Here is a 120123-nt window from a genome sequence, read left to right as displayed (position 1 = left end):
GCCGAGCTTCCTTCCTCCTAGCTAAAAATAATAATAATTAATAATAATGTTAAAAGCCGTCCCTTCCCTTTCCAGTGTGGGAAACTCTAGGGGGTGCGCTGCCTTCGCCCCTTCCCCGGCGCCGCTCCGGGGAGAGGGGCGGGAGCGCTCCCGCCGCGCCGCGCCGGGCCGGGCCGGGCCGGGCCGGGCAGGCACCGCTCCCCGGGCGGCCCCGCTCCCGGGACGGCTCCCGCTCACCGCCAGCGGGGCTTTCTCCCCGAAAAAATAAGGGGTTGGGGGGGTGTCCTCCCTCCTGCCCGCGGATCCCCGGGGCTGGCCCCCGTGCCTTCATTGCATCCGATTTTCTGCTGCTCGGAACAGGTTTTCTGGCGGTGTAAAATGCTGCGAGAGGTTTGTGGCAAAAAGCGCTGCTTTAAAAGAAGCGCCCTGCTGCAAATTACCTCTTCTTCGTGAGTTAAAAGCAACTTCAGCGCTCTTCAGCGCTGCTGCGGGTTGGTTTTTGCACATCTCACTGTAGATAGCAAAAATGTGGCAGGCAACGATCCTGCAAAAAATACACCACGGGCTGAATTTTATTACCCTGTTTCCAGGGTCAGGACTGGAGTTCCTGTTCACTTCCAGTCAATTCAGTTGTCTTTTTTTTTTTTTCCCTGTGTGTGTGCCAGCGCATGTTGAAGTGTTGGCTGTAAACAATGCAATTGAATGTGTGCGCAAACATTATAAAAAAAAAAAAAACCACGCAGTTTTTAAGAATTAATACTGCTGCCAGGAGCTGCAGGAGCACACGTTGGCTGCATGGCCGATGGGCACTGCATGCCCGCGGAGCAGCTGGATGGATGAGGGATGTGGCCAAGCCTGGAGACATGGGGCCGTGCTGCCCTGGGACTGCTCGGGGGGCGATACCCAAAAAAGACCCACAACCGGTGCTTCCTGGTCACTCAGGAGGCTTTCAGTGGGTGTTGGCCCATCTCTGCCAGACCCAGGAGCCCTTCCCTCAGCTGTGGCCCAAAGGCTTAATAGACCTAATTGGATATTCAATGTGGCTAAAACTGTTGTGATTTATCACGTGTCTTTAATTAGCTTGCTTTCTTTCCCTCTCTCTTAAATTACTCATGCAGTCTTCCTAGGAACAACTCCTACCACGCGCCTTTCCCTCAGATGAGCCATGGCCACCGTGTTCTTGAGCCATCGGGAGGGGGCCATTGAGCCACCCCCACGATGGGGCTGATGGGGAGAAGATGGCACCCATGGGGCCCCACAGCCAAGATGGCCGCTGGCGCGTGAGGCGGCCGGGCGGAACGGCGAGGCGGGGTGGGGAAAGGATGCAAAATAAAAGTCATGGGGGCACGTGGGTGCCTGGCGGGTGGCTGTGCCGGAGCAGCAGCTCCCGGGTTGCTGCTGAGGGATGGGGGGAGTGGCCTTTCCGAGCCACGTCTTGAACCTGACGCAACCAAGACATTGGAGATGAGACTTTTGGGATGGGGCTTGGGACAGAGATGCTTGGTGCTGTGACCTGCTGTGTAAGGCTGAGAATGTCACCTGGGCTTGGTGGGCAGCTTGTGACATCCAGCTGCGATGGCACCACTGGGAATTGGGAAATGCAATGGCCGGGCATGGTCGCTCTTCTCGCCTGATTTCAGTGTAGCAGAGGCCGGTTTGGCCAGGGCTGCGGCCAGTGCTGGACCCTCGCAGCCACGGAGGAGAGGGGAAACACGGGCTGCTCCTGGAGCGATGGCGAGGCACCGGTGGGGTTGCACGACGTGTGGGTTTCATGCAAGCATGGGCGCGCGTGTGTTTGGGGAGATGGTAGATCAAATAGCGCTGCGGTACTTCTCGCTGGGTTCGCTAGAAAACATTTAGAGCTTGATCGGGATGTTCTGGTCAGGATCTGTGAATGGGGTAAGGGAAGAACAATGCTGCGTTTGGAAGCCAAGTGTTTTCAGTGACATTCCCGTGCCCTCTGCTTGATCATTGAAGCATGCTAAGTATTGTGGTTTCAGTCAAAAGAGCTCCATGCTGAAAAGCCAGATGAGACTTGTATGGAAAGGAGTTTCTTGGCAGCCCTGAGCTCAGGGGGTGATAGGAGTTGGTTGCCTCTGCCCAGTACAGTGGAGCTGTGGGGATTTCCCAGAACTGGATCAAGGGCTTCCAGCAGCGTAGCCCAATTGAACTCAGCCTCCCCGGGGATAAGGGGCTGGTTTGAACTGTGTCCTGCCATGGGAAGAGGGGAAACACAGCCGGGGGAGGAATCCAGCCCGCTGCTTCCGCCACCACCAGAGGCAAGGGGGGAGCAGGGATGGCAACTGTTGCTTTTGGGCAACCGCCACCATTCTTCACTGCGTTCTGCAGCAGGAGCCATCGTTCCTTATCCCCTAATGAATGTGAGCATCATGCAGCAGCAGGAGCTCCCTGCCTGGCTTTCCAGGTGTCGGACCTACCCGCAGTTGTGTGTGAGGATGTGGCCACTGTCACCGTGTGTCCTCACCTCGCATTTCCCCACCAGCAGCGGTGGAGCCTGCAGAGCAGATGACTGCCTCTTCTCCTGAAGTCTGGTGCCATGTGTCCTTAGATGGTTTATTAATGGACTGTGACCAGGTGGGGTGGGGTTAGGAAAAGCTGCTTCTGTTCCAAGTTCCTTGACAAGGGCTGGATTGTACCTGTGGCATCAAGCTGGATAGGTTCACACATCACATCTCAGTGACTTCACCTGTTGACAAACTTGTTTGACGGTGTTACAGCCTGACACCCTGGGACGGAGAAGGGGAGGATATTCCCTAATACAGGGTGGGAGGTTAGAGTATATGCAAATATTGAGATTGCTCTAAGTGTACAGGCAGTTGCCTGCCTACTGGGGTCGTGGAGTTGACAGCTCACTGCTAATGGGTGCTATCTCTGGTTGGATAGTTACTGCATAGTAACTATCGGATAGTTGGCTTCCCTGCTGCTGATTGCCTGTTTCTCCGTTGTTGCTTTTGTGCCAGAGAGAAAACTCTTTTTTTTCTTCTATTTGGTAGCTCAGTTAACTAAAGGGGGATTATAAGAACGGGAAACCCACAGCTCCTCATGAGTTCCACTTCTTTCAGCTGTAATGTGTAGATGAGGCTTTGAGTGAAAGCCCTGAATCTGTGTGGTGATTGCTGAACAGGACAGTGAGGAAAGAAGGTGCCTTCAGACGCATGGGACAGTTACAGGATGTTAAACAGATTCAGTTAAACGCCTTCAGATTGAGTCTGCCCCAGAGACTGGTTGGAGGGAGGTAGGAGATGCACCCAAAACAAGTGATGGTGTCTGGTAAGGGCTTGAAGTACTGACATTCCCTTTGGCGTCTGGGTTTTTCCAGCGGATGGTGCCTCGGAACGGTGAGCTGGCAACAAGAGGTCTTGATCAGTGGCCTAAAACCTGGGGATGGAAGAGGAAGGATTGTTTGTCCTGAGAGGGCCAGGAGAAGGTTGGGGCAGTGTGGCTGGTGGTCTATTTGGAGACTGTGGAGACCAGGAAGGTTTGCAAAGTTTCATTCCCTGCTAGCCTGGAGCTTCTCTACTCCTTCCCCTTTAAAGTCCCTCTGGCCAGTGTTTCTATTACCCATGGCTCACACCACATCCTCCTCTTTCTAACCCCATGCAGTAACAAAAGAGCAATCCGCCTATTCCTTAAATCAATACCGAGTGTAGGAACAAGTCTGCAGAGGAAGCAGCCTGGACCTTCAACCTTGCGTTACCAAAACTTGTCTGCCAGCATGCAACATTTGGCATCCAGTCGCTGTGCTGGCTCATCTTCTGGGAGCCCAGACACTGCAGCCCCCGATTCCCAAGACCTTCACTCTTTGTTCAGGGTGGTGGCACCGAATACACTTAACTCTCTTCCCGCCTCCTCCCATGCCTTGGCAAATCCTGTGCAGTTTGTTTTGGATGTCCTTTTGCACTGATGTAGAAATAATTGATTCTGACCCTTTCAAATGCTGACTGTGATTTACAGCAGGATCACCTGAACCCACCCAGTGTGCTTGCACAGTGATATCTGATTTTGCTTGTTCTCTCCGGCCGCCTTTGCAGTGAGTCAGACATCTCTGAGCAACTCCATCTGCCTCCTGGCTTTCACTCCCAGGAAGTGAGAGACCAAAGGAGGCTCCCCCCTGCCCACCCCAAGGCGTGAAGTTTGCCTGAGGGGATGTCTGCTCCGACCTCCTTTCTTCTCCCCTATGTAATGCTCTGATGGAAGGGATGACCTTGCTTATTTGAACAAGAATACGCCTTCTTGCAAAAACTCCACATTTTTTTTTTTCAGCTTAAACAATGCAATGTTTAATGGTCCAAGTGTCAGTGTAGCTGCAGTGTTGGCTTTATAGATACCAACTGAATCAACTTGGCTGCCTCTCTCCCAAGAATTTGGTGGCTTTTTTTCTTCTCCTCCATCACCTTTCCCTGTGTCCTGCTAATGAGAACTTCTGGGTGGACACTGAAAGCTATACATAAATGTGTCTGTGCCACTAACCAAATATTTCTTGACATAATTTAGCAAAGCTTCCTTTGGCAAAAGCCCAGCTGGCAGTCGCATGCCACTTTTGTGATAGTTTTCATAAACAGCTGTAATAAAACCAGCTGCATTTCTTTGATGCTGCATGTGAGGGCCTTGCAGGATCCTGCACGCTCATTACAGAGAGCCTCAGAACTGGATTTCGGGGGCTGGTGCATCAAAATCTACGGAGGGGTTTCCCATTAGCCTCCGTGGGGTTTGGCTGATGGATGTTGCCCACAAGAAAAGACTGACTCGCTCTCTCTTAATGAGGTCTTTTGCTGTAATACTGGCTGGTGCTTTCACTGTTCAACAATTTTGGCCCACCAGTCTCTGGGCTTGTGGACTAGGCAGGTATTTCTCCAAGCACTCACCTGAATAATCACTTCTTTTTTTTTTTGTTTTTTTCCTTGCCCAGGGAGAGACTCTCCTGCATTTCTGTGATTCACTTACCCATGTGGTTAACTCAGGACAACTCACTTGCAATGACTAGCACCGGTTTGCAGTGCGTGATCCCTCAACCTCTGTGACCCTAAATAATTTGAGCACAGAATGGGGTTTGCCCTGACGTGAAAATGAGCACCGAGAGAAGGGTATCACGATTCCCAGAGCATACAGGTGGGCGGCTGCTGCTCCCGGGAGCTTTGGAGAAGAGGAAAGAGGCACAGGGAGGACAGAGCCCACCCATTTCCAGGGCATCCCCTGCTTGGTACCTGCTGACCTTCTCTCTGGCAGCCAGCCTGGCTCTTCCAGGGGGGTTTCCATTGATTCTGTGGTCCCACGAGGGACAGGAGCTTTCTTCAGACCAAGGCTCCCAGGTTGGATGCCTGAACTGCAAACCCTCTGACCGTGGACCAGAAGTTGGACCCTTCATAGCTGCCTGTTGTCCTGCAAAATAGGGGCTGTGATACTTAGCGCCTTTTTAGTGCCTCAATGACTGCCGTGAGACTAAAAATATGTATAGTTTTAATCCTACAGCTGGCTCTGGCAGTGCCACAGAGACCCATTATTTGCCTGGGAGAGGTGGGGACTCCAGGTCAAATGAGGTATAATCTCTTATCAAAGGACTCCTGTATTTTCTCTGTGTATTCCTTTACTGTCCTCGTTTGTGAGAGAGGCTCCTGGGTGCTCGAATAACTCGTATAAAACTTTTATTAAAGTTCTCCTTGTGGGATGCGGTGCCTGTTTCTCTCTGCCCATACCAAATATGCAATGTACTCTTGAAGTTAGCTATCAAGTTTTGCATAAACCAGTGCTGTACTGGTTAAAAAATTCCAAATGAAGGAGAAAACTAAAGAGTTTTAACCAAAATATGGAAGTATTCAGCCCACATGAAACGTTAACTGTATGCTTCAACACTGTCACTTTTAAACAGCCAAGTGACTTGGGTTAGGTGTTTCTGCTACACGGAGAATTCGAGTAAGCACGTATAGCTTCAGGAATTCTGCCAAAGCAGGTTTAATACTCCTACGTATGCAAAAAGCTGTGGTCTTGGAAGAAGCAGATGCTGTAGCAGAGCAGTCATGAGAGCAGGGTTAGGCCGCATCAGAGGTTTTAGTTCAATTTTAGTAACACTTAGAACAGACAACGTTTGCGGCATTGGGAAAAATACTGTTGGGTTTTGGGTTTTTTTCCATCAAGCTGATGTGATCTGGACCCCAGGCTCGCGGAGAGTCTCGAGGAGCGCTGCTCTTGGGCTAACTTCAGGTTTTGTTGTTTACTCTTGCTATCAATCGTGACTATGCTGTGAATTTGAGATGATATAACATACAGGTTTTCTTCCTGATTAACTAAAAGAATGCATCTTGCTGTAATTATCATCCTTCATTTAGCATTTCGAGGTCACTTACCCATTTCCGCAGATATTGGCTCTCTCAGGGCTGTGTGCAGTCACTCCACTGCCGCATCCCTCCAGGCGGTGCAAGTGTCTCTCAGCCCTTGCTGTCATAGCGTTGATTCACCCATTGATTCCCCACCCATCCTGTCTCATCCTTCATCCCGGACCTTCTCACGCATTCATTAGGAGAATGCCTTTGCCTAGCTCCTGTTGTCACCCCACTGGGAGTACCTGGTGTTAACCCCTAGCCCAGGTACGCTGGTGCTCCTGTGCCACGGGGATGGAGCTGGTGCATGGCTGGAGCAGAGACCAAGGTGTGCTTGAGCTGTCTGCCCGTCAGCACGCGTTACTGGTGATTAACCACCACCACGGGAACATCGGCCCAGGTGGGAGGCAGGGCGCACGGCCAGAGGGAGGAGAGCAGGGGGGCACAGGAGGGGACATACACGGGTGAGGAACTGGAAGAAAGGAGGGGAGCAAGGGCTGAAACCCCACTGGGCTGGGGGTGGGTTTCTGCAGTGCTGACCTACATGTCCATGGGGGAGAGAGGACCTACATGTCCATGGGGGAGAGAGCGCTGGGGTTTTACCTTGGCTTGAGCTTTGTTTGGCATGTGTGCATGCTGCCTGCCCCACTCTGAGCTGCACTCATTCTGGCATGGTGAACACATATTTCAGTTGCTTTTTTTTTTTTCTTTTTTTTTTTTTCCTTTTTGAAGTTTGATTTCTTTTTAGATGATTGTGAAGTTAGCTATACTTCACAGGGAGGCCTGGAATGAAGGTTTTGCTGTGCATAAAGGTGTCTTTTTATTATTACCTTTTTTTTAAAGATACCACTGGGTTCCCAAAGTGCTCCTTCTCCCTTGCCTTTCCCCTTCTCCCAGTATTTATAATCGAAAAACTCTTTACGGTTGTTTCTTACCTGGTGGTTACAGTAGCTTTGACTCTGTGTGTGTGGACGTATATGCTTTGTTTCTCCAACTCTCATCCCATCCTATTCTGCAATATAAAGCTGTTCTCACTCCCACCCCCAACAAACCCTTTGGGCCTATTCCTGCCTTCTATTCCCTCCCTCCCCCTTTTATAAAAAGTTGCTTATCGGTTTCTGGTACCTGCTAGGTGAAGAGACCCGTTGTCTATACGACGGTGTCCAGTGCCATCTTAGATGTCCTTCTGGAGTGGAAGCTAGAGGCTAGGCTGAGGCAAGCTCTTAGGGGATGTTCACCTGCGCTGTCCAGGTGCCTTGGATGCTCACGGGTCTCTCAAAACCTAGGTAGGCAACAGGATCTGTTCCCAGCGTATGTGTCTGCATGGAAGTGTCTACACCAGAAGTGTTTTTAAACTGGGATGGTGTCTCCCGCATAGCCTTGCTGATGGAGTGTAGCTGCGTGACCCTTGTGGGAGCACCCCTTCCCGAAGTGGGGAGCAGGAGCTGTGCAGCACTTCACGGAAGCGTAGCGTGGGTGACCTTTAACGCCCTGATCAGATCTCTGGGCTTTTGGTTCCCCACGTGTGGAGGGGATGGCACATGAGGTAGGGCTGGATGAGAGCCCCTTTCCCAGCAGGATGCGAGTTCGTATGACTCCCAAACTGGGAGGAATAATAACCAAACCCTTGGTTCTCATGAGACACATGACATTTCAAGGAAAGAGGAAACATCATGTGAATTTTGGAGTGCTTAAGATAGTCAGTTTTCAAACAAAAAGGCTTTTTAAGAGCCAAATGACAGAGTTGAATGAGATCAGTGTATAGCCTGGAGCTCTGACAGGGGTGAACTCTGCTCCACTCAAACCATCCCTCCATGCAGGGGGTTGGAATTGACTCTGTGGCTTGCATTGAGTTTGTCTGTCCTCAGCTCTTCAGCCCAACTTCATCCCTCTGTAATCCTTGCTTAACGAGCGATTGCTCTGATTGTCGTACCAGCCTCTGGAAGCCAGTTTATATACAAAGGTGTGGAGCAGGGAACAGCACTGAGGCAGACCCACCAGACCTGAGCCCAACGGAGAAGCAACTGGGCTGAATCCTTCCCCAAGATCCTAGCTTTTACGAGCAGATGGTCTCCTGGAACCTCTCCTCCTGGATTGATCGTGGGCAGAGGGAGCATTGCAAATACTTTGATGCTGTATTTCAGCTCTCTTAGAGGAAGGGAGATGAGGATTATGTAGGGAAGGAAAGAGGTCTTCATTCCCATCAGGGAACCTCTAACTTCTGGTTCTCCTGAGGCAGACAAGGAATAGGGTGCCTACATTTGCACTCATGGGAAAAGAGAACATAGCTATGAATGTGCTTTCTGTCACCACCTCCCTCGCTGGCCAGGCCGGCTGGTGCTTTCTGCCACCACCTTCCTATGTGTTGCCCTTGCCATAACATTCCCCCTTCTTGCAGTTTCCATTGGCCCTCAGTAAGCAGTTTTGTATCTTTGGGGATCTTACTTTATTTTGGGACCTATTTTAAGTGACACCTGAAACGGCTTTGCTTCCGAAACACCGTAAAAATCCCTTTGACAGGAGCAGACTGTGGTCTTGCAGCCAGAGAGGGCACAGCAACCTTGACCTGTAAGGAGAGGGACCTCAGCAGGCTTGGCCAGTTCCTCACCAGTCCCCGCTGGTGACATTCCTCTGCAGCATTCGAGTACCACGGCAGCTCCACGCTGCTGTGGATACGATCTCTAGCCGGCAACCGAAGCGGGCGTTTGTGAAACCATAGCGTGTGAACCTGCCTTGTGATCAGCAGCCAAGCCGGCTGCGTTCCCTAAACGGCCTCCACCACCTGAGCACTGTTGTGCCGGGGAAGGGTTGTCTCCCTCCCTGCCTCCCCCCTTAGGCTTGGCTGGGAAAAGATCCGGCAGCGGAGCTGGGGAAGGGCTGCGGTGCTGTGCGGCTGCCAGGAAATCTGAACCCTCCAGGCAGGTCTTAAACTCAAACGAAGCTCATTAGGGCTGCTCAGCTCAGCTTAGGAAGGGGTTTCTCCCTGTCCTATGGTCTTGTACATCAGCTGTGTCACCTGCAACGTGCCCCTGACTCCTGTTTGCAGATCTGGATACTGTAGCGCTGGGCAGGTACATGCAAGCAGAGGAAGAAGAGGCAGAAGGCCTCTTGTCCCACAGTACTAACGCTGGTGAGAGGGTGAACATTTTATTCCTATATTCGTTCTTACTAATGAAACGAAGAGGGTCTTTAAAATAGGTCTTCCTACATTTCAGCTGCTATATAAAAAGCCTCTGGAGCGTTTCCAATTTGTTAATGATGGGGGAATGCTGCTCCCAAGATATATTTTGCATTAAGCGAGTCTGGGAGAATCGAGGTGGAGACAAGGATCTGGAAAGCAGAACCTACCCACTCCCACCTGCGTGCCTTAGGAGTCATGCTCCATCTTGTGCCTTTTGTGATGCAACGAATGGTTCAAGCTGTGCTAAAAGCCCAGCCCAAATTCAGCAGTAGAAAGTGAACCCGCCCAGCTCCTTGTGGTTAGGACATACTCCTGTGAAGCGAGGGAGGTGGGTTTGAAACCCTGAGGCTGATAAAGGAAACTAATTCAAGCATCTCATTTGCTGGGCAAGTTCCCTAACCACAGAGCTAGCATGCAAAAGGAGCAGGCTCTGTCCAAAAGGCTGATGGAGGAAACACTCTTGCACCACCTCACCGAGGAACAGTAGCAGTTTGGTTAAACCCGTAAGCTTGGTCTTCCCTGCTGGCTCTCTGCCCCGATGCAGGGTGGTAGCTTCCCGATAGCCTTTATGTTCTGAAACTTAATACCTAACACTGGGTTTTGGTTCACTCTCTTGGATAAAGCAGTTGCCTCCTTTCCCTAAGACAGGCACTGCACTAGCAGGGAAAAGCCCACGTACTGTATTGGCTCTGGAGTGCTATCAATACTTGACGGACACTCTTCCATCCTTTCCTTCTGGGAGGAGGTTACCTATGACTGGTTTTTCCACGATAACGGTGCTGGTTTCTAGCCCCTTCTGATGATGGAGCGGGGGAGGCATGGGCTGCTCTGCCACACTGGAGTGCTGAGACCCCAGGCTCATTCTGCACCATCACTCAAATTGTCTCTTCCTGGGTGGTAGGATCTACATCTGCTATGTTCTCCCAAACCTCTCCAGCCCAATTCTGCACGCTAACCCTTGAGGAACCAAGTACAGCCCTGAGAGGTATAAACTATCCCTGACAGGAACCAAGTTTCCCCATCCTGAGGCCAACAGGTGCTTGAATCAGTAATCTTTGGGCACAAATCATGCCTGTGAGTGTTTCTGACATCGTTTCCAAGCACAGGAAATACTTCAAATTGAAACTCTTCAGGCAGAGTAAAGCATTGCCTGTAGCACACGCTCATCAAAACACCAGTGTTGCCCATAGACTAATGAGTGCCTGGGATCACTCTGAGTGCTACCAGTAGCTTGGTAAGATGTGAACCTTTGTGTTAAACTGACAACCTTGTTGTGGGCTGGGGAGCGGGGCCGGGACTGCTGAGGTCAGATACAGCATATGGTTTTTCCCTTTCCTTCCTCAAGCAGCAACATAGAGATGTGTCATCACTGAACAAAGCTACAAAGTGATCTGCCCCTCTCAGAACCCACGATGAGCAGCCACCGCTCTCTGCGTAAAATTCAGCATTAGAGCACTGCGGCTGACCTGACTGTGACCATTCAGCAGCAAATTGCTTTTCTGTAGAGTTAGCACCGGGCTTGCTCCCCAGGCCCATGACTTACATGCAATCTGCAATTTTAATGACCAGTCACTAGATCTTAAAATGCTTTTGCAATTGTTCTCCCAGGTTTACTTCCCTGAATGACACAGTGGGAATTGTCGTCACCTCACCATTTTCCTAGTTACTACTATGTTAAACATCAAACATTCTCATGGAACAAAACTGATTGACAGATCAGCCTAATTACCATGCTACTACGCAGTCACGAGCATCTCTTCAAACGCCTGTTCCTTAGAGCAGACGGAAGAAGAGTGACTAAATCAGTTTCTGATCTCCATCAGCACCCTAAAACATCTAGACATTATGCCCCCAGAAACCTCACTCTTCCTCATACTCTGATGAAAAAGTATCAGTGGATCTAGCAGCCAGCGATGGAGGGAAGAGTAGTATGGCTGTTCTGTCCATAAGGGGCCGCTTAGGTCAGTTATTTTAAAAAAGCAAAAGCTTCACCAAAAAGCAGACCCACTTCCCTGCAATTAGAAGACCATTTTGCTCCACACCTTAAGTTATAAATGGTCCTTTGAAAAAATCCTGGGCAGTAACAGAAACAAGTGTGGATCCAGTGATGCCAGAGAGCTAACAATCCTAGCCCTCTCAAATGCTCAAGAACTCATCCTGGATCCCGTGGTGTATGAATAAACTGTCATCAGGCTGCAGCCTTAACTACATCGGTAAAGGCTTTAAGACAGTATGAAGGTTTAGCTGTTCAGAACTGGCCTCTGGAAACTTAACGATGTAATACAGGGTTCTTCAATAATTGACTGATTCCCATCAGATCACTCGAAATGGGTACCTTTTCAAAGCTCAGCTCCACAGATAGCAGGCAAGTCATGTAACTGAGAATATAAAGAATGGCTGGTTTCCTACAGGAGAAACACAAGACCAGACGTATTTCACACAGTGTTATTCACACATTTTCATTTTGATTTTTACAGTATATACATGTGAACATTACATTATTCAATATGAGCCATCTGTAGTCAAACCTAATCAAACTGGTCCATAAACAATCAATATCAAAAAGCGATACTTGAGCAAAAAGTCTAGTGGTTCTACCCAAAGCCTAAAATAGTTGAAAGAAAAACCAGTGACTTCCATGCTCCTGGATAGAATTTGTGCAAAATGATTTTAGGAGAGCAAGTGGAAGATTATGTTCAACATACTGAAAGCACTAAGTTATAGGACTGTTTAAATTCAACCATGGCATGAGTGCTACAGGGACAAAGTACTGGGACATTACCGGTTTCTGCCTGGACACCCCCGAAAGCCTAACTTACTGTCTTACATGTTGAAGAGAATGTCGACTCTGTGGATTATAACACACAGCATTTGTACACAGGGTAAAAATAGTCACTGAGGAGAACTAATGTGTCCAAGGAAGTGGCTCAAAAGTCATCCTTTGTGTGACTACGGGAAAGCTCTGGCTCCAGTGACAGGGCTTGTACGTCTCGAGAGGAATTTTCTGAACTGCCATGCAAAAACTACTTGGCTTTGAAGAACTGTGCTTACTAAAAATAATTAGGCCTACTACATCACTTAATGCAGGCACTAAATGACAGATTCAGAAACTGGAAGTAGGCCAGAACAAACTTTCCCATTTGCCTATTAATGAGTTAACGCTACCATTAAAAAAAGTAGCGCCTCAGATGTATGTTTTAATAAGATTTATGTAAACCTAATATAAACAGTAATACAACAGAATTCCTTATACAAGTTTATACCACTACTATTTTCTTTCCTCGTGATCAGACCCCCTACCATAACAGCCTTTTATTTGATCAATGCTCAAGACATTGCTTTCAAACTATCTTGTTGATCAAAACTTTAGGTTAAGCCATCCAAATGAATGTTTTACACAAAATACTTACTTCAACAACATACAAAGCACTTTCTTTATCTTTCAGAAACTGAATATACAAAGTAAGCTTTTTCCAAAATATTTCCATAGGCAAAGGATTAAAAAGGATTTTAATTATACACATATGGTCACAATTCTGCCTTAAAAAGATCATTGGGAAATGTACATAAGGCCGCTTGTAAATGTACATCATCTTTATGTTACTGTTACAATGTCATATGTCCAGAGAAAAAAATTGACAGTATCATACATATTTGCTTTACGCTGGGAGAAGGCTATTCAAAAATACAGTACTCTTCTGTACAAAAAAATCATGCCACATTTATTAAGATGGAAGAAGCATTGGTTTCTGTGATAACCAAATATTTCAGTCCATTTCTTACTATGCTTATTATCCCGACTTAAAATTTGAACAGATTGATTTCCCAAAGTGTCCATATTAACAGAATCAACAGCTATGTTATAAACAAAACATAATGTTTCTCACAATAGATAAAAAGAAAGCCGGTTCATATTTCTGAAACCATATAAAGATAGAATTTAAAAAAATCACTCTTGATTTGCTGAAATAAATTTACATTATACAACACTATATGCCAGGGGGAGAAAAGGGAATGGGGATATGAATATACACTAAAATGCAAATTTTTGTCCCAAAAAGGGGTAAAACAAATTACATTTACAGCATGAAGGTTTACAAATGTACATCTGTACAACCAAGGTAAGCATCACTACTAAATTAGCAAGGCTTGTAATAAACATCGAAACGAGATATTTGTTTTCAAACTGTAAACTTACACCTATTAACTACACGTATACAATGCATATATTTATAGGAAGCAAAAAAGCTATCTGAGTATTTAATCAATCATGCTTATATGTTGAGCTATCAAGTTTACTTTTCAGTGGCCCCTTTTCTCTTCATCAATACCTATTTTTTGCATCTACAGTGAGAAAGCAAAATAAAAGCTCAACACTTTCAAATCCTTACAATTCTATATGCAAAATAAAAAAATACAAATCTCTACTCTTCCTGCGTTGTAAAACTGACTGTAAAGTTAATACAGGGTTCACTCCTTTTCCAACAGTATACTTTACTGAGTGGAAGTACCACCATCATTTTAATCCCTCTACCTTGTACAACAATTAAATATTTAAGTATATACAGCATTTCTATCTTTAATACATCGCTAGAGAAAACCTTAGGGCACCATTTTTAAAAAAAACTGTATCCACAGCAAGTGATGAAAGCTAGTCTTTTAAAGTTTCCATTGTTTTGTTATTCCCTACTTTAATTTGCTGTGCCCTGTTTATTATTAGAATAGTATGTTGTGAACCACCAAAATACAACTTAACTTTTCAACATGTTAAATAATGTTTATGCAGCTGATCAATTTTAATCTGGTATAAAAGACTTCACACAAAAGGGAAAAAATAAGGATTAATTCTATATACAACTCTATAAACCTGTTGTGCTATGATGCTGGGTAGACCTACCAGATTGCAAGCCAGTGTATTAAAAGAATACTGTACTTTTTCCCTTTAAAAACTATTTCAGTGACTTTACAAGGTAAAAATTTACAAAATATGTGACAGCTATTTTGATACAATTACATCATATACAGGCATTCTGTGCTTTGCCAGCCATCCAATCTGATAGGTCTCTGGATCAGGGCTGGAGATATTTTTTTCTTTTTTTTTTTTTAATAATTCACTCCCCAAAAATATACACAAGAATAAAAATTTTACAAATGGATGAACAAAGTCAATAAATAGATTTAAAAAAATCAGAACATTTATAGTTAAGTTGTATGTTTTGATCATTCACAATTCAATTTTTCTTCCATTTCTTTTTGTCTTTTACAGCATCCCATTTGGTGGTCCACCAATTGGCCCCAGATCAGCGCTGTTCTTCAGGTAATACTTTTCCAATTTAGCCAGAATGTGTTTGCCGTAAGTATATTTACGCAGAGTTGTGATGTGGGGTCGAATCTGTAAGAAGAAACCCATTATTTTTCCCCCCCCCTCAAAAATTTTAAGTAGACATTACTACACTTTAAAAAATATTATGTAAAAAAATGTCAGAAGCCTGTATTTCAAAATTTTGTAAGTTTCTGGAAAGATGTAAAATTGGTGATTTTGACTCACCAAAGAACTGACTTTACCTGTCACAGGAAAAGGGAGGTAGCAACAAGTCCTTTGTTGGTGACTGGGGGAAGCAGAGCTCCTGCAGGAATATACTGGGCCCTGCATTAAATAGCCTAGGGCAATTATGGCAATAGCACTTTTGTCCGTGTCTGGATATTCTCAAGTAGAAAATGTGCCCGTATGTTAGGAAGTGTGGTATTTCTTCCGTTATGTTGATAAAGATGACATACTACATTTTTATATTAAAAGTATTTTCACAGAAAAGCTGGCACAAAGAGAGGATATGAAATCCAACTTTTGAAACTTTTCTGTAGATTTACATTTTTAGCTCAGTGCTCAGAGACCTGAATATATTCTGCTTTATCAACCTCCACTGAACTTAATGTTTATACATCAAGTACTAGATTACAGAACTACTGAGTTTTACTTCTAGAGGGAAAGGTATTCTAGCAGAAAAATTAGTATAGATAATATTTCCTGAACCAATAAAACTATATACAAATATACCTTGTGCATTATTATCTTCCGCTGAGCGGGTTCAGCCATATCAATCATCTTCTGAACAACATAGTTGGCATACTGGTCCTTCATCATGGTGTATAAGGCACTGTGAGGACCATCATTCTGGCAACAGACCTCATCAATAAGTAAAGCTCTTTCAGCACGAGAAGCATGAGTTACACATTTTTCTACCACATTGCTGAAAAATAAGACAAATGCATTCTGTGACTTAAGATGTAACATTCTTTTAAGCAGCAATTTTAAATTTATCTGAACAGTTCAAGTGTCTTAAAAGAGCGCACTGTAAATGCGTCAAGTCCCGATTTCCAAATCTTTAGTCTGTAATGACTAAGAAGTTAAAAGATTATACACTCCTACTCATGTAAAAATGTAATTTTCTGATACTTATTATCTTGGAGGAGAGATTTTCCACTGGACCTACAGTAGATATGCTGGACCTCAGGCTGCAGATATATTCTAGTACATCTATTTTGGTTGTGGGCCCTTTTAAGACACAACAGAGAAAGCCAGACACGAGGCTTCCTGCTTTCTGAATAAAGGCGCTTTTCAGGAGCATGCCTAAGTTAGAGATACTGTCAAATATTTCTTTTTGTAGAGGAAGTCTCTGACCTTCCAGATATCTCAAAAGCTGGAATGGTCATCACATGGATACTTGGAACCCATTTCCCTGCACTTGTACAAGGTGAACAAAAACCATTCCATAAACCCGCGGAACCTTCTTTGTTTTGCTACAGAACAGCATTTCCCCTTTCCCTTCCCCAAATCTAGTATAAAATACCACTACCGTTCATCTCCATAAAAATATGACATTTCAGGAGGCAAGTTACAGAACAGAAAAAATACTACAACTTTAAAAGGTTAAAGAACCTTTAATATATGAAGGCTGTGCAATACCTGGCAAATTTGTGCTGACTCAGAGCTAGAACTTTTCCTCTTATTTCTGAAACTATTTTACTCTTGTCTTCAGGACGACCATGCTCCAGTACATGTTGAATAACGTAATTTCCATATTGATCCTGAAAATAAGATGACTTCAATTTTCTTTTGTGTTCATACCAAGTAATCCATACAGCTTTTGTATATTTGTATAAACTTTCAAACTACTATTTGCACAGATATAAGGAAAAATACCATAATGTCAACATTATACAACATAAACAAAGCGATGCAAGAAATATTGCATCAAGAATTACTTAATGGACCACAAAAAATTTACATGCAAAATGTAAATAATCTGTAAAAACAGTATTTTGCTAGAGTACCTTTTATCCTCTTAAAGAAAGAAGTCCTCAGAATTAAGATCATCGTTCTTTAACAGCCGTAATATCTCCCTGAACTTTGGTTCCCCAAACCAGTTATGTTTTAACTAGAGACTTGTATATACAAGAAACACTGAGAAATAAGCTAGACTATGAATATGTACCAAAAGGCAATTCTTGCCTTTTTATGTGTGGAAATTCCTACTGAACACTGAGTCCCTTCCAGTATTTTAAACTGATTCAATTTCAAAGCCATTTGTAGCACTCATTTTGTTCGTCTGAGACCAAGACAGGAAATCATGTTGTATAAGGTCTTTTGCCTTCTTTTAGAAAAGATGCCCTTTTGTGTAAGAATATGCAACATGTATATTTTTGACAATGTCTTTATGTTCAGACATTATTAGAAGTTATCTGAAGGACACCTGAGTGAATCAAGATAAACTACAAAAAGGCAATCTTTGCAATAATAAAAAGTACTAATTCTCTGCATTTACAATGTATATTCGAAGCTACAGTCAAAAGTGTAAGAAAAAGGCTTTTTATATCTTCTTTGCCTCCCAACTTCCAAATTCATTTTCATTAAAACTATGGAAGGAAAGAAAAACAAAAAAATCAATGTCTACAAAACTAAAAAGAGGCAAATGCATTTAAACTATTTCTTAAACTAAGAAATAGCAATAAATTATGACAATCAAAAAAAGCTCTAAAATGCATTAAAAAATGAATATACACACTAACCTGCACTAGCTGTTCTGTGTGTTGATGCAGTTCTTCTAAGATCGGCAAAGTCTGCTCGGCAGTACAGTGTTCCAGAATACGCTGAATTACTCTACAACCATATGGATGAGTTGAAAGTACAAACACCTTAAAATAGGATTGCAAACTTAAGTTAAACCAACCAAAGTTTACAGATATAGTAATATTACCACGTTCGAAATGGAACTGAACATGCCGACTACTTCTATTAAAAAAAAAAGTTTTGCCTGCCAATATCAGAATTCCATCTCCAGTAGAAGTCAGGAAAAGATGAAAATGCAGTTTTTTGTGTGTCAAGGACTCCAGTAATTACACAACTAAGAACCCAAGTTTTCATTACAATGTTTCTAGCCTACTTAGCTGCAAAGGAAAGCCCGAAAGTATGACCCTTAGTTAAGCACTGTTCACTTTCAGGCTTTCCTTTTAGCTCTGTACTTTATTTTCAAATTTTAAGATTTTGACATTTATAAAAAGTTCAATTACTGTGGCTGATTTTCACTAATTTCACGTTCCAGCATATACAACAGGCTCCCTGTTACAGATAAAAAGTTTGTAAATAAGTATTCAAAACATACAGTCAAAACCTTGCTTATTCCTTTTGCTCGCTTCTCAGGAAGCCAGGTTTGTGTTTCGGGGATTAATTCAGCAAATTTAAGAGTCAGTGTTGGTCAGAACTGAACACAGAATCTTGTCTGATTAGACATAGATCCAAATGATGCAGGCAGGTGAAAAAAAACGTATTGTTACATGACACGACTGAAGTGTGGTATTTTTCATTTGCCACTTCAGATCAGCTGGTTTTTTTTATATATAGTTACTTGGAGCTGAGGATGGATGTCCAGTAAATAACAGATTCACATTTTAGTCAAGGGGCTCTATTTACAGTTTAGAAACTGCATCTCATCTACCCCATACACACTTTTCGATGTAAAAAGACCCAACCCTAGAAACCTTGGTATGCCATTTACTACTACGTACAACAATAATTCAGGTATTGCTGTTGTGTAAAATGTGAGAGAAGGATATTGTAGATTTTGTTAAGAAATACATTTGGCCATCCATTAAAGTAAAATTTAGTAACACAGCCAAGTTAGTAAGATTTTTACAATTCTTCTCAAGACTATAAAAATATACATTTGTCTCAGTATTAAAATCTTATTTAGCTGCAGCATATTCTCTAGCCTGCAGCACAATATCAATCTTCTATTAATAACTTTTTTGGAAACAAAACAAAAACCCCAACCTTAAATAAATACCGCCCCCCTTCACTTAACACTAGCCCATATATAGGGAACAGATTAGTATATTTCTTCGAAATATTTCCTTAATGATAGACATTAATTGGGAAACACTGAAAGACAGACTTGCAGCACAAGCAACAGAAGAAGAAAACAGAAATTTTAATGAAAAATATATGCTAGAGAGCAGATACTTTATTATTATATCAAAAATGGCAATGTTAAAAGTTATAAAGGAAATTTGAAATCGCATATCACAAAACTCAAACAGAAAGCCTGGCCTTAAGCCAAATACCTCTATTAGTATTTATAATACATCCAAACAGGTCTTTCTAGAGCCTCATCTCCAACAGATTAATCTTTTTACAGCATGTTAACTGTCTCTTCAACAGCTTTTCCATTTTATCATCCGTTTTTTATCCTACTTAGAACAAGCTGACTGCAAAGTGTCAAACACTATCTTGTATATGCAAATGATGGAAAAAAATCTGCAAATCAAAGCAACCCTACAGAAGAGGAAATTAACTGTTGACACTACCTGTCCTTTGAATGCATCAATGATGAACTGGAGCGACTGGGGTTGAACACACTCAATACATTTTTGTACAACATGGTTTCCATTTTGATCTTTCACACATTTCAGAACATGACCATCCAACTCTTTCACCATTTCATTCTGGAAAAAAAGATTATCCTTGTCTTTACAATGATTTTTTTCTTTCCCTCCCTCAAAGGAATATTCCATTTCACCCTAACTGTTCAATCTTCAGCTGTCAACTATTTCAGTCCCTAGGGCATTTCATAATGAAAGGAACAATCAACAATTTAAGCAAGTCAAAAGATGGACGCAATAAAAAGAAATAAAATAAAAAAAAGTATTCTTCTAACTTACAATTACCTGCTGGTCAGGTGAGATTGACTCAAGTGCTTTCTGAATAACACGACAACCATACATCTGTAGGGCTAATGGCAGAACATGACCACGTATGCGTGTTGCTAGGGCTAACTTTTGATCCAGGCTTCCAAACTAAAAGAAAATAAATATGCTGTTAACAAATGAAGACATATTGCAGCATGCTGGAATTTACATGTCAGAGTAAGTACTTTCATGATGTGTTACAGGTTTACTGTGCGCCTTTGAATCATTTTTCCCTTTGTATTTTTTGGTGGGTATATTTACCAGAAGCTTTTACATTCTAAATGCAACATTTTGTGACATTCCACATTCCAGTCACGTACCTGCTATCAAATGCATGACCTTGAAAGACAACAGAAGAGATCGAAGTAATTTATACTTGACTGTCTGTAGGAACATTTAAGTGCAATAACCCACTTATTTACACAAATTGCACCAGGCAAATTAATTACAGATTACTGTAATGTATTAATTCAAATCAGATTTTCTCTGATACCTCAAATTTGTACAGGTCAGTGTATCTTACATCTTGTATACAGTAAGCAAGCTGTAACAGGAGGGGGCGGGGGGGGAAGATTTCAACCCCTGAAGTAGCTTCCTGGTAACGTCACGTGGCTTGAAAATCAAAATGGTTTTGTACACTGGCTGTGTTACAGTATAATGCAACAAACGTTTTTCAGCAATAGCTAATTCCTGCCCTTATTTTTCCCTACCACCTTCTACGCTGCTCCATGCTGAGCAGAGAAGCCAGTCAAGCTTCATAATAATACACATAACCCTGTTCCCAGACCCCCCCCCAAGCTCCTGAGTTGGCACAGTACAAGAGACCACATAGAAGGGATCACCTGGGCAATGAGCTGAGTGGCACCAGCGATATTCATGCAGCACTGCTGAGAACTGTCAAACCCCACACCTGTAGTCACCTAAGGCTCTGAAGAAAGCTCAAACAACTTCGCCTTCCTACTTAAATAATGAACTAGGTCCCTTACTACACCTAAGGCCTAGTGCATTTTTTTCTTGAGAACTCTTCGGCAGAATTAAGATGACAATTGACAATGATTATCTATGTATCCATCCAACCTCACATTATGGAAAAAACCACCAATTGATGACCCTTGAGCAAGATCAAGATCTTACATACCATACGTCAGCCACACTTTTCAGAAGATATTTTAATTTGTAAAAAACAGTATCAAGTAAAAAAAAGAAGTGAGCACATTGTTTTGTAGATTACTCATTAAAAACTACATTCCTGTTTACAACAACCATCTTATTTCTTATTGGACATTTTCCAGCTCCACCTTCTATCCACCCAGATACTCTGACCTGGTCCTTGATTTAAAGTACACTATACTAGATAGCTTTCCTACATATAACTTTTTCCAGGACACAGGTATAGCTTTTTCTTCTCTCTGTAAGTCAAATTTTGTAACTCTTTGATAAGGCTTTTTTTTTTTTTACCCCATAGTTTTCCAACAAAACACAAAGCTGTTTTAAATACTGGTTTTAGTAATATTGGATGTACCTTATGACATCCCTTCCTCAAAATTCTTCTGCCTCAATACATTTTATGTGAGTTTCTTCACATACAGCACTGGATGAAGTTCACAGAGCTATTTATTTGGGTGCAAGAGCATTTTCCAAGATGCAGTAACCAATAAAAAGTATCCTTCAAATCTTTATGTTCCCCATCATCTGCTGAAAGTCCCCATAAATTACAGTAAAAGGCTTGCACAGCCTGAGTGTGCAGCCTGTACATTCACCAATGTTCACCAACGTATGCACCACCAGTGTAAAGAGAAACTGTGCCTGTTATGAAAAAAAGCAGGGTATACAGAACAGAAAACACGTGTGCAGTATTAGGCGCTTGGGTTCTGTGGTAGAAGTCCAGTAGAATTCTGCTATGATGTTAAGAAAAAAACCAGTTTAAATTTAATCAGATTTTACAGCATTTCATTCTCATTTCTGTTCATACACTTAGTGTTATGCTTACCTCAAAGAACTTCTGTATTACATAGTTTCCAAACACATCAGTCATCAATTGATATGCTGCTTGCAGGATCTCATTAAATACCATCTGGCGCTCAGCTGGAGTAGCTCGCTCCAGCTTTTGCTGTATAAATCTAAGTGCAAAAAAAGGTACATTATGCTTTGCATAAACAACAGGAAAACCTCTCAAACACTGTTTCAATGAGACACCTCAAAATTGTAAAGCAAGTATTCAACATTTATAAAACTTATTAAAATGAAAGTAGTGCCTTTGCATATAAAAGGATACATTTTAGTAAAATGATACCTAAAAACTTTCATTTGAAAGGGATTAAAGATGAAAAGAATAACAATAACTAAGTACCTGATGATGTATTGCTGAAAAATGGTTTTACATTCCAGATGCCAGATATTTTGTTTTCTTAATCAACGCCCTTTTGATACCTAAATACTAGAGTTTACAAGTCTAGTTATGAGGCTATTTCTACACTGAGAACTTCTACAAGCAGCTAAATTTATACTACTTTTATAATGAAATTTCCTAGAGAAGAAAAAGGTCAGTGTAAGAGCATATGCTCCAATTAATGGCATGCTTTGTATTGAGATGACTAGCAGCTCATTCAACTGTTTGATGTTAATATAACTATATCAAAGCAGTAAAATATTATTAAGTTATTAACTTTACTATAATAATTACCTAGAACCATGCTGGTCTTGGGAAAATTCAACAATATGTCCAACAAGGTCTCTTAGTTGAAGATTAGGGAAACGATTGTTTCTGAAATCTTCCAGCAATCGACTACGTCCAGAAGGCATAATATCAGACCTACTGTAACGAAGGCGTGAAGGAGGGAAGAGCTGACTGGTGGAGCTAAAAAGACTGGAGGTACTTGCCGCACTGCGATACTTTGCTTCGGCTCCAGGTGCTGCAGAAATATAGCGACCACTACCATTTGTCAGTCCTCCTACAAGGAAGCAGTTCTGTCAGTAAAAGCCATAAGGAAAATAAGCAACAGCAAAACAGTAAGTGTACTAGAACTACGGATACACCCTGGAGCCAAAGGAAACAACAGTGTTGTCTTGTTATTTATATTTACCTCATTATGGTTGGAGGAGTTAGATAGCTTTATCTTCCAATAAATAAAACCATTCTCCTCATTTTTATTTTATGTGAAGGGCACCAGGAAAAGAAATGTCATTAGAAGAATATAACGAAGCAGGTAAAGTGAGCACCCACTCAGACTTACAGAAACTTTAGAATTGGGTGGGCCTTAGCGTAGTGGGCAGATTTCCACTTCGCAAGTAATACTGACTTATACCCTTGTTAGTAGTCTCCAAGTTAGCCAATTGTTTCAAAACAGACCATGAAATCTGAACTACCCTTCAGTCCCTACTGAGGTACCTTTCCAACTTACAGTGTGAAAGGGCATTTTTGGGGAGGCACACATGGTGCCTCTTGTCATGTTGTACCTGTTCTGCACGATACTTGATGACTTCAGCATCCCAGGCTTTCAATCTGGTACCTCTTGTAAGCACTAAGTATGTCAAATTTCAAACCAAGTAACTAAGAATGCTCTACTTAATTCTAAAACAACCAAAGATACATCAAACTGAAGTTCCTTTTAGAAACATGAACCCCTTTCCTTGCTGCGAAAACATTCATCACTCTCACTACACTTCGTCCTTCCTCGCCTTCCAAGAACTGAATTCCCTTCCGCTGTTTAGGTCCTACTCCTTTTTGCTAGTGATTCCACCTCCAGCTATCATCATCTCACAGCCCTGTGAATTCCTCCTCGCATACCGCTCTCTAATCAGTTTATGTCACTCTGAACTCCTCCAGGAGGCCTCTCTCCCTCTCCTTTACAACAGGCAGCAATTATCATAATAAGCACGCAAACAAAGAATCTTTCCCAACTACAGTATGATTTTAAAAGGGATACTGCTGCTACTACACTACAAGCAGAAATATTCAAAGACAATTCCCACCTAGAAACTTCAACTCTACTACTTAAAAAAAAAAACCCAACCTAAAATTATCATCAAGTATGAACTGGAAGAGGAAAGCATTTTCAGTTTACGTACAAATTATCTAGAAAGTGACACAGTAACTAAAAGCCCTTTCAAAGTCAACAGAAGAAATATCTACATTTGAATTTAAAACAAATTGCAGTACGTGCTGTTTGAATGGTGCTCTATTACAAAATTAATTAAAAAAAAAAAAATCAGCTGACAGTGCCCCAACCAAAAGCCTCCTTTTGGTTCCAAGTATTTATAAGGCCAGGCAACAACAGTGTTACAGTAGGCTGGTAATGCATTAATGGTAAAGTATCTTTTTTCAAAAAGTCAAACTGCAATACCAGAATCTGAGATGTTAGTGCTCTGCAAGACATATCAAGCATCACATTTATTGCACTGTATAGGATTATGCCCTAAAATAGAAATAATTAGTATTTATTTTACAATTAGTTTTCAAAATTCAGTAGTAAGAATCAGTAAAGAATCAGGAAATACTTTATGCCCCACACCACCTTTTAAAACCCACTAGGTTTTCTTTTAAATTCTTCTTTTAAATAAAGCTTCTTAATTCTTTACAGCCAGAAAAATCAAGTTTTTTTAACTATCATTTTTAGTTTCCATTGACAATCACTGTTTCCAGAAAAGAGCCGACAGCGACATGATACTAACAGACAAAAAGAAAAAAGAAACCCGACGTTCTGTAGGTGAAGCAGTATGCAGAGCGATGCTCTACAGTCACTTCTCTTCTAGGAATAGCCTTCTAAAGAACAAAAGGTTATGCACCTGAAATCTTGGTGTTTCTCATCTAGATTATTTAAACATATGAATGAAATCCGAGCTTCCTTGTAAATGCTCTGTAGTAATGCTACTTAATGCCACGAGAGGGCAGCAAAACCCGTTTAAAAGGAAGTCTTACAGGCTACTCTCCTGTTGTAGCATCTCTATTGCTCCACTGATCACATGCTCAATCCTGTGCCAGAAACTAATAGGGTAGTTTTGATTATATGCTCACAAACTGCATGGCTCTAATTTGCATACACAGTCATGGAACTGCACATGTGAATGAGGAATTGTTTCAGCTTTTCTTTTTTTTTTTTTTTTAACTGAGCCTTCACGTAAGTATAAATTAAATGTGACAGTTTATCCAGCAATTAAAACAGCAATTAAGAAACTTAGTAGCTTTTAACAAATATGCTACATATGTGTAGTAGAACTGCACGTATACAATACCTTTCACACTCAGGATTATCAAGCCTTTCTTCAGTCTAATTTGGGAACCATCCCTTTTTAAGACTTGTAAGACGACTATGCTGCAACTGGGAGACTCCTGTCTAGCCTGCGAAACTACTTAAGATGATCACGTTAAGCAGGATCATAACACAGGAAGGCTGAAAACATCCATTGTGCCTAGAAGAACCTGTCATACTTCAAAAGCATACAGACAGCTTAACCTTGTAAAACCCTGGATGTTATTATAAAAAACAGTAATTTAGTAAGTAATTAGCTTTTCTTCTCATGTAACCTTTCATTACAGCAGCAGTGTTATAGCTCAGTGGCAACTTTGCAGATCTGAAAAATAGTAAAACCCCCAAAATAAAAGCATATTGTCATAGGTACTTATATATGCAGATATACTTTTGTATACAACAGACTATTTTCTTAAATATTGTACTCATTACTTTCTCAGTCCAAAACCACCAAAGCATTAGTGTGGACATTACGGACAGCTGGTCTCCTTCCTGAAAACTTTGAGTGTGAACAGCTCAGAAACGGAAAACTGAAATCTGAATTCTAGTTACTCAAATCCGCCTGTTTAGCCTGCTGCAAGAACTTCAAGAAGTTCTTCAAGAACTCAGGACACTTGTTTTACAGATTCCGATTCCAAACTAGAAAGGTAACAGCCTAGGTCTTATAAATTATTTGGGGAACATACCCTACTCAATAAAGCACCTAGTCTAAACATTTCTGCAAACACTGAAATTTTAAAAGACTGTTACCAGGCATCAGTATAGCCACACAATTACAAACCGCTGGGGAATAAAGTGCACAGTTCATTCTTCAGATAATCACTTAGCTATCGCTTCTGATCTCGTAAAACAAAGATCTCCGATGCAATGAATAATATTAAGTTGTTCTACAGTTTAATTGAACCTAAATCCCTGAGGCTAGTCCACAGGGAAGAAGAGGCACAGAGGTATAAAGGGGATACAGATCATCTAAAACAGAGCCTTACTAAGCTTCAAGGACACAAAGGATGTTAAATTACTAACTCCTTAACATGGATAGCATATTTAATATAAAGGAGAACATGAAAAAAATATTAAAAATTAGATCTAGGCACATTTATTTTGATAGTGTTAGTCTGTTAGTACTTATTACCAAAGTATTTCTTCAATCGTTTCTAACCAAGACATAAAACAAATTTACTGCACACTAACTGTTGTTTAAATCAGTCAGCAATATTATTTTCTAGTAAAATATGTAGGAGTATATAAACATTTTAAACTTGATTTCTACAAAGTATTTGTTAATCTGTAAAAAAGTAGCTTCATCTCATCCTCAGCTAAAAATGTCATCTTCATATGGAAAATAGAATTACACATATATATATGCATATATATGTATGTATATTTTCTGAATCAATACAAGTGCTTATTACGCCTGGTTTACCGAAGCCCTACAGAGTAGGTACACAGCAGAGGCAACGCAAAGTTCCCCATACTGTGTTGTATGTAAAGGGGCCTTTACTCTTACCCAGAATGACCACTTCTGAAGATAAAACACCATCAGTCTAACTACTAACAAGCTTGGCTTGCAACGCACAGAAAATAATTACCTCCAAAAGCCCAGATTTTAAAAATCCTCTTCTACACCAAACCCTTGAAATGCTGCAATGTACCAAACAGAGTAAGCACTACCAATCTAAAAGGATTTTTTATAACATAGGAAAAATACTTCCTCTTGCAGTTTTTTGTCCCTGGGAGTGAAAGGGTAGTTCAAATTCATGACCTTACTGCTCCAGCTGATTACAGTGAAGAAGCAGTTACAGACAACTGACAAATCCCTTCAAATACAGGAAAACTGACACTAGAACAAAGTAATTAGCACATTCCTATTTTAGGATGTTGGATAAGAGTTTGTGAGAAGAGATAAAAACCAGTAAAATATCATTAATTTCTTGTAAAAGGGAAAATGGTCTTTTAAGCTACAAATCGCAGCAGTGTCTGACAAAGGGGTTATAAAACCATGCACCCTTTCCCAGTATTGTGCTCTAGTATTCTGGTGGCTGAAACAGGAGCAACCGAGTTTGATGCCCATTTTAAAATAGGAGTTAAACTTAGCTGAACCTGTTGATATAAGCAGGCAGGACGACAAGTTTTGAAGGTGGAGGGAGAGCTACATTTGACAGGCATTATCAGAATACCAATGGAAACTGCATGCAGACATGAACTTAGAATGTTGTTCTACTCTGAAAAGTGACTACGTAATAATCATACCCTTCTTAAAATATACTCCGTTTGATTTCAGGTATAACTTCTCATTTGGTGAGAAAGCTTTATATGTGAGAACAAAACAAATGCTTCCAAGAGTGGCTGATGAACACACCAGAATAAATTTAACAGGACAGACAATTAACTGCAGAAATAGTCTTCAACTTTTTGAAATGGTGCACCTTGGATGTGACTGCACAAAGATATGACACAGGGCAGAGTGCAGGAAATGCTAAAAAAATTACTGCATTTTTGTGAAAGCAAAAATCCAGAAGACCTCCATTTCCAAATTTCAGATTGATTTGGTAAGGTAGCAAAAAGTTTACCCATAATCAAGGCCCACTTCATTTAGAAGATGAAGAGGCAGTACACAAGGAAGGCAAATTGTGTCAATTTTCAGAGTACAACTGTACATTCTGGCCTTTACACACTGATCTAGTACACGGTTTTAACAAACTATTATGCTTAGTTCACACTGCCAAACAGTCCGAAATGGATTAAAATCAGTGTTGAACAATTTCTGCTGACAGAGGTAATCCTCTATACTGATCGCAGCTTATTTTCTCAGAACTGAAAAAACTCTTTTAACGTTTATCAAATGTGAAACAACACAAAACTTTAAATGTTTTGAATTTTAGATAATGCCTTCCAAAATTTGGTTTAAGTATAGTTTTCAGTAATATGAAAACTATTGTGAGAGTACTTTGAAAAGAAAGAAAGAAAAAGATTTCCATGATAACCCCATTGTCAGATGTTCAGAACTTTCTCAAAAGCCTCCATTTGGGCTGAAACTTTCCATGCTTGGTCTCAGCCCAAAGGTGCACTTTGTAGACCTGAAAAAGGAAAAAAGGTAAGTAAAAAAAAATAAAACGTGCTGAAACATCCCCTTGCCCAGTTTTACTTCGGGTATTCAGCACTTAACCATGAAGGGGATACTGAACTGTAAATGTAATATATTTAAACCACTTTTAACCTTGTTATACAAATCACTCACACATTTCTCACTTAAAAGTGTATTTTGGTAGGCACTTTTAAATTTTTTCCTGTTTTATTTGCACTAACAGAAGTACAGGGGATTAGGTTGCCTATTACATGCACAAAACTGTGCACTGAATAGTTTCTGGAGCAACAGGCAACTCAATCTTGAAATTACATCCAGTTTCATTGTATGACTTTAGCATCCAAATTAAACGACCACAAATATTTGCAGAGAAAAAAGGGCAAGTTTATCAAGTAACCTCAAGTTAGAGGCATTCTCTTCTAAGTATACTGTAGGCTGTGGTGAGGTTTCTTTAGATTTTTTAAATTTTATTTTATATTAAATTTTTTTTAAAAAAGTTGAGCTCCCATGTCATCTAACTAGCTCAAAAATTTTCTAAAAGATTACTATCATCATTCCTTAAAAAATACATCTGATAACAGAGAGCCACCGCTGACAAAGCCTTTGCTACTTCTTTCACAAATGTATTTTCTTTTTTTCCACCAGCCTGGTGATAAACTATTGTCTTCCCAGCAAAGCATCTGGGCCATGAGGTAGTAGGCTCACTGATTAAAAAAATCACCTTTCAATGCATTTTACGTTAACAGCTTCGCTCACTTTTCTACTTTATCATGGTAAGGGGCAGTAGTGAAAGTCACTTCACTGTTAAACACAGTATCACCTTAAAATGTCCTTAAAGTGGTAATACACTGAAGAAGAAACAAAAATAATGCAAGCACCTTTGCTTGTCATACTGTAGAAACATAATACAAAAAGGACAAATAAGTCTTACTGGGCTCTCTATCGGGCTTCTGCAAGGGAAGAAAAATCAGTTGTTGGCCCGATACTGCAAAAAGCTGAGTGCCCTCCACTGCCAAATCAATGAGCATTTGAGCGTGCTCTTCACCTTTCAGGAATGGCCCCTCTTCATTACAAAACTGTTTAACAGCAAAGGTAATGTGACATCTCTTATGCAACATATATTTTACACATAGAAATACATACACACATACAAACAAAAAGTGTTTTTTTGGTTTTTTGTTTTTGTTTTTTTTACCTAAATGCAAACTGGATGAGGATCCATGTGATGAAAGTGATGGCGGTGGCGTAAGTGAATGTCCTGGCGTTTGGCTTGGCAGAGGCATGCCTATTGGACTTGGAGAGGAGGAAAATCCCAGACTATTGTAAAATGGCTGCCCTATGGGTGCTAGGCTGCTACTAGATCTTTTGTACAAGTCAGAGCTAGTAGATAGAGAATCTCTCCTTGTGGCACTACTACTTGCAGAACTGCCAACTGAAGAAGAAATAAAAAGACCCTAATTACACAGTGTCAACTGAATAAAACCTATCCCCAACTACAGCTGGGCAATAACAGATGCGATCACAATAATTACAGCAATCGTTATGACAAAGACAATTACTGTGATAACCACACATGCTTTTAAGTAAATCTACGTGGGTATAAATATACTACTGATAAGTAATTTCATCAATGCCCATGTCTTGCAACATTTCATTCTAGACTTCTCACAGCAATATTGCAGTACTCTGTTTTAACCGCCTGGCTTCAGGCTTTGGGACAAATATGGAATTTATGAGATTAGATTACACTGTCACTTTACAGAATAAATGATTCTAAAAATATTTCCACTAAACTCTTTGATAAAAATTTTTTCCACCATAAATTATTAGTCAGACAGTGATACTTAATTTCAGGCAAAAGGCTAGAGACAATTGGTTGTTGTTGTTTAAGGGTTCAGAAAATCTATGTTGCTGTTCAGCTGTTTCTGAACTTCCTCTTGTTTGTGAACCCCTCACCTGTAGGAAAAAAATGACTGCTTAAAATTCCTTACGAGAATTATGGTTCTCAAAGAAGTGTTTTGAAAAGATATTATAAAGGAGGAATAGGCTAAGAAGAAGATGAGAAGCAGAGCAGAGATAGGAAAATTAAAGTGAGAAAATAAAAATGTAATTTTACTGCTACCAGTATTTCTGAAAGTCAAATTAGACTAGTAGAAGCTTTGGATAACAGTGTATTAGTGAAGGACTGGTTATCCTGCACAGCATCATTCAGCAGGGCGATGAACAGTCTAGGATAAATTAGGAGAACAATAAAAAGTTTTTAGAAATGTTAAATTCTAGTATCTGTTGCATACTACTAAACTAGAGTGCCTATTTTAAACACTGGAACATTATTATACTCATGAACAAAACCAAGATTATGGGTATTTTTATAACAAAGATGCTTAAGCTGAATTTGGAAAATTGATTTCTACTTCAACTTAAAAAGGAAAAGGTCAGAATTTATACTTCCATAACCTTTACCCCTTGTCAGGTACCTTCCTATTAAAGCTGGCAGCATGGCCCAACATAAAGGTCACCTGATACTTCCCATTTTAAGACACTAATTTGTTTTCTCCTAACATTAGCAACTTGGCTAACACTTTTCACGGCAGGGAGCTGCTTGGACCAAATTTTTCAAAGAAGTTCTGCCCAAACAATACTGCCATTTCAGAAAAACAGGCAAGGAAAGATGCTTTATCCTTAGCAAAATAATCCAGCTACCTATTATTTGAGAAGTTAATGCTTTCCTGTACTCAGACCAATGTGCTAGCAACAGGAGACCTTTATTTTCATGCTCTCTTTGATTGAGCTAAAAATCTTAGCAAAATCACAGTTCATACAAGTTCAGCACAGATCTGCTACAGACTCATAGCTGAAAACTTGAACTCCTGTCCATACACGGCACATCTGAGACGGCTGATAAAGGTTTTCCCTGCAATTGAACTTCTAGGCTTCTGTGTGCCATGCCAAAAATGGACTCTGAAACTGCTGTCCAAGATCCCACCTTGTGTTCGGAAGGCCCATCAGGCAGTGTGGAAAGGAAGTTTTCTACTTCAAATGCAGAGGAGACAAAAGCCAAACGCAAGAAATAGACCAGGGAAAAAGAAAAAATTAAAAAAAGAAACCAGAACCAGGAGGAGAGAAAGGTCAGACAAAGGAGCCAACAAGGAGACTGCAAGAAAACTGGCAAGCACTTTCAAAACCAGTGGGACTGAGGATGAAAAGAAAGCGGATCTGAAGAAAGGTTAGGCTGTGGAAGGTATATGTGACTGTGGGGCAAAAAGGCTGGAATAGTAAGCTGATGATGGGAACATCACACAGTACAAGCAGAAACAGAAACATATTTGGGAGCGGGAGGGGAAGCAGGAGATAAATGTTGCCTGGAAACTGGGAAGGAAGACATACTAGAGGAGAAGCCAGAAGGAAAAGATACTGGGCTAACTAGGCAAGGAGATTGAGAATAAGAAATCAGAAGAGCAAACTAAGGCAACAGTTCAAAGAAACCTCACGATTTGAGACTAGCTGTACAGGTTCTGTCTCAGCTGGTGAACCATGTGAATGTTAATACAATGCTACACGATGGATCATTATTTTTCCAACTATGAAAAAAGCTAAGCGAACTTTAGCGTTCTTTCAGGGTTTCTTACTCAGCTAAATTACTGCAGCTTAACAAGTTACTGTGAACCAGTTGAACCACATTTTCACACACACACAAGCAAAGCTCACAAAAACCAGGAGATAATTTAATTAGCTTACCCCTCTTCACCACTGTCTAAGCTAATGCAATTACTTTACATTTGTTACAAGCCAGAAGTGGGCATCTGGAAAGCTGCCATAGTTGATCTAATCCTTAGTTACCTGTTAAGCTGCAGTAACTTATCATTTACCTAAACCTTTAAAATGGAGTATGAATAACTTTATAATAGAAGAGCAGAGACTGTAAACTACATACAGCCGTTTATATGGTATGTTTGCCTCTTCCTGTTTTTTACTTCATGGTTCAGTCATTTAGCTAGAACATGCTCATCTTTGCATTTTTTGCAGAGCTTTTTTTTTTTCCCCTGCAACAACTGAAAACATAAGGGCAAGATCTGTATTGCCTTCTGTCAGTCTTCATGGCTATATTTTAACTGAAATTCAACCTTTACAACACACTGAGGGGAGTTACAAAGCAGCTGAAACTTTGCAAATAAAAAATTAAACTTGTTTTTAATTTGCCTCAACATGCATTTACACTGTTTGCATAAGTACTTATCTGTGAAATTCAATTCATATATACATACAGCTCAGGAACTCCTTTAAAAAAAAAAGATCAGGAAGCATTTTTTAAGTGGCTATTATGGCAAGTACAATTTATACTTGGCAGACGGGCACTTTCAATATTTTTATTCCAATAATACTACTAAAAATATTTCAGGTTTAGATAGCACCTTTCATCAGCACTTCTCAAACTGCAAAAGCATAGGCTTCCTGCTTCCCTGTGAAAACTACCATGCTAATTAAATCACCTAGGATACTGCTGCAAAATTTCAGCATATGCTGTCTATGCTGATGGCTTTGACAAAGCTCTGGAACTGACCTTTGGTACAAGAAAAAGGCTTGATCTCCTGTGCCAGAAAGAACTATGCTGGTTCTTCTTAAGTAGATGCACAACTAAAATTTGTATTCTATGGAGGTCCTTGTGATAATGCTGGATAAAGACTTTTATGACTTAAAACTGTTCTATCTAGAGACTTAAAATGGGTGCACTGCATTGAATATGCAGATATATTTATGATCGCTGTCTATCAATGAAATGAAACTGTACCTAGAGCAAAACACAGCTGCTAAAAATTCACTGAAATCTTACAAGTAGCTCAGGACAAATTATATTATAAAATACAGCACTTGGATAGCACAATTACTTTGTAAGTAAGATTTACCTGCTGTGGTATTATGGAAAATTAAGAAACTCTACATGACTGAGTAGAGCCTTTACTTTTTTTTTTTTTTAAAAATTAAAGATGGTATGTTCAGAGTCTCCTACTCCACTCTTTAAAATCAGATATTAGAGAAGATCAGTGTAAAACTTGATTCTGGATTTCCTAGCATTAGTTTTGTTGAAATAAATAATTTTTCAGATTATTTTATGAAAAACAACACTGACAAAAATCTGTGTGTTGGTATGCAATATATCTGATGTCACTATTTACCTCCACTTAGTTACCAAATAACAGGTATCATGTTTTAACACTGAAGGGTGTGTTTTTCCTTTTGTTTTTCTATATATTAAGGTATCTTACAGTAATCTTTCTTTAAACATTTGGTTTGGGGTTTTTTTTTTTTTTATTTCCCTTGGGGCATTTAACTTTGAAAAGAATACTGTTAAGAGTACATAAATTTCCCGCAATTTCTACCCATCTGGAAGATACGTAAAAATATAAACATGCTCCACTGATTTCACTGAAGTAATAATAACACTAAGCAATTCAGTGCTGTAACTTAAGAGATTAATAGCCAAAGGAAATATTCTTTAGAAAAGATATTTTGCTTGCCCTACTAATATTGAATCTGAAATATAAGAAAACCTACCTTGCATGTTTAAAAACTGAGAATAAGAAATTTCTGCTATAGAGCAGAAACATGGCAACATTGATTTTTATTTTTTTTAAATTAAAAAAAAAACACAAACAGGTTGATAATATTCAGGAGCATCTGTTGAAGTAATTTAAGGCCCCAAACTTGCGCAGAACTATTTATGCTTAACTGTATCTATGATTAAATGTACTGAAGTTAACAAGGACTATTCTTGGGTATTAAGTCTTTCTGTTTTATAAATCCTATAAAAAATCTTATGGAAACAGACACTTTAATATTAGATCAAATTTAGAAAGTCACATACTATTTACTTTTTTAAAAAATTAGAAGTTTTCCTGACATGAAAATTACAACAAAAGAATGCATATCTCAAAAGCCATCAATTGTTATTTTAAACACAGAATGAAGACTTCCTTGAAAATAAAAAAAGCTTACTAAAAATAACAACAAACTTCTGGGGCAGAGTACAGTGCTCAATATGGAAAAGTATTTTGGAGATATCTATAACTACAGGATATTCTTCAAAAATGCATCTTGTATACAGAGCCCAAGTGAATTTAAAAAACCCTTTTTCTTCCCCTATAATTTGTTTTAAACTTGAATAACCTATTTTTGCATTCTTTTTAGAAATGTATGTGTATATAATATGTCTGGATACAGATTCATTTTTTTGCTTAACACAAAAGTCTCACAGAATTTCCTCACTATATTAATAACCTACCTGATGAGCCAAATCCACCAAGTGCAGAGCCGATAGCTGCTCCTAAAGAGCTGCTACTTCCAAAGCCAAGAGATGTGCTTCCTGGTTGGCCAGGACCATGTGAAAAAAGGGAACTGCTCTGGGAGTTATTGGTCAAAGAGTTACTGCCATAAAATGAATTGGATTGTAGGCTACTATTTGTTTGCTGTTGCTGTTGTTGTGGCTGGGCACCAAGTGGCCGAAATAGACCGTTCGTGGCTCCCGCGAGATTGTTTGCTGTTCCTCCAGCTGAAGCAGCTGCAGCTGTAAAACACATGTTTTCAATCATAATTACTCTCTCAAACATTTCTGACTGAAAATGGACTATTCAGATCTAAATCGTATTTTCTTGAAGCCCTCTTAAACAAGCAGAAATTCACATATTAAAGGAGTAAAAGAGACTTTACAGTATTACACAGTCTTAATTACCCGAGGAAAAAAATGAAGACAGCATATGTTGTAGGCTAATCAAGGCTGTAGAATTGTTAATGTAATTGAAGGAATTTTCAGTGTAAACATATAAGACATTACTGTTTACTGAACTGTATGTTTATATCCAAAGTCACAATAGCAGAGTTGCAGCTAAGAGTCATTCAAAGACATCTTCAGCTACTAACGTCAGAAGCGAGTTCTGCATAGAGAAAACAGCTTACAGATTATCTTAAAAATCTAATTTTCTGAACAGATTAATTTAATTCATCTGGTGTTAGTATTTTGGATTTTAATTTAACAAATGCAATAAATACAATGGTTCAGTAAAGTAGTACCAGACCCTATCACTGATAAAGAGAAAAAGAAAACTAGAGACTTTTGATATAACTAATTCTCCTCTTCTGCTGTCCATTCTATTATTTTTTTTCCCTTGCCACACTTTTCAGGAGAAAATACTTTCAGGAGAAAAGCACAGCAAGGCCCCAGAGCACTCCATCATCTTCTGCCAGGCCGAAGCAATGAAATGATGCTTCCTAGAGGACACCATTTAGGGGATTGATGAGAAGTGCATGTTATATGCATGGGGAGAGGAAAGGGGAAAATGTTCATATCTGACAAGCAACAACATTTGCAGAAACATGCCTGTATATGTATGGGGAGAGGACTGTAAATTTGAATTAAAAAAAAAGGAAAACTACATGTCTGAGAAACAGCAGTATCTCTCAAGAGAAAGGGAGGCGACAGAGTAAGAAAGCGAGCATGTATGGTATATTCTTCACAACTAGAAAACTTCACAGAGGCATACAAAACACATCAACAATATTAAATACTAATCAACCAATATTACTGTTAAGATTCAATACAAAAGTGGAAGTAACCTCCACACGGGTTCAAATCCTTACCTGCCTGTGCTGCTGCAGAACTGATTATAACAGGAGTTGAGGCCACCAATCTGACTGGTGCTCCAAGGCCAGTTCTCGCTCCAGGGCCTACTACTAAGGCACCAGTCTGATCGTAATAGGCAGTGGGAGCTAGTACTTGATAGCCTACACAACACAGAATACAAGAATTAGTAGTACAGATAGTCCCATATAGTTGGCATTTCTTCTCTCCTTGAAATATTCTGACAACGAACTACATGGGGGAAAAGAGCATTTCTGCCATATTGCCTTAGAACGTCAACTGGACATCAAAAGAAAAAACAGTGAACATCGTAAAACAGTGTGACAAAATCTTATTTAGGAATGCTCTGCATAATTTTAAAAATTAGAATAACAGCTAAATTTAGTAGTCTAAAGTTGAATTTTATTTTCAAGGTTAACAAGGTAAGTTTCTAACACCATAGTTGAAAAGGTACAGGAACAACACAACTGGCCATATTTGGATCATCATCGAATCAACTTCTTTTAGCAATTTAAAATATTCTACATTTCTCTTGTACTCCTTTTTATGTGGAAAAGGTATTGAAATCTGTACAATTAAAGGGCTGAACTAAATGCCAGTTTGGCGATTGCATACATTACCTACCCACACTTAAAAGTCCATCTACAAAAACACATTAGCAAAGGAATGCTCTATATGCAGGAATACCTTGGACCAGAACAAAAATTATCTAGTCCCAGTCAGTTTCACAGAAAACAGACTGTAATCCATGTTTAATTTCATTCAGTTGACAGCTGAGAGTTGGAACTGGGGAGAAAAAGGAGGAGGAATTGAAAAAGCAGAAAAGGAAGCAGTAAGAAGGAAAACAGGATACAAGACATGAATGAAGGAAAGCAAAAGAGAAAAAACAGCAAAACAAACCCCCTTTATTTAGGACAAGAGCAAGAGAATTAATTTTAAAGCTCTGATACTTTGTAATGAAGTAGAAGAACTGGAATAAGAATCCCTAGAAAATGGAAGACAAGAGCTAGGATAATCTAAGAAAGAGTGCTGACAATGAAAAGGTAACACCAAATAATTTTTAGGTTGACTACTCTTATAAAGCAATAAAACAAAACCCAAGAGAATTTCAATATTCCTTGCATGTTCAAATATATACTAATGCTATTAAAAAAAAAAGTCAAGACTGCAAAAATCACATGTCTATTTTTGTACGTGTAAGAACCAAGACTTTGCATACTACTTTAAGTCAGTTTCCATGTATGTTCAGTATTGGGTCTGGCAGAGTTCCCTCTGGAACACATATGGACCTGAACATAAAGACCTGGGCCTCTAATTCCAGGTGAGTACCTCAATCACCAGGCTTCCAAGTCATATTTTGTCCTCCTCATTTTCTAAAACATCTGTGTAATTTCTTCTGCCTAGATGCCTTGCTCCAAAAACAGAGCTGGAAACACCATCTGCCTACTGGCCTGGTGGTTACAGTACTCTGCAGGGAAGCTGGAGACACGGGTCCAAATTCTCTCACGCTAAGAAAACCTGAAGATATGAAAGAGACTCAGATAGTAACTGAAAAGAAGAGGAGTGATGAAAATCCAGATCTTTAGGTTCAATTCACAGTTCTGGAGATGAATGCACTATACTGGTTATGAAAACTTGTCATTATTATCATTCCAAACCTGTTTGTTCTCAATGCTCACAGAGCATTGTCCTCCACAGAGGATGTCTGAAAGTTTGGCTAGTTAAAACCAACCAAAACAGGTTCTTACAATTGAATTGGTTAGGCAACCTTTGCTATAGGTGCCACTGCCTCTTCCACCCACAAAACTGTGCTGTGCTGCTCTACCACCTTTACCACTACAAAAGATTGCTACATTCCCAAGGTAGGGAAAGGTGAGAGTGACTGCTGCCTGTTTTAGAATATTAGATTAGTGACACAGTAGGAAAGCTCTTTATAATCATAGCATGGTTTGGGTTGGAAGGGACCTTAAAGATCATCTAGTTCCAACCTTCCACTAGACCAGGTTGCTCAAAGCCCCATCCAACCCGGCCTTGAACACTTCCAGGATGGGAGCATCCACAACTTCTCTGGGCAACCTGTTCCAGGGCCTCACCACACTCTTAGAGAAGAATTTCTTCCTTATATCTAATCTAAATCTATCCTCTTTCAGTTTAAAGCCATTACCCCTAATTAATACCACATACGTTCCTGCACACATCAGCAATGTTGAATTACTAGTACCTACATAATTTCTACTTCTACTCATAGCACGTTCAATTGATAATACCATGTTGGTCCTGCCATTTATTACTGCTGTATCATATAAAACCACTTTTTCAGAACTCAGAATTGGCCAATACTTACCAGTATTTACTCTGTCCACCTACCCTCTTCAAATGTTCAAACCCACGGATAATGCTATAGCTGTATAAAAGAGGACTGATCATATATTTACACCCTTGTGCTCATCTGAAACTAATACACAGCATTTTATATGACTTCAGGCCCACAATGTAAACAAGCCTATTTTCCCATGAAAAATACTTGGGTTAAAAAAAAAAAAAAACCAAAACCAAAAAAAACTTACACAGTATTGCATAAATTAAATTTACTGGGATTAATACCAATGCAGTTTAATATATGAATTTTACATTTTCTAAAATAATTGACTAGTATGACTGCTGAATTAAAAAATGGAAGCAACTTGCACTTGCTCTTTACATTACGAAATACTCAATTTCTCTTGATACTTCCTTGCCACTATCTTATCTATGATGCCACCCACAAACAGGTCATTTAAAATTAGTAATAACAAGCTAGGTCATTAGCATCAAGATCCATCACAGAAGGTTCAAGCTATGCATGAGAATTGATGAGTGCTTCTATGTTCCTAATCTCTGAAATGAATACATTCTGACCTGAAACAGGAGGCCTCTCAACTTTCTACTCAAATCTACTAAAACAAAGCAATGTAGGACTATTTGTGAAATTGCTGAGACCTTGCTAAGTGCATCTGCAGTCTCAAAGGTATTTGCTTTGACATCAAAAATAGGATTTCAGGAGACCATCTCAGATCAGATCAAATAATTGAAGAACAGCTCTCATAGCAAAACTTAAGTCTTCTACTTTCCTTTCCTTCACAGTATTCTACAAACTTTGAATCCCACCACAGAAAGGTGAGCACAAAAATATAAACTATTTCCCAGCCTTTCCTCTTATCAAAGATCTTCTCCTTGCCAGATCTTCTCCTCTCTAATTCCCTCTCTCCTCCTGTTTCAGTTTTTATTACCTCTCTATCACACCATCATCTCCCTGTGGATGTGCAATTTCCCCTCCAAATTAACAACTATCAAAGCTCATTTCAGTGCCTTCACATTCAAGCTTACTGTGGTCTTCCACTGCAACCAAAAAACTAAAACATACTCTTTGTTTCCTAATCAGTTCCTAATCACACCTTATTTTAGAATTCCACTGCTCTATCTACACTTACTGTCTCCAGATCAGTGGGGAATATGAAAGTAAACAATCTGGTTTGCCAGATCTGTGCTTTGCTGAAATGATTTCTAAATGTCTCCAAAACCACAGACTCTGAAAACTTTCTGGATTTTTTTCACACAAACCTTAAATGTTCTTAAAAGAATGAGAGGAAATCTGTTCTCTTGGCTCGTGCAGCCCATTCTTAGTGTTGCTCTTATCCATCCAGTAATTTCTTCAGTGTCTTTCACTGGATACTTCACACTCTCTTCTCACATTTTTCTATGTAATACCACAGAGCTCTGCCCAGATCTCCTACTCCCTTCCCTCTATGCAATTTCCCTCGCTGATGACACCCAAACGTATGTCAGAGTTTGTCACTTCTCTCTACTCAATTTAAGTTAACAGATGTGACACTTCCTGTGCCAACTCAATTATCTGCCCCTTTTAACACTACCATCCTGACACCTCTCTCTCCCCCTCTCTCCCCCTACTCAGGAGCATAACCCGCAAGTCACTTTAGAGTCCACGCTCCTCTCTCTGTGCTCCTCTCTCTGTAGAAAATTTACAGCTTCTCCCTTCTCAACATTCCCAAGATCCAATTATTTTCCTCTGCATACAAATTTGAAAATTTATTCAGCTCTTAATTTTCCATCTTTCCTTAAATGCTGCAGTCTTCATTTCAGTCTCCCAAGCTCACCAAAACCTGAACCACTATAACCTTTCTGATGAAGATATGCACAGCCTTATCTCTGCATTTGTCCTTTCACAAACCAAATTCAGAACTTACTATCCTACCAGTAAATGATTTATACTTTCTATAACCATTGTAACTTTGCCAATACTGTAACTCCCTGTATGTCTGCCACAATTAAATCTGACTTCTATTTCGTACTACCTGGAGGCATAGAATGCACCACCCACTGCAATGTCACACTTCAAATTCCTCTAGGTAATAAAAAAAGCAATGCCAATAGACAGAAATTGTTGATTTTAATGTTTTATACATGTTTTTCAGACAACTCAATTTACATGATCATCTGCATGCTAGTTGTACCATTACAGTCAGTGCTAACAGCTTCACTTGCGTGAATTCAGTAAAACTAAGTTGCACCTGATCTAGCCAATGCAGTCAATGAAGCCCCTGGAGGGATTCAGCTGACCCACCGATAGACATCTGTTTTAGGGTAAGCTGAGCAGCTCTGCAGCCTCTGTACAGCAACTGCACTAGGGAGATCGCCACTGAACACAACGGCTCCTTAGACAACTGAGGTCACATGCAGATTCCTGAATTTGGATGACTAAGTCGAGTCCAGCCGTTGTCTGTGATGAGGACTGGTTTTATTCATACAAAAGAATGCATACTGATCATATTATGATGAAACTGGGAGTCCCCTCTGACTTTGTGTTGCACATTTATTCCATCAGAAACTGTCTGGTTTTTAAGAATCCTTGTTACTGAAACACTTACTAAATTAGGACTGGAAGAATTTAAAATGTAATTGCACAACTCAAACACAAAATGTATTTTGCTTTTGATGGTTTTAAAAAAGAACCTGAATTTTTCTGAAAAGAGACTTAACAAAAACATTACATGAAAAGTAACCTGGATTTCAGACACTTTCTCTTTACACTTAGGATGAGATACATGCCTTAAGTCCTACATGAATATACCTCCCTAAATAATTAATACAGAAATACTTGAAATATCAAATTTGAAAAATAAAACAATCCCGTAGTTGAGATAGCTCATTAATTTCAACCAACATGAAGACTGTGGCAAGGAGAAAGCAGCTGGAACGATTTAAAGACCGCAGTATGGATGAGCTGAATACTCTCATTTATTAGCTCGCAGTGAAGCCAAACTACAAATACCCTCTATGTAAAGAATATTCAAAAGCTTGAAACTCCATTTGGACCTACACTTTCTTGTAAAACATCTAAGTCTATTGAACCAGGAATTCCATACATTTTCTGCTTGTTTATTACATTATATGTGTTGTTCAGTGGTTACTACCTGGGATTCACTTAATCACACTTTGGTATCTAGATGTAATTTAGTGATCTTGTCTCAATTTTATAGTAAGTGGATAGAAAAAGGCACCTCTGGGGCAAAATCCACTTTACTCTAAATCAGGTACCTAAAATAGAGGCAGATCAATCAAGACTGGAAGTTCCTATTTCTCTTCACTAGCTATAAAAGGAGCCTAAGTATCTAGCTCAAATACAGACATCTAAAACAGTATCATGATTCCCATCTAAAATGGCTTATGTTCATTTCATCATCCTATATCCTTCTCCTTCACCTAAAAAGAGGAATCACCAGCACTCCCTATGACTCACTATGAAATCAGCTTGACTCACTACGAAACCAGCTTATGACTGAGAAAATAAATGTCCTTTTTGTTTATATTTTGAGCCCCATTCCCTCTTAAGAGTGTGGTCAGTAAGGCTGAAAGCCAGTTGCACACAATTTCTATTACAGAAATACGTTCACATGAATAAAGTTTTTCTCTGGCCATCCAGGCAGCAGATGGGACAAAGAAGCAACCTACAATGGAAACTGAATAAAAAGAAAACCTCTTCGAGCTTGCTGAGGAGGAAAAAAGTTTTCAAGTCCAATCTTTACAGGACAGGCTCTTGCATTACCAAGTTTATGTATTTGAGCACTCAGTACTTCTTTCAATCATCTGTTTGGAGAGGGGGCCTTTCTGTGCGTTTTAAGAACTACCCTTGAATTACTTAAGATAGATGATTTTCTTTTTGAAAATAATGCTCTTTTTACATCTTTCTATAATGAAGTCACAAATTTGGGCTGGGTCAAGGTCTCAAATGTTGATCTAAGCTAAATGTCACAGGCTTTTTACAAGGCATGGACCACTCCAGTGTCTTAGAGCTCCATGTCCAAAGCAAGAACTAATAAGTAACTATAAACAAACACACACCCCCAAAACACACACCACAAAAAGTTATAGCTAAGCCTTTGAGGCTTTTGCAAAGATGCTTATGGCATCTCTGATATGCCTCACTGTTTGCAGGCCTTCTCCACTGCTTTGGTGAGACGCAGAGATACCACTTGACAGGTGCTGTGACAGCACACTTTGCTGATTCCTCATTTTAGGTGAAAAAGAAAGATGCTAAAAGCTGAAGATACTACTGCACGAGAAGAAATAAAAATGGCAGTTATAAAACAAAACAGACCAGAAAAACACAAGAGCCAGTCTGTTCTGCAGCTAGAGGTGTAAAAATCTGATTGTGTGAGGCACAGTGCACAATGCAGTCCCGGAGCATCCAGCAACAAACTAACTCTGACTTCTGTAGGTTGTGAGGCACTTCAAAGTAGCGCTGACAGAGGACAGAACTTGTACAAGTCAAATGCATTTGCAGCTACCATCAATGTTATCTAACTTAACTATGTAAAATCTTAAACTTTTGTAATGAAGAATGGCCAAGTACACTGAAATTGTTCTCACTCAGGTAATTGTACCAAACACTTAAAAGTGATGGTGAACTTCAAGCTAACACATTGTGCATTTATGACGTATGTACTGAGACTCAGAATAACCATTCCCCAGATAAATCGGAAGCCATGCACGCTAAAAGGATCAGAGGCTCCAAGCTTTGGAGTGCTTTTGCTTCAAGCACATTGTGACCTTCAGAGGTGATTAAGTGGTAATCTTTTAAATTTCCTAATTTGGGATTCTGAATTTTAAACTTTATTATTATATGCCACAAGTAAAAAATTACTTCAGAAAGACAAATTAATACTTCCTGTTGCATCAGAGTAACCATTCAGACAACTCATGACCTTTTAAGACAGCACGTGGTTGCTTCATTATATATGAAATTATCCTACAAAAATCTACGATACTTCTTGTGCATACACTTGTAACAAATACAGAGAAAATGCTCCAAATCAAAAATGCTAGAGGAATTTCTTGTGTTCTAAGAATCCCATGCCAGTATTTTAATCCAACTGAACAATGTAAAACTATATAAAACTCAATTCTAAGCAGCTTATCATAAACATAGCAGGACTTTGATAGTTAATCTGGTACCTAATAACACCAATATTTTAACTTTCAGTGATTCTCTCCATCCACTGATAACATACATACCTGGCATGCCTGTAGCAAGACCCTGACCAAAAGCCAAAGCTGGATTTGCTGCTGCAGCTGCTGCAAGTGACTCTGCCTGCTGCCCTTGCTGACCCTGACTGGGAGTCAGTGGGCGCTGAGTTGCTCCAGCACGCAGAACCTGGAAAAGACCAATACAACACCCTTTCCTTAAAAGGTAAGAAAGCAAGCCCATTATATGCTGAAAAAGGTCTAAAAAAGATCTAGAACAGTTGCTTTGCATATTTGATGCCACTTAGCTCTGAATTTCATTTTGGCAATACTCCACCTTATTGGTTTCAAGGATATATACATACAAAGAATAAAAAGCATAAACTATTTTGCTGACAAATGTGACAATAAAATATCTGCCCTGCTCTGGACAGCAGAACTTATATATGTTCCATCAATGGTAATGAGTATAAAGTAATGAAAAAAATCTCTGAGAGTGATATATTTATGATCTGCATTATTTATTAACTGAACACCTGTCCTTCCCTGATAAATGCATTTGTTTACATTATTTTCAGGCAATTGAATGATGTAAGTCTGAATACTTCAGAGCTTGTAGTAACTCGTCTAAATAATGAACACTACACTGCTAACAGTGCCGTAAAAAATGCACCCACTAAGTTTTAAGAATTCACATAACACTCCATCACCATGCAACACAGGCTTACTTTATTATGTTCTAACAGCATATCTCTGGGAATCTGACTGAAAAGCAATCTAAATTCTTGCAACTACTCTATTCCTCTTGGTTAAAATAATCTTTTCCAGGTCAAAAATAAGAGTGAAATACAATTTACAATATATCCCCACAAAATATCTTACATGTGATTTGCATAAATTGGATATTAATTTTATAGAGAAAGCAAAAAAACACTGGAAATTCAGTGTTTCAGTGATACATTCCGTTATCAATGCAGTTCACTGATAACCATGATCAGTAGAAGGAAAGATCCACCTGAATATTAAAACAGTGATGAAGCTACTCTGGAACTTCATGATAACTCAAAGTCACTTCTTATGTTAAATTTGTAAGAATGGCACTGAAATTAACCATATTGCTAATAATAAAAAAATTTACATTCATTCAAGCATAAGATCATTATAAAGATTTATGTTTTTCCTTTGTGGAAAAAGGCCATTTGTCTGAAAGATCATACAATGGTTTTAAAAATGCATCCAGAGAAACAATAGAAAATTAGCATTTTTTTAAAGTTACTTAAAGAAATAGAAATTTCAACAAGTTGTTGTAACAATTGCTTACTCTTGATTTACCAAGGCAAAAATAACATATGCACATGGTGATGTTGTAATACAATTATTCTGTCATAGAAAAAAACGCAAGGCAATCCTTCTTCCCCATGAAGCAACAAAACTACTTCTAAAACCTTTATTTCCCTACTTTTTAAAGGGACAAAGAAAAATTAATTAATAAATTAATTAAATAAATTTTCAAAATAAATTAAAGCTAATTAATAAAAACGCAGATCATTTTTTTCCCAAGCTTAAAAGAAAAAAAAATCTTCCTAAAATTTCTAAAACATCTCTTTTCATCCCCTTATTTTAGCTCTCTAGATTAGTTTTTAACCTTACATTCATTTCTGAATAACTGTCCAGGCAGCATTATCTAGACATAAACATAACAGCACAGTAACCTGGATTAAAGGAACTATTTTTAATGGTTTTTTATTTTAAAAATTGGGACTGCAAAATAAGCCAAATATTTAGTATGCAGTAAATTAATTTTTAAAGACAATGATAATCAGTAATGTAAGGAAATAGAGAATTTTTAATAGTCATTTATTATTTGATACAACACAACATCTGAATTATGCAAAACTTTCTAGAAGCTGATCCTTATATACTGAAAATGTTAAAGTAAGGCTTTAAATGCACATCTCCTTTTTATGAAGGACATACCGGTTGCTGTCCCTGTTGTGCCTGTGAAGCTGCTTGCTGATTTGCTGTGGTATTTGCTGCTGCAGCTTGCTGCTGAAATAAATTGGCTGGATACACCCCCCATGGAACACCATAATACTGAGGTGGAACCACAGCAGGACCTAAACCCAGAGAACATGATTATTCCATCTATTGCAGCTAGTTAAAATAATTGTTTATATTGTTTGTAGCATCCCGCATTGATCTATCATCTAAATGTCAAAACAGAAATCAGTATTAAAAAGAAACTAATTCCCATATTAGTCAAAATGATACATGAACACAAATGAGTTAATTTAAAGGATTCACATCAAACCATACCTTCTCTATGAAAAAATAAATTCCCTTGTGAGACACAGGTGACAAAAAACAAAGTAATCAAAGCTTGTATACCAAAGAACTCTCAAAATCAGTTTCCATGGTTGGAAAAAAGATCATTTCAGAACATCACAGAATTAACCAAATTCATCCTCCTGACAGTGATATACTGAGAGTTTGATCATCTATTATTCCTCCTTTCTGTATGCTTCCTTTGCTTATAAACACAACTATTGCCTTTGCCTCCCCTGCCTACTACGTCACACTCTTCAGAGTGGGCACGCTCACCTCTACAGTCTACTGATAAAGAACCTGTAGAAGAATGAGCTCTCTATATCATTGTGTTGTACACATAATGCATTATGTATACATATATTTCAGTTCTTTCTACTGCCTTTCCTGTGAAACCACCAACTGGAGATACAGGGTTTTTTCCAAAATGTTATGCTCAGGTCTGAGCACTAGCTGGGGCTTAAATACTCAGTAGTGTTGTTTCACAGCAATATCTATTAACTTTTTTTAAGAGATTTCCCTGGGCTTGGGGTTTATCTGTTGTCTGGGCCTTTTAGGATGCTGGAGATCATCTTTATTCTCATGCCCACTGGAAATGGGCATGAGAAAACCTGGAATTAGAAAATTATGCACTAAGTAAAAACATACAAGGAAAGGCTAGCTGTCTCATCTTTTGAAAATAATACATACTACTAATGTCAGATGAAACCTTATTAAGGATAAACATTTTTAGAACAGAAGAAACCTAACTGTGGCACATAAAAGTCCAGTGGAAAGAAATACTCAGAATCCATATATAACAGAAACTGAATCCCTTTACATTTTTGTGAAAATTTTCAAAACGGCAATTCATTTTCCTACAAGTCCCTCCTTCCTAGAAATGTATTTACAGAGAATAAACAGGATGGATTTCAGCTTCTTTCTAATTTCATTCAGTAAAATTACCAAGACAGACACTAGAAAGTGTTCAGTTACCTGCTAGGGTAGCTGCTGCAGCTAATCCAGCTGCAGTGTATGGGTCAGTACCTGGAGGAGCAGCACTGATAATGTATGGGTTTGGCACAAAAGCAGCTGGAGCCAAGCCTGCTGAGAATACGCCTGCTACAGTAATAAACAGAGTTTAATTATAGCTAACATACTTAGCAAGCATCATCATATTCAAACCAATCAAATCACAAAGTATATCTTAAAATCAGAACTGCTTGTACTTTGGAAGTTTCTAAGAGCAGGTACAGCATTACAGAAATCAACACTTCTATCTCTTCTCACCAGTTCTTTCTTACTAATCCCAAGGCCTAACAGCTTTGCTTTGCTGGATCTAGAGACTCCAAGGAAATTTCTCTCATATGGATCTACCCACCTTTATATAGAAGGGATTATTCAAAGTGGAATTTACCTTGTCCAACTTTAACTATGTAAAAGTTACACTAGTCTTACAACTAAATCTGTATCAGACAAATCATCTAGTGTCTTAAGTGAATCAGCCAGATAGAATGAATCACCTGCTAGAGATACAAATCTCCTCTTACTGACAATAGGAAAAAAAAAAATCTAACCAGATAGTTTAAATGAGATATCTGGCTTTTAAACAGCCAGTTATGAGACGCTAATCTTACTTTCAAGAATCTAGATTTGATGTAAGGATTGTAATGCAAGGAGACAACTGAAGAAACTCATAGAGCCATCAAACAAAGCACCGCTACGCAGCGTTTCCCCCGTCAGTCGGGTTCATGTACTTTCTCCAACACCAAAGCATCAACTAGTCCAGCAAGCACAGCACATCAAACTATGTTTCTCCTTCCAAATAAGAGGCTTCTTGCTAAGTTTCTATTAACGTGTATCAGAAGACGCTGCATTTCAAAGGGCCAAGATACAGCTGACTGCTCAGTCAGCACTTCATACAAAGCAGGGGCCTCTCTGCAGTTTAGGAGTCAAAGACAGGTAGAAGACACACCTTGTGGACTCACACAAACATCTCAATCTGCCATGCTGCCAGCTCTAAGACTGTATTAGTCAGCTACATAACACTAAAGAGCTGCCACTTTTAAACCTCAGCTATAAGCTGCCGATCCCTGTCTGAACAGACCTCACAATCCAGCTAAACAAGCCGGTGGGAAAACTTAACTGTCACCGTATTGCAGGAGAACATGGACACATCCCTTTGGAGATGCTGCTTCCTATTTCTGCCTGCCCTTCTGATTCTGAGATCTCTTTTTCTCTCGCAGAGGAAGGAGATAGGTGCACACACCTCAACAGCCTAGTGGTGGAGAGTGGGAAAGGCAGGAATCTTTAAATCTGCCCTACAGCGTCAGAATTTGAGGAGCTCCTTCCTTAAATAAGGAATTGCTTCCATGTGCGTTCCACCCTCCCTCATCCCAAACACACAGCTTCCCCACAGTGGGAGATCAAACTGCTGTCACTGAAATATAGCCTCCTTGTTGAGTTGCCAGCACACTAAGAACTTTATGCATTTAATTAATTCAGTGAATTACTTTAAAAGGACAGAAAAAAATGCTTACTAAAGAATTAATTCCATCACAAAGAAAGGTACCCGCAAGAATAAAGAGCTATCTGTTTAAAACATGCTATTAACAAGGAAGAATAAATTAATCAACACAAAAGTTTGATTTCAAAATCCTATATACAATGGTTTTTAACTGGATTATCAAATACTAAACTGCAACAGAATAACAGAACTGCGTATTTTTGTTATTTCAGTAGATAAAGCTAGTGTTTCTATCATTACTTATAGCAGAACAGCTTTTTTACTTTTTCTCTCACTTGCTGTGCTATGCAAGCAAAAGTAATTTTTATTTCTTTGTATACAACAGTTCAAAGTAGGCAAAAATTTACGCAACAGAGAACTTTCTCTAAGGACAGGACAATCTTATGCAGTCATTCTGAGCAGTTTTCAGGAGAACCACTAAAATGGGCCAACTGATCAGTATCTATCTGAATTACAATACTGTGGGTAAAACTGAAAGGATTATACCAAAGCAACACACCCACTTTTGCCAGGGATGCCTGCTGTACTCCACAAAAATCTCACCTATGTGCGGCTGCTGAGCTGCAGCCAGTGCGTATTGCTGCTGCTGGGCTGCTGTTAACTGTTGAACAGTCAGAGCATTAGTCCTCTGGAAAAGCTATTGGAAAAGAAAAAAAAGACGCATTTCAGTTTTCAAAAGTCAGGGCTATAATATACTGGGATTTACTTACAAAAAAAGATTTTAAACCAGGCTTCTATCCTAATAAGTTACTAAACTAGAAAATTATGCAGCTATATTCTTCTAGATTAAATATACATTATTTGCCTTTGACTAAGTCACAGACAAAACAAAATTACATGCATTATATGCTTAACTGACTGATTATCAAAGAGGATAATGCACAACTTAAAGGACCAATTTGGCATGTTTTCAAGTCCTGTACTAACCTGCTGCTGAGAATTGTAGTCAAAAAGTCCTACAGTAGCTCCTGAAGAGTCCATTTGTACCTGATTGCCAGGATAGTCAAACTGCAGAGAATCAAGACCAACTTGTTCCATGGCATCTAGATTCTGATTTTCTGGATTTGAAAATTCTTCTACCAGAGGCTTGTGGGCTGTAGGATTGGGAAGTGGACCTAATCCTTCTGTGGTGCTGGGATTGGGGCCCAAGCGTTCAGCTACTTCTGTTGGGGAGGCTTGTCGACTTCCAGGGGTACGACTGTTTAGAATAAATTCAAGATAGACTCTTCAGTCTTAAATAAAGCTGTCCATGGACAGACTACAGCATTTCTATTTTAAAAGGATCTCTGAACTCAGACTTTACAAAGGGGAGTAACAGACTTATTTTAACCATTGTAACCAGCATGCATTGATGGCTCAAGATAAAGGACATATTTCATTTCAAAGCATAATTTTATTATTTTTTTAAACTTTAAGACTATACAGCTCTTCAAATCAGTGTGAGAAAAACAAACTAATCTTTGAGGCTGTTTTAAGTGAAATGGAGTGAACTATGGTCACCTGTAACTTTTGGGATGGCTCTTTATTGCATTTTGGAAGCAACAGGAATTATCAGAAAATGTACTGAAGAGAAATTGAAAAAAAAAAAAAAAGGAAATGGCTAAGTGCATCTCATGCCAAAGGAGAAAAAGAGACAATAAAACTTCAATAGTTTTTCAACAGGAAAAGACAAACATACAATATAGCAAGTATCCTTCACATCTCAAAAGCAAAAAATACATTTTTTACCTTAAGTAAAATGGACTAATAACTGCCTCATTTACATATGACTAGAACATTTCATTTCCTACACAACTCATTTAATAGACTACACTACACCAGCTGATTGGTTGGGGGGAAAAAAGTGTTCCTAATATAATCCCATTGATTCCATCTCAGTTGCCCTAAGAATAAACATAGCCTGTTGTTCCAGAAGAAAATCTTTAGGATGGAGCAAAACATAGGTGTGATTTCTGTTGACAGTAAGACACACATATGGAGCTAGAAATCGTTTACTATGCCAAACCCCTGCAAGTTCAGTTTCCAAATATGAAGGGCTAGTGGCGATTGAGATGTAGATAGCTACACTTACATATCTCTAGGTGCACTAGTGTTTAAATTCCCATCAGAGGGGATGACAATCTAGTCAATACCATTGACAAAGTCTAGACAGCAACTCAACTGACCAGTCACTAGGTATTTACTTTAGGGTAAAAGCTGAATTGTTCTCTCATCTCCACCGGCTATATTGGCTACATCACTGACTACAGGGGAATCTCTGTGCACCTATAAACACCTACGGGCAAACACCTGGCAACATTCACATCCTAAACAGATTCCCAACCCTATGTTTCGTTAGACATAGAGTACCTTAATTCGGAGTGGTACCCCACCTTCTGTGTCAGGTCACATTAGCTAGAAAGCAGTCTTTTAGTGAGTTTATTCAACAATACTGTATGATCTACTATTTTGGACAAAATACTTCAAAGATAAAGCAGTTACACTATTTTTTTTTTAATGTAACAACCAACCTCATGACGATCATCTATAACATACTGGCTACCATCTAAGTATCCTAGCTAGCAACCATGTTCTTGCTCTATTTACAAAACTTGAGTTTGAAGCCATTTAATATTCCTTATTCTTCCCAAATGACATACAGTATCAACAAAGTGAAGAACAAAAGGAAAAAAGGCAGTTATTTCAGTACATAGTTTAAAAAAGCTGTAAGTACAATAAAAATACAAGGAGGAGGACAGGACAAAGTTTCTTTGTAAATACTTATGTTTACCTAATATAGGTTGCTCCTTATATTGGTGCTGTTCTGTTGCTATAGTTAAAGTTGTGTCAACACTTCAATTATAAACCTCTGTTTGGAGGGCTTTATACCACCACTTTATATGGCCCATTTAAATTAGGTGGCTTTTTTTTTTTGAGAGAGGTTTACTGGCTTTGGATGCTTTTTTGCACTTGTGTATTTTTTAATAATTTCTCTCTTTAAATAATACAAAAGGTACTTTGCAAGCAATTATTTCAAAATTGAAATAGATACTGGTAAAGAAAACCAGGAGAAAATTCATTCTGCATTTTCTACATATAATATTGAAGGTAACTTTGTTTATTGTGTGTATTGTAGCATGCATCCGAAAAGAGCTAATTTGAGCTCTCTAATATGCCTGGTATTACATTATTTTCAATAATACGTCTTGAAAAATAGACTTGAAGAATCCCTCCTTAGCCTCAGGTAAATGCATTTTTTTAAAGGGTAGGAAATACTTACGTATGGGATTCAAACATGCATTTTAATATACTTGTTCAGTTATGCACTAATGAAACCACAGCTATTTGGTCATGTTCATCGCATTAATACAAATTTATAAGCAGCACTCTAGTTTTCTGATCTTGTAAATTCTTCTGTAGACAGTTACAAACGCATCACAGTCATTTAAAAACAAAGATTATTCCTTTAAAAATACCGAATTTAAAATGCAATTTAGTATTAGGAAAAAACAGGCTGGCTTGTGCTGTCATATAGGAGTTCACAGTTCAAAAGCTCGAGCTTGGTCCAATTTTTTTTTCCCCTATGAAAACAACCAAACCACACCACCATTCTATACTGTGAATAAGTGACATTTAACAATGTGAATAGGGAAATACATTGTTTCTCCTTAGTCAAATAAATGGTTTCTATAAGGACTTTTGTGGGGAAATAATTGTGTTAGGCTGTGGTATCCAGTAGCAAAATTAGAAGGAAAACTAAAATTCTGTAGGACTTACTCTCTACAACAACAATCAGATGCAGAAGTTAGAGAGTATTAAGAAGCAGCAGAGAGAAAGGAATTTAGTTTGAAATTAAAAGGGTTAAAGTTTTCATCCCTCTAATTCACCACATTTTGAAGGTACCCATTTACTTTGAATAATTACTACATTAAGATGAATTTGTCTCATGAGAAGTGACACACACATTAACGACATCCTAAGAAACATGTGGCACAGTGGGAAAGGGAGGACGTGAGGTAGGAAGAATCAGTCTGCACTGGGTAATGTTTAAAGCTGACACACAAACCAGAACTGTAATAATGCCCTTAAGAGACATGCTCGTCTTCTTGAGAAACAGATAAAAGCTTACTTAAAATCTTTGCAATCGGCATCCATTCCATTTGGCAAACCTCTGCCATTTATTTTAGTAACATCCTCATCATCTCCTTGTTTAAGATCTCTGTTTTTGTCCTCCTCAAATGGAGAAGCCTTGCCTTTCTGATCTCCTTTCTCAGGTCCATCTGTTTCAGCATCTCTAGTGCCCTGAGGAAAAAGAATCTGTTTGATTCTGAATATTGAACAGAACACAATAGGAGCACCACAAGGTGACCTAATTCTACACTACAGTGCACGTAAACAATACAAACAGTTTGTTTTCAATGAAATTGCATTTGGTAGGTAACTTGGTCATCAAGTTTCAACCACATGCAATTAATAACTGCCAAAACGTGAAAAGGAATGCCAAGATTTATAATGGAAGACCTAACTCAACCTTAACTATAGCGGTGCTGTTAAACCAGTAACACTTCGAATTAGATAAAGTTTATTTTATACAGTTTTAAACATCTAGTACCTTTATATTTTAAACATCCAGTGCAAAACAAACCCATATAGAAACATAGAATAGGAAGATCTCGAATAAGGCCCATCACACGTTTTAAATTAAGCTATTTGCAATCTTTCCTACCTTTATTTAAAGGTGTTAGGAAACTACTTTTTTTTAAGACAGCTATTTAGTCAAGATTCCCAAACAACTCCCCTCTTCTGCCCCCTCCAACCAAGGAAGACAGACAGATAGCAACTACACACTTCCTTCTACAGAGACGAGTTAAAAAAGGAAAATAGACAAATAGAGTAGAAAATATAACAAAAGACAGTAAGACCATAGTAGGTAACTGGGCAAGCTTAACACACTGCATTACTTACAAAAGCTCCTTTCCTAAACCGGGAGTCCAATTTATCAGCTGGAGAGGAACTTAACACATATTCTACCATGCTCACTCCAAGGCCACCACTTTCTGATCGTGGAGACAATACAGCATTTACTTCACTGTTTCCATGAAAACCCTGTCCAGGCTTTCTCTGTACCATAATAGGTTGGGACATAGAATGGTCTGTTAAAAACAAATAAATAAATAGAACTATTTTATTACTTCTAATGTTTTTGCATTTCATTACAGAGGCAATATTAAACAAGACCAAAATTAAATTAAATAAAAAACTCCAAATCCCAGTTTCAAAAAGTGTTATTGGTGCACAACCACCAGTGCAGTATACATTTTCACAATTAAAATTAAAGGAAAATAAAATTTAATACACAATTAAAATTTATAATATTAATTTACTTCGAAATAACTTCTAGTAAACACGACTGATTTTTCAATACATATACATCAATCACTTACGAGGAGTTCCCCATGCAGTCTCTCTCCACTCATCACCAAGGAATATCCCTTTTTGTCCATCTTTTGCTGAATCATCAGGTTCCCAAAACTTTTTGGCAGGTAAAAGCTGTTCCAAAAGAGAAAATGGTTTTACTTAAAATATGCTTATAAATGGGCAAAAAATAGCAATATTATTAAAAGGATACGAAAGTAATTAATTTTAGATACCAAAGTCAGCTTTACATAAGGAAGTACATATTGCCAAGGAATAATTATAAACACTTCTAAGTTATGTTTTGTTACTGAAGCTGATGCTGTATAAAGACTGAGATTCTTATGAGGGAGAGATACAGAATACAGAAGCAGCTGTGAAAAAAAGCTAATCAAATTAATCCCTGCATTAAACCAAGTCAATACTCTCAGCAACTTTAACTAACACTGCCTTGCTCAAAAGCTTGACCTTTAACTAATATTATCATGCTAACTAGAAACAGCAGCAGTTCATTGTAAAGTTCTATTCACTTAGAAATGCATCATGTTCCAAATTTTAGAAAGCAACTAACACACATGGTGGCAAGTCAGCTCCTTCAGACCATAGGGATCTGCTAGTTACAAATCTGTGATATTCAAATTTGAAGTTCCACATGCCAACGATTTCATTTAGCTGTATGATTTTTTTTCATTACTACTTCTAAAGCAGAAAGCTTCAAGTTAGATCAGTATCACTTCTTATACTGTCCGAGGACAGAAGACTTAGTGCGACATGACAGAAGCACCGCACAAAAAAAACCCCTCAAATGTCAACATTCTTTTTACTTTTATTTTATTACTTTTACTTTATTCCTTTAACTTTTCCCATCGGTAGCAGTACAACTGCCAAATGCTGCATATCACATTTTCTCTTGAATACATAATTAAAAAACTGTATTCTCAAACTATGTATTACATACTCTACAATGAAACAACAATGAAAACAACTTGCAAAAAAAAAATAGGGAAGAGCTCTAAAGACAGCATCGTAATCCATCAAACTTTGCAAAATGTAATGTTCAATTTTAAATTTTGTGAATTTAGAAAAAAACAGATGTAATCTGATAAAGCTTTGTTTGCAATAAACAAGTATGTTCTGGAGCTTTTCAGCTCCAGCAGCAGTAAGTTCTCCTGTTACTTAAGTGACTAAAAAACCCTTCTGAATTTCACAGCTGCTTAGTATGAGCCTTGATGAAAATACTAACAAGAGTGGTTTTTTTAGGTATTTCTTAATGCAACATTGAAAGAGCTCGTGAAAACAGCTTAAAGAAGAGGGTAAGATTGCCATTAACAGGCCACAACATTAACACTGAAACAGAGGTGACAGGAGCTCCTGTGAAGTAACTTAAGGACTGCTGATTGCTGTTTTTCTGTGCTGCCCAGAGGTCTCACCAGAAACAAAATATTTTGACTAGCTAACCTACTGAAATCCCTGGGTTCCTTAGATAAATGCATTAACACAGAAGGACTCCGGGTGGCGGATGATGAACTGCCAAAGCTCAACAAAACTATGGGAGTGTATTATGCTTGCAAGAGCGTTACCCTGTTACGGCCTGCCCTGACAGAGATGCCCACTTTCTCAATGCATGGGAGAATCGTCACCAGGTGTCAACCAAACATACTTCGGGAGCACCAGGATACTAAGTTTACCCTGAATTTAAGGGACAGAGAAATAGACTAATGGAATCTTACAACTGTGGTTCAATTAAAAGGAAAAGATTATAAATTTCAGCCTATGCAATCTACTCATCCTTTTTTAGCTTTATATTGTAACAAGCTTCCAATACTACTTGTTTTTCATTTTGTAGGATAGTGGTAGAACAGAAAGCAAACATTTCATGGTATCTATGAAACCTTGGTTTTGAGAAAGAGAATCACGTTTTATTTTAAATGCAGTCTGAGACAAGTTCAAATATGTGCCCAGCTGAGATGAGAGCTATGAGAAATACAAAAGTGAAGGTGTCACAACCTAACACAACCTTGTCAGAATAAAACACATCAAGTAATATCTTGGATGTCATAAAATGAGCATCACCTTAAAGTATGCTTACCCTGAAATTAGTGAATTCCACTATCAGACAGGTGTTCAGAGAACACAATGTTAAGAAAAATATGCAAATTTAGAGCAGAACACACTGCAATACTGGTTTTGATTTCAAAACTCATTTGCAGGATTTCTATCAGAGGAAAAAACCTGTCCACTGGTAGAAAGCAGCAATAATCCTCACTGCAAAAGTACAGGTCGTTTTGGGGGGATTTTGTTGTGGTGGTAGTGTTTTTTGTTGTTGTTGTTTAGGATTTTTCTTTACATTTGCTTGGGGTTTTCTTTTTGTTTGGTTGGTTTTTTTTGTTTTCTGTTTTTTTGTTTTGTTTTGTTTTTAACTACATACTCTCAAATTTCAAACAGATATATTCAACTGCTTGCGGTCCTCGTGTACTCTGTACACAAAGAATATAGAGTATCTTTAACACAAAACATTATGCATCATCTATAGCTCAAGAGGCTAAATTTAAACTGTATCCTATTGAAGATCAAACAGATTTACAGAAAAAAATACTGTTAATTTCTCCACAACAAAGTAGTCCTTCAAATATTTAAATAAATGGAATTTTTTGAAGTTTACCATTTTGCATCTCCCAGAGGGCCAGTGATTTATATTTATTATTTACTTATTTTTGAAAAATGATGGATATGACATACACTATGCTCTTTTTAAAGGGATATTTTAGCTATCGGTTTGCCATGTAAATGGGCAGCCCTAGCAGCTGTCAACTATTTCATTGTGGAACTCAAAAAAAAAAAAAAAAAAAAGAAAGAGTAAAAGAGTAGAGTACTTTTCAGAAAAACAAAACCAGTGTGTTCCTCTTTAACAGACAAGAAAAAAACCCCACTTGATTAGTTCTACTGAAAAAGACTTAATCAAGAAGTCATCACAAATTCATACAAGTAGCTAAAATCATTGTGCTTTACCCTTTGATAATATGCGTTTTGCTCAATATTTCCTGCATTTAATCCAATAAAAAAAGAAACTTTACAAAGATACATCCAATCCTAATTCAAAATAATGGAAAAGATTGCTGTATTTCTTACTAAGCTCTTCCAACAGTCCGCTAAAAAGTGTCTTTCTCAGTATCAGCACTGATCCCTGTTATGCCTCTGCCAGATGAACAAAGCCCTTTTCTATGCATAGATAATAACTAATTATGCTAAAGCTGCCTTTTAACCACCTCTCTGATAAGTAATTGCACAGTCTCGATTACTGGCCCTTGAATTAAGGGATTTTTAATTTTTTTTTTTAATTTATTTTTAAGATCAGAAGTTATTCCTACAGAGCCTTCTACAATTTCCCTGAATGAAGTTTTGACAGCAGAAATGGATGCATTGTCCTGAACGTGAAATTTGTGTGTGCTTTGACCCTGTAAGTTTTTATAAGAATAGACATTATCAAAAAAAGATGTAGTTTTATATTCTGTTTGGCAATTAATTTTATGTATGCCTGTGTTAGGTCACACTAAAGGTCCTGAAGCCCACTATGCCTAACCCTGAAATAGCAAACAACAGATGCCTAGCAAAGAGAAATAGCACCATGTGTCAGTATTTCTTCAGAATAGAATCACGACCTTAAGGGTCATGATAGCTTTTGGCAGCTGGAGCCAGAAGCATCATCCGTGTTTAACCAATCTAACAGCTAAAATTTTAGGAGACATTTAGAGAAAGACACCTGCAATACAGCAGCTCTCTTGCTAATAAAACTTTAGTCTGTTTCTTTACAGAATAAACTAACAAAGAATTGCAAGACAGAAACAGATCAAGGAAACCATACATCTGGCTCACGTTATGCTATCCTATTCCTGATACTGATTGATACTAGGCTCCATTTGACTGCAACTCAGATGGATAGCTTAACAGAAGGATTTCCAGTATGTATTATTTCCAAAATGAGTTTTGGTACAATGAAAACAGATTTCATACTATATTCCTTTACATTAGCACATGGAAGAGATACTTGCTTGAGGATTCAGAGTCTTGATTTTAGTAGTAATGTGAAAAGTAAGACTTAACAGCCTCCTAATATCAAGTACTGATTCCCAGTCGGGAAAAAAAAGACCAAGAAGGATGAGAATTATGAACACGAGATTAATTTCAGTTCAGAGAAAAATCTATCCAGACAGAGAGCATGAGGAAGAGAACAACTTCCCAATGGCTAGAAGCAGATCACTTGACATGACCTCCCTTTCACACCTTTCAAAGCAGACAGAGGGCAGCACGTAAGAATGTACAACTACCAATTCTAGCTTACGAGGACATTTCATTTAATAATTTGGAAGCTTATAATCAAAAAGAAGGCTAAACAGCCATGGAATCTATTCCAGAACTACTTTATTGTTGTGCAATACATTAAGGAAATCACTGAGTAAGTCGACCTAGCTATGTGAACCTGCATTACCTCAAGATACCTGAAGATACCATTGAAATGAAAGACATAATAACCTAGTAAGTGCAGGGTCACAATATAGTATCAATTTCTGATGCTGTATTACTGTACCAGAACTCTGGCTTTTTGTGTGTGTGTGGATTTTTTTGTTGTGCCTCTTTTTTTTTTAAAAAACTCTTCACAGATTCACAGAGTGCCATGAAAACAAACAAAAAAAATCATAATCATGCAGAAATATCTCCCTCAATCTGAGATAACCTAAACCGAAGATCTGTATGAGCAGTCATATGTACCTCAATTTAATTCCCAGGCATTTGTGCCATCCTTCACTTTCACTGCTTTCAACCTTTCAGAGTACTTCGTGGGTGGCAAAAGAACAAACACCAATATGAATTTTACCGATCCACTCTATCACACTGTTGGTGCTATTACAGATACCTTACTAACACCTTTACCTTTCAAAAGGAATTTTAACAGCTGAGGGAGCAGGGGGAAGCAAGCAAGCATATCCAATGTGGCTACTCAGCCTTCTAAAGAACAGGGCTTCAGCTATTTTTGCTTTTTCAAATGGGAGATTGTTCAAAAGTCAACATGGAACCCTGGATGAAGCAAAAATTGCTGAAAAGCCAACTGATTGGTTAAATGCATCATTAAAGTAGAAAAATCAAGTAAGAATAGCCATGTGTCAGCACAGAACATGGCACTCAGCAACTAGAACATGGCATTTGTTTTTCATCAGTAAGTTATGGTTTCTGTAGAGATCACAGTCTTACCATCATTTTAAGAAAGTTAAGCTGAAAATATTATCACTGGTTCAATTATCAACTGAATTAGGTAAATATCCAGCAAAGCAAAATGATCAGTATTTGAAATCTTAGTTCAATGTGAATTTATTTCCTTAACACGTCCTGTCAGGGCAAGTAACCCTAATGTATGTTGATTACTTTCTGAACAGTTTAGGGAACTGCTTTTGAAGGAGCTAAGTCATCCTCCATGATCTCAATTTTTTCTTTCCCCTTCAAAACTACACTTAAGAAAACCACACAAACCAAACCAATCAAAAAAAGTCCTTCTTCCCTTTAGCTAAATTATACAATAGCACTCTTCAACTCTGATTAAAATCTTTTAAGGAGTAATTACCAGTGAAAAAAAAATAGTGAATTACCACACATTTCTGCTAGGGTATGCCAGTTTCACCTTTTCTGGAGCCAAACCTTTTTCAGATCCCAGTCTCCTTGGCTTCTCAGAGGTAGTAAGCAATTTTTTCACTAGCTTAGATACAGTGACACTGAAAACATGCCTCATTTCAAAGAACTGCACAAATTTTCAGCCAAATTACCCTGTCACTTCCCCAAGAGTATCAGTCATCTAAGAAGACTGACATAGTAACACAGTAGATCCAGTCAACAACCACCCCAGTATTCTTGCAAAGTACTTAGCTTATTTTTACCTTAGAACAGAAATTTTCAGTTGCCTGAAAAATCAATTTGGTCTTAAAAGAAGCTCTTTGCTTCATGTTGTATTATTTCAGACTTCTTAAATTGTATCAACATTTCCAAACTACCAACTGGATTTTCAGCCCTCAATAATTACCTCTCCCATTCCCCGAGATTCTAGGGCAAGAGCTTGAAACTCATGATTCATCTCATCCACAGATCGAACCTGTAGGAGGAAAAACAAGAGAGTGATCCATTTGTCAAATATATTTTCAAAAATTGAGTTTGTAATACTCCACAAGATTTTTGACAACTGAAAGCACACTCAAAATTTGCTACTCAATCGAGGCTGAACATGAGTTTAGATTTTGTGAACAGATACAGTTAGTGACCAATTTAACGAACCATGCTAATACAATAACATGCAAGAAATTCTGAGAGACTTAAAAATTTTAATCTTCATATATCCGGTTGAGTATCACTCACTATGGAAACAATGACCAATATCGCATTTGCAACAAATGCAAAAAAAAAGTGAAATTAAAGATTTGGATGTACAATATCCTTTGGAAAGGAGATGAGCCATTGCACACAATGTTACTGAGTACACTTAGCAGCAAACAAAGAAAAGCTCACAAGACAGGTCACAAAAGCTACTAGCAATGTGTTGCTTTTAAAATCTAGTAACTGACTGCATTGTCACAATTTCTCGTGCTTTCTTCCAGGAAACAGCACTCTCTCTTCTCTGTGTGTTGTCTTTTTTTGTTTGTTGTAAATAGGAAAGGTGTATTACTAAAGCAAGAGTTGCTGCTGCAACAAACCACCTCCTTCTCCACAGCATGCAGACACAATGCACTGGGTGCATTCTTTCCTGAGAAAATGGTTTCCACAAGGAATTTTCAAAGCCATGACAAGCTTAGAAAAACAAATAAAAAAGGAAAATTCAGTTGTTTCTCCCCTTCCCTTCTTTCTCAACAGTGAGATGCTACAGGGTGAAATGATAAAGTTATTCAAGTTCAAAGTAAAATTGAAGTTTCCCTCCCAATACCAGGCTTTCCTGAGGAGTTAATTTCACCTGGTAAGCCCATCTGTTTACATTAACAAATAAAACAAAATGAAGTTACTCCACACATTAAGACCACTTTTCAAAAAATACTCGAACACTAGGCAAAGAAACAATCTTGTGCTTTTAATACTCTGGCGCAAACAACTTTTTCAATTCTTTCTTAGCATTGGAAAAGCATTAATGAACTGTCAATAGATGCTCTATTCTCAAAATTATACTCTCAAAGTATTGTTATAAGCCAATAACTTCTGAAGTTGAGTGTCTCTGTACTTTTGAGGAAGATATTTCACAGCTCAAAGAAATATTCTTTCAGAAGGAACAATATTTTAGTTAAAATGGATTCTGAAACCAATTCCCAACAATTTCAGTGAGCTACTGAAGAGCAAATTTAATTTCACAGTGAATTATGGGGGGAATCACCACCCTCACTTTTTTCCAGTGATGACATTTACATCAATTGGGTTGATTTTATTCTTTTAAAAACTGAAAGCAGATTTTCATGTATCCTTAAAAAAGCTAAAGACATTTTTTCAAATGAATTAAAAAATAGAATATTTATAATTTATATGAAAGAAACACTTTTTTTATTAGCTCCAAGGGATAGTCAAATCTTTGTGCATGCACATAGAAAAATTAACTGTAGAAAAGGAATTATTCAGAAAGAAAAAAAATCAGAAATTCAAATTTTGAAGACTTCTGAACTTTGATATTAGTTTCTGAAAACAGAATTTCTTCTATAGATGGTTGAGAGTTGATTATCTTACCATAAGCCACTCCCCATGCTGAATCATGCACTTTAGTTTCAATTACAATCAAATAGTAAATTAGATACTTCTGTCTCAAAAGGTAGTTTTGTTCTAACAGTATCTCTAAAGAAAATTTGTAGCTAATACTTGCCAAACTGTATTTATCATAAACACTACCCAAGTCACTGTTAGATAAAAAACAACCAAGCTTGAAAGATGTTTAAGTTTTTTGGTTGTGTGGGGTTTTTTTTTTTGTTTTGGGGTTTTTTTTTGGTGGTGGTGGTGGTTTTGTTTGGGGTTTTTTTTGTGCTGCAAGACCTAATACCAAATGCTTATTTTTCACAATTCAGCAAAGTCCAAAAACGTGGCCACACACACTTCCAAGTCTCTAAGAAAAGACAATCCAAGAATCAGGGTACAGCACAGCGAACTCCTTTTTTTCCTGAGCAGTTCAGAGTCAACTCTAAGAAAACTGAAGTTTTCCAGAACCATAAATAAACTTTAGTACACTGAACACTGATTTTGCTCATTGCCCCCCTTCTTACAAACATGAAATTTAAGTTAGTGTTATCTACTGCTATCAGCAGCAAGAGAAATAATGCAGTCCTTTTACTGTGGCAAAGAGGGTCTCCATTCTGTTTCCACCAAAAACAGCAGCCCAAAATCCTGTCCCATATCATAAATACATCTTTCACAGATCAGTTTACAGACTGGAGAAAATACAGGCAGCACTAATTATCTTGCGAAGATCTGCTTTCTTCAATGCTAGCCCTATCACTACAAAACCATCCAGACTAGTGACAACCAAGTTAGATCTACTACATATAAAGACATGTCTTCTCCCTGAAGGAGAAACTTCAGTTAGGATCATCTATATTACCAGGAAGTTTTACCTTCTCTAATTCAATGCCAACATTCACCTAATTCATATGCTCCAGAAATAAACATTTTTAATATATACTTTTTTTACCTCAAATTCAGAACATGAAAAAAAAATTCTCTATTTTTATTTATTCCTTGTCATCTGGAATAATTTGTAAATCAAAAAAGAGGCCTATGAAACATACTGCTCAACATTTACAATATTTTCCTGGTTTTTTGATTACATCTTTTTTCTTGTTTTTTTTTTTTCTCCCCCACACTCACTCTGAAGACTCCTCTTTCTCCATTTACCACCTACCTGCTTTTGGGATTAGTTGCTAGATCTAATCTTAGTTTTTAGGAGTTGAATGCTAATAAGCCTTTCCAACTAAGAGCAGCTGGCAACGGTTCCACACTTCTGACACACATCAGATCATTCCACAGGGCCCCCAAATTACGCACAAATGGATATCACACCCCAAAGCAGTCTTTAGGTACAACAATTCCTCACACACTGCTATTAAATAGATAGAACAGCTTAAGCGTATCCATGCACTTTTCCCCTTTGCCATACCAACAGAAAATTCTGATCTTTTTCCCCTTCCACAGAAACTGGATACAACATACTAGCATGTATTAGTCAATTTTTCATCACAGCATTAGGAATGAGATTTTAACACAGAGTAAAAACAAAATTGTATTTTTTTAGTAGACTATCTTCCTAAAGTTTAAACTCTTTCTCTGTCCCCCTGAAATTTACAATATAATTTATTTTAAATCTAGAGGCCTACGCAAAAACCTTCCTGTATGCTGTGAAAACTCCTGGTAAGAGTAGTTATCTCATTTCTACTGTATTTCACTACTACCTCACACTATGTCCTCTGTGCTGAACGCTGCAACGTTCAACCAATAAACTGAGTTCGTGACAGAGCTAAGCACATCTAGCCAGCTACTGACGAGCGGGACAGTCCTTCCATCCTTCCCCCAACAGCTTTTACCACTCCCCTTTTAATGAACTTGGTAATCATCAAGTAAAAGGTTTCATTCAGAAGTTTTTTTTTCCTTCTTTGTGCATGAGAGTTTCACCAGATCAGCCAGCTGAACTGGCTAAAACACCACAGCGGCGAGACCACGACGTTTGACACAGGGAAAGCAACAAGGAGAAACTGGTCTGGAGCAAGGTGGAGTAGGAGTACCTGCTTAGTGGCAGCTAGATGATAAACCAGTAACATGAAACTGTGTCCTGACATAACTCAGGACAAAATTCAGAAGGCAGACTGTTGACTGGGTAGTCAAGTAGTAGGATTACCACAAGAAACACTGCTTAAAATAATACCCATTTCTGGAATCCAGGCACCCAGATCCAGATCTAAGGACAAGTACTCTCTCCAGTAACCCCGAATCCTGCCAGAAATAAGCTTCTAACCATTTTCTTGCAAAAGCAAAGATCAGCCCCTTCTTTGAAAAAAGAGCTGGAGAAGAGTAACAACAAAACAAAAAATATAATATAAAAGAAAATGATATGACTTCTTTTTATACAACAGAAGTGGTTAAACCAGCTGACCAGAAAGTAGGAAAAACACTTTTTGTGCATTAAGAAATTCCAAATCTCATCCCTCCCCTCCCAGGTGAACACCCTAACCATCATGACAAAGACAAGAAGGACACAGTTGAAACTGTGGTACTAGGCCAGAAATTCAACACAAAACACCTGGTAATTACAGTACTGTGACTGGAAAGAAAGGGAAGCTGCTGTTCACATTGCAAATGCTTCAGCCTTTTTCTTTATTTTGCTGAATGACTTTAATGCAAAACACCTTTCTAGTAGTTTTCTACAGGGGTGGCTCTCCTGCCGCATTTGTCTTATGTATGATATATGCTTATGGCAGAGACTTAGCATTATTAGCAAGTTAAAACTAATTTAAGAACACAAAAATGGTTCTATTTTAAAACACAATACATAGCAATTCTGCCAGCCCTCCATTAAGTTAAACACTGTCTTGTAAAGTCATGTCAGACACTTGACTAGATATTAAAAAAAAACCCCAAATCCAAAAACATTTCAGATGGGTAGCCAGCTTGAAACTACTAAATAAAAATAATATTTTAATACAAATTAAAACATTAGACACAAATCTAGTAGGGATTTGCAACAAAGGACAACAAGGGAAAACTATACAACAAGCCTAAACTGCAAATCCCCAAATCGCTATCATGAAATATTGCAGTTCAGGGCTGTATATAGAGATTTCTATTCTAGAATATTTTGCCAAATTACCTAAATTGTCCTTATTTTCGTTTAGAGGCCAGCCAATAGTGCATCCAGATAACAAAACCTGTTGAGCAACTACGAGAACTACTACTACAGGCAACTACGAGAATCACAACTGAACTGTTTTATACACAAGTTGGTTACAAAATACTAAACATTTTGAGAAGACAAGGCATTTGTTTGATTAAAGCTGCCTTTGGCTAGATACATCTTCTCATACCTCTTTGAAGCATCAAGGAACCAAAGGTCCACTTACTACCAAACTGGTTAATAAAAGTTGCTGCTCCCAAGTAATTCAAAGTCTACAGGTATGCTGTGTTTCGAAAAGAGGTAACATTTTCTGAGGACCATATGGAACAGTAATACAACTGCAGACTTAACTAAATACTCCAAAACGTTCAAGCTCCTTAAGCAGTTCGAATAAAAAACGTTAGGCATTTCTGAGAAAACACTTAGGCAACCAATTTTAAGTTCTACACATATTTCCATGGTTATAATCTCAAAAGCCTAACATCTTCCCCCAGTAAGTATTTAACAATCCATTGCATTAAAATATAGTGTTCTAAAACCAACTCAAACTTTTTGTAGGCAAGTGAATAATTCTTCAATCCCTGTATTTTAGGCTTCTTAACTCATATTCTCAGATCAAGCTATACTTTTGCACTATATGCCCCTTAATATATTCAAATACTCTAACAAAAACAAATTTAGTTTGTCAATTTAGTTGGCCTGCAATCACTCTGGATCTTCTTGTGTTTTATTTCCTTGTGAACTTTGTATTGTACATTTGAGAAGCAATCCTACCAGTGCTGAGGACACCAACAATGAAAAAAAATGAAACTAGGAGATTTCAAGGTAGGGTTTCTGCAGCATGTAGCAAGGGGTGGAAAAAAAAAAAAACCACTCAGCCAAAGCACTGTCCAGTCTGCTGAAAAAGCTAAGTCACAAAGGGGCAAGGTGATCATAAGAGCTGGCACTTGTATACACAACACTGACCAACTGTTTTGCTTGCTTTCTTTTCAACAGGAGTATCAGTAATCTGGAAGGATGCACACAGGAGGAAGGAATTTCCTAGGTTTTTATCAACAGTATATATATAAACATATATAAAATTATGCTGGATAGCATCTCACAAGTCACTGCCAAGTTTGGAAATTACAGATCTACCTGCAGCAGACCATACAGAGCAAGCATAACAGGACACCACTTCCCATGAAGAAAAGCAGAGGAAAATGAAGCACATCTTGCCACCTGTTTCAGAGCTACGTGATAGTTCATCAGCCTAACAAGACTCAGGAACCTCAGGTTCTGTTCCCAGCTATGGAATGAAACGTGCTCTAAGAAACAGGTAGTTGCACTCGTTCCCCCTGAACATGAAATCTTCCATCACATAAGAAAGTTACCTCTCCCTGTACAGGCTGTCATGCCTGTCTTCCCACTCAGCAAGTTCAAGCGTTGCTCTAAGAGTGGCAGAACTGTTTAGCACAAGTTCTAATAAGCTACTGTCAGGTGTCCTCAAACTCAGGATTTTAATCCCTACAGTCAAATACTGGTAGAACTACCAGCCTCACAGAAATTAATAATAATGTGTCTGTACTGAAACCAGATTTTGTAACTATTTATAACAGTTACACTGTTTGCTCCATTTGAAGAGCTAAAGTGATATATTCCAACATAAGTAGGGCATATAGTTTATTCTAAATAACTCAGCAGGTTTCTCAACAGTGTCTTTTAATTGTGTAAGAAATTATCCTCTCAGACGAGTTTCTAAGAAATGTACAGAACAGGAAGTCAGGGTCACAGATGTTGCAGAAGTTTGTAAAATAAAAGTCTAGAGAAGACACAGTAGATAAAAAGTTTATATATCATTTTACAAAATAGAAGAAAAATCCCATAAAAACTTGTCCAATTAGAGTTTTTTTAAAACAGGAAATTATTTTTAAAAATTTAATTAAAACAATTGATTAAAATAATATTTATCCATACATTTTTAGCTTATTATTTAAATTAGCTACAAGAAAACGTAATTCTTAAAAAAAAAAAAGGGGCTGACTGGTCCTTTACTGCTTGTAAATCAAACCGAAGAACTGTCTTTCATACAAGAAAATGTACAGGTTCAATCTTCCATGTGAAATAGTTTAGGTGTAATCCCATCTAGTTTGGTGAGATTATTAACCTTCCCCCTACGGCACTTAGACATGTGTCTATTATTCTGCATCTCTCACTCCAATGTTCCTGCATAAATATACCACAAACAAAAAAGGAAGACACTAAATATATTCAGAAGCTTGAAAACAAAGCTGTGAAATGAAATTCGAATTGCAGTTCTTGTCTAAACATGCTTATTACTTAATTGGTGCCAATTACTTAGTATATGTACAGGACAAATCTCTTTTTTCTAATTTTAAAAATCTACACTTTTCTTGTTAAGCTAGTCAGTTAGCATCACCTTCCTCTAACAGGGTAATAAGTGCTACCAGTGACATAACAGTTTAGGGCAATTCATAAGACAAATTTCTAACCATTATTGTTCAATTCTACACTGAAAGGCTTTGTGAGTAATAACACTATACAGCTACTTCTATAAGGAAGCATGACATTAATTTGCTGCATTGCTCTTTTGAGACATCAGCATCCGTTACTTCATCCTTAGCTCTTATCCAAAAACTTTATTTAGCACGTTAAAAAACTTAACAAAAGCCTTGAGTGCTCTCTAGGCAACATGCTACAAAAAAAGACTTAAAACTTTGCCTTTTCTGAAGATGAAAACTCTGTATAAACCCAAAATTTATCTACACACAAGCAGGAACTAGGGACAATTTATCTCAATATATATTGTAATGATTAATGAAACATGTAACTTCCTTTCTGATAGAGAGTCAACAAGCTTTTCTTAGATGCGTTAGCAAGAATCGGAACAATTAGAATGTACAGGCCTAGAATCAAGTAAAAATTTCCATAAATTAACTTTCTACATTGCAATCAAGACTTCTTTTTTGCTGTTGCGTTTTCTTTAGATATCTAAATTATTTTCACTTTTCTCCTTGCTACCAGAGAATCTGAAACAGAACATCTCTGCCCCTCCTCCCCAAAGTAAAAAACAACCTTTAAATTTTTATTTCAAATAATTATGTATTTTTAATACCAATAAATATTGGTATTAATATCAATAATACCAATACTTAAAAAGAATGTGATTTTAAGGAATCCCATGGAACGTAACTGATTTATAAACAATATAATCCATACCAAGAAAAAGATTTTGTACATATGTATATACACACCCACCTCCCCATTAAAAGTGGGGCTGAGGAAACGACAAAAGTCACTCTGACAGAGTTTCCAGAAAACAGTTTTATTTTGTGTTACTGTAGCACTGATAGCAGAAAAGTTCCTCCCATCCCCAGCAATTCTGGGTATATAGCAATCCCCTTCCTCAGAGCACTTACTTTCATTTTCTTTACTCCCGAATATGGCAGATGTGTTTACAATAACATTCATTTTTTGAGGATATAGTTTTCAAGAACACTAGATGCAGAAACTGAAGCTCCGCCAGTAATTCTCCCACCCAGAAGTTTCTAGCATCATGACTTCTTCTCCTTTGCAGTCCAGTACCCTTTGAACAAGTTCTGTTGTGCTTTTTTTTTTTTTCCTCCTCCAGCAGGCAAGAGGAAACCAGGGTATACCAACACAGTCTGATCTTCTCAAAGTGGGTGCCTAAAACCAGAGATGAAGAAGTGGAACTACCTAGTCTTTAGGCAATGAATTGAATCACGGGTAATACAAACAAGAAATTCAGAGGTTTTAGATTTCTCTCTCCATTATGAATACCTAGGTGTTTGAAAGAAAGCTGCTGATAAAGCAAACAACTCTGTATCACCAGCATAAAATGGCAGTGAAAAAAACAAAAGTTTCAAATATATGCCAGTCTGTTTCAAAATCTACCTTGATTCTTCGAGCCTTTAAACTCTGCATAACCTCAAGGACAGCCAGAGAACACCAAAGCATGTTTCCTTTAACGTATTTTAAAAGAATTACTACAGGGAAGCCTATGTTTTCTACTTTATCTGTCTTTAGCAGGGGAATGGACACCCAAATAAATTGCTGTTATCAATTCTTTCAGCTGTTTACTAAGGATGTTCTCTTTGGACAATATGTGTATTTAAACTAACCACAGATTGCCTAAAAGCTGAAAAAAACAGCCAACTGTAAAAAAAACCTACAAAGAGACTACTTCTAATTTAATAAGCCTCATTTTTAATTCAGTAAGAGCAGCAGCTTAGCCTTGGACATTAATATCTCATTAAATGTTGGCCAGCATAGTCCTTCAAAGGAAGTAAAAAGAAGTCTAAAATAACACCGAAGACTATACTGATGACAATTAAGCTACTGGTAATAAAGTAGGCCATTTACAATTCAAATTAAAGTAATAAAAGCTTTGCAACAAAAATTAGTTCCAAGACTGGCATTAATACATCTGTGTTACGATGGATTTAAAGCCAAATTCTTCAACCTTTTCACTTAAGAAGCCAAAAATTTAAGAGCACTTATACGTAAAGGCAGCTATCAGCACATCAACACCAGAAGTTAGGGCAGGCAGAATCAGTAACTGTGGACACACACAAAAAAAAGAGAAATTTTTTAATTACCATCTAACAAAATAAAGGAAGTGATCTTACAACCAAAACTTCTGATTAGATGTCTAAATTCCAGGTTATTCATTCTCATCCAAACTAAAATATTCCCTCAAAGCGTTTCCCCTGCTTCGCCTCACATACTTACCCACCACTCTGCTTTGCTCCCTGTGAATTCCAAACTCCATTGTCTTCACTAAAAAGAAAAAGCTTTCACATAACTCTTCTGTTACTTTCACAAGGATACCCAAGGGCCCTCATCACCCTGACTTTAATGTAAACTGTACCAAACCAAGGTAGTTCAGAAAACTAAATGTAGCTCCTCCATGCAATAAAGCAGCACCATACATTTTCATAAGCCCCAATTTTATTCACATGAAAAAAAAGAAAGAAAACTACATTCTAAACCTGCAGGTAAGAACTTAGATTAAGCAAAATAAGTAACACCGACCCACATTTAAAATACTTTTATTTACTTGACACCTTGAATAATAGAAGTGAGAACATATGAAGAAATACACTGCAAATGCAAAATGCCTGCATGACTACATGCAGCCTCTTTTTCCCCGAGCTTACTGGCTCCCATCACCTTATCCTAGATGTCTATGCAAAACTCTCCCAGAATGCCAAAAGTTAGCTTTGGGACAAAACTCCACAACCACATAGCAATCATGTTTGGAATGAGGCCTTGCTCATAATCCCACCTAGAACCTGGAGCACATGGGAATAAAATGGAAAGTCGCTTCAGCTGGCTTCGTAAGCAGCCGGCTTGGGTCTCTGGTTCCCATTATGTCAGCTCCAAGGTGCACAAATATGTGTCGGCTGCTTCCAGCCCACGTTACCTCCAGAAGCAATGCTACCATTCAGATTTATGCTACCGTCAATAACTCCTCTCACACCTGAACCGATTCTGCACAGAGCTACGGCTGCACAAGTATACAGGATAATTTATCTATATGTAAATCAAAGATAACGCACAGTTGGCCACATGCTACTTGTTTTGCTGTGGTATCAAACCAGAGACTCCCTATGCTAATTACTGAATAAGCACTAAAGTACAAAGGACTCTGCTTCAAAGAGCTCTCATTCTAAGCATAAGACAAATTACAAAGATTGACACAATGAGAAACTGAATTGGTAAGTAATAATAAAGTAGTCGTTCCACATTAAGACACTCAAAAATCCGTGAGTGCCAGGTATTTGGAGACATCAAGGCAGGTGAAAATGTGAAGACTAACTCAAGGAGTATGTCAGAAAGGATGAAAATTTGAAGACTAACTCAAGAAGTATGTCAGAAAGCACAAAAAAGCTGAAGAAAGCACAAGCACGCTTGTGAATATACTTAATAAAGACACAACTAACACTACAATCCACAGAGGGGGTAGCAGTTCACAGTAACAATATGCAGTGGGTGGGAATTGGTCAAATATCTCACGAGCTGAAATTTTCAGCTGCAGTTCAAAATGTTGGCGAAAAGGTCAGAAACTATGCAGATGCATCAAAACAGCAAATGTGATTGGAAGGGGTGATTAAGGAAAAGAGTCTGAAGAACAGAAGTTACATGGAATAAACTTGTTTGCACAGGTCAGGTGACTCCAATTACTCCCTTGTCCTGGCAACAGTTAACATTAAGATGTCTATTCCATGCACTATGTGCTTGAAACTACTAAAAATACAAATCAAGTATTTGCAAAACACTGTAATCATCTTCTCTCCAGCTAGGGAAGTGATCTAAAGTGTATCACAGAACAGTTCTCAACGCTTTTCTTTAAGTTGAATTACATGAAAACACCTTGCAATATGTCACAAAATACTCCTTTTTAGCTATTTCAAATCAAAGAGAGAGGAAAGACAGACAAGTTACCTCTTTCCAGCTATGTCTGCTGCCAGAACTGTGAGAGTCACAAGCAGGTAATAAGGTGATGTCTCAAGTACACAGGTTGTAAGACATTTAGATTTTTTAAACACACAGAAAGCCACAACCTTAAAATTCACCTGAAAAACTTATGATACTTGCTCCAAATTATACAGCACCAGTATGATGGAAAAATCTCACCAAGAACTTATTAAACAAGGTTGTTTTAACAGGGCATACAACATTTTCCAAAACAGGAATCAAATGCCCTCCCCCCAGCTCTCTCCTAACCACAATGGAAAATCCTTCCAGTCTAAGATTTCTCATCCTAGTTTGTGAAGCTTGAAAAGTTATACTAATTTGCAAGTTTGAGAAGCTGCTTAAATCATACATTTGACATTCATAATCTGGGTTTCTAGTTAAGTGGAGTTAAATGCTACTGTAATTAATTGAAGAAAATAGCAAAATAAAAAATTAAAACCACGGCAAACTTAAACACAGAAAGACAACACTTATAACAAAGTTGTTATAGAACCTGTTGATTACAGAAACAGAAATAAATGATGGTCAGAACAGCTTCAGATGGATGTTGACTTTATAGGGAGGAGGAGCCATCCATCAGCCAAGATGAAATTTGAGCTTTTACTGTGATAGACTAGCAATAAAAGGGAAGTATTTATGTGCTGCATAGTTGCTTAGCACTTGAAAAAGTCTTAAAGTATCTGTTTATGAAAGTTATTTTGAAAGCACCTTAAAATAGTTATATTTCACAATTATATTTCAGTAAAAGTTGCAAACAAAGTCAGGAAATAGAAAAATATGGACTGCAAGCTCACTTAGATTTCTAGGGACAGTTTTAAGTAGAAACTATAAAAGGAAGAACTAATGTTTCAGGAAATGCGACTCCCACTGTAAGGTCCGGAAACAGATTATGTTGTTCCCAATTTGAATGATGCGATGATGTTCATTGTTCCAAGGGATGGCTACATGACTGTGAGGTCTCATATGGGAAAATTATTTCCCAATTTCCATTGCACAAATGTATTTGCGTATCTTAGTTGAACAACAAACAAAACAATCTTATTGTTTAAAATCAAGGCAAAATTTTTGCTAGAAATTGTCCATTTTATCCTGGAGGTAACAATGTTAAACATTTGAACATTTTATTAGTTTAATAACATCCACGCATTTTCTCATGGCTGTATTAATTCTAATAGATCCCCATGGAAGTCATGCTGAATACTTGCAAAAAACAATATATAGAGTTTCTCCTCCGTAACACAGAAGTGCTAAAAAGCTCTTGAAATCAGTAAGACTCTTTCCTTTGTTCTCTCCATCCCCTCAAAAAAGGATTTTTCTTTGTTTCAGCAGCTATTCACAAAACTTCTCCAGAAGTTTGTAAATTCTAACAGAAATGAGTTACAGCAGCTGCAGCTCAACTGAAGCTTTGTGCAAAGACACAATTTATATTATTTTGTTTACAGCACCACTATCCTTCAGATGCTTTGAAAAGGCTGCTACAATCAGCGTATTTCTCTGGCATTCTTTTACTTACCAACTCTTGCTTCTTCAGGATCTGACAAAGGCTCTGGTAGACCTAGCTGCAGGACTCTATAAATTTTCATCATCAGTTCCTACCCCTTTTCCCTCTACTGGAGGCAGAGAGAGCAGAAGAAGCAAACAACATGTTAAAATTCATAACCAGATGTATTTAGCTTAAACTGCTGAAGTGCTTAAGTACCTTTGCCATGAGGAAGGGAAGTAGATAGGGGAAAAGACAGGACAAATAGCTTGGGCAATACCACACCGCTCTAGCTCTTTGCTTCAGCACGTGGAAAGAACATTTGCAAGTACTCTGACATCCAAGAAAATATATCCTGAGCTTCACAAAAACCTCATCTCTGTAACTCCAAATATTACGGACTGCCTGCTGATCACTAAGCCTAGACAATTCTTCATTACAGAAGTGATGTGAATTAATGACAAACAGATCACTAACCTATCTGCAGCCCCATGGGGATGTTACAAAAGGCTGATGCCACAGTGGATAGTGGTCTTCCTCAGGTGCTGTGCTATCAAAGAGTCTGAAGTGCTTTTTCGGTCTTGAGGGAAAGAAAAAAAAAGTAAAAAACCCAAGTGAGATAGTGTTTATACTTAGTTCATTATCGTTTATAACTCTTTCCAATATTAAATAAAGGAAGATGAATGAGACCCCGGGACAGTTATTCCTAGATTAAGAGGTTTATACTTAATCCTGTCAGTTAGTGACTAGATGCTCACTGCTGTTTTAATACGACGGGTGACAATGGCGGTCTCCTGACTCAGACTGCACTTTTGGCTTTGACATCTTGTATTGAAGAGTTGTGCATGCATTACCTTTCAGCTGAGTGTCCAAAGATTTTTGGTTATCATCTCTCATGCAAATGAGTGTTCCTCTAGGCTCTGCCCTCCCTTACGCTGCCAATAATTCTGTATAGCCTCCCTCTCTGCCAGAAGTAGTTCAACTTTCCGAAGTTTTTGCCATATGAGTAACTGCTGTCCATCACTGTAATTTTCTGTTGCTACAGCTGAAGCAACCTTAGAAGAACACAGACAGAATGTGAATGTTAACAACATCATGCATTTCTGTGTCTCTTATTCCAACAGTTCTATGAGCCAATGATAATAGTTTTGAAGTCAGAGTGGCTAGTTAATTTAGACACCAACGTGTCAAGCGTACACTTATCAAAAAGATTTTTCCATCTCAACTAAGTTGAATTCCATTCAATGTGGCTTGTTTGAACTTCCTGCTCTTCTCTTAAATGTGTGTGGCACCTGAAATTTTTCCATCACAGTCTTGATAATTTCCAAATCAGCATACATTAAGCCTCAGTACTACCATGGAACTCCAGGATAATCCACTTGATCTTTCCCTGTGCTATCAATGGCCTCCAATGCTACTGGGTATTAACATAGAATAGAATATTTCAGCTGGAAGGGACCTTCTAGTCCTTCCACTTGCCTCACCACTTCAGGGCTGACCAAAAGTTAAAGCTTGCTATTAACGGCATGAACTGCCTTCCAACTATTGACACTTCACTGAATTTCCGTAGTTCATTTCTCAATAATATCTTATGAGGGACAGCAACAAGCAATTCTTCATTTTTTTAACCAGAATAAAAATTAAATATCCTACTAGACAAATAACTATCTTTACTGAAGACATTGTCTTGCCTTATGCTTAATAAGATGTTCAGTTCTTTTGAAGATATTTCAGATGGCTTTCAGAAGATCAAAATAACGTTTCCCTAGTCTTCCCAGGAATTAGTTTCTTGGAATTAATAAAGTACATTTATTAACTTCTGATTCAACTGACTTAGAATGCTTTACTCAACTTCTTTAGCACTTCAACTAATTTGAAGATTCTTCAAAATCCATCAGTGATTCCAGCCAAGTTGATCTGTTGTTCTTAAAAACAAATTGCCCACAACTCTTCTTTCAACTCACTTCCATGTACCACCCAAAGAGTCAGTCAAAACTATCAGGTATCTTCTGGCACAGAAGAAAATAGAAGGTTTTTCCACATTCTGTATTTACTTGAATCCACCTCTTAAGGCCTCAGGCTTATGGCAGTTTCTTGCCAGAAGAATAGTAGGGTTTCAAAAGATAATTTAAGCTATCCTTATTTTCAATATATGAAAATTTCTTGCTTTTTATTATTTTTGCTTCAAAAATCCCTGCTGTATTTACAATTTTCCATTTTTATATTTCATTTTCTACACATTTTAAATTCCTACTGAAACAGTGGGGCTAGACCTCCATTGTCTTCACAAAAAAAGGGTTCAGTCTTGCTATATTTATCTAAAACGCTTTTTTATTACTTTGGCATTGTTTTACATTCTTTGACTGCACTATGGCATGCTAAAATTTATCCACAATTTTAAGATAAGCTTAGATAACATATGTTGAATCAAAGATTTCAGTATTTTCATTTCTACTTCTTACCTATATAATAATCTGGGCAACTGGCTCCTGTTTGAGCAGGGGGGTTGGACCAGATGACCTCCAGAGGACCCTTCCGACCTCAACCATTCTGTGATATTTATCTACTATACTTATTTCTATTAATTTTCTTTCCAGTTTTTCTCTAAATGCATCAAAATATTCTATCTTTCATATATTCATCTACACAGAGATTCTGACTACTCAATAATCACAGAACACAATTGCAACTAAACTCCTTCCACAGTTTGCATAGATTTAGATTTTAGAAAACCCATTTATTTAGTACTTCTAATTCCAGAGTTGTCCATTCTTTAAAAAAAAAAAAAAAACCAAAAAACGACAACAGTAACTTCTGTCCTAACAAAATCCCCAAAAACACTGGTACACAGAACACTCAAATCAAAGAACTGAAACGGAGAAGTCTCCTGATCTGTACTTGATTTCTGTTAGTTCATATTGCTAAGGAAGAATGGGAGCAGTGAAAAATGGCAGAACATAAAGGCAGTACTGATTACAGTAAGTTGGAAAACACTATTTTCACATGGGTAACAACGCACAGCAAAGTAAGAGTAAGAGTAGTTTCTCCTTCACTAAATCTTCATAATGCGTAAAACCATTGAAGCACTTTAAAAAATAAGAGTAGTTCCCCTGCATCCCCCATTCAAGTTACCAGAAAACACACATGATGTTCATGACATTGATGTGCTGGAGGAATGCAGAAATATTTTGATGGACCTGATTATTAAACAAAGCTGCTGATTAAGACATGGCTCTGATTCCCACTGGGGATGGAAAGCAGGTGGCAGAAGAGAGATGCAACTGTTACTCAGCATTTCCTTATCGGTGAATAATTCTATCAGCCTTGGGAAATGCCAGTGAAAATCGGCACAGTTGCCTGTGTAACAGACTGAACGCTGGCAAGGAAAAACGCAACATTTTCATACTCAGGAAGTGTGTCCAAATGGACAAGTAGAATATTTTAGAATTTTGTATTTACAGAACTGCTTTACAGTTTCTGTATAAGTGTAATATAGAATGTGATACAGCATGAAGTAGGATGTCAGGGGAAAAGATTTTTTATTTTGCTATGTAGATCAGTTAAGAGGAAGAAAAAGTAGAAGAGTAAAACCAGAAAAAAAAAAGCCAAAAGAAATCAAAGAATGAGAAAAAAACAGATGAAGAAAAAACCAGACACAACAGATATTCCTGCTTTTAAGGTCAGCAAATTTTGTTTATTCACATCTGCTCCTATATTTACTACATTTTTTGAACACATTCCATAAGTCCTCGGGCTTGGGAAGGTGCAAAAAGTTCCTCACGGACTTAAGTGTAGCACATTTCAAGAGTCCTGGGGAAAAAAGCCATTCCTATCTGAAATTCAGAATGAAGTTTTTAAAGAAAAATTAGGAAGCTGTATCAATTAAACATTTATGGGTAAAAGCTTAAAACTGGATTTTTTTCTTCTAGGTTACTATCTGCAAAAGGAGAAAGTTAAGTTTTGATCTAGACTTATTGCTTGTATTATACCTGAACAAAATTTTTTTACCTGCAAGTGTAACAAGTAGGATTGCGTGCTAAATCCGTATTACTTCTCATAAAGTCTACCAGACGCTAGTCCCTTTTCAAACTAAACCAATTGTTTTGCATAAATTAAAACCTAATGACTTGATGGTATTCTGATAAAAAACAGGCACTCACAGAAATATGAAATGCTTATATAAGTTAAATGAATGGTTCAAACTGAACATTTCAAAATTATTTTATTCAGTTTCATTTAGAACTGCTTTAACAAAATTAACTGGAATTTTTAGAGTTTGGGTTACTACAGGCTTTGAAAAACTAGCTTAACTCACACATATCTTCCTTAAAGATGTGGATTCAACACAAAACACAGGAATGTTTCAACGAAAACCAAATAAACTACCTACCAAATGATCTATAGGAAATGCTATCTCCTGTGGGCCAGAAGTGTTTGCTGGAGTAGCCACTCAACTGCTCACCAGCCTGCCTCTGGAAGAAATACCCAACTGTGGCATCATCCCGAGAACATCCACTGAGGGGTACCTGGACACTGGAAGCACCCGATGCTGCAGTTGCAGGGATGGTGTGAGGAGTGTTTCCACCTAAATTAGGCCCTGATGTTGCTCCAACTACTGTTCCAGCTGGGTCAACCCCTACTCCAACCCCACTGCCTTCCTGACCAATGTTCGCATGCATCATTTCTCTGGTCTCCTGTCAGGCCACTTCATTCATGCCTAGGAGAACACATGGAATGCTCATTCCATGTAGAAACCTAAAAAGAAGAAGTCTTGATAATATAAAAGCCTTTCCCACGTATCTTTAAATACGCAGTTCTTATAATTAGGATTTTTAAAAAAAAATCTCCAAGCTATATAAGAACAATATTCATTGTCAAAATGTTTATTGATTTAAACTTTAAATTTTAAATACCATTACCAAACTAGGAGTCTAAGATAAACAAACAAAGTACCACAGATTTTTTTACAAGACAATATATTAATATGGTAGAGTTCCACACATTATAAATGCTTGCCCACATACTTCCCTGCTAAAAGCAATCAAAATATGATTTTCAATCATAATGACACCAGTTTCTTTTACATTATTACTCAGCATGATGTGTAAACCCACTAATACTGTCATACTGCTAAGTCTGATTTTATACATTTGTAGACTATGTAATGAAGTAGCACAGAAAACTAACTCCTTTATCTGAACTACATCTCATTCTTACATGCCAGCCTCTGTTTTTCTTTCCAATTTGTTAAGTCATGTAAGATTCTAACACAGTAACTGACATTAAACTTCTCTAACCCACATGATAGTACATTTTGGGGTTTTCACAAAATAAAGATTTCAGGCTCAGATTAAAATGAAGTTTGCCAACTCATTTTTGAAGCATTTAAGTCTTGGCTTGAAACAAGTATAAATGACAACAGCAAAAATTTCTCTTATATTGACAAAATCCTCTGCAGGAAAAAATACCTGCCCCTGAATACATACACTTAATGATCTCCACACATATTCTTAATCTACCATAACTGGTGTAGTACCAATCTTTTAGTATGTAAATGGACTTTTTAAGGCGAGAGGACTACATATATAAACCCCAAAATATCCTTTACAATCTTAACTAAGTTCTTTTTTTTTTGAGGGGGGGAAGAATTTAATTTAATTTTCAAGCGCAAGAAATGTCTCACTTTTCATGCTAAACAACAATGTTAAGTCCAAAGAATAAAAACTGACATGTATGGAAAGATATTCAATCAGAATATAACACTTAGGTCTGAAGAGGTATACAGAAAAAAACACAGTCCTCTAATCCCTCTACACAATTCTACATTTTTAATCTAGCCTTATCGACTACTGAATGTCCAATCTTTAGGGAGATACATAATATATAGATAGATACATGGTAGGAGGATTTTTTGTATAATCTTGAACGATCTTTGTTTTGGGAGTAACACGTAAGATCTAAAGCTATTTTGTCTTATTATTACTGTAATGGTAGATATTTGCTTATTGTCAAAATACCCTACTAACATCAGTTCAGACTACATGACTAACTCATCATTGTATGCCCAGAACTAAAGTTTAAGCAATATATGTCGTAATGGAGATAAACAGCAAAATACTTGAAAAATATAAGTCAAAACAGACAGACTCATAATTTTTAGCTCAACTACAAAAAGTCACCTCCAGCAAGTCTAGCGTTGTATTTAATCAATACACACATGTAAAGACTTACAGAACTAAACACACCAACCCAGCTTGTAAAAATTCACTTCCTCTTTGAAGAGATTTGTCAACAAATTCTACGTGAAACACAATGAAAAAATGTATACAACTAGTTCAATACATCAGTCAAAATTCTTCCTCAAAATAACATGGATGAAATCTAAGAGCAAATTTATGAACATAGGTCTGACACAACCCTTATTTCCATTAGGATTTACATGCCGAGAGCTTTATAATGGAAAGAAAGAAAACCAGACCTATTACCTGTAACTGAGCATTTTGCCAATACCTCAATAGCACTGATGAAGCAAGAGGTAACCTACCTTAGAATTGTATAAAAAGTTAACATTGAAAACAATCAAAATTACAAAATATACACCAGATTTGCTTAGTCCAATGTACACAAATATACGTTGTAAAAATCTGCCTGTTAGAAAGGCTGCAGATGTGGCACAGCCAGTAGAGGACAGAGGGTCATATCACCACTCTAAAGTTTAGTGGAAATAGATGCATATATAGAACAGCTAGCAAAAAAGTCAGATGTCGATTATTAGAGAGATACCTTTGCTACATTTCAGAGTTTTACATTTCTTTCTCAACTCCTAAGATGGTCGTCATAACCTCTTCAGACATTTCTTCTACATGTCTACAACTGTTCTTACACAGCCATGTTTAGGGGAAAAAAAAAATCTGTTAGCCAATAATGAAATATAATCTTTAAAGATATTGCTAGAGATGACATCTGGTCTTTATTTGTAAGCTAAACATTTCACATACCAGCTTGAAAAGCTCTTGCCTACTATTCTAAAAGCCACAGCAGGTATTCTGAGTGGGATTCAAAGTAAATCTTGCTATAAAGTTTCAGTATGCAAGCTGTTACTATAAAATAAATTTTATACAACTTGTTTGAAATTACACCCAAGCAGCTAGAACTGAATACGTTTACATGTTCTGATGTCATTTAAAACTCTTTTCCACTATATGACTGTGAAGTGCCTCCAATTTCTTTATTAGAAGCACTATATAACTGGTATTTGTTGTTATAGGAGGAGAAAACAAGCTTTTAAACGAAAGACTTCTTGTCCCGTTTCTGAGACAAGAACCTGGGCACTGGTTTTGTGACAACACTGGAATGGTTGCGTTGTGTGGAATAATCAAGACAACAGCTACGTTAGGGGTGGGGAAAATCCACATTAAGCAAGGTACGCACTTTCACCTGAATTTATTGAAGAGAGAGAATATTGATAACTCTCTCCCATACCTATACATATAACATACACAATTAGAAGCATTTATAAAGCATGCCCACTCTACATTTTTATGTTGTTTTCTTCATAGAGTTTCTATTAGAAACTTTTTTTAAAGAAAATACAATGTATTAATGCTTGTTTCACAGGAGGTTCCCAACACAGAAAGAATTTAACATTCAAGAGAATTTAGGTTTCTTTTTATTGCAACAGACAGTGAATTTTTATATAATTCCACATTCAAAAAGAAGCATGAAGACATACAAGCAGGAATTCAAACCATCTACTGGATTACTTGCCTCTGTGTATAAAAACTTGGTCTAAGCATTTTGGGGTTTTAGAAACCACTGTACAAAGGAAAAAAAAGATGAAGTTATCAAGGGGAATGCTTTCAGAAAATTCTATATATGCTGATTATTCAGTGCACACTCACATATCATTAAATTAAAGGAGGAAAAATATCTAAAAGTGAACTAGAAAGTGCTGTTGAAAGTCAGATCTAGTTCCCAGTATTCAACAAGCTGATGTCCAGTTAACATACTTGTCCCAAACATCTGCAATATCTGGCCCAATGAGAACACTGCAAAGAAACACTTGAGAGAGCCAATCTTGAAGAAAACACGTACATAAAGCTTTCAATGTGCACTACAGTCCTACATAAGTTTTAATATATACTGCCATAATAAGAGGTATCTTCTCCTCAAAAGACAGGCTAGTCCAACTTTATCAGCCAACTGCTTCTTGCACTATTAGTTCAATCATAATACCAGATACGATTATAATTGCCTCAGCACTCTGCTAATATCCCTAACATAGAATAAAAATATTACATACTATAGAGTGATACTATAGAAAAAAAGTACCATTCCCTATTAATGCAAGAAAAATACTATTCAAATAACATGGACTTTCCTACGTGCAATATCCACATAATAAACTGCAGAATCTGATTATCAAGCAGTTTCTCACATGCATTTGCCTACTAACCATTCTGCTGGGACAAATTCCAAATTTTCAACTCTCTGAACACTTCAGAAAACTATCAGGTGATTTAGTGTCATTTCTACACATATAATCCAAACTACACCACCACTAAATTATCATTTCCCTTTTTATTCCAGTTTCCTTCTCCCACCTACCTAACATATTTATATTTGCATTGACACAAATTGAGTTGTAGACCAGAGAAAGGTAGACAATAATTCTCTCAGCTTCTCAACAAAACTACGACTGTTGTTAACATTTGGTTTTAAACCTAGACATGACTAAATATAACAAAATACTATGGTTTATATGTAAAAATGGTAACACAGGGTAGTAATTATATTTCAAATGCATTCATACCCCACATATCTGAAGAGCTATACCATCAACTCATGGTAACTAAAAAGGCCTAATCTCTCAGTTGAGATGCAACAAAGACTTCAGTAAAAGAGAAACTAAAATAAATCTTGAAGTATTTTGTTAACATGTAGCATATAAGTGACAAACAATTAGGTGATATAAGAAGTTTTACCGATTCTCATTTGCAATGACCTACATACATGGCTCATACATGGCTACATTACTCCGAAAAAAGCATCCCAGAATCAGCTGATATAACCTCTTTATCACATTACATATAAAACATGCTACACATTTTGGTGTTAAGCCATCTTGCTTCAAACAGTAAGCCAGAAGAATATAAAGCGTCCCGAGTATATTAATTTTCTCTCAAGGAATTAGAGTCTGAGGTTATGAAATACACGAAAAAGAACAATGCCAAAAAAAAAAAAAAAAAAATCTTTGCACAATGACTGCCAAGGAGATTAAAAACCAAACTGGTAGTTGTAAGCACGATCCACTCAGGGCAGCTGGCATTTTTCTCAACTTTTTGTTATTGTTGTCTGCGCAGACACGTTTGAAGAAAAATTAAAACCTAACGCTTCATTGTGTGGTATCAACTACCAAAAGCATTTGGCCTTCTCGCTCCACCCTCAGAAAGCAGTCATTATCCTTAAGAGCACTAAAAAAGAATAATACAAGTTTTCACGCTTTCGGTACATTTAAACAAAGCCCATTTTATCCGAATTCCGCACGCAGGCAATCGCCCGCGGGGTTGCCGAAACGACGCCCCGTGTCCCCCGGCTCGCCCAGCGCCTCGCAGCACTTCGCACCGAGGCCTATTGTAACACCCGCCGCCCCGGGCCTGCCCCAAACTCCAGCCGCCCTCACGCGTGTACGCGCCCCAGTACCTCTCCCCACCTGAACCCCCGACCGCCTCCGAGGGGCCTGCCCCCAGGCTTCTCTCAGGCAACACCTTCGCCCCCCGAACCCCGCTGGGGCGGAACCTGCTTCCCGAGCACCCCTTCCCCTTGGCTCGCCGAGAGCACAATGCCTGTCCCCGTCCCTTCCCAGCATCGCCGCCGCCCGCCCCCCTCACGCCGCCGCCGCCTCCCCTCAGGCGCTCCCTCCCCACCTCGGCGCCGCTCCCCGGCGAGCCGGGAGGACACAAAGGCGGCGAGGCGCGGGCTGCCGCCGAGCAGGCCCCGTGCCGCCCGGTGACCTGCCACAACATGGCCCCCTCCCGCCCTCCTTCTCCCCTCCCTCTCCCCTCCCCTCCCTCGGCGCGCAGCCGAGGCCGGAGACAAAAGGGGGCTGGAGGAAGGGGGGCCCGCCCGCACGCCCGCTCCGCCCGCCCGCGGCCTAGCCAGCGCGGCCCCGGCCCCCGAGGATACTCACGGGCTGGCTGGCGGCGCTGCTCGCTGCGATGGAGCTGGAGCGGGCGCTGGGACACCCCTGCCCGCCCGCCGGCCCGCCGCCCCCCTCCTCCTCCTCCTCCTCCTTCTCCTCCTCCTCTCGGCGCTTCTCCTTCCTGCCTCCCCTCCCCCCCTTCGGCCGCCAGGGGCTCACAACAACATGGCGGGAGGGCGAGCCCGGCGCGCACGGAGGGAGAGGGACAGCGAGAGCGCGGCAAACCTCCCCCCTCCGCCGCCGCCGCCGCCGCCGCTCGCCCCTGCCGCCACCACAGCGCATGCGCGCCCCAGCCCGGGAGGGAGGCAGCGAGGGAGAAGGAGGCGGTGGCCCCCAGCCCCTTCCGCCGCGCACCGCGCATGCGCCGCCGGCCGGCCCGAGCGCGCCCTCCCTTCCCCCGCCCCTCAGCGCGGCCGCGCCGGGCGGGCAGCGGGGGAAGGGGCCGTCCCCTCCACGCCCGCCAAACAAACCGGCCGAAACACGGCTTTTGTGGCGGTTTTTTACTCTTTCTCATTTTTCGCCTTCGGGGAGGGGTGGCGGCGGGAGGCGGTGCCCGCCCGAAGGCCTGGGGTTAGGAGACAAAGGGGAAGGCGAGGCCCGTTTTTAGGGATACCGGGTGGCTCTGAGGGCCTGGCTCTCGGCACTGCCCGCGGTGGGGGCCACCTTGTTTTTACGATGAACAGAAACGCAACACAGTAGTTATCATTTAACTACTGTGCCGATCGTTGCTGCGTGATGATTTTGGGAAAAGCGTCAATTATTTCCCTCCCTCGAGAGAGTTAAATGCAGGATCTTTGACACAGCTGGGTGGTTGCTGTTGGTGAATACGGTACTGGATGCTAGTAAACGCTGCTGGTGGTGGTTTTTAATAGCCTCACTCAATACAAGCATAAATTCTACTTATTTAGCAGCCCTTGAAAAAGAGAGGGAGCTCTGCCTGCCAGTGACATTTGAAAATACGGATTTCACAAGAAAATCCGCTCTTCTGCCTTTTTACCAGTTCTTAAAGGAGTCTGGTTAGAGAGTACTCCATTTCAGGAAGCGGCACACAGATGCCATCCACAGATCAAACCTTCAGACGAAACCCGGTTATCAGTCCTGCGGCGGCTGTTCAAAACACTGCTACCGGCCGTTTTTCTGTAGGCAGAACGCAGGCAGGCTCTGCCGGTCCCAGGGACCCGTTCTGGGTACGCAGGGCGAGAGCAGGCGAGTTCGGGTGCAGGAATACCACCTGTACCGGAGCTGCCGCCGGCGGCAGCAGTTGTGGGGATGTCTGTGACCACCAACTGCGTTCCTAAAAATAGAGATGTCTCGAAGGAAGAAACCCTCGCTGCTTTCAGTATTTATAGACATGGTTAAAAACATGAAAGTTCCCAGTTCCTGATAAAGATATAAATGTTTTCCCAACAAATGAAAATTATTTCTTCGGCTTAATACTAGTCAGCTAAGTACCCAGACGCCTGCAGTCTGCTGCTGCTCGCGTGGCTGATCCCTGTGGTCCCCAGTGTCCTGTCCCACTGCCACCTTCGGGCTGTCTCCAGGGAGGCTGCAGGGCTGAAAAGTCAATTCCTTTGCTTACCTGAGGAGAGAAGGCCTCTTAAGTCACAGCCTCCAAGTCAGCCCTTCGCTTCATGCAGACCGGCTGGGACTGAAGAAAACCCTGTTACGCTCTTGGCATCCCGAACACTTAGAGCAGCTGGTCTACATTACACCAGCTCTCCAGCTCAGACCCTTTTGGGGACCCTGTTTGTCCTGGATAATTCTGATCAGTGTTTGTATAAAGCATTAAATGTTCAGGAAGAACTAAACATGCATTTCATAAACATGAGCTTGAACGACTTCTACATCGGTCTGCTTCTCAGTACTGAAAAACCCAACCTGATCATGAAACAGAAAAATGTTTTAAGTGCAATCAGTTTGGAATTTGATCTGAGAAATACAATTACTTGGTTATTTTCTAAAGTATTTTTCTAAAAAAAGAAAAGCAAAAAAAAATCCACCACCACACACCTCACAATTTCATAATGGCACTAAAGTTTTTGGCTCACGCTAAAATAGTTCAAGAAAAGTCTTCTCTCTTACCTTTGTTCTGAGTGGAAACTTTAAAAGTACTTAATACTTTAGATAGTTTAACTTGGTATCACTCCATTACAAAATGCTTTTCCTAGCTATTCCTATTTTTAAGGAGGTGTTAACAGCTGTCTGGGCTCTCCTTACGCTCCAAACGTTTCAGATAAACTCCATTAACACAGTTATGCTTTGTTTTTTCTGTGAATAAGCATCCTCAATGAAAAATACTAAACAAATACACAGTCTACAGTTTAGAAAAGTAGCCAAGGATATGGAAAACCTTCCTCCACAGTCTTCCTGTGAGACCTTGGGCAAGTTACTTAATTGAAGAGCACCCACAGAAATTGAAAGCTGCAGTCCTACCCACCCTCGCTCAGCTAGTGTCTGATCCTGAAGATGTCTACATTTTCTAAAGCCACAAACTTTGGGACCTAAAACTCTACATGAACAAAATTTGTCCTGCTGTGCCATGACATCCATGTCGCCCAGCAGTTTTGACAGACTCTTGTTAGATCTAGCAGGGTAGCAAATAATTAACCTGTATTAATTAAAACCAAGGTATTCCTCCATGGAAATGAAAAAAACCTAGATGTGGTAGACCTTCTCAAAGCATCTCCAGAAAAGACACAGGTACCTACAAAAGGTTGCACTCCTTTAAAAAAGTGCGCAACCCTTTACTCCCAGGACTGTGGAGCACCCAGATTTGATTCCTTTGCTCAAGATTCACAGGTATTTCTTCCTTAGAGGGAGTCCCAAAAAATCGGCAGACTACTTTGGCTGCCCTCTGCTGCAGCTGGGCTGTTCTGCAGGGAAGAATTCAAGATCTTCGACTCAGATCTTCTACTTAATGGCCTTGCTGGCCTTGCAGTCATAGAATCATAGAATGGTTTGGGTTGGAAGGGACCTTTAATGATCCTCTAGTCCAACCCCCAAGTCTAACTACCCTAGTCTAATCCCCAGTCTAACTACCATCTTACTGCTTAAGAGGAGCAGTCATAAATAGGTGAGCCTCGCTCAGTTCTCTGAAATAACAACCGCAGTTAACTACCTACCACCTTCACAGAAGCACAGCACTGCAGCTCGAAAGCAATTAGAGCTATCTGTCCACATTCCAGAGAAGGGCCCGGGAATGGTGGTTTATATCCTTAGCATGTCCCTTGTTACCTACATCTCTGTAAGATATGCTGACCTGGACGTATGCTTCGTGCATTTACAGAAGCAGATCCCATTCTGAAGTTATTAATTTTCCCACATAATGCGTAGCAAATCTAGGCACCCAGTGCACAATTCTGGATTCCACTTTGTCAACAGACATACAATTAATTAATTAAAAAATCAGTAATTCTGAAATACTACATTCACAAGACCTACTGCTAAATGCATTGCTATAGGAATTGGTCAGTATTTCATGTTTTAGGCCAGCAGTGACCATAATACGTAGGACGGTTTACGGAGATAAGAACTCTGGCCCAGTGGGCCAAGCGTCCCCTTTGGCTAGCCTCTCCCCAGGGCCTCAGAGAAACGTGCTTATAAGCCACAGACTCTTCGTACAGAGTGACTTTCTCATTCGCACATCCTTTTGCCCCACCATTGCTTCACAAACACAGCCTTTTCCTGCCATAACCATTCACCATGTTAACTCAGGGTTGACTGTTCTGTTCTATTGCTTTTGACCATGTAACTTGTTCATTAACTCAGCTCGTGCTACATCTCATTGTACCAATACTGTTGCCTTAATTCCTACAAGCTTCACAGCCTATTCCTGTCCCAACCCTCTCTGGCCCACTATATGCAACTGGCCCACTATATGCAACTGCATCCATTGTCCAATTTTAATGTTTAAAACTACACATTTTTAAGCTCTTTTCCCATGTGTGGGAAGAACTCTCCCGCGTTACCTTAGCATCCTTCGAATTTCCCATTTAACACAAAAACTGTTACAAAAAGGCCTTCCTTTAGTATGATTCCTGTAAACCCATTTGACAGCAGCCAGGCTCTCAGTGCACTGAAAAGCCCGGTCTGCTGTATTGCTCAAAACTGTGGTAGTATTTCCATTTGTTTCCCCTATCTGTCTGTGCAACTGTAAGTTTCTTCAAGGAAGACCATCTATTCTGGTTTGGGGTTTTTTGGACTAGCTAGTAACTGGCACAACATACTGAGCTACTGCAAATGAGAACACTTCAGTTTAGGACCAACAGAAAATTCACAGCTGTATTTTAATAAATTTTGTCACTAATCCCATTTTTGGATTTACTCATTACTGTACCACTGTTCTAAAATGCGGGGATGCTGACTTGCCATTCAGTTACATGGTCATTGCTCCTGTCATTGCACATGATCAGCTTTTCCAAAGAAGCTGTTCTGCAAGACATTTAAAGGAAATGCATGAGAGGAGATGTCAGCGAATGGAGCGCGCAGCACTGCAGCACGTACCTTCATGAACTTGTCCCGAGAAAGAAGTGTCTCTCGTGGAAGTGCTTTGCTAAGTAAGTCTGTGCTAGAATGGCCGAGGTGTCAGCTGAAGACTCATTTCACCGGCAAGACGGCTTTTGTCCGTGAGTCATTCACCCCCTCATAATTGGCTGAGGTATAAACAAGCTTCATAAACATACCTCAGAGTCACAACCACCAGAGACAGTCATTGTAACACAAGAGTAACTAATGGCATCACTTCATGGACATGAATGTGAATAGCTTTGGAGTAGCAAAGTCAGAGATAACACCAGCTGTTTTTTAAATTCACATTCACTTCGTTCACTACAGAGGGGCTATCAATGCTTATCTTAAGAAAAAAGCCTGCATGTCTCAATAGAAGTATATTTTTCTTTCCAGTGGAGAATTAAGTTCCAGGAACTCTTCATGCTGAATGAAGACTATGGCTCTTAGAACTGAAGATCGCATATTACACTCAGTACAAAGAATGAAACCTCAAAGATGAGCATCAAATTGATTCTCACTCATTTCATATATTAAGCAGTAATGAGTAAACACTCTAATTTCTAAAAAAAGGAAAAAAGTTCAAAGAAATATCCCAGGCAATGGAAGCGATCACAAGAGCTCTGAATAAGAGGCAGTATTTTTTTTGCACAGTTAGAATAACATAGTTCAGCCATATCAGAACAAGGAAGAGCGGGAAGAATGTGAGGTTTTTTTCCTCTCCTAAGGAAAAACATTCTAAGAATCCTAAAAGCAGTTTTAATCTTGTTGCAAAAGTCTCACCAACTTAAGTTGCATGAACTAGAAATTCTCTGTATCTTCAAAAATGAGAAGCCGTGGTACAGAGGATAAGCTAGAAGAAAGATCTGGAACAGTACTTTGGCTTATATAATTTCTCTCATCTTAGGTTCATCAACACCCTTCTACCTATTGCTGTATCAAATACTGATCCTCCCAACTGCAGTAGGTTCTTCTGATAGGGCTCTGAAGAAGCAGCCCAACACCAAGTGGACTTTGCTTAGGGTAACATTGGACATCTGTGGTCATGTCTGCTCTCATGGTGTAATCACTAGACTATATATTTTTCTTCTTTCTTATCTTAACCATACCTGAAGCTCCCCAGAATTTCCTGTTCTTACACAGTGTCAAGCAACAAGATACGTGTACATGACTGGACACATCATTTGAATACCAAAACGCAGCACAGCCATATTAGCTCAGAGCTAGTTAAGACTCTCGTTCTGACTCACCATTATAGCATGAAGACATACCAACTGGCCCCCATTTCCACGTAGAGAACCCAAACCTTATTCTGTGCCAAACATGCCTTCAGAGCAACAAGGCATAGCGCAGTGAATATAGAATACCAGAGATATATTCAGGAAGGGAAATCCTAGCTTGCTTCCTGAGCATAAACAAAATGGTTGAGCACTGTAATACCGAAAAGTAGGTGTCAATGTTATGCACGTATTGCATAAAGCATTACATAAAGGGCGACAGTGTATTCATACATATGTGGGCTTACCTTTAATTATATCTGCAGGTTTTTTTACAGACTTCTAAATTCTGTAAATTTAGAAGTTTCCAATGCATCCCTCTTCCTAGGCAGTTAGTCAAACACAGAACAAAACAAAAAAAATTTGTCTAGCGTAAATAATGTATTTTTTAATATTGCAAAATTTGAGTTCTGTTTCTGAGTCAGGTCTCAGAACTGAGAGCTGTACTACTCCCTTGCAGCACAGGACCCCCGTCTTCAGCTAATCTGCTATCAGGGCCCCACAGCCGTTCGTGCATCCAGTGCTGGGGTGGGGGCCCACGGGTGAGCCTGCGTCTGCAGCAGGAAATTGACAAGGCAGGGCAAGGAGGAGCAGCACTTTGTTTTTCTGCAGGTGCTGCTGGGGAGGAAGCCACCACCCACCCAGCTGTACCTAAGATCAGGAAGTATGGACATAAACGGGAATGAAGGAAGAAATTTGTGTAATATTCCCTCAGTGGGTGAAAGAAAATATAGCAATGGCACTTGATACAGTAACTGCTTGCAGTGCCGAAATGTGGAATCATGGAGCCAACATCAGTCTAAGACTGTTGATTTTTTGTAGTTTTGTTTGGGTTTTTTTTTTAGTGAAGTCACTGCTCCATCAGCCTGGGGAATAAACACTTACACAGATACTCTTCTGTTACTCTCTGTTTTAGGATTGAGATCTTCTTTGCTTACGATCTTCTCTTGTATTGGTTTCTAATGTTTGCGGTGTCTAGTGGTAAAAATGCAATCCTTATTTGCTTGCTTAGCTTCAGAATGCTATTCTAATCATATTAGAAGCAGCATTACCTTTTCTAGTTTTATTACAAACCTTTCTAATAGTTATTTATATTTCTAATAAAAATAAAATGTATGTAAACTGAACTTTACGTTACAAATCTCGACCTTTCCAAGCAGTGGTTAGGATCAGTACTCATGAAAGTTGCAATTATTTTATTTTCAGCTGTGGTTCTTACTTTGTGTTATTCCATCACTATTTTCTGTAATAGTTCTTTTATTTATTTAAGAGTACACCCATGCAACATATAAGAGTGGGATTGTTCTTGCTCTATGCCCAGCTCCGTAGAGCGGCACAGAGAACATGCAGTATGACACTAGTAGCTTCCTCCTGAATGCAGTAAAATAACTAAACAAAATGTTCAGTATCTGATTGGCAACGTGTGGGATACCAAATATGTTTTCATGCAGAATATCTGTAAAACAAAAACAAATCTTTCAAAGTTTAATAGTTGCAGAACCAGAATGTGCTGAGCCCTTACTGGACGAGAGCGGGGAGCCTCGAGCTCACCTTTCTGCGTCCCCGGCCGCAGGCTGTCTGCAGACCCAGACAGGAAGCGCTACCTCAGCTGACGGTAAGTTCTTGTTTTTCAGATTCTCTCTTAATCCTCTGGGCTCAGATCTGCTATTGTAACACGACAGGGAAAGGCAATTACTGTCCAAATTTAAGCAAGCTCTGTTTTAGTGATTGTTCTTGTTGTGAAACCTAGGGCTGTCATGCATCCTAAGAAATGGCTTTTTTTTTCCCCATCCTGCTCCTAGTAGCCCAAGCTGGATTTTTTTTGCTAGCTGCAGCTCACGTTGGCATTTTTGTAGTCCCAGCCAGAGCTTCTTTGCTGCAAGGCATGCCAGGGGCCCTGGTCCCTCGGGGGCAACTGAGCGCTGCTGGCCCCGGGGTGCACAGGGGCTGACAGCACCACAAAAGGACGTGGTGAGTCCAGGTTATCTCCAGCGGGGTGGAGGCCCAAAGCTGCGCTGTTTGGGGGCTCAGATGTGAGAAGAGTCAGGACGCACTGGGGAGGTAGAGGCTTAGAGTCAAACACTATAGCGCATGCCTTCTCCAGGCAGACACCTCTAAATGAGTCCTCTTTCCTTCTCCTGTTTTCACACAGGGCACCTGGGACATGTTTTCTCCTGCCCCATTTTTTCTTCTGGGCTCAAGACCTATTTCAGAGCTCCACTTTCTTAGCCTTTATTTCCTCCCTCTTTTCAAGCAGGCATCTCTACTTATATCACAAGGGCAGGTACCAAGATCTGCCTGCAATTGCAGCTCAAAGCCTGCATTTTGGAGGTGAGGGTATTCAACTTGGATTTGTGGGTTTCCATGTTGTCAAGCAGAGAAGGCCATTGGACCCACATGTCCTGGATGAATTCTCTAACAGTTCATCTCATACAACTTACGTTTTGGTTTTGTTTGGTTTTTTTTTAATTAAAAAAATAAAATCTTGAACCCTGCACTGTTTTGTAAGTATAATATTGGTCTACCTCCGAACAAAGTTACCGGCAATGGCTTTGGCTGCTTCATCCTCAGATTGTGGGTTATTTTTAATCCCCATTCTGAGATTTGTAACTCTTTCCCAAGCATGGGATGGGAAAGCCAAGCCCATAACTGTGTTCCAAATACCACTCCTGGGACCTGAAATTAAATATTGCAAAATATTTGCCCACATGTTTTGTCTAGTTCTTACCATTGACATGGGCCTTTACCTTAAATTAGCTTTCTCTAGTCCTTGTAGGTATGGCTGGGATAAAAATAGTCCTAAACACGTTAAGGAGAGTTTTCATTCACGACTCAAGTACACTCTCTATTTGTGTTACTTTAATATTAAAGAACGAATACTTATTGTAGGGTTTCTTTTTAATCAGTAAAATATCGAAACCAAATGTAGAATGAACCATGTTTCACTGGACAAAGCTGCCTTACTGTTTGGAGACCAGTAGATGGCAACCACCCATTGCAATGTCAAAGGTAAATAAAAAGTGAGAGTTGTTTAGGTAGGGGATTTATTATGTGACAGCTTGAGCAACGAAGTTTTGCTACTCCACATAACAAGAAAGCAGTACTTTATTTTTACTCCTGCTCATACACATCTTTTGAAGGGGAGCAGTGAGATGCCCTTTGACATAGCCAGTTTTGACAAATGATAATTGTGACAATCCATTTGACTAAAATATCTTATGACTGCTCCTTACTGATACCAGTCAAAAAAAGAACAAGCCAATGGAAAAAAAAATCTGAAGCAATCAGACTGTCTTAGCTTCCACAGGAATAGCCTCAAGTTCTTATAATGATTAATTAGATTCATTATTACTTTAGGTAGAAGCAGTTAGAACTGAGTAACAATGATCCTGGGATTGGAAATAGACCTTTTAGGAACTGACTGTAGCTATTGATGTACCAGTTAATCAATCCTTGTTATCTGAGTGGTCTTATAGAAATTTTTTTGACATCATCAAATTTAAAGAGATTCTGATTCTTTCTACAACATCAGATTAAAGGTTCTTAATTTCTAGGAGCAGGAACTGTAAAGGTTTGAAAAGATCCTCTCAGACCCTCCAAGAACCTTGCATTTACAGTTTAAAAAGAAGCTCCTTCATTAAAACAGGAGAACAGTTATGGAAATATATCTGTAACCTTATTAGGATACTTAACCACCTGTAATCATATTACGTTTTCCTTTAGCATTGATTTAACCGTATTTTGTGAATATGTTTTCAATTAGGATAGGTATACATAACACTTGTACACAGAAGTACAATGTCTATAGTGCAGAAAAAAACAGACCTTTAGACTTCTGAGGGATTCAAGCATTGCCTAACACTCTGATTAGCAATTTTAAAAAGAATACTCTACAAATAGCTAAACCAGCTAACAAGAAGAGCACTGTCACTTAGCAGCAGTAAAACAAAGTACTCTGCATTACTGGGATGCCTCCTGAGTTCTCAAGCACTTTGCAAACCATTAACTTGAAATGCATTACCTTGCATCCTTGCAGTACAAGGTGTGTATGTTTATTCTCAGAACTCACATCTTTACTAGGAAGACGTAAAAAACCTACTTGATACAGATAAAGTAACCTTTCACTCTTGTTAAAGCTACAGCTTGATCAGCTGTGAATTTTTATAAGTGACTTTGAAATTAGGAGAAATCCAGCTGGGATCTATTTCCTAGTGAATATGAGTGAGTTGGTATTAGGAATAGCTTCTAGCATCCCTCACAACCCCCCCAAACTTTTTTCATTATTTCCTTCATCTAATAATAAGATTTGTACTGTAAAAAACCCTACTCTTTAATGAGATTTGAGTTCTTTTTTTTGCTTCTTTGAAGAGATTAAAGGCCTTCAGCCCGATGCTAATATTTGTGCAACTTTATTTGCTTTAGCATGAGAAATTATGTGACTTGTATCTGTTGTTTTTCTTACGAGCCCATGAGTTTTGCTAAGAAATCTGCAAAGCTGGCAAGATGATTTTTTAAAAAAAAGCAAGCAAAGCGAAATCTAAATGATTTAGAAGAGAAGGAATTTTTAGACAAACAATAAAAATAATTTTCTGTTTATATTCATGCTTTTTTTAGCTCAAATGGTTGAGGAGGACAGATAGTTGTAAAGATTCAAGGTCTGCTGTTTCCATGAAGGGCTGAGGAAGGTCTTATTCCTGTTTTCTGGTACTTATCACAACAGAAGTCTGCAAGAGACCACCGAGGACAATAACTCTCCTTCTTTACAGTTGCAGTCAGTAAAGTTTAGTTTAAGTTCAAAGGAATCTATATGGACATTCCCTTCTGCTCGATACTTTGTACATTTCACAGATCACAAAATATACCCTCATGCACGGTAAGATTCAGATTTATAGCAGAACCCTCTCTAAAGTCTGAAATTTTAAGTATTAGATACCTAAGTAGGGGGCAGTGGCATTTCCAAAACCTTGTACCTCTACGTTTCTCTTGGGTGCGCACTGAAATGTGTATATGATGAGCAGTGACAAAGTCCTCTGAAGTTCATGAAGGTCTGGTAAGAATGTGCATACCTCATGTACATTGGCAAAAAGGGCCCGTAAAAATGTAATTACAGCCTTTTTACTCTTCTCCTCCTGCACTTTCTAAAATTTGAAAAAACCAGAATTGCCCCCTACTATTGTGCAGAAAAACAGTCTCTGGACGGTTTTTAGCAGAACATTTCCAGTGTCTTTGATGAAGACACTGGAAATGTTCCTCGCTGAGCAAAGCCATAGCATGTTGGGTGACAGGTTTGGTTGTTTGATCACTTTATAGTGGGGGATGAAAATATGATTGAGCACTAAAGCAGGTGCTTGAGCATTGACTTTTAATCAAAGAATAAAGTACAGGTTTGCATGGGGATTTTGCTTACCTGTTCCTTATTTCAGATGCCATTTGAAGCATAATTTAAAGGAGAGGTCATCAGGGACAGGTGCTGAGTGATTCTGAGGTGGTGCTGAATGCTATCCATTACCATTGCTTACAATGAGGTTCAAAGATAATAACCTTGGCAGGATCTGAACCACAATAAATAATCAAGATAAGCTGGGTAATGAAAGAATGCAAAACACGGAAGGTAAGTTTGTATTTCGTGACAGTGTTCAGCGTGACTTTTGTAATTATTAACTTAACCCTAAAAGCCTGAGATAGTCCTTATTAATATGCCTCAGTCTTATTCCATATTATCTCCTAACAACAACATTTCCTAACATTTCCACAATGAGGAAAAGGAAGACAACAGATTCACCTCATTCATCCATGGATCTGAGTGAAGGAAAGGAGAAGTTAAGACTGAAGCAAGAGGTCGGCCTGATTAGTGGAGTGTCATTAATTGCAGGCACTATGATAGGCTCGGGGATCTTTATGTCCCCTGAGTGGGTGCTACATCATATGGGGAGCCCGGCCAGCAGCCTGCTTATCTGGGCAGCGTGTGGTCTCCTGGCCATGTTCGGAGCCTTGTCGTACGCTGAGCTCGGAACCATAATTAAAGAGTCTGGAGGAGAATATATTTACATCTTGAGGATTTTTGGTTCTTTTCCTGCTTTCCTTTTTGCCTATACTTCTGTTATCCTGGTGAGACCAGCTGGTTTGGCAGCTGTCTGTCTGAGCTTTGCTGAATACGCCGTTGCGCCGTTCTACCCAGGATGCTCATCTCCACAGGTTGTCGTCAAATGTACAGCTGCTGCCTGCATCCTGCTTTTAACTATCATCAACTGTCTCAACGTGAGGCTGGCGACGTCTATTATGAACATTTTTACAGCTGCCAAACTCTTGGCTTTGCTGGTGATCGTGGTGGGTGGATTGGTGCTGCTTGCCAAGGGACAAACTCAGAGTTTTCAAAACGCTTTTCAAAACACGACTGCAGGTATCGGGGCAGTTGGAGTGGCGTTTTACCAGGGACTCTGGTCCTACGATGGGTGGAACAACCTGAACTATGTAACTGAGGAACTGAAGAAGCCTGAGGTGAGTGAGTGAGCCGGGTTTTACTTACTTAATCCTGCTGCTAATACGTTTGATTCTATCTGTGATTGTGTTAAGAGGGGTAATCAAGGGATTAGAGCATCAAGAAAAGACTACTGAGCTTTCCTCCTGGTTTGTTCTGTCTTCTGGGACAAGACACCCATGGATGTGTCCAGAAAGGATAAAAATGAGTCTCTCAGCAAGATAACAGCCTACCTACAAGAAAGGACTAAAATACCCCATTGACTGGAAAAAAGCTATTAGGCAGCACTGGGGATGAAGTTTTGTCTTAGTGTTTAGAAGATCTCACTGTAGATGCCTAGGTATATGCAGAAAAGCACTCACTACTATAATTCATAAAGGTTTCTTAACACCACATATTCCCTAAAAGACTTAATCCATACTTTATGCATCAAAAAACCACTTATCTCTCCTCATTGCATGGAGGAGGAACTTCAGAGCAAGCCAAGCCTCACTGGAGAAGAAATCTAACTCTGAATGACCCTTGTCCTTAAATGTCTACTTTTTAGGCATTGTTCTGTCTATGCTATAGGCACTGAAGTAGCTCACTTGCATCTCACATCAGCCTTTCTGTGCCATATTGCCTCTTTTCACAGATCAGACATTACAGCACTGAACAACCCTTTATTAAAAAGAGCTGTGTGAATGCAGAGTGTATAGAGTGCGCTTTCTACCAGCGCAGCACACAAGATTTTACTGATTAAATGAAAATACACAGTTGAATATTAATCTAAATGGCAGCAAAGATCCTAGGGTCATGTGGCACTCTGTCCCACGGACCGTGAGCACTGATATTCAGATCCTTGCGGCATGGAGGCAGCAACATAAGGAATTGCTGTATCTTGTCCTGCGGTGGGAAGAGGGAATGCAAAAATTGATATTTCAGGTTTTTAGATGTATACAGTTGCTCTATGATCACCCTACTATTTGTTTTTTTCCAGTTCTTTCAGCTGCCTAAGGTAGTGTTTGCTGATTTTATTGAGCCTTAAAATGGTCCATGAAGTTCCAAGATAGCATGCTGTCACTAAGAATAAAAAAATAATTCCTTCTTAGAGCAAATTTCCCTTGTGCTGCCCAGCTTTGATTTAGCCCTTAGAGCAGTTAAATGTGATGCAACACACACTGGTACTTCATCCATGTCAGTGGGATGTTCATGGGAAGATGCAGCACACCAGGAGACATACCACACTAGAAACAAATAAATCAATATTAAAGTAATCAAGAAGTATGCAACAGACATCTTGGGCAGCTGTGAACCAAAGTCCTTTTGAATAAGATTTGGGGTTTTTTTTGTTGTGGGTTTTTTTTTTTTAAATACTAGCTTTTGAAATGTACAACCTTACTGTTTGCCTGACATCTTTGGGAGACTGGTGTAAAAACTGCCATGTGAATCTGGATCTAAGTCTTATTCTCTGGAAAAGCTTAATGAGCGAAGGAGTTTGAATGAGAGACGTGGGTGGTGGCAAAGACAAAACAGACAAAAAAAGCCCAGTGCAGGCATAAATGTGCTGCACCTAACACTCTTGTCGTCCCTTTTCCAGGTGACCCTTCCCAGAGCTGTGATGATTGCCATTCCTTTGGTTACATGCCTGTATTTGCTGGTAAACGTGAGCTACTTAGCAGCCATGACTCCATCTGAACTGCTGTCTTCAGGAGCTGTGGCTGTCACTTGGGGGTGAGTTCTGCTTGTGGCAACACAGCCAATGCAGTCTGTAAAATACGGGTTGTCTTCTGAGTTTCAGGAGGTTTAGGTGCTGTTCCCAGTAGGAATAACAGCGCTGCGTTGGTCAGGCCAGGAAGACCTGTCAGGCCGTGTTACAGGGAAGCATGCTGCCAGTCCCTTCTCTGTCACCTTCAGGGCCGTGTATAGCCTTCCCACACCAAAGACCAAGGCTGGCCCATGGTCTCCAAGGTGCACCTAGGCTGCCAAGATGGGGTGCTCTGCAGTACACCCCTTACTCCCCATTCCCTTTCATTCCCATTGGGAACCTGTGGCTCTCCTGCAGCTCATGTTTTTCCCCATGGAAAGTGGCCATAAGAGGGGATGAAGTGCACACCAGGAGCACCTCCCCACAGCCAGTGAGGATGCAGTGAGGGTGCATATCCAGACCTGGGGACTGGGAGATGCCCCACATTTTAGATGTTTCCAGAAAAGTGGAGAGGACAATGTGCTGCCCCGCTAATAGAGAGGCAGTGGTTTGGGATAGAGACAGGAGCCAACTGGGTGAATCCTGTCCACTCAGCACCTGGAAATCAGACCAGACCAGAGTCTTTTGGTTCAGTTTCTCCATCTATGGGGAAATGGAAAATGACACCGATCTCTACAACACCTTTGAGAAGAAGTGTTATACATGGGTTGGGTAGCCTTTGGTAATTGTATCTTTAAGTTGGCTTGTGCTTTTCCAGAGTTGCACAGGAACTATTTGTACCTTCCATCAACCTGAAGTGTTTGGTGATATTAAACAGACTCTGTGCAGGACAAGGATTTTAGGAAGAGAAGGAAGGGACTGTCATGAAAGATGTAGGCACCATTGACTTCTAACCAGATGATCTTCCACCAGAACATCTAGCCTTAGTCTAAATATTTCCAAAGACACAGAATCCATGATAGCCCTAAATGCAGGGCAGAAATGATGACACTATATCCAGAGATTATGTTGCTGCTCATCCTCTTCCTAAAAAGTCAGCAGTGGCTTTGCTTCTGTGTGCATTTCACAAGATCTCCAGTTTGAAGATCTGACTGAGCTCTTGCTGGATGTGTTCTCTAAAAGCCTTTCATGTCATTATAAGCTGGAGCTTTTAAAGGTCTAGTGCTTTGTTTGAACAAGTTACAAAGCCTCGCTAAGCTGCAGTGTCGTGAACTTTCTCTGCACTTCCTTTCCCATCATTCCTGATTAACAAGTTATTTGTGAGCTTCCTCCTTTTTAACACATCTCCTTTTCTTGGCTGATTAACCTTTTCACCCCAAGAGTGCAATTTAGGAAGAAACATTGAACTAGCAACCAGGAAGCTGGGCGCTCAAAAGCCTGGAGGATAGGACAGCCACAGGCTGGGGAGGGTGTAATGGCTGTGGTTCATGGGCAAGAAAAGCAGCAATTCAGGCCATTAAGGAAGGACAGGAGGAGTATAAAGAAGCCAGAGGAGGACACATCACATTTAAATGCATTTATTTCCCATATAACTGCTAGAGAGAAACGTTGTTCAGTGGTGAGAGGCGCAGCCACAAAAGGAGCTCATGAAACTCTCCCCAGCATTTCTTTGGTGCCAGTGATTTAACAGCAACTGCAGATCTCAGTTTGCTTGTAAGAAGTTACTCTCAGTAGCCCCTATAGTTCATTTTCAGGGTCCAAACAGCAAAGCAGCAATCTCATAAATGCAAAATACACAATTGCTAAAGATTTTATTATTAATTTTGTGATACATGTTGTTTTCCCTTGAGATCTTGAGTTTATGGAGTTGCATGATCATAGGAGATGTCCAGATTCCATCAGTTTGAAAAAAGGAAAAATTTTAGTTCTGGTTATTGTAAGTAGCTTAATAACTTGAAGCCGGAAGGACCATAACCCAGATATTAAGCTTCTAAACTACATTTTTGAAATTATTGTGGTAGATAAATTCCTGCCATGATTTTGGAAAGCCCAACTCTTGATTTTTGAACGTTCGGGATAGGTGATACATATGGCTTAAAGCCACACAATTCAGATGGAAATATAGGGTTCTAAGAAACTTTTGAATTTTGGATTTTTGCCAATTAGATGAACAGTGTGTTTGTGTCTGAGTGTGTGTACACGTATGTGATAATTACCCCAAACACCAGCATTTATTACTCAATTAATATTCTTCATGCTGCTTCATTCCAGAAGACAAGCTTCACTTTTAGGTGAGGAGATTGTCATATCTTCCAAATATTTACCTCGAACTCTATTTGTAACCCTGTTACTTCTTCTGTTATGCAGAAAGCAAACCATAAATGTCTGAACATGTTGTAGAACCAAACTTCTGAAATTCAATAACGATTGCTTTGGCTTAAGCCTGAGTAGCAGAAATACGTGCATATTGGATTAAAGGGTTAGATTCTTATGCATATTGGGGAAGAGTTTATAATGCATAATATTTCTTCGGGTCTGGTGGGAACAGTTTTTCTGCAATTTCCAAGCTAATATTATTGGCTGTTATAGCAATATCTCCAGGATTCGTGCCACAGCATCTGTACACAAAAAAGGGGGTTTTGCCTGTTGTGACAGCTTTGTACACCATTGCAATGTAGATGGGTATAGATATATATACACCAGGCAGGAAGGAAAGGTGCCTTTTCTGGACAAGACAAATTTACTAGCGACTGAATATTATGGGAACTGGGAACCTTTAGAAAAGCTTTGGAAAAAATTCCAATGAGAATAATGGAGGGAAGAAACCTGTCTGGTTCTACGATGAGTATTTGATGCATCTACAAGCTGGATGTTATGCTGTGAACTCTTTCCCACCTCAGGGACAAAGTCCTGGGCAGTTGGGCATGGCTCATCTCCCTGTCGGTGGCCCTGTCTACGTTTGGTTCAGCAAACGGCACGTTCTTTAGTGGAGGCCGCGTGTGCTACATTGCTGCAAGGGAAGGCCATATGGTAAGGATAAGAAAAAGGTCTGGCTTGCTTTGAGCAACTTTACCTTCTTGTGGCACTAAAGCAGAGAGGAAACACTGTGTATGTTCAGCTGGTAGAGTGATAGCTCTTCAGTGGTTTGTTTCTTGCTCAAAGACTTTCTTGCCCATCTTTTTCAAATGTAATGTATATGTTGCCTCCTGACTTTCTCCATCAGCCACGTAATTTAAGAAAGATACATAATTACATCTAGCCTGAACTTTAAGAACAGCTTTGAAATGAACAACTGAAATACTGCTGTATTGGAGCACCTGGCACAGGCTCTGGGGTGACCTAGCAATGTACCTGCCAGGGAGGGGAAACCTGGCCGTGCCTGCGTGTTGTAAGGCACCCTTGCTCGCACTGGGAAGGTAGCCCAGGACTGGCAAGCTCCCTTTGCAGGCAATACTGACTGCGCAAGCTGGTCTCAGGGGTATTGCAGCCTTCCCATGGGGTAGGCCAGTTCAGATACATCGTAGGATATCTCTGCTCTTCAAGCTTCATAGCAATTACAAGGTGACACTGAGCCTTACATCTACCCTAGCTGGGGTTTTTAATTGGTTTTGTTAGGTGGGGCCAAATCTGGTAGCCCAATGGAGGTCAGGCTGCTGCAGCTCTGTGCTCCCTGGTCCAACTGGTAAGTTGAGCATGTATTCCCAATAGGCACACACACACAAACACAAGTATACAACATATATATACACACATACATACGTATATATGTGTGTATATACATATACAGACAGCAGGCCACACAGATCTACACATACAGACACACAAACACTAGCACAGACAGCACCAAGGGTCTCATCTTGTTCCCCTCTTTGGCGGATCAGGGGTCTGTTAGTGGGAAATATATACGTATAAACATATGTACAACGTGAGTCCCTCCAGCAGCTGGGCTCAGACATTAAGTCTGCCCAGTAGCTGCCCCTGGATCCCAGTCTCACCAGTTGCTGGTACCTGGGCATACAAGCCCCTGAGGCCGCTGCCCCACTCCAGCTGCTGGTATGGACCCCCTCACTCACAGGCACCTACCCACACTTCTCCCTCTCAGTGCTTCAGCTGAGCTGCATTTGTCCTCCTGTTTTGAGCAGGCATGTTGCGTTCCTCATGGACCTATCTGCTTCTTTGGTCCTTCCTCCCCACACCATCTGGCATTTCTGCTCTCAGGTGTGAAGGATACCACTCTGCACCAGCCCCACTCCTGTACACAGGAGGGAATCTTTTATGTAGATGAATGCCCAGGTTGGTGGAGATGATTGGGTTGGTGGTTACTGGTTTTGGTGGTTCCTGGTTCCACGGCTTCTCTTACTGACAGTGTCTGCTGTATCGTGGCAAGCCCTGCGCTGAGCAGTTCACAGATCGTCTGAATTTGATCATAGCAGACTAAGAGCTGAACGTTTACACTGTTTCTCAGAGACACTCAGCTCTAGCAGAAGTGCTTGCATGCTATATTGGTTGGAAAGGAAAAAAAAGAAGCCTTTCTCATTAAACTTTCCCAATGAATCAAGCAATAGGGAAGCTAATAATTCTCTCCGTGTTCTGGAACAAATCCTGGTTTGCTTAGTGTTTGGTTGCATAAATGTTTTAGGAGTAGTCCTTGTCTCATTTTCCAGTCAGCCCAAGAGAAGTCAGGTCCCAGAGAGACATGACAGAGGGCAGAAGAGTGGGACCATGCACAAGGTCCTGATGATGATCAGGAAAGCTGTGATTTGACTCAGCCTAAGTCTGTCACACTGGTGGCTTGAAAACCTCCTCTTGCCTGCCTCAATTGAGCACATATGATGTGAAATCAGTGAGACACAATAAAAATATCCTTGAGGGAGGTTTCCATGTTTACACTTCTTGGAGCTGAACTGCTTTTATATTATGATGCTTATTTGATGATTAAGGGTGGCTCTGGCTGCAGGCAGAGCTCCCGCCAGCAGCGGAGGGGGATGAGTAAGGATCCCCGAGTACGTGATATGATGGTATATTGTTTTGCTTTGGCTTTCAGCCAGACATTCTGTCTATGGCTCATGTGCGGTGCCTCACGCCCTCCCCTGCTCTGCTGTTTACATCTGCTGTGTCTTTAGTAATGATAATATCAGGAAGCTTCACCAGTATTGTGAACTTTTTCAGGTATGTATGTGTAGCGTTTCTGTTTGCATCCCCTGTGGTCCTGGTTTTTGACATTGCTGTAGAAGTATTTTCTTTTAATATTTTTTTGAACCTGGGCTATTGCTTTCTAACCAATATTGTGGAGGGGAGGGGGGGAAGAAAGAAAAGAAAGTGCTTGGGAACCAGCATCTTTGCAATGCATGAATGCTTCTGTCACTATATACTTAACTGGATGTGATTCATCCTCATATTGAAATGAATCTGTAATATTCAGATCATTCTAAAGTTCTCATTGTTTGTGCTGGAAAGGAAATGAATGGAAGGACTACTAAATTTATATCGATATTCTCCTTTTTAATTGGAGATATGAACATCTGGGATCTGGAAGGCAGGACTGACATTCCTGGATGACCTCACCCCAAATTTCATGCTGTCTTTTCTTCCTTTTTTTTTTCCTTCCAGTTTTATAGCGTGGCTTTTCTATGGCATGACTGTTTCTGGTCTCCTGTATTTAAAAATCAAGAAACCAGAATTGCCAAGATCTTACAAGGTGAAGTAATAACATAAAACCCTCAAACCCTTTTCCTTTATTGCGTAAATGACTAAAAGAGCATTATGAGAAAACAAAGGGTGCTGGGCTTGGTTGCTTACAGATTTAGTGTGCTTCTCCTTCCTTTTTTAATTTCACATTTTGTCTCAGCAAAGTCAACGAGGGGCAAGATAGTGTGAATATACAGGCATAAGTCAAGGTTGAATTCTCTGTCTTGATAAGTTAATACGGCACTGCCCCTTCACTGTGGAAAATATATCTACCATATCGTCTTTTTTTCTTAGAGATTTAAGAGGAAAATGAAGGATAACTATGATTAACAATGCATTCGCCTGTTCATGCTCTCAGAGCTCAGTTGCACTCCTCAGAGGGTAGCCCAGGTGTAAGAGCCTTGCAGAGGACAGAAAACTCATCCAGAATATCCCAGTGCCCCAAGTCCTTTGAGATGGCCAGGGGACACATTTGTTCCCCACAAAACAGCTAAATGGAAGGAAATCAGGAGTTACCTGTTCTTCCCTCTGGAGCCGTGAGCGAGTTGAGCTGCAGTGCTTCCTCAGTAACTGAGGGAAATATTTTTACAGAAAAAAATCCTAGGAATGGGTGTCATGAGACCGTGAATATAGAACAGTGACTTTTCACTGAGACAAGCTAAATGAACATGCTGGTTTTCATGGGGCTCCTCCAGGAGATAAGATGACAGGCTGACACTGCCAGGCTGTGCGAAGCAGTATCAAGTGTCCTATGGGGCTTAGCACGAAGGAGAAGAGCAGTGCTCTATTAAGTCTTCCAGTCATTGGCTTCTGTGGCTCTGGATGATGGATGAGGACATTCACCCAACTTGTTGGCTGAATGGGCTTTAAGAAAAAGAAGTTCTGTTTCTGCAGTAGTGTTTCATGCACTGTACAAAACGCAGCCCTCCAGGTCAGTCCCCTGAGGATGTCAACCTGCTGCAGCCTTTGGCTTGATGGCCTAACTCTTTCCTTAACTAGAAGCTGCTCATGTCTGAAGGTTCCAGGTCAACTGACAATGTATGGCTGATGTCCTGCAGAATCTGTATGCGTGTTCCATGTTTATATTTAAGGGTAAGATTTCCCTTGGTTTGAAAACAATCATTTTTATTAGCATTGTGCCAAAAGTGTTAGAACACTGCAGAGGGAGCAGAATGGAGCATCCCACTAAGGCAGATGAAGCCAATGGCAGGTCTTCTCCATGCTCGCGCAGGTAACCATGAACAACATTTCCTTTGGTCCATATCAGTGCCCTTGTGTTGGACAAAAGGCACAAAAGTAAAAATTGGAAAATCCCAGCTAGAACATTCAGGTTTTCACCTTGCTATGAAATCGTTTTGTCTTGCACATTCACTAGCCTTTAAGGGAGGTTGGCTTCAAATTTAAATGCTTTATGACCAGACTTATAGAAACAGCCTCTGAGGTTGCCTGTCCACCTATCTGTCAACACGTGAATAAACCTTTTTGCTCAAGGGTGTTAAGATTCAGTTATGTGATTTGTGCTCGTTGCTGTGTGTTTTGTCTACAGCTCAGCTTTTGGATGCAAGGTAGTAGGGAGAGTGAGAACAGACCTGGCACTAAAACCAGCAGTTTGCATCTTCAGGAGGGCAGGGAAGACAGGGTTAGGGTGTGTGGCAGTGATGTAGCTCTTGCAGGGATGTGCAACCTCGGAGTGGGGGCTGGCTGGGAAACAGGATGTCTGGATTAATCTGGATTTCTGGGTAATACCTCAGGCTGCAGCAGGGTTTAATCTAAAACGCCTTCTGCACAAATTTCAGGGTTGTCCAGACCACAGTGGCCCAGGATTACGTGAATCTTTACACTGATGTTTTGCTTTCGCAGGTCCCAATTATCATCCCTATAATCGTGCTGATGGCGGCTGTGTACCTGGTGTTAGCTCCCATCATTGATCAACCCCAAATTGAGATCCTCTACATCGTCCTGTTCATTTTCAGTGGCATCATTCTTTATTTCCCACTGGTTCGCTTCAAGTGCCACCCTCGCTTTTTACAGAGAGTCACTTTACATCTCCAGTTGTTCCTGGAAGTTGCTCCAACCGCCAGGGATGCAAACTGAGATAACGTCCTCCTGGCGTATGGCTGTCCCCCCATGGTTTATCCCAACACCTTGGTTTTCAAGGCTCAGAAAATATTTTTCTATGAGGGAGACTGAATGGAATGAAAGGGTCACCAAAATGTCTAGCTGAGAGACACTAGTAGACCATGACTCCTCACATTTCCTTAAAATTTGGGGGACATGTTTTTCTCATTTTCAGCTCTGCCTTGGCAGATTACATACAGATTCCAAAGGAATATGTGCTTTTGAATTTTCCATCCCAAGAAGAGCTGTTCATTAAAATCTTAGCTCTTATATTTCAAGGCAACAGGCAACAAAAGACTGACAGTGAAATATTATTCCTATAGCAGGCTGTGACCCTAAGCCATTCCTGGCAATGCTTTTAATTATTTCCACCTAGTTCTGCCCACTGTGACCACAGAGCTTCTCGAATGAATAAAGCATGGGCACACCATGTTCACAACAAAAAAAACCCCTTCCACTCAGGTATTTGCTCTGGGAGTGTTTTTTCCTTGCTCCTTACAGTCCCAGGTGCACAGTCACAACAGTCCTTTCTCTGTCTCAGTATATGGTTCCACCACATTTCAGCCCAAATCATCCTACATCTTCCACAGAAAAACCTCTGACGTGAGACGAGAAGTGCTTTAAAGCTCTGTTAGTTTACTCAGTTAGGAATGCACTTGTCATCTGGGATCCATCCATTCGTGGTGAGGACACAGGCAACATCACTTAAGTACCGACAGTCACCCAATACCCTTCCCGTAATTCCCCCCAAAGACAAATAATTTCTCATGTGACAAAGTGAGCAAAAAGAAATCTACAGCATATGTGCCAGCAAGATACTCTCAGTGTGAATTAAAGAAACCACATACTGGGCTACATTAGAAGTGTGGCCAGCGGCTCAAGGAAATACTCTGTCCCTTTGGACTCAACACTGGTGAGGACACACCTGAAATACTGTGTCCAGTATTGAGCCCTGCTGTTCGAGAGGGAGTTGTGAAGACGACAGAGCCAGGCTCTTCTTGGTAGTGACAACTAGGGGCAACAGCCACAAGTTGTGGCTTGAGATGTTCAGGCTGGACTTCAGGAAAATTTCTTCACCATGCGAGCAGTGCAACCTTGGAGCAGTGTGCAGGAAGGTGGTGAGATCTCAGTTCTCATACATTTTCCACCGCTGCTGTTTCCACCAATTTTCATGATTCTAAAGGCACAGCACAAAAAAGTCATGGGCTGTGCATTTGCCACGCCTAACACATTGCTGTTGTTTCCCTTTAAGCTGAGGCTCAACCCTTTTTCTCTTGTTCTAGGGGAAAGAGAGACATTATGTGCTGTTTTCTTTTCATTTGTCCAGATTGTTCCTGGATGGGACCTGTCATAGGCTAGAAAGGTCTAGGTGTTAGTCCCTAAAATGTCTTCTTGTGTCTCAAAGTACCGAATGTTACTCAGGTCAGCTTTCTGTCAGCATTTCTTCTCCAGATCTGTACCTAACACTGCGATCCTGGAACAGGGTCACTTGGTCCTCCAGGCCTCTTCCAGCCCCTCTCAGAGCTGTGTTATCTGATTACAATCTCATTCTGCAATGCCACCCCTTCTGTTCCTCTGAGTGATACCAGCAGCTACAGAAATGCAACAACAGTCTTTTTTTCCAAGTGTTAGGTATGATAATGGGATCGGCCAGTTGCTGTTTATCTTCTAAATCCTTAGCTTAAACAGTGTTTAGGAGGATTTCCTTCCACTGCTTTTTACTGGAGTTGTCAACAAAGGCCAATGAAGGAACAGTTTTCCCTCCTGAGTCCTACGACAATGCAAAATTCTTGGGATGCCACCTTCTCTTCCCTCCCTGTATACCCTGATGGAGAGTGTGTACTTAAAGGACTGATGAGCTCAGGAGCTCTAGGTTAACTTCCCACCACTGCCCTAGGCTCTTCATCTGATGTCAGGCAAGCTTATTAAAGGAGCTGCATCTCAGCTACTCATCTAAAAATGAGGATAATATTATTTCTCCAATTATAATTTTTTGGAAACAATCTCTGGTTTGTAGACATATTTATGGAGCCTACCACATGGGACTGTGCTCTTTTGAAGATCTATATCCAAAAAGTGGGAATTTAAAGGCTTATTTAAAGGTTAGACATGCACAATATTTAGCCACCTATCCTTGTGTACCTAAGTACAATCAGGGTTGGTATTACCTGCACATAATTCTTGTGGAACAGGAGTTACTGCCACTGTTTGATATTATGGGTGTAGTATACTATAGATGATGAGAAGATGAAAGGATTAAGTGGTTTGCTCAAAGTCACACAGAAAATGTGTGGAAAATGTGACTGTTTCTCCCAAGGTCCAGTCAAGCATCTTACCATGTAGCCCATCCTTTCTCTCTGTGCACTTGTGACATATGAACAATAATAATGAACACAAAAAGACTTAACACTTTGGATAAGTAGCCTTTATATGTTATTGGTTTGTGTATGGATATAGGGGCGCTGAAAAACTGCAAGTATCCTGTTCTGCACCAATCTCATTTTCTATAGATATTACTGTAACAAGATGTTCTTTTTATTTATGTTGCCTAGGGTTTGCAAGCACAGGTGTTTATAATGCCAAAACAAGATGCTGAAAGCTCAGAGAATGGCAAGATAATTACAATAAAATGGACATTAAAATGAAGTGAGTTGACGTGGTTGTTTCTCTTTTTCATCTGAGCAAAACAATTCCATAGAAATTTTACTGCATGAACATAAACAATCAGCATCAGGCTCATCTCTCCTTGGATGGAAGGTTTGACTACATGCGTGGGTGCTTATATGTGCATACACTCATTTTTCAAAATGATTGCTTATCTATTCCAACCCCAGCATATGCAAATCAGAATCTCTCTTTCCTTCATCAGACATTTGCGATAGAAGTGTCAGGAAGAGGCAGCGTGTCCTTACCGTTCATTACTACAGCACAGTAACAAATGTGATGGCGGGCAGAGCTCTATAGCTGCCGTGGAGTGTACAGGTCGTACTCGAAGATCATGTTGGTCCTGTCTGTCTCCGAAGCTCCAGATCCCTGTGACTTGTGCTTAGCCCCTTCCTTCGTGGGCTCTGAGGAGAAGTGGACTATCAGCATTGCCCTCAAGGTAATCAGAAGATCCATACTTCACCTCAAGACCCTGAGTATAATTGAAACCCGCACTTCAGCTGGCAGCTTGCAACCACCAGTTGGGAGTTTTACCTTGGTGCACAAAGCTGAATGTTTTCTGGGTCTTTTCCCGACTTCCTCAGAAGCACCAGAGATGGGCTGCACCTGGGGACGGTCAAGGATGGCCCAGTGTGTGAGAGGGTACAGAAAATCCTCCTCTGGTGATTTTCTGATAAGCCTTGCTCATATGCCCAAGTTCAAGTGATCATTTGTGGTTGAGGAGAAATTTCCCCTTGGGTGAGACAGAACAGAATCCGTAATTATTTAAATTTTTCTCTGTTGCAGAAACACAGTTAGCCTGCTTGGATTGGCTGGGTTTATCTTATCAGTTCAGTGCCAGCGCAGAGCATTTGGTGTTCAATCTCTCCTGCTGGGACATAGGGAGAAATCAAGGCCTCACTGGAACTTCTCAGCAGTGCTCACTTGCTCTCCAGGTCATCACACTGAGGGGATTGGAGAGCTTCTGTTTTCAGAGATGAAATAAATACAGCCAACTCCGGGAATCATAGACCATTAAAGTGTGGGTTGGAACCGACCTCTGGAGGTCTCTACTCCAACTCCCTTCTTGGAGCAGGACTATTCCCCGCACTAGAGTAGGTCACCTGTGACTGTCTCGCCACATCTTGGAAAACACCAAGGATGCAGAGCCCACCATCTCTCTGCGCTGATAAAGAAATTTTCCTGAAATCCAGTTTGTACCTCTCAAGCCACAGCTTGGTTTTGTAACTGTCCTTCATGGAGTTGTAGGTTGCTCTACATCCTCTTATCCTTCTTTTTGCCAGACTCAACAAGCCCAACTCCCTCAGCTTCTTCATGTAGGTGACATGCTCTAGGCCTCTAACCGCCTTGGGAGCTCTCTGCTGGACCCTCCCCAATTGCTCTGCTTCCCTTCTGAACTTGGGAGGGGTCAGAAAATCGGATGCAACATTCCAAGTGTGCCCTCACAGCTGTCAAGTCTACTTGGCTGATGTCCCTTGATTGGCTGATGTCCCTTGATTGACTGACCGTACTTTTCCTAATTAGGCCACTGTGTGTAACCCCAGCTCCTTTCAGCCGGTCAGTTCCCAGCCTGTACTGACACATGGGTTTATTCCACCCCAGATGCAGGACTCGTGCTTCTCATTGCTGAACTGCAGGATGCATCTGCTGGCCTAATCCTCAAGTTTCTCTGGGTACCTCTGGATTGAAGGTCCACCATTTGGCATGTCAGCCACTCCAATTTAGTACCACCCGCAAATTTGCTTAGAGCACATTTTGTCACATCATCCAGGTTGCCCGTGAAGATACTGAACAACACTGGCCTCAGGTTCAGCTCTTGTGGTACTTACTACCAGCTGCTGGCCAGATGTCAAGTCACTGATGCAGCCTTAGCTTGCTCTGTAAGGTACACACTTCTAAGAGCTTCAGCTGGCTCAGTGGAAGGCAACGGTAAACCCTTGTTTTAGACAGTTGGTGCTAGTGTTAGAAACTTTGGATAGGCTGTGGTGAATCCACCCATCAGGATGAGTCAGTCTAGCAGTTTAGAGGGATCTATCTCTTGCACTTTATCATTTATTGTGACTAGTCAGTTAAATATCATCAGGGTCTTCGTGTATGATGTGACTCATTCCTCATGAAGGAATGATTTTTGCTAAAAAGGGATGCAGACCCAGGCTCATACAATAAATGGGTGGTTTTAGGTTTGTGAACTAGCAGTGAGACTAACAGGTAGTGAAATAGCCCATCTGTTTTTAGAATCAAGCTACCATTTGTCCTCAGAGGCAGTGAACCCTACGGCTTGAGTGTCTGGCAGATAAATGATCATCTTTTTCTTTTAAAGGTTGGTCGTTAATTCTTATTGTTTAATTTCATGGACTATGCCCTGGTTTTCATACAGTGAGATGACAGGCAATGAGGGAGCTGAGAAAAGGGAAAATGAGAAGTAGATTGAAAAAGAATTCCTATACGTGCAAGTTTTGGCTTGTATGTCTGAATTACCTATGTAAAATCCAGACATGGACAACACCTAAGCAGCAAAGAAACATGCCAGAAGTTCAGAAATGCCAGAATAAGACTGTTGGTTCAGCAGTGATTCCTTTCCTTTCTGTTTGTGCGTTCTGGGCCTATCTTTTACTGCGTGATCTACTTTTTCCACAGCACATCTGTGTCATTAATGCACAAAGTAGAGCAACAGTTCAGTATTTTGCCTTTTCCCATTGCTAAGTCTGGGGTTGCCATACTTCATCAACAGGCCACAGTTCCTCTGAAGAGACGGCTCCAGAATTAACCCAAATTTTCAGCAGAAAGTATGAGCCCTGGCACAAGGGGCATCACCACAGCCCCATTGCTCCCGGTCCCTGAATTATTAGGGATTCAGACCTGCCCTGGGGATCCCTCAGAATATTGGTCCTGCTGTCCTCCTCCCTTTGCCGTGGCCTTACTCCAGGGTGCTGCACGCTCAGCTTTCCACTCGCATCCCACCCTGTTTAAAAGAAGGCTAACGAGACTTAAACCTTGCTGGGCTGTTGTGAAGCTTAGTTCATTCATGTTTGTAAAGTAAAAGGAAATCATCTTACTGAAGAGGAAGCAGGAGGGTCAAATGATGCCAATAATGCTTCTTTCTCCCTAAGCCAATTAGCCCCTTTTACCTATACTCCATATTAAGCATGTAGAGCCTGCAGAAAATACGCAGGGTTTCATTCTGGCTGAAGGGGCACTCCTGTAAGTCATATGCAGGTGAGCCACCACTCTGGTGTCCTTGGATGGGCGCCAGTCCATCAGGGCCATGTGAGCAGCGAAGGCACCTTGCAGACACAGCAATGCCTCATGCACAGCAAGACAGCGCAGCGGAGGTTGGATGGGGAGCATGCATTTGAACATGCCCAGGTGATGCTGCAAAATGTCCCAAGGATCGGGGTCCCCGCAGAGAGGCAGAGCTGTGTCCCTTGGAGTGAGCTGAAAAGTTTGGGCCGGATCCTGCTGGGGGTTCATGGCAGGCTCCCCATGTACCTGGCACAAACATGACTGTGGGTGAGGAAGCATATGGTGACTTTTCATCCCCTTGGTGCTGCCTGGACTGTGTCCAAAACAGTCCTTAAAAAGTCCCCTCCAGCCTTCACCAACTTCCCAGGGGCTGGTCTCACTCTGCTCTCCCCCAGCACCAAGCCTTCCTGCTCCTGCTGCCCCGAGGGCTGTGCTGCCAGCCTGCCCAGCAACCCCCTGCCTGTTTTTCCACTCTCATTTAGTTTACTTTGTGCAAAAAATTTGCAATTATTTGCAATGCAAAAGATCGCCCCAGGCAACACCAAAACACTTTTCTCAGGAGACCTGAGCGTGGGCTACGGGCAGGGGTCGGGCGGCTGGGAACACCCACGGTACAGGTGAGGCTGCCAGGGAGGGAGGTGGGCAGGGTGGGCATCGCACAGCCTTGGCCTGAAACCTCAGCTCAAACCTGGGCTTCGTTAGCTCAGACACGCGGGGGTGCACGTCCCCCGTGCTGTTGTCCCCAAGGCGTGGGTGAGGATCCCGCTGCCCAGAGGCAGCGGTGGGAGCTGGGGGCGTCAGGCTGGCAGCTCCAGGCCGCGGAGGTGACTTTGCAGAGGAAGTAGGTGCCGGCAGATGGCGGTGGCAGCCATCTGATGAAGGGCTCGGTCGCACCAGCCTCTGCCCTGCACCTGCGGCAGGCGCCGAAGCAGGACAAACAGCAAAGCCGCACTCGGGTGTGCAGAAGAGGCCGAGGCAGGGATTAGCTCTCATGCCACGGGAGTTGTTTCATGATGCAGCCGTGGGCAGCCAGCGTGCAGCCCCTTGCTTCCCCAGACCCGCTCTGTGGTACCACGGTACGGTTCGATTCACTGAAATAGCAGAAAAGCTCATGTTGGGGGCAGGTGAATGAGATCAGTTGGCTTTGCTCATGGTCAGACAAATGCCAGCTCTGGTGCCAGGGAGAGGGGGGATCCTGTGGCTGGAAACGAGACGGGGAGAGGGAACAAGTCCTGCCCCCCTTCAGCAGTGGCCTCCCGGTCCCTGCTCCCGTCTGCCCCTGCAGCCGTACCCCGGCACCCACGGCTGAGCACCCGCCAGAACCGCCTGCTGAACAGCACCGGGGGGACTTGTCTTCAGCTGCAACCACTGCCCTGCAGCAACCTCTCCCTGCCCCGGGACAGGGGATTCTCCTAAGGGCCATTGCTTTTTTGCATAAAGCAGTAGTGGTTAGAAAGGAAGATAGCTTATCAGGCTTAAATCGGCACGAGTCTTTATGAAGTCAGGCAGATTCATGAAAACTGAATTATTCATGGCTGTATTCGAAACATAACCATTCCCCTGCCATGTTGGAAATCCAGATGAAATGCTTTTGTGCTGGAGCTGGGTACCCCCAGAGGTACTTTTGTAGTGCACTCTAAAAACCCATCTCTTTGTCTTGTCTTGAGATCAAAGCTGTTTGAGAAGCAGCAGCCACCTCCCCGAGCGTGCGGGACCCTGCCCAGCCAAGCTCAGGGCTTGCTGGAAACCCACAGGGTAAAACTCAAGACTCAAGCTGCGTAACCGAGCGCAAAGTGAATCTGACTTTTTCATTTCACTGTCCAAGGTGAGTGCAAACAGACAAACACATGGGATAATGGCAAAGGGTCAATTAAGATGTAAATTTTCCGTAGCTCGGTGCTTTGGTGGAAGAAAATTAGCATTTATTTAGGATGGGTCGGTCCATAACAGAGAAACTGTAGCTGTGAATTAGGACCTTCGTTTTGCTAGGTGCTGTACATACGCAGAAACCCCCTCAAAAATGAAACCTGTTGCCAGAGACCATCTCAGCATAACTGCACCATACAATGCCTGAACTGTGCAGAAGAAACACGCTTGTGTTTTCAGTGGATGCAGTTTACGTCCTGGAGCCCCAATTACTGTGCAATTCAATGCGCTTTGGATCACACATGCAAAGCGTGACCCATGGAAATGCTTTGTGAGACAGTGTTTCCTCCAGGAGCGTTTTCTTAGAAAGGGTGGGACTGGCAAACAAACTCAGTTTTCCCTTTCCAGCGTTCCCTCAGGTAGGGCAGCGGGCGAGCGCGGTCCTCCTGGGGCAGAAGAAGAACAGAGTTATTGGTCCACCAGCTCGGCTTGTCCACAAGGATGTATCTCCCTCCCCTGCCTCTCCTGCAGGGAATACCTGGATCCAGGCTCATGATATGTCAGCAGCCACAGAGATGTATTGGTACAGCTTCAAGCAGAATGGAGATATGTAACCCATATCATAAAGCTTGCAAAGCAAAGAATACATGTAAAAACAATATACCTGCTTTCTTTTGTCTGAGGATGTAGAAAAGAAAGTGCAGAAAGGGCAAAAACTTTGGCTGTCTGCTCTGAAAACGTCCTGGGCAGATGTAGTGAGCCAGCCATGATATAGCTAATTAATTTGCTAAAAGCACTTTGAATATTAGCGGGTTACTTCCACCTGGAGATGACACTGTTTCTTTGTTACTACTCTGAGCAGCGAATTCTACAGGGTTACGATGCATTATCTGGCTTTTCTCAACCACCACCCTGGGACCTATGTTACCCCGGGATTGTTGAGCATCCTTTCCATGGGAGGATTGGCGCTGTGCAGGACACTATCCCAGCATTTTGTGTGGGTGGCTTTGGCTTAGACTTGGGTTCTGTCTTGAGGTTTGTTGAAAAAACCATGGGGATTTTGCCTGGTGGTGAATACATGGCCCAAGAAACAGCCAGGAGAAGAAGGGAGAATTGAAAACAGAGCAGAGGGGTGAACCTGGATGGCTTTTTGGAGTCACTGGGAGAAACAGACCAAGAGATGGCCAAACTGCCCCTCACTTACTGCTGAGCTTCTCCTGAAGGCCAGTGCAGCTCCCTCTGAGGGACACACAGGTCTCTGAACTTCTTCCCCGCAAGTGAGTTTCAGCCCCTGGTCCCGTCCCAGACTTTAGTCTATGAAAATGCAGCCAGATCCAGCTCCCTGTCTCTCACGGACTGGGTGGGTTGGGGGGAGCTTTCGAGCAGTCTCGTGCATCGCCAGAGACGGCGGAGAGCAAATGGGATCCAGATGTGTCCTCCAGCATGAGGCTTTTCTTTCAGAAGGAATTTTCCCAGATCTTTCCTCAGATTTTGCTGTCGGGGTTTTTCTCGTGATGTACGGCGCCTGGCTTCCCTCCAGCTCCCCGCCATCAGCATCGGCTTCCTGGGGGAGAAGGTATGGCCAAAATGCTGCCTGCTCCCCTCCATCGCCGCAGCCTGCTGCCTGTCCGGCCCCCACACCCAGGGAATGGAGGGCTGATCCTCTCGGGCACCCTGAGCTGCCCTGGACCCCCCACCAGCCCCTCACTCCACTTCAGAAAGCCAACCGCATCCTGGGCTGCATCAAAAGCAGCGTGGCCAGCAGGTCGAGGGAGGTGATTCTGCCCCTCTACTCCCCTGGTGAGACCCCACCTGGAGTTCTGCGTCCAGCTCTGGAGCATTCAGCACAAGAAAGACATGGACCTGTTGGAGCGGGTCCAGAGGAGGCCATGAAAATGATCAGGGGGATGGAACGCTTCTCCTATGAGGAAAGGCTGAGAGAGTTGGGGTTGTTCAGCCTGGAGAAGAGAAGGCACCAGGGAGACCTTATAGCAGCCTTTCAGTACTTAAAGGGGATTTATAAGAAAGACAGGGACAAACTTTTTATCAGGGCCTGTTGCGACAGGACAAGGGGAAATGGTTTTAAACTAAAAGAGGGTAGATTCAGACTAGATAGAAGGAAGAAATCTTTTACGATGAGGGTGGTGAAACACTGGCACAGGTTGCCCAGAGAGGTGGTAGATGCCCCATCCCTGGAAACATTCAAGGTCAGGTTGGACGGGGCTCTGAGCAACCTGATCTAGTTGAAGATGTCCCTGCCCATGGCAGGGGGGTTGGACTAGATGACCTGTAAAGGTCCCTTCCAACCCAAACTATTCTATGATTCTTCCTTGGGAGCCCCCAGCGCACAGCCTGCCTGTCATGAAGACAACAGGGCACTGAAGTCCTGCTGTATTGACCTGAAATGATGCTTCAGAGCACACAGAGAGTGGAGAGTGGAGCCAAGAATTGAGCCTGGGCTTCTTACAGCCTCCCTGCCCTGCGCCAGAAATGATGATGAAACCTGTATTGATTGCAATGAAGTATTGCAATCCGAGGCAGGAGTCCTTTCCCATGGCTCAAATCCTTTGCCTCAATATTCTTCCAACTACCAAAATGTATTTTTTTTTTCTCCCAAGCAGACATTTGGCAGCAGAGTTAAATGAACCCAAAGGGCTGTTATAACTTAGACCCATCTTTGGGAGCCCAGTGATGCATGAGAAAGAGCTCTGTCTTTACAAATTCCTAAAAGCACAGATGACTACTGCATCCTGCTTTTCCACTGAATCTTCCAGACATCTTCCAGCAGGATCACTGGGTGGGTTGCGGGCAACCTAATATCGGCGCTGTGTCATCTTGTCTGTTTATTTGGTGAACTCAGATTTTCATACATTAGTGCAATAGAGAAATTCAGCAGATAATTCACTCGGGGGAAAAAAATATGCCTGGGACTCCGAGGTTGAGGAATTTAAATCAAACTCTTTCAATAAATGCAACCCATTAAGAGCCTCTTGATTGTCTATTTGAATATTTCAATTTAAAATGTTACTTAGAAAGAGTAAATAAAATATGTTTCAGTTCTGCAAATTAAATTTATCCTCAGTTAAAGTCCATTGAGAGATACCCCCAGGGTGAATTTGCCCTACATCTCATTTCTGCCCTGGGGTGTTTTCATAGCAGTCTGAGTCATCCAAAGCTCCCAAGCGGAATTAATTTCTGAATCTCATAGTTGATATCCCACAGACAAAGCCACGTCTGTGACTCAGAAAGCGCTGATTAATGCTGAGCGGAGTAAGCCAGGCACTGCCGTTTGCTCCTGCCCGTTTCCCCCAGCTCGCTGGAGTCAGCCTGGCTTTCTGCAGGTCCCGCGCGATGCCGGCCGGCGCCGGGGGAAGGCAGAGACCCAGCAGACGGGATGGGGAAGCCGCATGTTTTGGCGTGAGGGTCCTTCCCCATCCCAGCAGCCGGCAGCAGCTGCTCTCGACCACATCTCCAGAGGCAGCAGCCAGGACTTCTGCTGCAGCTATGCCCACTGTAAGCCCGACCAGCGCTCCTTTGCTCATGCCACAGCGTGTCACCAGCTTCATCCCTCCCTGGGGTTTGGCTCCAGCCTCTCCAGCCCGTCCTGGCCCCGCAGGGAAGGTCCTCCCGCAGCTTTTTGCTTTTGTCTGCTGGAGAAGCGTGGAGCTCCGTTAGGAGGGAGGAGACCCTGCCTCGCTGGGGACACCTCGTATCAGAGCCTGGCAACAAGCGATGGTCCATAGCCAGCGAGCTCTGCCATAGGATCTCTCAACCTCCTCCACGTGCTGGTGAGGCGTTGAGGAGCTGCACGCACCAGCGGCAATGCCTCAGGCAGCTGGAATTTTTTCAGCATTTTTGACTCCTCCGCTTTTCCTCTGAGCATTCAGCCCCTTTTTGGGCACCAGGCAGAGGCACTGCCCCCACCCATGGAGCAGAAGTCCTGGTGGGGACGCGGCAGAGTCCCTGGCGAGTTCTGAACTTGCAGTTCCCTGATCCTCCGGCAACTTCAGCTGGGCTTGGAAGCGTTTCAGCTGCAGCGAGCGGTGCAAGCCCGGCTGTGCCGGGGCTTTGCAGCCACTGAGCAGGTCCCCTGGCCACGGCAGGGCCTTCTGACGGGCGGTGGGGTGGTTCTCCTGCTGCACTTGGGTACATAGGCAGATGGTGCCATCAAGATGATTAACAGCACCGAAGCCAGTTTGCCAAGAGCCTATTGATTTTCCAGAAGGGTAACAAATTTTCTCCTCATGTACCAGCACTGAGCCTGAAGTAATCTGCTGTATAGCAGGAGGGAAATCAGCTTTCAGCGTGATTTAGGGAGGGCTGTGTTGCATCCAGACGCATACCAATATGATCTTTCTTGAGTGCTGTTACATACTGCCTTAATAATTAATTAGAGATAAATAACATTTATGTTTAACACTAATTGTAGCTGAGTTAGAGCAGCAGACTGAGTGCCAGGATCGGGTCCTGCGCTGGGTGGACGGCTTCCCGGTGAGTCACGGTGAGTAAGGATTGACCCTGGGCTCTTCTCCCCAGGGGTCTTTGAGATTGGGTGTATGACCGTGTAGAGAAGCGACTGTGGTGCTGGCACTTCATTAACCTCTTTTCTTGACAGACTGAGAATCTGGGAAGATCTCCGGTTAGCAGAGTTTACCAGACGTGATGGTTTGCTCTTGTTTTAAAGTATTTGGGTTGTGGCCAGACAGCAGCAAGGGACCTCATGAGACCCTGCCACCCCGGGAGCTCCTCCCTCTCCTCTGGGGTGGTGCAGCCCCTCGTGTTAGGCGCTCTACAAACACGTAACAAAAAGATGATGCTGAGTTTGCAGTCTTCTCTCTTGATCCATATGGCTAACGTCACAGAAGCGTGTCAAAAAAGCCTGATATGTGTTACCACGAGACTTTTCCGTATCCATCTAATTATAAAGCCAAGTCTGTCTTGCGATGGGAATCCAGCTGTCTGGGTAGTAGCAGAGGAAAATAACAAGTTTTGTTTCAAGATGTTGGATGCTCATTCCCGAGCCCTCAGCTTTCCCTCTGTGGCCCCTGCTCGAGGCTGAAGCATCGGCTCAGCGAAGGGGAGCACGGTGATGCTCTGACAACCTGGCAGTGGACTGAGTCCCGTGGGCCTTGAGCTCCAGTTGCTGGGGAAGATGCCAGTGTGCCCTTTTCACCGAGACTGGGATGAAGAGAAGCAAAAGTCTGAGCTGCCTCCATCGTATTTCAGAGCACTGTTATCTGCTGGCAATTTACCACTAATGCAGCATAGACCGTGTTTACAGCAGGTCACTGGAAATGTACCCGGAACCCATTCATCATTTTCAATAGCAAAGCAGTGCTTTAGTGCAACATTAATTTAAATTTACCTTCCTGCAGAAAACTGGTGGACAGGGAACCTTCCAAATGATGCATTTTTATTAGCTCTCTCTTCTACATTTGGCTGCTGATAAATATTTATTTAGACTTACCCTGCCAAAGCCCTTAAACACAGCCACATTTCATCTCCTTCCAGAGGTAAGTGGTGGCAAGCAGCAGTCAATGGTGGGCAGACCCTGCGGGCCAGGCAGCAGCAGGCAAACCCCAAAATGTCTTCCCATGGTGACCGGGGAGTGTGACTAAAGCCTCACCCCACGAACGCGAAGGAGCACAGAGGCAGGGTTGGGGGAGGAACCCCAATAACGTGGACATGAGCCCCAACGCAGCCCCTCCCAGGGCTGTCCCAGGGGAGGCTCAGCCCAGGGTCCGCAGGGACACCCAGCACCCTGAGCTAAGGGGAAAGGCTCTTGCAGACCGAGGGGGGTAAGTTACTGCCTCGGGGGTGCGGGACACTTTATGGAGGAGCATCTCGAGATTGCGCAGCACTTACTATGGGATGCTTGGAGGGGGAACCAAGGGCGGGGAAAGGGAGGGAACTGGGTGGTTTGGGGAGGAACAGGCTTGGGAAAACAGAGTGATAAGGCGATAAAAGGGGCCCGTGGCATGTAACGAGTTGGCTGGTTGTATGTCTGTCTGGCCATGTCCTGTGCCTGGTCAGCAGGACCTGTCTTCTCACTGAACTCCATTTCGGATACTTTTCCTGGGTGAGGGACTGTACTCCGCGTGCACGGGTGTGCTTGGGCGCCTGGGTGCCAGCAGTTGGGGTCAGGCCACATGTCACAGGGGCCATGTGCCGGGGAGACCGGAGTGCGTGCGTGTTGGGGGGGGTGTGTGGCAGTGTGTGATCGCTGGTGAATGTCAAGCCAGACTAGCTGGTGAGTAGGATGAGAGGCTTTGGGAGCCGGGTATCGAAGCAACCGGGCTGGATGCTGGAGGCACCAGAAGTCTGCATTGGCTTCTGGAGGGACCAGGAGGTCCTGGCCAGCTACTGGGGAGATCGTGAGGTCTGGAAATCAATTGAGAGACCTGTTTGTGTGTGTTTGTGCAAGAGCCAACTGGAGATGAGAGGATCCAGGGGCCAGCTACTGTGCAGACCGAGTGTCTCAAGCCAGTGGTTAGAGGGATCCATGTTGTATATATGTCTGTATAAATATATATATATATTCCATTAATGGGCTTTCACCCTGATCAGCCAGAGAGCAGAACAGGATGAGACACTTGGTGCTGTTTGTGTTTGTGTGTGTTGAGCGTTTCTGTGTTGCTGGCCATGTAAATACGTAGATATGTGTTGAATACGTGTGTGTGTGTGCTCATGTGCCCACTGGGAATACGTGCTTAGCCCCACTGCCAGCTGGACCTGGGGACAGGGAGCTGCGGCAGCCTTGCCTCTACCAGGCCACTGGATTCGGCAGCCTGTGACAATGACCTGTCCACTTGGGCTAGCAGTTGGGTTTGAGCCAGGGATAGCCTCTGCAAACACTATCGTACTACCTAAGCAAAAGGATTGAAAGGGAGAAGATTGTTCTTTTTAATGCCTTCAAGCTTGCAAACTCCCTCTCAACCAAAGTTGGATGATGACAGGCAGCTAAATCCCCCGCTCCCAGCACCTAGGCACATCCACCTTGTGACACTGCTTGGTTCAGACACACCTGAGCTGACAAAGTTGCTCCCAAATGGCATCGAATGGCTCAGAAACCAGTCATTGGTGTGATTCATGAATCGGATGTTCCTCTACCAGTCTGTCTCCTCAACAGGCACAACCCAGGGGATGTGCTGAGACAAGGGCCCCCCAAAAGCTGTCTCGCTCTGACACAGGAGGTAGCTGGCATAAAGCACGTTTGGGAACTGAGCAGATTGAAATGTGACCACATCAGCAGGTGTCGTTTCAATGATGGACATGTCCACTAGCAGAGATGAAGCTGAACAGAGAGGCTTTCAAGGCCTTAGGGACACCTAAAATTTAGTTTTGGCAAATAAAGTTGCAGTCCTTCCGCCTTTTCATACGCTACTCTGAGCTGCTGTGGAGGAATACCATGATCCAGCCCCTTATTTCCATCAAAACATAGTAACAAATTACAGGCTCTTGTATCAGTTTGTCATTCTTTGAGTGATTGCGGAGATACACTCTAAGCTGTTGAATTATTTAAAACAGCTGCAGTACATTTCAGAAAATGAATTTGATTAAGTGGCAAGATATTATGAAGAAAACTGAGACAAAAGCCTAGGAGAATCTATTTTCATAAAATATAGCACGCTTCCTGTCTGATGATAATTTTGAATAAACAGACGAATTAGTAGGTAGACTGATAGATTGTCCCCTAGGGAGACATATTTACACAGGGAACTAATACAAAATGGAGAATGGTCTTGCTAAGCAAGACATATTACCCTCTCTCCACTCCATCCCCAAATCAGGCAATGAAAAGGAAATAACACATGGGGCTTTTTTTAGTTTCAAACTTGTCTTCTTTGCAAAGCCCTGTACTGTGCGCTGTGTGGCTATGTTTTTGCTAAAGCACGACTGATACGTCACTTGGTAGATGTAACTGAAGCTTACAGGTTCTGCCTAAATCTCTGTACAAAACACATTCTAGATTGTCATGGCTTTCGTGGCTTATCACAATATGTGATAAGCTTTATAGTGAGAAGCCGAGTCCTTTATCAGACGAGATCTGGAATAGGTGTTTGACGACATGAGTGTCCAGGAGCTTGTCTGGTTTATTCCCAACAAGTCAGCTCATCT

The 120123-nt window shown here is 40.7% G+C and overlaps 2 protein-coding genes across 12 annotated transcripts; one reads left to right on the top strand and one right to left on the bottom strand.

Moving 5' to 3' along the window:
• Positions 1-12688: 12688 nt before the first annotated feature.
• On the bottom strand, positions 12689-82806 carry PUM2 (pumilio RNA binding family member 2). 11 transcript variants are annotated; one of them, XM_075144987.1, is made up of 23 exons: positions 76864-76945; positions 72815-72917; positions 72371-72467; positions 59539-59607; positions 53501-53606; positions 53022-53209; positions 52186-52358; positions 49005-49275; positions 48621-48714; positions 46547-46672; positions 45224-45363; positions 43298-43436; positions 35725-35868; positions 34373-34654; positions 29288-29524; positions 22442-22709; positions 21749-21878; positions 19732-19866; positions 19378-19515; positions 17584-17709; positions 16481-16602; positions 15572-15764; positions 12689-14908 (listed from the first exon to the last, which is right to left on the bottom strand). In XM_075144987.1, exons 4-23 carry the CDS (start codon positions 59587-59589, stop codon positions 14777-14779), a joined length of 3195 nt encoding a protein of 1064 aa, XP_075001088.1. In that variant the 5' UTR covers positions 59590-59607; positions 72371-72467; positions 72815-72917; positions 76864-76945; the 3' UTR covers positions 12689-14776. The 11 variants fall into 11 exon arrangements, 9 of the variants coding, with proteins under 9 accessions (XP_075001088.1, XP_075001087.1, XP_075001086.1 ...); XM_075144986.1 differs by lacking the exons at positions 72371-72467; positions 76864-76945 and adding an exon at positions 82527-82602; XM_075144985.1 differs by lacking the exon at positions 72371-72467.
• Positions 82807-94075: 11269 nt separating this feature from the next.
• Positions 94076-104333, top strand: LOC142081311 (b(0,+)-type amino acid transporter 1-like). The gene is made up of 6 exons (XM_075148016.1): positions 94076-94819; positions 96379-96512; positions 99327-99456; positions 101471-101595; positions 102037-102124; positions 103975-104333. The coding sequence occupies exons 1-6, from the start codon at positions 94076-94078 to the stop codon at positions 104206-104208; spliced, it is 1455 nt and encodes a 484-aa protein (XP_075004117.1). The 3' UTR covers positions 104209-104333.
• The last annotated feature ends 15790 nt before the right edge of the window (positions 104334-120123 follow it).

Source organism: Calonectris borealis, chromosome 3 (genome assembly GCF_964195595.1).
Source record: "Calonectris borealis chromosome 3, bCalBor7.hap1.2, whole genome shotgun sequence".
NCBI lineage: Eukaryota > Metazoa > Chordata > Aves > Procellariiformes > Procellariidae > Calonectris > Calonectris borealis.
This window is presented reverse-complemented; position numbering and strand designations above follow the sequence as displayed.

Bases quoted from the DNA above. Each gene is read 5' to 3' on its own strand.
- PUM2 (XM_075144979.1), bottom strand. From the start codon at position 59,589: ATGAATCATGAGTTTCAAGCTCTTGCCCTAGAATCTCGGGGAATGGGA. The intron at 52,359-53,021 runs GTAAGTAATGCA...CTTTTTCCTCAG, and splicing joins GGTTTAGGAAAGGAGCTTTT to GGCACTAGAGATGCTGAAAC. The intron at 29,525-34,372 runs GTAGGTTATTAA...TTTCTTCTTCAG, and splicing joins TGGTGGATTTGGCTCATCAG to TTGGCAGTTCTGCAAGTAGT.
- LOC142081311 (XM_075148016.1), top strand. From the start codon at position 94,076: ATGAGGAAAAGGAAGACAACAGATTCACCTCATTCATCCATGGATCTG. The intron at 94,820-96,378 runs GTGAGTGAGTGA...TCCCTTTTCCAG, and splicing joins AGGAACTGAAGAAGCCTGAG to GTGACCCTTCCCAGAGCTGT. The intron at 102,125-103,974 runs GTGAAGTAATAA...TTGCTTTCGCAG, and splicing joins AATTGCCAAGATCTTACAAG to GTCCCAATTATCATCCCTAT.